Source organism: Lygodium microphyllum, chromosome 24 (assembly GCF_053477565.2).
Source record: "Lygodium microphyllum isolate KBCC chromosome 24, Lygodium_microphyllum_v1.1.10, whole genome shotgun sequence".
Taxonomy (NCBI): domain Eukaryota; kingdom Viridiplantae; phylum Streptophyta; class Polypodiopsida; order Schizaeales; family Lygodiaceae; genus Lygodium; species Lygodium microphyllum.
The window spans coordinates 62,147,588-62,291,766 of record NC_141158.1 but is presented as its reverse complement, the minus strand read 5'-3'; the positions used below and the strand labels follow the sequence as shown (position 1 = coordinate 62,291,766).

The 144,179-nt window shown below is 42.0% G+C and overlaps 1 pseudogene; it reads right to left on the bottom strand.

The window, feature by feature from the left end:
• Positions 1 to 23,909: 23,909 nt before the first annotated feature.
• On the bottom strand, positions 23,910 to 101,856 carry LOC148015161 (uncharacterized; annotated as a pseudogene).
• Between the last annotated feature and the right edge of the window lie 42,323 nt (positions 101,857 to 144,179).

Here is a 144,179-nt window from a genome sequence, read left to right as displayed (position 1 = left end):
GCCTGCCGATATAGTTCTTCCTCATCCGAGAATAGTAGGTCAATGGTTGCCAAAACGTGCATCCAATCCCTCTCATCCTCAGGGCAAGGAATATATTTAGTGAGTGATCCATAGGGTTTGGTCGTTTGAGTACCGCCTTTCAGCATAGCTGAGATGGCATCTAGGTCAACAGGGGTCGTCTTCCAAGTGTCCATCTCTACCCTTATTGCACTAGTTCTGTTCCTTAGGAAAATCAAACCACTGCCCCAGTCCTCAATGACGCGCGCATTCCTCATCCAAGGTCGGCCTAATAGTATGTCGTAATCCACTCCCTTCATGACAATGAAGTTTACGAAAAACTGCACACCGGCAATCTTTACTGGCCAATTCTTTAAGACCCCGAATGGTCTTACCTTCATTCCATTTGCTAACGTGACGTGAAACCTGGCAGTCTCTACAGGAGGGTTTTCCCATGCCTCTAAGACTGCATGGCTTAGTACACTAACACCTGCGCCTGTGTCTACAATTCCTTTTCGTGTCATATCTCCTAAGTCTAGGATGGGTAAAACTGCATGCATTTTAGTGCCTTCCCAAAAAGCATTGATGTGCAAAGACTTAGAAGTTGAGTGTAGAGTTAGACTTGGGATCTGTGTAACCGCATCATGATCTTGCGGATCAGCACCTGCAAGTCCTGTGTGTCCCTCCATCAAGTCTTCTAACTCCTGCCATAAGGAATGATTCTGCCTAAGCAGGTCTTCCAAGCTTAGAGTTACTAGAGTAGACAACAAGGTTGGGAGGAGGCTACTGGGCTCTTGTCTTCCCCTGAGGCTAGCATTTCTAGGCCATGCGTTCTGTCTACCCTGGCAAGTTTTCCCTTGGCCTTGCTACTGAGTTGTTCCCAGTGGTGCAGGTATGCTCGCAGCTTGTGGTTTTGAAGGTGAGACTGGTGTGCTCACGCTGGAGAAATCATCAATAGGATCTTCTAATATGGGTTCAGCATCCTTGAGGTGCTTTTGGGCGTCCTTGACCCACTCCTTGACCTTAGCTATAGCCTCGAGCTACCGTTTGGGATGGGGATATTCCCCTACCTTGGCACTCCCTAGCTCGGCTGTCTTAGGAGCTGAGGTCTCCGCCTATGCTTATGTGACCCTCTTTCCCGTTACTAATGTAGTCACTTCCTCAGTTTTAAGAGTTATCTTTGCATCGGTTCTCTTTTTCCGTCTCCTTTGGCTTTTCTTTCCTATTGAGGTTGCGTCAAGGTTACTTGGCCCTGGCAAAGAGATGCCTGCCTGTTTGTTTGAGCTCGCATCATAACATGTAGTGGGATGGGTGTATCCTCACTGTCAAAGGTTTCCACTCCAAAAAGCCGCAAGGGCACCAATGGCATGTTGACAGAGCTGGTTGATGGCTTCCGCCTACGACAGTCAGGGAATAGATGTGTGATTCCACACTCTGTGCATCAGAGATCTGCTTTGTCCTTGTTAGCTTGTTCTCGTTCTGGGTAGCGTGATGAAATGTGACCTAGGTAGCCGCAAGTCCAGCATGTGATTGGATCTTGGCTTGGCCCTCCAAAGCCTCTGCCTCTGCCTCTTCCTCTTCCTAAAGCCATCACCGGCACCGGCCAATAGTCCATCAGGACTGGGTTGCCCTCCTCGTCATAGGATATGTACGGGTTGACATATGTTTCTTCCTCATTATGCTCCTCCACAAAGTGAACAGGAGCATCGCTAGATGGGTGGGTTACAAAAGGCCTTGGTGGTCTGGGTATACCAGTTGGGTTCATCTCCAGCCTAGGTACGGAAGGTCTTGAGTCAGTCGATGCTAGGAGAGCTAACTGGGCTCCCCTCCCAAAGAAATTAGGTGACCTATTACCTAAGTATGGAGGGTTGTACTGCTGCGCGTATGGGAATCTCCTCGGCATTCTGCAATGCACTGCATCTGCGCGAATCTACCACAATTTGAGCACGGCCGAGATCTAGGATCTTGGCACTCAACTTGGAGGTGATTGCCGCCGCAGTATATACATTGTACATGCAATCTCATAGGCTTCCTTACCAGCTCTTGCAACCGTGCAATCTCCATTCTCATTTCTGCCATCCCTTGGTCGTGGTCTACACTCTTTCCCTTATCCTACACACTAGCAGTTGCTTTTCCCCCCGAAGTAGTTGATCTTTCAGGTTCCCTCTGGCTTGCACTCTCTCGGTTGGTAGTCCTCATGCTGCGTTCCCTGAGTTGATTATCTACGCATATTGCCTCCTCGAAAACTCTAGTTAGCACGTCTCGTTGCAAGGTGGAGTTACTGGCCAAAGCCTTGTAGAGCTCCTCACTCCGAATCCCATTCATGAACACTGTAGACACTGCTCTCTCGATAGGTCACTCATTGGCAAGGATTCTCTTATAGAGGCTACGCACCTGAGTGATGTAATCCCTAATGTCTTCCTTCTCCCTTTGACTGATATTCATCAACCTAACGATGAGGTTATCCGAATACCCTACCTCCAAAAACCTCTTGATGAAGAGGCCCTTAAGGTGAACAAAGTTTGTATGTTCTGCATCATCTAGACTAGAATACCAAGTCCTCCCCTTATCACCTAAATACAGGCCGAAAGCTTGAGCTCAGTGCGCAGGGTTAGTAAGACCGTTTGCCTCACATACTTGCTCAAACTGCTTCATGAAGCTATACGGGTCACTTCTAGGTTCGTATCTAGCTAGTTGTTTTGCTACGATGGGGATTCTAGCTTGCCCTTTAGCCCCTTGCGTGACTCCCAATCCCGATAGTAGCACAGTGGCTAGGGCAGTAGCGCTCTGTTCAATGGACGTATTGTCGAAGAGTCGCTTTGCTACCAATTTGCTCAATGTCATGTCAGCCTCTGTTGCCCGTTCCCTCTCTACATTCGGTCCAGATTTGGATGCTCCAGCTCGGTCTAGAACTCGTCTAGCCTCGTACATATCTACGTCTTGCTGTAGCCTTCTAGCCCTTTGCTCATGGTTGTAGGAAATTATGCCTTCTAGTGCTCTCTTGATTTCTCTTCTCTCTTCTTCTAGGTTTGCTACCACTTCCTCTACAGGTCTGCCCTGGATCACGGTCCTAGTGAGTAGATCGTAGTTGTGGACCAGTTCCTGGACTGAGGTTGGAAATTCTCCTAAGTCTAATTGGTCCTCTCCTCGTTCGCCTCTTGATCCCGACATTATTTCTGCTTCCAGCTCCACGAGGTTGTCAATAAATCCAAGCAGCTCCGGCAATGTCCAATCCTCTATATTGTTGCTTTCCGTGTCTTTGTGTCTTCTCCAGGTCCTACTAGTAGGGCACTCAGGCACCTATCTAAGTCTTGGGGTCTTCTCCTACTAGTGGGTTCCTTAATGTTATTAGATATCCTTAGGTGTTCCTTGTTATTTGAAAGCAGCTGCAATCCTTATTCACACGCTATGGTGCGAAAATAGGCTTTTCTCTTTTCTTGCAGTGCAAACTTAGTGGAAGACAAGAGTGAAGTGTTGATGCAGAAAGCGTTTAATGCGAACTCCACTCTGTTTCTCTCCACATTCTTAGCCTGATTTGAGTTCTAAGCTCGGTTCCTGGCTATTCTATGGTCTTTCTAAAGGTCTGTGCTGCGTTTTCTATTCTGCTCTAAGTTCGATTGGTCTCTGAGGTTTTAATGGTCAAACTGGGTCTTGGGGGTGTTCAGGGTTGTGTCCTGGGGTCAGGTCTGTGGCAGGGTCAACTAAAGATCCTTATTTTTTCCTCTGGTAGGATGGTCCGATTCCCAGAATCGAACTGTCCAATTCTGGGAATCGGTCAGGGCTGGTCCGACTCTAGTAGTCGGACGGTCCAATTCTTGCAGTCGGACGGAGTGGTCTGAGTCCAGCACAATCGGACAAGGTTGGTCCGATTCTTGCAGTCAGACAGAGTGGTCCGAGTGCCATGTGGCACGTCCGATTGGACTGTCCGATTCGGTAGTGGGGTCTGATTCTAAAATTGTTTGGTCCGATTCGAATGTTGGATGGTCTAACTAGCACGCAATCCGACTCCCTCAGTCGGACGGTCCGATTCTTGGAATCGGATGGTTCGACTCCAGGACTCGGGTGGTCTGATTCTGGGAATCAGACCATTGAGACCTGGTTCGACTGCGTCTGGTAGCAGGCGCGATTTCGACGCGTTTCGATCCCACTTGACGCCTGCTACACATAATCACAAGAGACTTTTCAGATATGATTAGGGCACTACTAAGAAGCACCAGACTCACCTAGAGTAGCACAAATCGATGGCACCCAGAATCGTTGAATCTGGTCCCCCGTTTTCCTGTTTCCAACAGCAGCTAAAACCTCTGTTTTCTCTTTTCTTAACCTAATCTAACCTTAATCTAGTGCAGCCAAAATGCAAAACAAAGATGCAGAATGGTAGTCCTACACTAATGCTTCCAACAAACCAAAACACTTGTTTCACGGATTAAAACATCTTAAATCTCCTAGCTATCTCGAGCACCGGTTCGGGTTGCAAACCCTACTTCTATGCTCGATTTGATACCTGCGGCACTCACGGCTCGATTCCGTCGGTCCCAACAATGAAACCAAAATGAAGGGGAGCTACAAGCTCTACCCCGAGACCTACGGACCACTTATTGCTCAAGTGTTTCGAACCGAGTGGACATGGCTACCTCTCACATAGCCGATGTGCAATGCCTACCTTATGGGTGTAGTGAGCTTACCTTGATGCTCGATCGAGTACCCTCCTCTTTCTTGCACACCAGTAGCGCCACGATCAAGAAGATGGAGAGCTTCTTCTCCAAGATCCCTCACTCTCACACAATCACTCCCTCACTCCCTCACACTCTCTCAATCCCTCTCTCAAGCACAAGCAAGAAGGCAAGAAACAAGAGAAGAAGAAGAAGAAGCTTTGGCCACACCCAAGAATGATATTCTCATTCACTTTTCAACTTTATATACAAAACCCTAAATCCCTTTCGGGGGGTCATCCCCTTTTCCTCTTTTTTACATGGTCGGCCGTAGCCTAGGCCCTTTTTCCCATTGTCCTTCTATCTTCCTAGATTCCTTTTCACCGCCCGTCTACATTTACAAATTGCACCGGCGCTCTTTTACAAGATTTCAGGGTGCGCCTTTTTATTTTAAAATGCGCCTTTCCCCTTTTGCATTTGCCTTGGACTTTTAAGGTTGCCCTTGCGCTTTTGGCCTTTTCTCCTATTCTTTCTTCAGTCAAGCTACATTTTTTCCGCCTTTGCCCTGCGTTTTTTTTATTTCCTTTGCTTTCTTCGTGTTGGGGTTAACACAAATCCACTTAGTATATCCACATCATCATCACTAAGTTCTAGATGTCGATGGCTAGTCTATAAGAGCCCCATCCTAAACCTCATTGAAGTTAGAGAATAGCCAATCTCAAATAATATGTCTCGTGCTCCCCAAAAATTGAGTCTAGAATTATCAAAGCTAATATATTTTCCCTTAGAAAAATTTACTTTGACCATGCAATCTTGAATGAGCTCAAGGGTATAGTTAGAAAAGTTTCAATTAACATGTTTGATGACTAGCATTCCACCTTGCATAGTTGACTTTCCATGATTCACAAGTGCAAAGAGTTCATGAACCTGGGCACATTTAGGTTTTTCTCTAGTCCTTGTGCATAGAAAACCATTATCTATTGAGGCATAACCTTTGACACATACCTCACACCTGGGACTATGAATAAGGATTGCATAATGGATCACTGTAGCCATACATCTTAGGTCACTTATGTTATATATCAACTTCCACAAATTAATTAAGGCTATAGGTTTTACCTTTATTTAGAATTATTTCCTAAGATATTATGTTTCAAATAGTGGAAGTCTAAAGGACCATGAGATTTTGCAATGTGTCCATGAGGAGTAAGTTAAAAATGGCCAACATGGGAAAAAAGGGAATATTTACTTGTAGTGGATATCTTCCTATTGGCCTAATCCCATTTTTTGCTAGCTTGGGTAAAAAGAGGTATTTTCTTAACAATGGGTCTCTTGCTACTGACTTGACTATTGGAAGAGAGAGGGAGAGAGACAATGTAATGGAGCAGCAACCTGACCTTCAGGTCATTCATCATCTTCCATTATTTCATAGACTACTAACATAACATAAGTGTATACAATAGTACTAAGGTACGTAGGACCATTCACACTGGGTCTAAGACCACCGACTTATTTAATGTCCCACACTTGCTGATACAGCTGGACACAACTAATGTCGGTCATACATACTGACAGGAGAGTAATGGGAGCTTGATATTCTAACACTCCCCCTCAAGCTCAAATCATCTGATGAACTCCAAGTAGCTGTCTGAAACTACTAAACTTATCTTTACCCAAAGACTTGGTAAAAATATCTACAACCTGTTAATCAGTCTTCACATGCATAAGATCTACTCTCCCTGCAAGAACCATCTCTCTGATAAAATGGTAGTGTACCTCTATATGTTTTGTCCTGGCATGGTATACTGGATTCGTTGCTAGGAGTACACTACTGATAATAAGGTCACTGGAGCATCCACCTGAATATCCAAATCAGCCATAGGCTTGAGCAGCCATGAAATCTCGCATGCTACCAATTCAACACCCCTGTACTCTGCCTCAATACTAGACAATGCAACCGTTGGTTTCTTCTTGCTGCTCCAACTGATCATGCCACTTCCAAAGCCAAAAGCATAACCACTTTTAGATTTGTGATCATATGAGCATCCTGCCCAATCCGCATCTCTATATCCAACCAGTTTCAAGGCTTTATCTCTCATATAGAACAACCCATAATCTACAGTGGACTTAACATATCTCATAATCTGCCTAACAGCATCCAAATGTGGCTTCTTGGGCTTCTGCATAAGCTGACTTATGAGCCTAACTGCATAACTCAAGTCTGGCCTAGTGATGGTCAAGTAGATCAGACTTCCAACCATCTGCCTATACATAGTCACATCCTAAATTTCAGCTCGAGTGTTAGTGTCCAGCTTGACATTCTGATCAAGAGGTGTATCCAATGGTTTACAATCAGCCATGCCATATTTCTTCAGCATTTCCATGGCATAATGTTTCTGCATCAGCCATAAACCATTTTCAGCCTTGATCATCTCAATACCCAAAAAGTACTTCAATTCACCTAGATCTTTCATGTCAAATTCAGATTTCACCATCTACATAGCATGCTCTATCCCCAAATCATCATCACCTGTGATTATCAGGTCATCAACATAGATGACCAGCACTACCAAGTCTTTGTCTATCTTTTTCGTAAACAGACAACGATCAACCCTACCAATAGAAAATCCCAAGCTCTGTAAGTAATTACTGATCCTTACATGCCAGGCTCTCGGAGCCTGTTTCACCCATACAATGATTTTTTCAGCTTACATACATAATGCTGAAAATCAGGGTGAACATACCCTTCAGGCTGAACCATATAAACATCCTTTGTTAAGCCACCATTAAGAAAGGAATTCTTCACATCCATCTGCTGCAATTTCCAGCCTTTAACAGTAGCCAAATCAATCACAGTGCATATGGTTGCCATCTTGGCAACATGGTTGAATGTTTTCTCATAATCAAGTCCATACTGTTGGGCATACCCCTTAGCAACCAACCTGGCTTTGTACCTTTCCACACTGCATCCGACTTGCATTTGATTTTGTAGACCCATTTGCAGCCAATGGTCTTTTTCCCTTTAGGAAGTGGTACAAGATCCCATGTCTTATTTTCAGCCAAGGCATTCATTTCTTCATCCATAGCTGCACACCAGTTCTCATCTTTCACTGCTTCATCATATGTACCTGGTTCTTTGATCTCCATCACTTTTGTCATGTAAGCATAATGCTTTGCAGAGTAGCCACTGTACATCAACCTGTCAATAGGATATTTGACTCTTTGCGATCATCTAGGCTCTGGTGCACTGCTCGATTCCCCTCTCTCATGAGGTGGAATGTACCTGCTCTACCTCGTGCCAGGCGTATAGACAGTCGGAATACCAAGTTCACTGTTTAAAGTGTCAGCAAACTCATATCCAGAAGTCATTCTACTAGGTGTCATCATACCAGATGCATCCTCAGTAGATTTCTCTTTTCCTTTGCTATCCAAGACATCATATCTCCCCCTCACTGACATATTGGTGTCAGTGGGCGGTGAGCTCCTCAATCTCGCTGTCCATGGGGATACTATTTGACCACTAGGACTTGTCATAGCAGTGCTCTGCTGCGAATCAACTGGAGATACATGAGTAGAAGGCATATCCAATGGCACTGCAACCAGTGATACATATCAAGAACCCATCTCATCAAAGATAACATCCCTGCTTACCAAAGTCTCCCTGGTAGAGGGATCATAGCATTTGTATGCCTTCTTCTCCTGTGAATATCCAATGAAAACACATTTATGCGCTTTTGGATCCAGCTTCTTCCTTTTCTCATCTGGAATGTGCACATAGGCAAGACAACCAAAGACTTTCATGTGAGTTACATCCGGCTTATAGCCATACAGCTTCTCAAACGGTGTCATCTCATGAATACCTGCAGTGGGAATCAGATTCAAGATAAACATGGCTATCGTAATAGCCTCAACCCAATAATAGAGCAGCATCTTCTTCACATTCATCATGGCACGAGTAGCTTCCATCAAGACCCTATTCTTTCTTTCAGCTACCCCATTCTGCTGAGGAGTGTAGTTGTAGGTAAGCTGCCTGCGTATGCCATTTTCAGCCAGAAAATTATCAAACTCATTTGACACATACTCCCCACCGCTATCTGATCTCAAGCAAGAGATATAGCAGTCAAATTCCTTTTCAACCTGCTTTTTAAACTGTTGAAAAACAACAAATACCTCATCCTTTATCTTCAGAATATAGACCTTAGTATAACGACTGAAGTCATCAATGAATGTCACATAGTATCTAGAGCCTCCCATAGATGCATTATGGGTTGGCCCCCAAACATCAGAGTGCACTAACTGCAATGGACGTGTACTCTGCCTTACATGCCTGACAAATGGCAACCTGGATTGCTTACCAAACTGGCAAGCATCGTATACATGACCAATATCTGAGTATTGGAACTAGGGTAAACCTGTAACAAGATGTTTTTTCTGCATAATTTGTAGCCTTTGCAAATTTACAAGCCCCACTCTCTTGTGCCAAATTTCCAAATCTCTGATAGTGCCAAAACCATAGGCAAACATAACTGAATTCAGCTTTGGCAAAGTAGCATCAAGAGTAAACATTCTGCCATTCCTGTGACCGTGAGCTATCAACTTGCATCCATTTCCAAACTCTTCAATAAAGCAGCCATGCTTATTGAATCTAACATGCAAGTTCTTCTCCGTCATCTAGCCCATAGACAATAGATTTTTAGTAATTGACGGGACATGCAGTACATCATGTAAGTGCTTCTTCTTGCCATCATGAATTATCAAAGGAACTTTGCCTTTATGCTTAATGCTATGCTGTGTGTCATCCCCTGTGCATACATAGCCATGCCTTTCAGGCACCATATCTATAAACCAGTCACCATGAGGGGTAAATGAGGTTTGATGCCCCTGAATCAATATACCAAACTGCATCATCAGTGGATTTTTCAGCAGCCCTATCTTTTATATATTGCATGGCAAATAATCTATCTCTTGAGGTATCATCTGCCTGACTAGACGTAGTAAAGTGTCCATGCTGTTTACCTTTCTGATTGCCCTGCTTCTTTAAGCAGTCCTTGGCAATATGCCCATACTTCCCGCAGTAATGACAATCCTTATCCTTATTCGGATTGTCAGATGGACGTTGCTGTTGCCAGGAGCCTCTGCCTCTAGGGCTAGATCTCCCCCTGCCTCTAAAGTTTCCACCACCTCTTCTACTGGTTGTTACTGCCAAAGGATGCATTCTGCTGGCCTCCTCTGCCAGATCCATAGCCTCTACCACGGCTGCCACGGCCGCGTTGATTGGAATAGAAAACTACATCCTTGTTTTAAGAATTGCTTGACCCTGTAGCCGAGCCAAGTTTAACCTCCTCATGGATAAGCAACGCAACCGGCTCATTGAAATCAGGCATTTCAGCCCTCACAGACACAGAAGTGTCAAAAGACTTATACGTAGGCCCCAAGCCATTCAAAGTCACAGCAACCATGTCTTCATCTTCAACCTGTGAACCAACAGATGCTAGCTGATCTACAATGGTCTTAACCTCTGTGACATAATCCTGTATAGATCTGAACTTTCTCTCCATGTTGTTGAACTTCTGTTTCCATTGTATCTTTCTGGCACTTGTGGTTGTGCCATAGTACTTGACCAAAATGTCCCATGCATTCTTAGGAGAGCTATAGTTCATTATCTGCATTACCATGGCATCTGATATACATAGAGATAGCCAGTGCAACACCCTACGAGCTCTTTCTGTCCAAGCTCGGTGTAGTTGTCTCTGATCAGCCATAGGTCGCTCTGGGAGCTTAGGTTCAGCTTTTGCTCCAGTCACCAACTCCTAGTAGCCTTTCCCTATTAAGAAGTTCTCCATGCGGAACTTCCATATGGAATAATTGTTATTGTCAAGCTTTTCCCCCACTATCTGGGTTATGTTGTTAGTCCTTTCTGCATTAGCCATATTGTACCAGACAATATCTAGTCACTGCCTGGGCCAACAAGTCACTCTGACCAACTTCAGTCCTTGACTGTTTATGACAGTTTTGTGCAACTATTCTCTACAAAAAACTAGGGTATTTCAGCCCTTTACAACCTCAAAAACATCCACAAACATGTGGTATAACCCGTAGGTACATCAGTCAGTACATACACTTTGCAGGTACTGTAACTCTGTGTCATGCAAGCTTACTGCAGTGAAGAGAATACACAGTCTGAAACCTACAATTTTGCAGTAACCAGCAATGATTTTATTGTCAAAAGACCACTTTAAATCATGTCATGCATGCTCCAAACTTTCCCAGACATTTGCGAGTATATGTAGGAAACTAGACATAGTCATACGGGCACAAAACAATGCATATCCAGCAAGTACAAGTGACATAAATCTACTCACAGATTGTATACAGCCAATAAACTGTCAAACCATGATGTACTTCAGCCCAAGAGATCCTCAAGCCACTTCATACATATGCCATTGTGTGTACAGGTTAATACATGACCAAACAAGCATTCGCAGACACTCTATATGTAAGAGGCAATGTCATATAATGCATTCACTGGTTATGACCAGCCAATACCCTATGAATACATTTGTTTCTAGATTCAGATTTGAGTTTTTAAGAGCCTTCAATGCTCATCTCAATGCTCATAGCATTCAACAATCATATCCCGTACCATACAATTCCCTGTAGGTAACAAAAGCCATGTATTTCTTCAAGGCAATGATTATATGATGATGACAGTTTTATGACAGTTTTCAGCCTATCATAAAATTTCAGATCTGAATATTTTATCAGTAAAATGCAACCCAAATGCATCAAACTCAGTACATATGCTTCGTGAATGAACCCTCACTTCAGTAGAGCTCAAAATGCTCATCAAATGGCTTCAAATATTCAGGAGGACTCTAGTGTATGCTGCCCTGTTCAATGACAGTTTCTAGCCATTAAAAAATTCTAGATTTGAATATTTTTGCCACCAAGAGTTCAGCTCATAAGCATACCAACCAATACATATGTCTGCATAAGCATATCTATGCTCAAATCTCATGTTAGAGATACATATATGCTGTGTATTCCCTGTTTGTAATAGACCTGGACTGTATTTCAGATCTGAATCTCATTGTTCCAGCTCATACATCAGCTCCATACCAAGCAATGGCTTATCAAGGCATCAAAGGTTCTTCCAAGAAGCATTTTCAAGCTGGAGATCAACTAGGGAGTGATTGATATCTTCATTAGCAGCAGCAGAAAAGGACCATTCAAGATCAGGCGCAAACACGCCAGTAGCCCTGGGGGTTTCAATAGTAGGTATACTCCACAAGGATAGTTGATGCTTGCTCTTGAGTGCTCAATGAAGCCTCTACAATGCTTCAAACAAGCCAGGACAACCCTCTTGTATAATGACAACCCAAAATGACAAAATGCATACCTTCACAGATACAATGACAGCTTGCACACTATCAGCCTGCTTCTCTTCAACCACTGCCCTGAGTCTTCAGATTGCAGGTCTTTCTCACAGCTTCATGCCTTCAAGAGCCCATCCATGATGGCTCTGATACCATATTGGAAGAGAGAGGGAGAGAGACAATGTAATGGAGCAGCAACCTGACCTTCAGGTCGTTCATCATCTTCCATTATTTCATAGACTACTAACATAACATAAGTGTATACAATAGTACTAAGGTCTGTAGGACCATTCACACTGGTTCTAAGACCACTGACTTATTTAATGTCCCACACTTGTGTTGATAAAGCTGGACACAGCTAATGTTGGTCATACATACTGACAGGAGAGTAATGGGAGCTTGATATTCTAACATTGACCAACATATGCACGGATTGACAACCCATCCAGCCACCTCAAAGACAAAAGTCCAACCATTGGATCTCATGTGTCTAATAAGAAGAGTTTGAGTGTGTGCCATGCAAGGATCACCCGAGCACTTCGATGTACTCAGGCTTAGCATAGATGATACATGTGTCTAGTAGGAAGAGTTCGAGTGTGTACCATGCAAGCATCACCCGAGCACTTCGATGTACTCAAGCTTAGCATAGATGATACGTGTTTGGGGTTTATAATCAAGGGTATAGGGATATAGGATTTAGGATTTAGCACTTAAGGTTCAAAGTCTTAAGGTTTAGGGTTTTTAGGTTTTTAAAGGGTTTTAGAGTCCCTATATATTTAGAGTGTAAGGCTCAATATCTTTTGTTTAGGGGAGTGGGGTTCGGGTTTTAGGGCTTAGGCCATAGGATAACTCTTAAGCATGTTTCACTTGTATTAATAGGCTATTGTTACACAATTTTAGGGTAACAATAGCCTATTAGTGTGTCCCACTCATGGGTACATTTATGAGAGCCACTCATCGGTAGGATTAAGTAAGTATCCATGCACTCGAGCCTCTAGCTAGTCATAGGCCAATCATAGAGCCACACATAGTTTTAACCCCAGTATAAAACCTTAGTCAAACACTTTGGATTTTCACTCAACCCCACAATATTGCTACATACCCAAGCCCTCATTAACTTACTTTCTTGCTTGTTTGCACATGTGCCCCACTCATGGGTACATTTATCACAACCACTTGTAGGTAGGATTACATAAGTATGCATGTGCTCAAGCCTCTAGCTAGTCATAGGCTCAATCATAAAGCCACAGATAGTTTTAACCATACTACTATAAAACTTTAGTCAAACACTCTAGATTTTTAGTCAACCCCACAATATTGCAACATACCCAAGCCCTCATTAACCTCCTTGTTTGTTTTCATGTGCATATGTTTTGTATTTTAATCATACGCATTAAGTTTTACTAATTATGTCCAAGCCTATAGTATGTAAATCTACAAATGAGTCAAGAATGTACATTTCATCATGAGAAACACTTAGTCAACATCTGTTACACTTTAATTTACTTGGTTGAAACTCACATTGTTTTATGTACATGAGTTGTGTAATGGGACATTATACCCATAAAGGCTACCTATCTTTCTCCATACCTTGATGTCGTATCTTAGTAGCAAACTAGAAGCCCCTTCTATCAAAGATCTCAACAATTATCCTTGATTGTCCTACTTGACCAAATACTAGCTACTCCAAGAGAAAAAACTTAATCTTCCCATGATACCAAGACCCCCAAGTCCAATCATAACTCACTCTCCATGTACTTTATAGAAGGACCACTAGATGAGGATTACACAAACCTAAGCTTAAGTCACATACAACAAAGAGGTCAATGTAGTCTCATGGACTACCACCCAATTCTAATGATGACATTAGAACATGGTAGAGGGAGAGGCATGATCCAAATCCACAAGGAGTCAGCCTAGGCATGTGTTGACAAAGCATCCATAGAAATAGGGATCTCTCAAGGAAAAAATAGCCAATCAAAGATTTATCAAGTGTGGCATCATAAATATGTACAAAGATTTCCCAAGTAAGTGAAAAGTGAGGAGAAGTAAGACAATTGTTTATTTAGTACCACTAAGTTTCTTTGGAGTTAAGATGATCAATAGCAAAGACACCATCTTGATCCCCATGAATGTTATTATCAAGGCTTAGAGTAAGAAAAGAGTCAGCATACTTGGATCTTCTACTGCTAATGAATCCATGATAAAACCAAAGTGCTCAAAGAAAAGAAAGAAGTGTGTGGATATCAAAGTTACCTTGAAAAGTGAAAAAATCATAATGCTCCATGAATATGCAATCACCTCTATGATAAAAAGTGTAACTATTACACCTATAGCAAAAATACAAACTTGACCAAAATGGGTATTCCAACCTATAGCATCAATTATGAGTGATTGACAAAGTCAAGAATTGGGTTAAGGAAGCATGAGCTATGCTTCAAGAGCAAGAGATAGCGGGAGGTATGAGTGCACTTTGCTTTTCCATTATTACTACACCACTATCAATACCCATTGGTCCTATTAGGCATCATATGAAAAAAGTGGACAAAGCATTTTAAAGTCATGAATTAATGGATGTGTCTATTTGGATCCATCAAGCATGCTTGTTGGTAGCACATTCAAACTATACTCAATATGTTTTGGGGGGAGTTCACCTTCCCAATGGATAAAGGGAGAAAATACATGGAGAGAGAGAGAGAGGAAGGGAAGGAGAGAGAGATTGTGAAGAAAATGAGAGAAAATTTTATATTTCTTTGGCTAAATGATACATACGACCATTATATGACTTTTAAGATCTTCATCTTAGGAATCCTCATATTCACCAAGAGAAACCACAAGACATTCCCTCACATCAATATTATGGCTAAGACACAAGGACTAAGAACTTTTAGTTCAAAGGAGAAGATGAATTGTGGGTCTCAATAGATTGGAAAATATGGTGAAGAAGTGGCCAATATTTCACTGATAGATGTACTTGGATACGTAGCACTTGTTTTTGAGTGATTGACCCACGTTGAGTGTGAGGTTCCCTAAGCTTTAGGTTTAGATAATCATTTCCTTTGGGGGACTATTGTGGTAAGGATTGAATTATCTCTTGGAAGGTTTCATTAAAAGAGAGGACGATGTTGCATATGTAATTTATGTTGAAATGATGCATCTTGGGGCAATCCCTGGGGTGTAGGAGAGGTGTAGTGGGGCCACAACAATAAATTGGGGGGTGCTCCCTTTGTTTGTGCTACAAGATGCTAGACACTGTTATGTTTGGGTACTCCAATTATTTATGCTACTAGGTGCTAGACACCATTATGCTTGGGTGCTCCCTTTGTTTGTGTTGCTACAAGGTGCTAGACACCATTATGTTTGGGTACTCCAATTGCTTGGAGTCGGGAAGGGTGATATGTAGGACTATGCTTCAGAAATAGTATCTACAAACACATTCTTTAGATAAATCAGTTCTTCATAGTGTCTATACGCTCCTGGCTGCGAGGCTATGGGGTTGTTTAGGTGAGTTTAGGAGGCCCGACTAGAGGCCTAGAGCTAGTGCCCATGTTTGGTCTTGACACCAAGGGTTATCATCTAAAGATTCTCAACACCATCATAAAGAAGTGAAATAGTACTACAAGAAGTGATGAGCAATCTCAAGGCCATGGGAAAGGGTGCTTCGTGCTTGACATACTTTTGAGGAGTATACCATGATTGATTAATCAATATGATAGTAATCTAGGAGAGAATGTCAAATAGACCAAGACTAGAGTTTATTTAAATTGTTATCAATCATTACATCATCATTACTTGTTTACTTAAATTATTATCAACAATTTTATTAATTCAATGATAATCTAACGAAATGGAATGATAATAATCTAAATAATGATAGTTTAAATAATGATAATAATAATTGAATAATATTATTAAATTAATATAATTAATAATAATTTTGAAAATACAATGAAACGATATTCATCTAACACTCACTTTGAATAATCATTTTGAAATTCTAATGAAACGATATTAATCTAATGAAATGAAATCATTTTGAATAATTGTTTTGAAAATGTAAAAAATGATATTAATTTAACAAAATGAAAACATTTTGAATAACTGTTGAATTAATAATCATTTCATTTAAAGATTAATCAAGTAATGAATTTCATTTATCATTAAATTTTAATTATATAATTAATCAAGAAACAAATTTTGTTAATCAAATTATCATTTTGAAAACTGTTAGAGTAATAAAATTCATTTGATCATTTTTTATTTAATTAAATCTCCATACGATATTAATTACTTGATTAGACATAATTATTTAATGATATCTAATTGAGTAATTAAATGATAATTTGTGGGATACGATGAAGATCTATGGAGATTTAATGTCAATATCATTTCATTATTCAAAAATGAAAAATGACTTCCAGGGCATTGGATGCCAAAATATTTTCTCAAAATAAAAACCTTTTTGTCTTGTCCTTTTGCTTCCTCTTCTTCTTCTCTACTCTACCCCACGACAGAGAGACAGCTCCTGTTAGTCTTCTTTGTACTCAAGAAAATTTGCTTTGAGCTCCTCTCAATCTTCACCAATCTTCTCCAAACATCCTCTATCTTCTCTCTATATGTATTTCTCTCTATCTCTTTTCACACACACACACACACACACACACACACACACACACACACACACACACACACACACACACACACACACACACACACACACACACACACACACACACACACACACACACACACACACACACACACACACACACACACACACACACACACACACACACACACACACACACACACACACACACACACACACACACACACACACACACACACACACACACACACACACACACACACACACACACACACACATCTCCCCCTCTCCCTTGGATTCTCTCCCTCTTTCTCCCCCCTCTCTCTCTCCCTATCTCTCTGTCTCTCTCCCTTATAAGGGGGAGGAAGGGAGAGGGGGAGATATATATATATATATATATATATATATATATATATCTCCCCCTCTCCCTTGGATTCTCTCCCTCTCCCTTCCTCCCCCTCTCTCTCTCCCCCCCCTCTCTCTCTCTATCTCTCTGTCTCTCTCTCTTATAAGCTCTATATGTCCCATGAACTCTTTCTCTCTTCTCCTCTAACAAAAACACACTTAGTCTGCTTTGTATACCCTCTCTATCCATCACACACACACACACACACACACACACACACACACACACACACACACACACACACACACACACACACACACACACACACACACACACACACACACACACACACACACACACACACACACACACACACACACACACACACACACACACACACACACACACACACACACACACACACACACACACACACACACACACACACACACACACACACACACACACACACACACACACACACACACACACACACACACACACACACACACACACACCTCTCTGTCTCTCTCTCTTATAAGCTCTATATGTCCCATGAACTCTTTCTCTCTTCTCCTCTAACAAAAACACACTTAGTCTGCTTTGTATACCCTCTCTATCCATCACACACACACACACACACACACACACACACACACACACACACACACACACACACACACACACACACACACACACACACACACACACACACACACACACACACACACACACACACACACACACACACACACACACACACACACACACACACACACACACACACACACACACACACACACACACACACACACACACACACACACACACACACACACACACACACACACACACATGTGCATGCACATGCACACACACACGCACACGCACACACACACGCACGCACACACACACACATTCTCTCTCTCTCTCTCTCATGGAATCACATTATATTTTCATTTTGGTTAATGCATCGACCTCTCTCTCTCTCTCTCTATTAAGAGTTGAGCATGATGATTAAGCTCTAATTAGCATCTTGCGTGATTTTATGCAGGTTTTCAAATAACTAAGCCTTCAATATCTAGTTAGTAAGCAACACTTTTGAACTATTATTGAAACATGAAATCCAACATACACAAGGTGATCAACTAGTCATTACAGTTATTATTTTAGGCACATTAATCAATCTAATGGATCTCTTTAAAAAAAAAGTAAAGTAAAAAATCAATAGTTAAAATTTAGATATTCAATTTATAGTGTGCACTTGGTTTTTTTTTTTGCATGGTTTCCTAGCCCTTGTGTTGAAATTCAAATCCTAGTTGAAACTCGTAGAAGAGGGAGGTGACAACTCTAATGCTCAAAAATGCAAAAAATAGTTTGTTAGAGATACACCTCTTTATATTTAGGATGTAAATTCACATTTCAAAATTTTAGGGTATTCAATAGTATAACCAGGAGAGTTAGTGTTGATTAAAGTTTAAATGCAATCACTCTGAGATTAAATACTTTAAACCATAAAATTAGAATCTTAAAAACATAATATTGGGTTTGCTCATGTGTAGTCAAAAGCTTGACCAAGTGCTCATGCTTCTTCAATTTGTCTTTTACATTAAGCTTGGTCCTATATATAGAAGCACATGGATAAGCTCTACCTTCTTAAAAAGAGCCCATAGATAGAAGTGGTGCTATAGGCTTGAGCACATAGCCAAGCTCTACCTCAAGGAGGAAAAAGAGTCAAACCCTATCTTTGTCTTTGAGACATCTTAGGAGATAGAGCTTGAGCACACAATAAAGCCCATATAACCATCTCTTTTTAACATGACTTTGAGGTGTCTTTTAGGATAGGGCTTGAGCACATGCTCAAGTTGGATAAACCTCTCTTCCTTTTGGGGAGGGGGAGAGTTTGGTAAGACAGAGTTTTTCTAATCCTTGTTGCACAAATAATATCGATTATGAATTATCTCTTTCCTTTCGGGGGAGGTGCTTCATAAGATAGGTTCCTAGTTTCTCCTTTCTAGTTTGGATGTATTTGAGGGAGAGCTTGAGCCTATGATTAAGCCCATGTCAACCTTCTTTGTTTGATATGATTATGATATGTAAGCAAGATACAAGGGAGGGGAACTTTGCAAGATAGTGGGAGAGAGCTTGAGCACGTACTCAAGAATATATAGACCCTCTCCATTTTTATTTGATCTTGAGATCTCCTTGGGATAGAGCATGGGCACATCCTCAAGCTTGTATCAACCCTTGAATGAGGAGTTTTATAATGTTGTTTCCCTCTATCTCTAAGTGTAGCATGGTATTTTCCAAACCTTGTCTATTTGATGTGACTCTTTGATATGTCTTTGGGTCCTAGCTTCTACACATTATCAATCTTGGTAAAATTCCTCTCCTTATGGGGAAGGAGCTTCTCAAGGGTGTTTTCACCCCTCTCCTTGAGGGGATGGAGAAAGTTTCTCCTCTCTCATTGAGAAGGGCATTAGATAGTGCACTTCTTCAAGCTTGTATCTAAACCCCATATATTTGATATGACTTTCTATATGCCTTTGAAAAAGAACTTGATCAAGCTTGTATCAACTCTATATTTATGGGGGAGGGCGGTAGTTACTCCTCTTTGATTGACTGAGATCTTTTGTGTATGAATTTCTGACATTTCTTTGAGAGAGAGCTTCGATACTTTATTTTTGGGAGGAGCTTCGCAAGATAGGTTCATAGTTTCTCTTGTCTCTTTCATATGTATTTGAGAGAGATCTTGAGCGTGTGATCGAGCCTATGGAAACCCTCTTTGTTTGATGCGAGTGTGATGTGTTTTTACGGTAGAGAGGAGGGCAATCTGTAAACATGGTGCTATTGTAGGACTCCAGATTGACAAGGAAGGGGAAGAAATCGAAGGGTATCAATGTGTAAATAGGATGCATTCTAAGGTGATAGGCGAGTCCACCACATCATCCGAACTATTTTTCCTTTTGTCTACCCTTCGTTCTGGTCAATGGATTTATTGATATTAATTTCTGTGTGTGTTTCTAGCCTGATTTTTGCCTTTTTCCCATGTGAAGACCCTTAATTGCCACCAAACCTTCCATTTCATTTTTCTGCCCTCTTCCTCTCATCCTTCGACCTATTTTTCCTTTTTGTCATTTGTCCATTCAATGCTTAGTTTAATTGTTATTAATTTTTTTTGTAATTTATGTTTTTATGTTCGCGTGTTTTCGCATGAACGCCCGCATTTTCTCACTCTTTCATGCGTCATTGCATTCGAGATGTCGTCCTTCCCCCGTGTGTCCATCCCATTCACTATGTCAACCCTGCCACATAATTTTTTTAACCCCCTGCCCGCACACATGCGCGGGACCTGGGGGGAATCTTTATGTTTTTTTAACACACCCAATACTTCAAAAAAAAAAACACAAAAGCCACAAAAAAAACAAAAAAAAAAACAAAAGCAACCCAAAAAGAAAAACAACAACCAAAAGACAACAAATGAAAACGAAAAAAAACCAAAAAACAAAAGAAACACCCCACCAACCACCCTTCCCGCCGATACCTTATGTCCCCTGTCTCCTCCATCTTCCTCTTCCCTCACTCCTCCTCTTCCATCTCCTCTTCCCCTCCATCCTTCCTCCCCTTTTCTTCCCCCTCAGCCACAAGCCGGCTCCCCGCGCCACCACCCTCGTCCACAAGCACCACCCGCATTGCCGCCCCCCTCGACCTTGTCGCTCCCTACGTCGTTTGTGCCATGGCTACTTCCTACACCGTTTGTACCGTGGCAGTCCCCCCCGACGTGGCCGCCACCACCTCTACCCGCGATTTTGGCCACAGTCTTTGCCCTCCCATTATTGCCCGCCTGCACCAAGCCTCCTTGCGTGCTGGTTCCATCTCTACCCGTTGGATCAAAATCTCCTTTGTGTGTATTGCCTTCCAAAGTTCTATTTCCATGCGGGGTTTTGGACGTCGTTGCACATGTTTGGGCTTGTGGTCATTCTCGTGTGAGGACGTGCATGTGGTTTTTTCTGTGGGGTGGCGCGCTCACTCTTGTTCACACATCATTGACACGCAACCCATTTTCGAGGTACATTTTTTGAAATTTTTAATCTTTCAAAATTGAAAACACTAAAAAACACATTAAAACTTACAAAAACCCATTAAAACCATACAAATTCCAAAAAATATGAATTTTAACTAAAACAAGTTTACACTTTCTAAAAAGTTTTTAACTTTTTTCAGTTGTAAATACCAATAGAAAATTATAAACAAAAATAAAAACCTTCAATTTCATGATAATTTACCCAAAAATACTTGAAAAATTATTCAAAAATCAAGATAAATTTCCCAAAAATCATGCTAACTTTCATTTATATTTTTGGATCATTCACATTGAAATCATCAACATTAATTGGGAACCAATTAATTGAATAATAAACCCTTATTAACCATGTAAATTATTGAAAAAATCTTTTCAAACTTCGAAAAATTGCTTAAAAAATTCTCAAAATTTAAAAAAATCTATTGGATCCTTGTGTTTAGCTTTTAACCTAAATTGTTGGATGAGAAAAAGAGAAAATATTAATCACACATCCATGTCAAATCCGATTAAAAAGAAACACAAAAACCAAAAGCCAAAACCCTCAATTGATCAACATAGTACACTTGCTTTCCTTTGCAAAAAGCTTGTGTCTTCTCAAGGTAAGGACTTCTCTAACATACTTTAGATTTTCCTCTCTATTCTTGCTATAGATGAGAATATCATCAAAGAAGACCAAAACTGATTTATATAAGAATGGCTGCAAAATCTTGTTCATAAGAACCTGGAAAGTCACAGGTGCATTTGAAAGTCCAAGTGACATAACTAGGAAGTGGTAGAGACTTCTTTCTATCCTAAAAGCTATCTTGTACTCATCCCCTACTTTCATCCTGATTTGGTGATACCCTAGCCTTAAGTCAATCTTAATGAAATCCTTGACTTCATCCAACAAATCATCAATGCGGGGGATTGAGTACCTATTCTTTATGGTGCTCTTGTTTAAGTCTATATAGTCAATACACATCCTAAATGACCCATCTTTCTTCTTGACAAGTAGTATGGGAGAAGCAAAAGGTGACTGACTAGGCTGAATAAACCCCATTTCCAGCAAGTCTTTAACATGTTTCTTGTTGAAACTCAAGCTCATTTGTCTTCTGTCAGTTGCTTACCTTAGTGAATAAGGTTAAGTCACACTAACTTAACCATGATTAGATTTAGGTCAGTTTATCTTTGAGTGTGTGTAGTACATACAGTTGACTGGTGAGTGACTGGGTGTGGATAATGGAGAATGAACTGAAGGGAGCTGTTTGCTACCCTTGGGCCTGAGTCTTTGTCTCTATCTCTTTTTTCCTTCTGAACTCTAATATGGTATCAGAGCCTCCATCCTCTGTGAGACGTGCTTAAATGAAGAAGAGGAGTCTGTGGATGAATGACAGTCCTGTAAGGTTCACCAAAAACAGGACTCGGCAAGCTTCTGAATTGCCAAAGGTACAAGCATAAACTTCAGAGGAACGGGAGCTGCTAATCCAAGGAGGATGCATGCGATTAATGGCTGCCGCAAAGTATGCGATTAATACCAGGGAGGAAGCATGTGATTAATACCAGCGATTCTACCTTAGAATCGACGCCATTGGGACTGTATCCTGGAGGTAGTACAAAATGCAAAGTTAGAGTTGGAGCGTGGTCTTGGGACTCGAGATCAGGAGAAGCTTTTCGAGTAGGGGCTGGAGTGGCAGAGCGCTACAGGGCAGCTGGTGCGTTATCGAGTATTGGGAAGCAGTCCGGGGGCAGGATCTCGAGATGGTCTCTCAGTTCTGGTGCTGACTTCATGTGATGCAATCCGGGCATAAGCATTGCCTTTGGAATAATTAGTAACACCATAATTGTACGTCAACTCCAATACAGTTGTTTTATCCTCAGATGCCTCTCCATCTTTTCCTTGGGGTATTGGTTGTCCTGCACGTCCAGGATCTTGTACAGGAGCACGGTCTCAGCGGTTATGGACGCGTTGCTCTCCAGTTCCGCCCACCAGTAGTCTTCCGGGTACTACAGGGACAGTAGAAAGTCTTGACTGTAGGGCGTTTGCATGGCTGCTCACGAACTTTCCTGCTGGTGAATATAATTGCTGATGAAAAAAAAAGGACAATGAGCTGCTGCGCCTACTGTGTACTTCTGTTCTGGGTTGTCACGAGTCCGAAGCAGTTGCATACAAAAGGCTTTTGCATAGAAATTAATGGATCTATCCAAATCTCCAACTCTAAGCATGACTTGGCAGAGAGGCTCTGGAGTGGGTCCTCGCTCATTCTCAGCATCTAACGGCAGCAGTAGCGTGGTAAAAAATTTACAGTCACCCAATTGCCCCATCTGTCAGGAAAGGGTTTTGAAGCTCTTTAACTTGGAGCTTATAACTGGTTTGCTCTGCACCAGGGCTGAAGCTTAGATCAAGGCTTCAGAAGTATTTAACAATACATATACCACAATAGCCTCTCGAGATCAAAGAAATCACAAAGATTGCTATTGAAGATATGGTATTTATCTGAATAGAAGACATGTGTGTTGCCAAAATAGAGGTTGATGCTATTATTTCCCCTTTGATGTTACCATTGACTGGGATCCACATTTTTCAGCTCTTCTGAAATAACAAAAACAGCAAGAGGAGCAAGACTTGACAACTTAAAACAGAGGTAACTTGAGGTAGCACTCTGAATTGCAGAAGCAGCACATTGTTGCTACACAAACATATGACAAGTTCACGGGTTATTCAAAAGCACTTGTAAACAGGTGCTAGGGCACAATAGAGAAATGCAGAGCAAGAAAGAATTGCAGTTTTTTTTTCTCATGGTTCTCAGTGCACACTTGAAATATACATGTCATGTATGCTTGGCTGAACAGTGCTCAGTCTGGCACTTCAAATACGGATACTTGCAAATCTGCCACAGTGGGTAATATCTGCAGGTGCAGTGGCTACAGACCCATTGTTGATGCATGTAAGAGCCTGGTTGGAGACAAATTCTGCAGCAACAGTGAATGTATCAAGTGAAACTTTAATATCTGTACTTGATGTTCTCTTATGCAAAGTTGTTGATGCATTGTAACTGCAGTTGAATGGAAACAGAAGCACATGCATTTTTACATTAAAAACTGGTTGCACTACAAGTTATTGAAGTATATTGCCTGTGGCATTTTGGAAAATTGACTGGTTTTACAAAGCTTAAGGCTTTAAAATGGCAAACACAGGAGAGAAGGATACTATCGCTCAGATAGTTGGTGAGAAGCTGGACTATAACAATTTCGTTCTATGGAAATTCAGGATGTCTAATTTTTTAATTGGAAGAGGCTATTGGGACCTAGTCACAGGTCTTGAAGATAAGCCCAAGCTACCGGAAGATAGACCTCCAACACAGGATCAGTTGAAGGCACACAGGACTTGGTTGGAAAAGGCCAGCAAGGTCTTGCATTGGTTGTCACTATGTGTGTCAGACACAAAGGCTATGCAAATTGCAAATTGTACTTCCCCAAAAGCTGCTTGGGACTTATTGATGAAGAATTATGGGCATGTTACTCATGCAAGAAAGACACAACTGAAGCAAAAGTTCAGCCACATATCCAGGAATGGAAGGTCTATTGAGGACTATGTCAGTGAGATCAGATCCATTGCAGAACAACTAGGATCAATTGGAGTTGAAGTTGAGGATGATGATTTGGTAGCAACTACCCTCCATGGACTTGGACAGGAATACAAGCAGTTTGATACTTCCATTTCAGTGCGTCAGGAGCAGCCTGACTTTGATGAACTTATAGCACTTCTTTTGCATGAAGAAGTGAAACTTGGACTTAATACAAGTTCCAGTGGGTCTAAAAACAGTAGGGACAATGTCTTCTACTCAAATCAAAGGGGTAGAGGTGGAAGAGGAAGATCAATTTTTCGAGGAAGAGGTGCTGGAAATGCATATGCAGCCCGTGGTGGACAGCAAGCTACTGGATGGCAAAATAGGCAGCCTCAAGCAAATAGAGGTGCCTCAAATACTCGTGGAAGAGGAGGTTATTCACCTAGAGGAAGAGGCACTTGGCAGCAGCCTCAAATGAGTTATGGACAGCAATCAAATGCAAATAAGGATTGCCATTATTGTGGCAAATATGGGCATGTAGCTAAGGATTGCTACAAAAAGCAAAATGATCAGAGAGCAAGAGGAAAGCAACATGGTAATTATGCTTCTTCTAGTGGTATGCAGGAGGATGACAGGCTGTTTGCAATGCAACATGTGAAGAAAGGGTTGCCTGTACACGACAAAGCAGATGATGTATGGTATATAGACTCAGGGGCGTCTAACCACATGACTCCTCATGGAGAGTGGTTTGACACATTGGTAGAAGGTGCTCATGGATATGTTTGCACAGGGGATGATACGCAACATGACATTATGCATACAGGTACTGTTCCCTTGATGATGCATGGTGACAGGAAAAAGAGTCTTTATGATGTATTGCATGTACCCTCCATAACCAAAAATTTGCTTTCTGTGGGACAAATGGCTGAACAAAATCTACAAGTTAGATTCAATAGAGATGGATGCTACATTGAAGAGTATGGTCAAGGATGCAAACTCATTGCTAAAGGCAAAAGAAATGGTAGGATGTTTACATTGGATACGAAAATTCCAGCATTGAATGCTGCTATGTACTCACATAAAAATGCTGCAATAAGGGACATTGAGATATGGCATAAAAGGATTGGACATGTAAATGTTCAAAAGTTGAAAAATATGCAGCATAAACAAGTTGTACTTGGACTTCCTAAGTTCAAGCATGAGGAATTGGGACATGTATGTCAGTCTTGTCAATTTGGAAAGCAATCAAGGCTTCCATTTATGAAGCATGTAAGCACTACTACTAGACCATTACAGCTTGTACATTCTGATGTATGGGGACCCTCACAGAATGTATCTCTTGGGGGATCACAATACTATGTGTCATTCATAGATGACTATAGTAGGTACACATGGTTGTATGTGCTAAAGCACAAGAGTGATGTCATGGATGTTTTTCAGGATTTTAAGAGACATGTGGAGAAAGAATTGGCTTGTTATATCTCATGCTTGAGATCTGATAGTGGTGGCGAATATGTTTCTAAAGACTTTGATCACTTCTTGGTAGCTCATGGAATTAAAAGGCAACTGACATGCAGGTACACACCACAACAAAATGGTGTAGCCGAAAGGAAAAACAGGGTGATCATGGAATCGGCTAGAGCCATGTTGAATGAGAAAAGCCTACCAAATGCATATTGGGCAGAGGCTGTAATGACTGCAGTGTATGTCATGAATCGTACACCAACAGCAGGTATACATGAGGTGACTCCTTATGAGAGGCTTTATGGGATAAAGCCAGACATCAGCCATCTTAAGGTTTTTGGATGCTTGGCATATGTACATGTTCCAGATGAAAAGAGGAAAAAGCTCGATCCAAAGGCAGAAAAGGCCATCTTTATTGGGTATGCACAAGATAGGAAAGCGTACAAATGCTACAATCCTTCCACTCATGAGACATTGGTCTCAAGAGATGTGGTATTTGATGAGATGAAATCATGGCATGAGAAGAAGATCACTGTGATGAATGATGAGGATGGCTATCACGAGCCTTATATACATGCAGGTACTAATGAAAGTGCAGAAATTTCTGGGCCTTCTAAAGATGCTACTATATCAGTTAGTCCTTGGACAGGCAGATTGAGGACTTCAGCATCTTTGTCCACTGACACGGGTATGTCAGTGAGGGGGAGAGATGTGGACAAAGGCAAAGGAAAACTTGATGATGTTACAGGGCCACTCACTTGTGGTTATGATTCACCTGGTACTGACAGCTTGGATAGTGAGTTTGGTATTCCATCGGTTGTGACTCCTGGTGTGAGACATAGATATATACCACCTCATGAGAGAGGAGAGTCTCATACTGCACCTCAGTTGAGGAGATCAGAAAGAGTCAAGAAGCCTATGGATAGGCTTACATACAGTGGTTACACAGTAAGACACTATGCATATATGGCAAAAGTCACTAGCTTCAAGGAACCCACAAAGTTTTCTGAAGCTATTTTGGATGATCATTGGTGTAAGGCAATGGATGAGGAATATTCAACATTGGCTGAAAATGACACTTGGGATTTGGTTGAATTGCCTGAAGGAAAAATGGCTATTGGTTGCAAATGGGTATACAAAGTGAAATGCAAATCAGATGGCACATTGGAAAGGTACAAGGCAAGACTTGTGGCAAAAGGGTATGCACAACAATATGGTCTTGATTATGAGGAAACATTCAGTCCTGTTGCTAAAATGGCAACCGTGAGGACAGTGATTGCGTTGGCAGCATCTAAATGATGGAGTATGTATCAGATGGATGTGAAGAATGCTTTTCTCAATGGTGATTTGGTTGAGGAAGTATACATGGATCAACCCGAGGGCTATACACATCCAGATTTTCCTACATATGTGTGTAGATTGAAGAAAGCATTATATGGGCTGAAGCAAGCACCTAGAGCTTGGAATGCTAAGATAAGTGCATGCTTACAAAAACTTGGTTTTACTATGGGCAAGGCTGATCATAGCCTATTCACAAAGAAGACAAGAGCTGGTTATGTAGTATTAGTCATCTATGTGGATGACTTAATCATTACAGGTGATGATGTCACAGGAATTGGAGAGATCAAGGAAATGTTACATGCTGAATTTCAGGTCAAAGATTTGGGAGATCTGAAGTATTTCCTTGGGATTGAGGTTATCTCTACATCTCATGGTACTTGGTTGTTGCAGAAGCAGTATGCACAGGATATGTTAACCAAGTATGGTATGTTGGATTGCAAAGCATTGAGCACTCCATTGGAACAAAATGTTAAGCTACTTGCAAATGTTGGACATGAGATTGAGAATGTCACTATGTATAGACAAATAGTGGGTAGCCTGATTTACCTTACCATTACTAGACCGGATCTTAGCTATTCAGTTGGACTGATTAGTCAGTTCATGCAGAAGCCTATGAAGCCACACTTGGTTGCAGTGAGGAGGATCTTGAGATATGTAAAGGCTACATCAGATTATGGTCTATTCTATGAGCATGGTAAGCCTTTGGAGCTTACAGGATATACAGATGCTGACTGGGCAGGAAGTACCTATGACAGGAGATCTACTAGTGGGTATCCATTTTCCCTTGGTAGTAGTATGATCAGCTGGAACAGTAAGAAGCAACCTACAGTTGCACTCTCTAGTACTGAGGCAGAGTATAGAGGTGCTACACTAGCTGCATGTGAGGCAGCATGGCTCATGAAGCTTCTTGATGATTTAGGCATGCAGGAAGTCAGGCCTGTCACACTCTATTGTGACAACATGAGTAGTGTGCTCCTAGCCAGTAATCCTATCTATCATGCTAGGACTAAGCACATTGAGGTACACTATCACTTCATCAGGGAAAAAGTGATTGCAGGTGACATTGATTTGGTCCATGTGAGGATAGAAGACCAAGTTGCAGATATCTTTACCAAGTCATTGGGTAAAGATAAGTTTGTGTATTTCAGAGAGTTACTTGGAGTCAAGTATCCTACTTGAGCTTGAGGGGGAGTGTTGAGACTCAAGCTCATTTGTCTTCTGTCAGTTGCTTACCTTAGTGAATAAGGTTAAGTCACACTAACTTAACCATGATTAGATTTAGGTCAGTTTATCTTTGAGTGTGTGTAGTACATACAGTTGACTGGTGAGTGACTGGGTGTGGATAATGGAGAATGAACTGAAGGGAGCTGTTTGCTACCCTTGGGCCTGAGTCTTTGTCTCTATCTCTTTTTTCCTTCTGAACTCTAATATTTCTCTACTTCTTCTCTCTCATACTTGGATAACCTATAAGGAGGTTTATTGATGGATTTAGTGTTAGGCATTAAATCAATAGGATGATCCACTTCTTGTTGAGGAGGAAATGATGTAGGTGGTTGGAATATGTTCTAAAACTCTTTCCAAAAGTTTACATAGACATGGATCTTGCTCCTTAGGTGAAGTAGATTGTTGATTTTCATCTAGAAGAAGTGTGAAAATGTAAGACATAGCATTAATTTCCTTCTTTGTCTTCTTCTTTATGATTATTTTCACTTTCTTTCTCTCTATGCCATTAAGTTTTACTTGCTGCTCATTCCAAGTAAACTCCATGAACATTTGATTTAGATCCAAAGAAAATTTTCCAAACTGTTTAAGCCAATCACAGCCAATGATGATGTCAATAGGACCCATATCTAGGACAATCAAGTCCATCATAATAGTGCAAGACTGTGATAATTCAATAGGAGTCTGCCGACATATCTCTTTACTCAACTCTTGAGAGCACCATTACCCACTTGTACCTTCAATGGGGAATCTATTTCTTGAGGCAGTAGTTTCGGCTCGTACAATGATTTGGCATCGACAAAACTATGTGTGATGCCTGTATCAATGAGAATATGAGCAACCTTTGAATGTATAGTACCCTTGAGACGAATTTTCACATTTACAACCCATCGATGTATCGTGAGATATATAACATAACATGGGTTGATAGGAAACCATAGAAGGATCATCAATCTTTGATCCACCAGGATCAAATGGACCATCTGGATCATAAGGAAAACTATTAAGTGGCTCTAATTCCTCTTGTGTGTCCTGATCATCATGTTCATGCATCTCATCACAAGTAGAAACTGCCTCTACTTGCAAAAGATTTCCTTCTTGTGTCTCCTCTTGATCAGAGTCTTCAATATTCAACATATTAGACTTTGCCATATATCCTTTGCAATTCTGCTTGTGCCCATGAGACCATTTCTCCCCACATTTATAGCGTAGACCCTTGGATTTGTCATTGGGAAGTGCCCTATTACTGTTGTTATTGGGATATTGCTCAGTTGCACCTTCAGCCCTCTTGAATTCTCCTTTTGGATTAGCATTATATCGGTAAGCTGGAACCTTGATGAAATTATTTTGAAACTTGTTTTTAGCTCTAAATTCCTCTCTTTGTTGGCTAAAATATTGTCCAAATCTCATAGGCTGATTTGATTGATAACTCATTCCTGTTTTGGGCTAAAATGAAATAAAATCTCTTCTATATTTTTGGATGTACCTTTCAGCATATTGAATGGTTGCATGGACATTTGTAGGCTTGGATGTCTCAAGTTCAGCTGAAAGGTTTGGATCAAGACTAAAAATATATTTTTTCAGTTTGACTGAATCGGAAAAGCCTTCCATATACATGGAAAAATTTAAGAATTGGTTGGAATACTCCCTCACGATAGAACCCCTTTGCCTAAGATCATACCATTTCCTTTCAAGTCTTTGCTTCTCCATCTCAGTGACACAAACACTTGAGTCATGGGTGGCTGATTTGAAGTCCTCCAAAGACTAAAAATTCTCCCCAATCTTGCTCATGTATCTCCACCATGCATGTGCATATCCCTCTAGGTTTAGGTCTGCATAACAAATCTTTGCTTGATCATTGAGTGGGTAGAGATTGAAATACATTTCCAATTTGTTGATCCATTCCTCAAGTTTGGTCGGTGAAGGGTGATCTCCTTTGAAATTGGATATGGTGATCTTGTCCTTGTATTCCTTGTCATAATGATAGTGCTTCCCATTATGATTGGTATATCCAAAAGACTGCTGCCTATTAAAATGATCACTCATTGCTTGCTATCCATGATTAGGAGTAAATGAATGCTGCCCATTTTGATTATTTCCAAAAGATTGATGACTAAACAATGAGTTCCCATGCAATTGTTGGTTATGAGTGGATATCTCATGTGGAAACCTATCATCATGATCTTCAGTATGTTGGAAACTGTCTCCATTCCTTGCTTTATCACATGCATACTACCCTTGATCATCTCTTACATTATGAACTTGTGTATATTGAGAACTAAACTCTTTATAGAAGGGATGACATCCATGTATAAACTCATTTCTGTCATCATGCAGGGAATAGAGTTGGCATGAGGTTAAACTATTTCATTCACCTTAGAAGTTCCTCCATGTTCAAAAGTGGATGGTATATGCTGGTGGGCTGCTGTGAACCTCACATTGCCATGAGTAATAGGTACATATTCAGCATGGGAAGGTGGATTGCTTTGCAATTTGTTACCCAAGTTGCTGAATATTGTAACCGGCTGTTCAAATTTGGAATCCAACCTATGGTTTTTTTGCTCCATATGTGTAATCATCTTGCCAAACTTATCACCCCCATTGAATGGGTAAGTTGGATTAGACCTTCATTCATATTACAACTTGCTTTGAAGCTGCTAGAAATCATTGGAGTCATGAGAAACATTTACTTTAGTTCTAGGATCATTGTCATGAGGAACCCTTGGCTATTGAATCTCTTCATTAGTTTTACTATTGCCCATACATTCCTATCCCTAATTTGTGTCCCTTATGGTAGGATTTGCTTCAGCATTTTAATATTCTAAGCCCTCATTAATGTTCTCCGATACCTTCCCCTTCTTCTTATTCCTTGCCATCATGGAAACTGTAGTAACTCAAGACTCCCTGTCAAAGAATGGTCAATAACTAGAGCTATACTCCTCCAATCTAAGTGCTTAATAGCTCCAAACAAAGCTAATAACACGTAGATATACTAGATTGAGGCTACAAGTTTGGAAAAGGTATATGGTTTCTTTAGATAAAAATAGTGTACCCTATCAACCTGTCTAGGTGCTGTCCACAATGACCACCTGTAACTAAATGACCATAACTTTTGAATCGCTGGTCCAAATGAGGTGCTCTATAGCTAGGATCAAAGATGACTTTGTCCTCTACACATGGATTATAAGAATCAATTTTTCAAAATAAAAATTTCCACTCTTGTAATTGATTGTTTATGACTGTCCAGGATGAGAGAGTAACATGTAACCACCTGTAACCTGTTTCAACCCATTTGGCAATAGATCATTAAGAATTCCATTTGGGCACTGAAGTACAACCTGTAGGCTCAGTCACCAACCTATGATCACCTTTAAAGTACCTGTAGACATGTATCTCTGTTCGAAACTGTCACCTACACCCCTGTTTTGCTCTATTTGGTACCAAAAGTTTTCAACTCTTTGTCCATTCTTTCCCAAGTGGTATTCCTTGGTCCACTACTTGTGATGAGGGATAAAACGGTGAATAGACACCTAAATGGGCTCTGAAACTCCGGAAGGTGTGCAAAGTTATGAAATGAATGTTGCCTCTTCAATGGAAATTACACAAAGACTAATAAGAAATGCTGTGAACCATAGCTTGCCACTTCTTAATTCAAGATGTCTTACAACCAAGAATTACAAGAGAGATTGAAGTCATGGTAGCTTGAGAATCAATTGATGCAAGGAACTCACCAATTACAATGGTGGGGACACCAATTAAAATGGTGGGGAAGGAACTCACCAATTACAATGGGGGGGGGGGGAAGGAATTACCTTCAAGCTCCAAGAAGTGGAGATGTGAAAATGATTAAAATATGATTTACATTGGCACCCTCTTGCCTTTTATACTCCAGTTTGAAATAAGCTAATTACCTAACTAAGGTAGCATGAAAAATTGCTTTATTACAATCCATCCATGCCTAAAAGTTTTGTCCTCAAAACTTTGAAGATTGAAAGGACAAGTGGATGGTAAATGTGAAGAAATGAGAGACCGATGCTGGATATCTCTGTTGAAGTTGTTCATTGAAGAAGATAATCATCCATTGAAAAAAATATCCTAAATAAGCTCAAAGCTAAAAGGGGATGCAATGGCAGTGGAAAAGGAGAAGAGGAAGATGCAGGAGAGAAGAGTACACACAATGTAGGTGTTGTCCAAAATGATATATGACAGCCTTATTGCACTATCTCATATATATGAATAAAGAATATGGGTGGTCAGTGTACACGGGTAGGCCCAAGGGCCTTTTACCCCAACAACCTCCCACTAAAAGGCCAATGGGCCAGGGAGTGAAAAAACAAAGAAAAAGGAAAAGAGGCAAGGTGAGGAATCATGACATCTCACCCAACGCCCAATCAGAAAGCGAGCTATGCAATAAGCAGGAACCTCTGTGAAAGAAGAGTCAAGCATCCACGAGTCCACCATGACATCCAAGAGATAAGTGATCCCTCAGCTCCATACAGTGGAGCAATCCAAGAATGCTTCTCATGAAGCAAGCACAACTCATGAGTGCAAGGTTGTAATGCAGAAGCATCAAAGTAGCGCATAGCATCAACGTGGCGCATAAGAGAAAGCTAAGAGCACATAGACTCTCCAAAGTCAATCATAGAAGAAGGGCCAGCATCCCAGACATATGTAAGATGGGGTCTCAAGATAGTATGCAGCCTCAGTGAAGCGGAAAACTGACATATGGCTATAGCATCAACCGTAAAACACATTGAATGTGCATCAAGAGGCTTGAGAGATGTTTTGTCTCATAAAAGATAGCATGATGGATGTGTATAAATTTTTGGACATCCAAATCTCATAACCTGTAAGATTGAAAGTCACCATCTCCATAACTAAGGAGAATACATCTATGTGACATAGGCATATCTGGCATTCATACAAATGCCTGGTAGCCAAACATCCTCAAGTAATCATAGGAGCGTCTCATGCCACTCCATGCCTCGTATGGTGTAATACCATCCAAAGTTAGACACGGCATCCTATTAAGCAAGCAGACTGCCATCATAAGGGCCTTAGCCCAAAATCCATAAGATAACCTAGCTATGGTAAGCATAGAAGCAACCTTTGCGTGTAGAGTCAGGCACACGCCATGAGCAATTAGGTAATACCGTGGGCATAGGAAATCAATGCCAAACTGTTGATGATAGGATTGAAATCTAGGAGAGATAGCATGACTCTCATAATCCATTTGCAAGCACCTAGACTTGCAACCAGTAGAATCCATAAACTTGTCAAGCATAACTATGGCATCTTGAATCCGTACTAAGGGAAAAGCCCAAACACGGTGGGTAGCTTGATCCACGAAGGTGGAAAAATGCAAAGCTCCACCAAGTGACTGAGTAGGCATAGGTCCATAAATTGCACAATGGACAAGATCTAGAGAGCCACGCCTCTCACGATCTCCATGAGCCAAAGGAGCTCTGCAAGGACCATAAGTACAATCAGGGAAAGCATCAAGATCTGCATGTGACAAAGGAGGCAGCAATGAGTCTGAACGAGACAAGATCTCCATTCCTCTGTGGTGCATATGGCCTAGGCAATAATGCCATAACAATGCATGTGGTATCTGGATAATTGCAACCATAGAATCTTCCACATGAGAGACATGCACTGGGTAATGAGAACCAACTCTAGAACCAATGGCCAAAACCAATCAACCACGACATATCTTCCATGACCTATCCTCAAGAGAAACAGAGTAACCTGCATCGTGCAACTAACTGACAGAAATCAAGCTCTTACTGAGCATGGAAACATGTAAAACATCCCTGAGCATAAGAGAAGTCCCATTAGGCAAAGCTAAAGCTAGGTGTATGTCCCCTATACCAAAAATAGCATAAGTCTACTCAAGGCCCAAATCAATACATCCGTCAACCTCCCTATAAGAAAAGAACCATGCTCTATGAGGGATAACATGAGAAGATGCTATAGAGTCCAAAAGCCAATCAAAGGCATAGGCCTAATCACTAAGCAAGTAAGTTGTAGGGAAACAAGATGACAAGAGTACTGTGGGAGCTTTCACTCAACCGCCAAGACCCACGGACCGCTTATTGTTTCAAGCGTTCCAAGCCAAGCACTAATGGCTACCTCTCACATAGCCGACACGCCATCCATATCTACGGGTGTAGTGAGCTTACCTTGATGCTGTTTGAGTTACCTCCTCTCCCGCGCACTTCGGTAGCTCCACGATCCAAGTGCAAGCTTCAAGCAAGCTCCATCCTCAAGCTCCACGCTCCAAGCTCCATTTCCGCGAGCAAGAGAAGAGAAGAGAAGAGAAGAGAAGAAGAGAGGAGAAGATGGAGAGCTTCTCCTCCTCGGTCCCTCACCCTCACACACTCACTCCCTCACACTCTCACACTCCCTCTCTCAAGCACAAGCTCAAGCAAGCAAGAAGAAGAAGAAGAAGAAGAAGAGGAGAGCTACTTTTGGCTACACACAAGAATGAGCTCTTCATTCACTTTTCAACTTTTTTTACAAAACCCTACTTCCCTTTTGGGCGGTCATTCCCTTTTTCCCTTTTTTACATGGCCGGTCATAGCCTAGGCCCTGTTTTCCATTGTTCTTTTCTCTTCCTTGCTTTCTTTTCACTACCCTTCTATCTTTACAAATAGCACGGGTGAGAGCCCGGCACTCTTTTACAAGATTTTAGGGTGCACTTTTTATGCGCCTTTCCCTTTTTGTGGTTGCCTTGGTCTTTAACGGTTGTCCTTGTGCTTTTGGGCTTTTCTCCTTCCTTTCCTTCCGTCGGGCTACCTTCTTTTCGCCTTTGCTCTGCATCTTCTCTGCTTTCTTTCGCTCTCGTCGTGTTGGGGTTAACAAGTACATGCTCTATTGCATCATCATGGGTAACCACATGTACCTCACCACTAGAAAGAGTGGTAACACCTACCGCATCACTGACTCTCTGCTCATGTTTGGTATCTATCTCTGTTGCTCTCTAATCCATCTAAAACATTTTCTTTTAACATGCCCACGCTTTCCACAATGGAAGCGTATAACATTTGTAACTGAAGAACTTGTAGAAGACGACAAGGAATCCAAGTCATCATGAATAGGGCTATCCATAGCATTCACGGAGCTCAAGGAGTCAAGGGCTATCTTGTTGAGATTGAGAGAGGCAGAGACAGAGTGAAGAGCAAGCATGCTCTCTCCTTCTTCCGTTCATTCATTCATTCATTATCTCATAACCACACACATCGAGTAAGTGTATACAATAGTACTAAGGTCTGTAGGACCATTCACACTGGGTCTAAGACGATCGACTTATTTAATGTCCCACACTTGCTGATACAGCTAGACAAGGTTAATGTCCGTCATACATACTAACAGGAGAATAGTATGAGCTTGATATTCTAACACTCCCCCTCAAGCTCAAATCATATGATGAAATCCAAGTAGCTGTCTAAAACTACTAAACTTATCTTTACCCAAAGACTTGGTAAAGATATTTGCAACCTGTTCATCAGTCTTCACATGCATAAGATCTACTCTCCCTGCAAGAACCATCTCTCTGATAAAATGGTAGTGTACCTCTATGTATTTTGTCTTGGCATGGTATACTGGATTCGTTGCCAGGAGTACACTACTGAGATTGTCACATAATAAGGTCAGTAGAGCATCCATCTGGATATCCAAATCAGCCATAAGCTTGAGTAGCCATGAAATCTCACATGCTACCAATGCAGCACCCTTGTACTCTCCCTTAGTACTAGACAATGCAACCATTGGTTGCTTCTTGCTGCTCCAGCTGATCATGCCACTTTCAAAGCCAAAAGCATAACCACTCGTAGATCTGTTATCATATGAGCATCCTGCCTAATCCCCATCTGTGTATCCAACCAGTTTCAAGTGTTTATCTCTCATATAGAACAACCCATAATCTACAGTGGACTTAACATATCTCATAATCTGCCTAACAACATCCAAATGTGGCTTCCTGGGCTTTTGCATAAACTGACTTATGAGCCCAACTGCATGACTCAAATCTGGCCTAGTGATGGTCAAATAGATCAGACTTCCAACCATCTGCCTGTACATAGTCATATCCTGAATTTTAGCTCCAGTGCTAATGTCCAACTTGACATTTTGATCAAGGGGTGTATCCAATGGTTTGCATTCAACCATGCCATACTTTTTCAGCATTTCCATGGCATAGTGTTCTGCATCAGCCATAAACCATTTTCAGCCTTAATTACCTCAATACCCAAAAAAGTACTTCAATTCACCTAGATCTTTCATATGAAATTCAGATTTTAGCATATTCATTACATGCTGTATGCCCAAGTCATCATTACCAGCAATTATCAAATCATCAACATATATGACCAACACTACCAAATAGGCTGTGATGAGCCCTACCAACAGTAAATCCCAACCTCTGCAAGTAGTTACTGATCCTAGCATGCCAAGCTCTTGGAGCTTGCTTCAACCCGTACAGTGTCTTTTTCAGCTTGCATACATAATGCTGAAAATCAGGTGAACATACCCTTATGGCTGAACCATATAGACATCCTCTGCTAAGTCACCGTTAAGAAATGCATTCTTAACGTCCATCTGCTGTAATTTCCAGCCTCTAGCAGCAGCCAAAGCAATCACAGTGCGTATGGTTGCCATCTTGGCAACATGGCTGAATGTTTCCTCATAATCAAGTCCATATTGTTGGGCATACCCCTTAGCAACCAACCTGGCTTTGTACCTTTCCACACTGCCATCCGACTTGCATTTGATTTTGTAGACCCATTTGCAGCCAATGGTCTTTTCTCCTTCAGGCAGTGGTACAAGATCTCATGTCTTATTTTCAGCCAAGGCATTCATTTCTACATCCATGGCTGCACATCAATTCTCATCTTCCACTGCCTCAGCATATGTACCTGGTTCTTTGATCTTCATCACTTTTGTCATGTAAGCATAATGGTTTGCAGTGTAGCCACTATATGTCAACCTGTCAACAGGGTATCTGATCCTCTGTGAGTGTCTAAGCTGTGGTATACTGCTCGATTTTCCTCTCTCATGAGGCAGAATGTACCTGCTTTGCCTTGCGCTAGATGTATAGACAGTCGAAATACCAAGTTCACTGTCTAAATTGTTAGCAGACTCATATCCAGAAGTCATTCTATCAGGTGTCATCATCCAAGATATATCCTCAGTAACTTTCTCTTTTCCTTTGCTGTCCACAACATCATATCTCCCCCTCACTGACATAGTGGTGTCAGTGGACGGTGAGCTCCTCAATCTCTCTGTCCATGGGGATACTATTTGACTACTAGGTCCTGTCATAGCAGTGCTCTGCTGCATATCAACTGTAGATACATGAATGGAAGGCATATTCGATGGCACTGTAGTCGGTGATACATACCAAGAACCCATCTCATAAAAAAATAACATCCCTGCTCACCAAGATCTCCTTGGTAGAGGGATCATAGCACTTATATGCCTTTTTCTCCTGCGAATATCCAATGAAAACACACTTATGCGCTTTTGGATCCAGCTTCTTCCTTTTTTCATCTAGAATATGCACATAAGCAAGACCGCCAAAGACTTTCATGTGACTTACATCCGGCTTATAGCCATACAACTTCTCAAACGGTGTCATCTCATGAATACCTGCAGTGGGAGTCCGATTCAAGATATACATGGCTGTCATAACAGCCTCAGCCCAATAATAGAGCGGCATCTTCTTCTCATTCATCATGGCGCGAGCAGCTTCCATCAAGACCCTATTCTTTCTTTCAGCTACCCCATTCTGCTGAGGAGTGTAGCTGCAGGTAAGCTGCCTACGTATGCCATTTTCAGCCAGAAAGTTGTCAAACTCATTTGACACATACTCCCCACTGCTATTTGATCTCAAGCAAGAGATATAGCAGTCAAATTCCTTTTCAACCTGCTTTTTAAACTGCTGAAAAACAACAAACACCTCATCCTTTGTCTTTAGAATGTAAACCCAAGTATAGCGACTGCAATCATCAATGAATGTCACATAATACTTCGAGCCTCCCATGGATGCATTATGAGCTGGCACCCAAACATCAGAGTGCACTAACTTCAATGGACATGTACTTTGCCTTACATGCCTGACAAATGGCAACCTTGATTGCTTACCAAACTGGCAAGCATCACATACATGACCAATATCTGAATATTGGAACTTGGGTAAACCTGTAACAAGCTGCTTTTTCTGCATAATTTGCTGCCTTTGCAAATTTACATACCCCACTCTCTTGTGCCAAATTTTCAAGTCTCTGACAGTGCTAGAACCATGGGCAAACATAGATGAATTCAGCTCTGGCAAGGTAGCATCAAGAGTAAACATTCTGCCATTCCTATGACCGTGAGCTATCAACTTGCATCCATTGTCAAACTCTTCAATAAAGCAACCATGCTTATTGAATCTAACCTACAAGTTTTGCTCTCCGACAGACAGTAAGTTCTTCGTAATCGAAGGAACATGCAATACATCATGAAAATTTTTCTTTCTGCCATCATGAACCATAAGAGGACTTTGCCTTTATGCTCAATACTATGCTGTGTGTCATCACCTGTACAGACATAGCCATGTTTTTCAGCCACCATATCAGTGAACCAATCACCATGAGGAGTCATGTGGTTCGATGCCCTTGAATCAATGTGCCAAACTACATCATCAGTGCATTTTTCAGTAACTCTGTCTTTTACATACTGCATGGCAAACAATCTATCTCCTGAAGTATCATCTGCCTGACTAGACGTAGCAAAATGTCCATGTTGTTTGCCTTTCTGATTACCCTGCTTCTTCCAGCATTCCTTGGCAATATGCCCATACTTTCCGTAGTAATGAAAAGCCTTATCCTTGTTTGAATTGTCAGATGGACGCTGCTGTTGCCAGGAGCCTCTACCTCTAGGGCTAGATCTCCCCCTTCCTCTAAAGTTTCCACCACCTCTTGCATTCGATACCTCCTAGCTACTATTGCCATAGGATGCATTCTGTTGGCCTCCTCTGCCAGATCCATAGCCTCTACCACGGTTTCCACGGCTGCATTGATTGGAATAAAAAACTGTATCCTTGTTTTTAGAACTGCTAGATCCTGTAGCCAAGCCAAGCTTAACCTCTTCATGGATAAGCAATGCAACCAGCTCATTGAAATCAGGCATTTCAGCCCGCACAGACACAGAGGTGTCAAAATACTTATTCTCAGGCCCCAAGCCATTCAAAGTCACAGCAACCATGTCTTCATCTTCAACCTGTGAACCAATAGATGCCAACTGATCTGCAATGGTCTTAACCTCCATGACATAATCCTGTATAGATATGCTCTTCCTCTCCATGTTGTTGAACTTCTGCTTTAATTGTATCTTCCTGGCACTTGTGGTTGTGCCATAATACTTGACCAAAATGTCCCATGCATTCTTAGGAGAGCTCCAGTTCATTATCTGCATTACCATGGCATCTGAGATACATAAAGAGAGCTAATGCAAGACTCTACGAGCTCTTTCTATCCAAGCTCGGTGTAATCGTCTCTGATCAGCCGTAGGTCGATCGGGGAGCTCAGGTTCAGCTTCCGCTCTAGTCACGAACTCCTAATAGCCTTTCCCTATTAAGAATTTCTCCATGCGAATCTTCCATATGGCATAATTGTTATTGTCAAGATTTTCCCCCAGTATCTGGGTTATGTTGTTAGTCCTCTCTACATTAGCCATGTTGTACCAGACACTATTTAGTCACTGCCTGACTTCCTGCAAGCCAACAAGTATGACATCCTCAACTATTTATGATAGTTTTTTGCAATTAATTGCAGTAAAAAAACCAAGGTATTTTAGCCCGATGATAGCTCAAAATAGTCCACAACCAGTGGTCTAACTCATAAGTATAACAGTCAATACATATGCTTTGGAGTTGCTTCAGCTTAAACTCCTACAACCTCATTGCCAGGGTAAATACATATAGTCTGAAAATTGTAAACTGTCAGCAGCTTATTCAAAGCCAAAACTGAGTCATATACATGTCATACATGTCTCAAACCTTCATAGACAGCTTCTGCTGCTAGTACATGTAGCAATCCAAACATAACCATATGGGCACAAAACAGTGCATAGACAGCAAGTATAGGTGTCAAACTTCCTGCTCATAGATTGCAGTCAGCAAATGCTCAGTAAAATCTTGTCTATCCAACTCCAAAACAGCCTCAAATCATGTCATACATTCGCTTTGAAGTGTTAGGTTCAATACATGAGCATTCGGGTAACCATAGACATCTTGTCTTCACAAATCCAAGTCATAGATTGCATTTACAGTTTGTACCCAGCCAAGACAATGTAAATGCATTAATTTCCAACTCCAACTTCAGTTTTCAATAGTAATTAATGCTTGTCTTAGTCCTCCAGACATTCAGTAGGCATATCCCAAGTCATACATTTGACATGAACCAAGCAATGTCATGTAATGCTTCAAGTAGGCCAATGCTTGCTGCCCACACTTTTTGACAGTTTTTCAGCCTGCTTTAGACTTCTAGATCTGTGTATTTTCAATAAGAAATTTAAGCTTCAATGCATAACATCTAGTTTATATGTCTTCTTTACATGTACCCATGCTCCAGTGGTTGTTTTGGACATGTTTGAGAGCTCCAGACTCATGTTAACCATGCATTCATGCTGTATGTACCCTGTATACAGCAAACAGTAAAAAATCCCAGACCTGCAATCAGTGATTTTAGCTCCTAGATGAGCTCACAGCAACCAAGAATGGTTCCATGCCTTCAATCACCCTTCAAAGGGTTCAGATAATCTCTTTACCAATCAGTGGCTGATCATAATCATCATTTGCAAGCATCTGAGTCCACATTCTGGACAGGTGCAGTTCACGCAGATCTGCTGATGTATTCAGTAGCCTATACTGGTGACAATGATGGTAATGAGCACTTTATTTATGCTCAATAGAGCTCCCCATAGGCTCCATACATGCCTCAAGTACATATATCAACCATAGACCTCACAATGAGTAGATGCATACCTCTACAGGAGCAGGAGCAGTTAGCCCTTCTTCTCAAGAACCTTAAAGCTTCAATTTTTCCAGCCTTCTTCACAAATGCTTTCCATAGAGCCCAGTCATGGGTGCTCTGATACCATGTTAAGGTTGAGAGAGGCAGTGTGACAGAGTGAAGAGCAAGCATGCTCTCTCCTTCTTCCATTCATTCATTCATTATCTCATAACCACACACATAAAGTAAGTGTATACAATAGTACTAAGGTCCGTAGGACCATTCACACTGGGTCTAAGACCACCGAATTATTTAATGTTCCACACTTGCTGATATAGCTGGACAAGGTTAATATCAGTCATACATACTAATAGGAGAATAGTATGAGCTTGATATTCTAACATATCCCAACAGAGGGAACCTGCTCATAAAGACAATCATCTACTAGTACATTAGTGGTGGAATCATGCTAGGAAGGCTCATGAAACCTCAACGGATGGGAGGACGTAAAGGCATCAACCAAGGATGCAAAAGCTCCCACATGAAGAAGAGTCGTAGCCCTGCATGACATAACCAACCATAGTACAATAAAGCATAAGACATTTGTCATAAGAGGATATGGTATTCAACCATGAAATCAGTCCATAACCATATGCATAAGCATAGCTTTGCAGTACATAATGCCATGTGGGAAAAGCCAAGTCAAGCCAAGACTGGCAAGAGGCAAAAAATCCTGCAAGAGTCAAGCTCCATGAAAATCCCAAGTATTTGTACAACAACATCCAAATACTTGGCTCTGTAAATTACATGATAGTAGACAAAGTTCATAACTAGGTAAGCATCAAGAGCAAATGCTCTCTGACTAGTATGGGCAAAAGCAACCCAACTAGCATAGAATCTAGGCAACACAAAAGCAACAAAGTCATAACTACTAAACCCAAGAATTGTCAAGAAGTCCACTGATTAAGGAGTAACCTGCAAAGAACCAAGATTTAATGAGCAATGAAAGCTCAATAACCAACTACCAAGACAATGGAGCAAGCACTGCTCAAACATGTATCTGCATTCAAGTAAATCCAAGATCCATAATGGGGGCATTAAGGGCCAAATAGCATCCAAGCTGCATAAAAGATAAGCTAAACAAATGCAAAATGATCCACAAAATTCTCAAATCCAAGTTGATTCAAGCCCAAACATCTACCATGCTGCAACCGAACCCAAACGCATCCACATTAGACATCAATCCCATAATGGGTAGCAAGGGCATAAACCTTGTCAAGTGAAATGCTAGATGCAAAGAAAATGACAATGAACCAAGAATTGAGCTCTACTCTTTGATCAAGAAGCATCCGGGAGCATAAACATCAAAGTGGCATCATCCAAATACATCAGCATATCATCTCGAGTAGTTGGGAGCACCCGGAGACCATAGGCATAACCAAACTGAAGGTAAAATAACCTGTCAACCAAGATAGCATAAATCCCAATCAAGAATAAAGTTTCTACATCCAAATTAAGGCTCAATAGCTCTCAAATAGCATATTTGTGCATAAAACGTGATGATCAAGCATCAATACATCCAACATGACACCCGAATGTCAACAAAGAGCATTATGCATAAGCCGTCCCCGATAAAACCTTGTTGCCCAAACAATATACATCAGTAAATCCCTGCATAAATCAAGCTACAGAAGCTCAAACCAATTTCCAAAGCATCTCAAAACATTGGGCAAACATTCCCAAAGTATGTGGGCATCAAATGCCAAGCCTCGAAACATCACATAAGGTAAGAGCATGACATTTTCATGCTGTAAATCAACCCAAATCTATTGTAGAACATTTTGTGTTTAGAATTTGGTAGATTTGACATCACTATTTTGTTTGAAACGTGCCAAAACCCCAAGTTAGACTCTTACCTTGCCTAAATCACGTTCTAGATGCCCGAGATATGAGAAAGAATGGGATTTTTGAGCCAGATTTTGAAACATGCACAAAAAACGTGAGCTGGTACTGTGGGGCCTGCTGATTATGCTGAGGATAAGGGGGTAAATGGGGGCATACAGGGTGCCCAATGAAGCCAAGGAACACTTGCAAAGAGCCTATGAGGGCCAGGGAGAGGCGGGAGATGAAATATTACCTTTACATATCTCAAAGTTATGGGTCATTTCTATCCAAATGCAAACATTCCCAAAGCTTTGATACCAGTTGAAGGGGATGCAATGGCAGTGGAGAAGGAGAAGAGGAAGATGTGGGAGAGAAGAGCATACCCAATGTAGGTGCTGTTCAGAATGATATATGATAGCCTTATTGCACTATCTCATATATATGAATAAAGAATATGGGTGGTCAGTGTACACGGGCATGCCCAAGGGCCTTTTACCCCAACAAAAAATAGTGGAAATCTAGAATGTTGTTCTGAACATGGTAGTGATAGTAAATGACCCATAACTTTGGATAAAAATGTCAGAATGACGCATATGAGATATATAAATGAAGTATACTTCATAAGGTATCCATCCATATCATTAAAATCTCATTTTGATGTCGATAGATCAATTATTTTCATGACAGAAAATTATAACAACAAGCTGTCCACTGTGCAATGAGCTAATTATCTTCTTGAAGAAGCCATGGAAACTGATTTGAATATAAATCATGTTGCCAAGATGAGTCTTCCATAGGGGCAATCCCTTCCATTTGACAAGATATTCTATAACAATACGGTTCCTTAGAACCTTCTCTCTCCAATAATCCTTTCGAGCTCATAGATGATTAAGCCATCTTCATCTCAAGAGGAGGTAGTCTTCAAGACCTTGTATGTTAGGGCCAATATATTTCTTGAGTTGAGACACATGAAAAACATTGTGAATGCATGTGGTTGAAGGCAAATCAAGTTGGTAAGCAAGATCTCCAACTTTCCTTCTAATTTGATATGGATCATAATAGCGATGATTAAGCTTATTATGTCCACCCTTGAAAGAAGCAAAACGAGACTTAGGTACTTTCAAAAATACACATTCTCCTTCTTCAAAATCCACATGCCTTCTTTTATCATCCACATATAATTTCATTGTCTCTTGTGCCTTCCTGATGTTTTCTTTACACCGCTTCATTAAGGCTTCCATCTTTTCTAACTCTTCTCGAGCAAGAGGATTCACTTCATCACTCATTAAACAATGCTGAAGGTACTTAGACTTTATATCCATACAATGCCTCAAATGGAGACATACCAATACTCATGTGATGAGTATTATTGTAATAGAACTCTGCAAGATGAATCCAATGATCCCACACAAGATGAATACAATGCCTCAAATGGAGACATACCAATACTCATGTGATGAGTATTATTGTAATAGAACTCCACAAGATGAATCCAATGATCCCACACATTCCCTGTATCATGGCAAAAGTGTATGAGGTGGATTTCTAACCATTTATTGACCCTTTCAATTTGGCCATCTATTTTTGGATGGTAGGTAGTACTTGGAGTTAGTTTGGCATCCATGGAAGCAAATAGGCTTTTCCAGAAAATTCCCCATGAACTTGGAATCCTTGTCAGAAACAATCTTCATAGGTAATCCATGAAGTCTGAAAACTTCTTCCATGAACTAATCTGCCACTTGTTTGGCTGAATTTTGGACTTTAGTACGTAAGAAGTGGGCTGATTTTGTAAGATGATCAACCACAACAAAAATGCTATTCCAGCCCCGCTTAGTGGTAGGAAGTCCTGTAATAAAATCCATGTTGATATTAGTCCAATTACCATGTGGGATAGGCAAAGGCTGAAGTAGACCACTAGGCAATAAATTTGAATCTTTATTCTGTTGGCATAGTAAGCATTGCATCACATACTCCTTGACATCTTTCCAAAGTCCCTTCCAATAGAAATATTTATGGATCTTGTCAAAGGTTTTAAACAATTCAATGTCTTGCCAAAGGAGAAGAATGCATCTCCTATAAAATTCGAGGACCTAAATGATGACTGAGTGGTCAAGTTTACTCTCCCTTTAAACCAAAGAAATCCATTTTGCCATTTGAAATTCAAAAATTTAGATCCTATTGAGAGTGGAAAAAGACTGAATTTTTGACTGATTTTTGTTGTTTTTGAGGTTTGAATGACTGATTTTTTATGGATTTAGAGTGATGTATGATTGTTAATGGAAATATTTAGAGTGTTTTGAATGATATTGATTATGTTTTGGAAGTTCATGATGTTTCTCAGTGGAGATATGAGGTTCTATGATGTTCTGATAGGTTCTGTTGAGCTTCTGATTGGTTCTGTATACCTTCTGTATACCTTCTGTTTTGTTCTGATTGTCTTTTGTATGAAGCATGGATTGATGATTGATGAAGATTGAGATCTTTTGAAAGATTATTGAATAGTTTTTGATAGTATGGAATGGTTTGAGTATGAGTTATGAGGTTCTGATGACCTTTTGTAACCCTCTATAGAGCCTCTGTCTCTGTTCTGTCTCTGTACTGTAACTGTACTGTAGCTGTTCTAGTGTTGTACTGTAGCTGTTCTAGTGCTGTACTATAACTGTTTGTAGACCTTCTGTAAGTGTTTTGTAGAATGTATGTGTGAATTTGGGAAAGTTTTCTAACCTTTGGAAAGGATGAATCTAAGTTCAAAAGAGTTAAAACAAGTGGAAGAAGCAGTTGCTGCTGCTGAAGACTGAAGAGAAGACTAAGTGACAGTGACAGTAGTGAGCTATGAAAAGACACTTGTAGCGGCTTTGGTGACTCTTCATATCAGACATACCTCTTGGGAGGTGCATCCACGACCTAAGAAGGATTATTGAGAGTTATTATGAGAGTATTGTAGTGAGGATATGATGTACTATTGATAGAGAGAGAGAGAGAGAGAGAGAGAGAGAGAGAGAGAGAGAGAGAGAGTTAGAGATAGTCAATTCTATCAAAATAGTGTAACTGTATTGGTGCATAGATTGGATGCTGTATGCTTGCATAGTGAGCGCCGGAAGGTCCCCAAGAACAAAAGAACTCTACTTTTTGCACAAAACTCAAGGTAGAAAGCATGCATGACATGAACAAGAGACCAATTGGATGCAATCTCCCCCCATGCCTTGTGTGAGTGCTCCACAAAGCATGTATTTTTATGTATTAATCATCTTCAAGCTCAAATAATAGCCCAAATTATAAAATAGCATGCTTTTGGCTTTTGAGTTTGCTTTAGCATAAAATATAAATAAAGCTAATGGACGGGCACCCAAAGAGTCAGGCATACCCAATACAATGTCCAAATACAAATATCATAATCGTGCGCCCATGCTCATACAAAATAATAAATAAATATCCAACGCCTTAATAAATAGACTTGAAAAAATATAGGCGCCATGCCTAAAGTATGCGCCCATCAAAATATAAGTGATAACTTGAATACACGCTATTCTCCAATGCTTTCCTCCGCCACTGCTGCTATCTCTACATATCAACTGAAGCATTCACAATCGTTAGTAAAATAATATAATTAAACCAACAAAAGTGAATACCTAGCAGTCTTCAGCTACATAAATAAATCAACTGGTTAGAAATCAATCCTAACCTTAATTTATCACGAGTGTGTACTCTAAACTCATAAACGTTTATTAATTTAATATGTATTTTACGAAATCACCCACTATGGAATCACCCATATACACACTAAATTAATGAAATGGCCAAAAAGGATAGGTGTCCCCATCAACTTCTCGCACAAAGAATCAACTTTGTGTATGAGCTCTGGTCAACAAAGTTTACGGAATCCACTGTAAAACCTCAAGGAATCCACCGTGGCAGGGAATCCACCGTGAAATATGCCTCCTGGCGTCATACCCTTGGGGTAGGATAGCAATTGTCCTCAATTGCTATTAGCTCAATGTGGAGCTAACAGAGTGGGGAAAGCATTTAAGTCTCTAGCGTGCATCCATTGGGCTTCTTCAACAGGATGGTTTTTAAACTTTACCAAATATCTAGAATATCTACGGCCAGTTCTAGTGGTCATAAAGTCAGTATCTATGATAGTTTCAGGCTCAAGGATTTCAATCTCTTCATCTAACAAAGGTGTGTTTTCATAAACAGGGTGTACATGTAATTGTCCTCTAAAGGGTCGTAATAAACTAATGTGAAAGGTGTTGTGAATTTTCCAGTGTGGTGATAGTTCTAACTTAAATGCATTGTCATTGATTTTGTGAATGATCTTAAATGGTCCATAGAATCTAGATGCTAATTTCACAACTGGATGTTTATCTACACTTTGTAATCTACGTTTTTCTATTCTTAACCAAACATAGTCATCAACTTTGAAATTCATGGCCTGTCTTTTCTTATTGGCTTATTTTGTATATGATTGTTGGGCTTTGGCAATCATGTCTTTAAGCTCATCAAAAATAGTAGCGTGCATGTTAGCAATATCATCAGCACTCTGAATTCTATTTGATAAAGATGCAACATGTGTAGACAATCTATAACCATAAATCACTTCAAATGGTGCTTTCTTTGTAGTTGTGTGTGGTGTATTGTTATATGCAAACTGTAGTAAATGTAAATGTGTATCCCATGTCTGTGGTTTAGAAATAGTGTAAGCACGTAAAAGATCTAAAATAGTATTGTTAGTGGCTTCTGTTTGCCCATTAGTTTCAGTATGAAATGTAGATGAGAAATCAATCTTTGTTCCTAGGTTAACAAACAAAGTAATCCAAAAGTTATTGTAAAATCTAGAATCACGGTAAAAAATAATAACTTTTGGTAACCCATGATTAGTGAAAACAGTTTTCAAAAACAATTGTGCTGCTTGAGATGCTGTTAAAGTTTTCTTGCATGGAATGAAATATGCTTGTTTACTAAACCTGTCTACAACAGTCCAAATCATATCATGGTTAGCTTTAGTATTAGGTAAACCAGTAATAAAATCCATAGAAATCTGTTCCCATGGTCTTGATAGAATAGATAAAGGCATAAGTAAACCATACTGTTTACCATGATGTCTCTTAACTCTTTGACAAACCAAACATTCAGAAACAAAGTTAGATACATCAGTGTCCATATGTGGCCAATAAAAATCTTCAGTCAATGTACGCAAAGTAGATATAATACCTCTATGACCGTGATATGGAGGACAATGAATCTAATTCAAAACAAAAGATCTAAATGGAACTGTAACAAATAATCTCTTTTCATAAAACATGAATCCATCATTGTAAGACAGTGAATCAATAGGAATCCAGTTATTTCCAACTAATTTATTCCAATCAGCATGAAAAGTAATGTCATGATGATAAGTATCTTTCATAGAAGTTAGAGAATCAAATGATATGATAGAAATATTATGAATGGTCGGTCTTCTACTTAAAGCATCAGCTACTACATTTTCTTTTCCTGGTTGATATTGAATAAGGGGATGAAAACTCTGAATAAAAGCTGCCCATTTGATATGTTGGTCAGATATTTGGGGTTGACTAAGGAGATGTCTAATGCTTTGTTGGTTAGTCTTAATCATAAACTCAGAACCCATTAAATAATGTTTCCATTGTCTTAAAGCTTGTACAACAGCTAACAATTCTTTATCATATGTGGAATATTTAAGTTCGGATAGTTTCAGTTTACAGCTAGAATAGGCTATGGGATGATTATCTTGCATAAGTACAGCTCCTATTCCAAATCTGCTAGCATCAGTAACTACTAAAAAGAATGGTCTATTGAAATCAGGTAGTTGTAATACAGGAGCATGGGTTAATGCATGTTTCAATAAATCAAAAGATTTTTGTTGATTATCATACCAATGATAAACAATACCTTTCTTTAAAAGTTTAGTCAAAGGCAAAGCAAGTAATGAAAAATTTCGCACAAACTTCTTGTAAAAACTAGCAAGACCTAGAAAAGAATGTAACTCATGCACATTTTTGGGTATAGGCCAGTTCAATATTGCTTCTATCTTCTTAGGGTCAATCTTAATACCTTCAGATGACACAATATGACCTAGATATTCAATTTCTGTTTGAAAGAACTCACTCTTTTCCAGATTAGCATACAATTGATTATCTTTCAACAACTTGAAAACCAAAGACAGATATTCATAATGTTCTTTCTCATTTTTACTGAATACCAAGATATCATCAAAGAATACTATAACACAATGCTGATATTTCAAAAATATGCGATTCATCATTCTACTAAATGTAGCAGGTGCATTAGTCAGTCCAAAAGGCATCACTAAAAATTCATAATGACCAAATTGTATTCTAAATACAGTCTTCAATATATCAGATTTATCTAATCTCACCTGATGATAACCAGATTTAAGATCTATTTTACTAAATATGGCAGAACCTTGTAGTCTATCCATAAGATCATCTACCCTAGGAATTGGATATCTATTCTTTACAGTAATCTTATTTAGGGCACGATAATCAATGCACATACGATAAGTATTATTATTCTTCTTTACCAATAAAACACGTGAGCCAAATGGAGAACTACTAGGTCTAATTAATCCTCTGTTTGATAATTCCTCAACTTGATTTTGAATTTCTTTCTGTTCAATCTGGTTATGCCTATATGGTGCTTTACAGGGTGGTTGTGTACCAGGAATTAAATCTATTTTGTGGTCTTTAGGACATGAAGGAGGTAGTCCAGTTGTCAAGATTGTGGGAGAGAAGGAAGGAGTCTCACTTGTAGCTTTCTTGCTTGCACAATGGGGGAATACACACAAAGGTGGAGGCTGAAAATAGTTTTCCTCTTCTTAGTTGTGTAAGCCAAAAGAACTCTAGTACAAAGAAATAGAAGAACCCTATATATGGGTCTCAAACCAAACTCAACTAACTAAGGTGGCATACTAACTGAGCCACGAACTAGAGTAGATAAGGATAGCTATCATGTAGATATTATTCATGGGCGGTGTACCAACCGCGTCTGCAACTGACAAGTCGGTGACATAAATACACAACGGTCACCCTGGCGTATCATGAGTGGAGCTCGATATCTCAACACTCCCCCTCGAGCTCAATCCCAATTCCTGCACACCAAGTAGGTCTCTGAACTTGCGCAGCTTCTCTGCGCCCAATGCCTTCGTGAATATATCAGCTACCTGATCCTCTGTGCTGACATAAACTAGATCAATAAGACCTAGTAAAACCCTCTCTCGCACATAGTGATAATGCACCTCAATGTGCTTTGTTCTAGCATGATGACTGGGTTATTTGCCAAGTGTATACTACTCATGTTGTCACAATAAATGACAACTGGTCCATCTGTAGACTGATGCATATCATAAAGTAGCTTATGCAACCAAGCTACCTCACATGCAGCTATTGCTGCACCCCTGTACTCAGCCTTTGTGCTCGACAAGGCAATTGTAGGCTGTTTCTTGCTGCTCCAAGTGACTGCAGCACTACCAAAAGAGAACACATATCCACTGGTAGATCGTCTATCATAGATTCCCTTAGCCCAATCAGCATCAGTGTATCCATGCAACTGTATCTGAACCCCAATCTCATAAAATAGTCCATACTGCAATGCGGACTTCACATACCTGAGTATGCGTCTAGCCGCATCCAAATGTGGTTTCCTTGGAGCCTGCATAAACTGACTTACCAATCCAACAGCATAGCTCAAATCTGGCCTGGTAATAGTCATATAAATCAAACTTCCTACTATGCGTCTGTACATAGTAGGGTCTTCTAGAAGCTCACCTGCATCTGTGCTCAGCTTCACATTCTGCTCCAAAGGAACTGAAATAGGCTTACAGCCTGTCATCCCATATTTGGACAGCATGTCCAATCCATACTACCTCTACAAGAGCTGTATCCCACTTGGTGATCTAATCACCTCAATGCCCAAGAAATAACGCAGCTCTCCCAAATCCTTCATCTCAAACTTCTGCTTCAATAGCATTTTCACATGAAGGATGTCTTCATCACTATCACCTGTCATAATCAAATCATCAACATAAATGACAAGTAGCATAATACCTTTCTCTGTTTTTCTCATATAAAGTGAGAAATCTGCCTTGCAAATCTGAAAGCCAATAGTGACAAGATACTATCCTATCTTGTCAGACCATGCTCTAGGTGCTTGCTTCAAGCCATACAAGGCTTTCTTCAACCTGCAAACAAACTCAGGATGAACATCATGCACATAACCTCGTGGCTGCTCCATATAGACCTCTTCTTGCAAATCACCATGCAAGAAGGCATTCTTTACATCCATCTGATGTAAAGACCATCCCTTTGATGCAGCCATAGCGATGACTGCTCTTACAGTTGCCATCCTTGCAACTGGACTGAATGTTTCTTCATAGTCAATGCCATATGTTTGTGCATACCCCTTGACTACTAATCTTGCCTTGTATCTGTTCACAGAACCATCTGCATTGTGCTTCACCTTATAAACCCACTTACAGCCAATTGCATTCTTACCTTTAGGCAAAGGTACTAACTCCCATGTAGCATTTGCTTCCAAGGCATCCATTTCTTCATCCATGGCTTTCTCCCATTTTTCTTTTCCCATGGCTTGCTCAAAAGATGTGGGTTCTGGTTCATGTATCACTTTGACCATATATGCATAGTGAATGGCTGTAAATCCATCATATTTCAGCCTATCCACAGGATACCTAGCTCTCGTAGACCTGCGCAAAGTAGGTTTACTCCCAGGTGCTCTCAAAACATCCTTGGTCTTCCTTACTCCAGGTGTAACAATAGAAGGAATACCCAACTCATCATCAATGCTCTGTTCTGAGCCACTGGATTCACCATCCACATAAGAGTGACCTGCATTCACATCAAACATGGGCTGATCAACCTTCTCTTTTCCTTTTCGTGATACCTGCATACCACTATCTGCATTGCTTTGAGAAGATTCTCCTGATCTCAATCTGCCTGTCCATGGCGAAGAATGTGAACCACTGCTAGAGGACGCTCCAGGTCCACTAATATTTTGTGACTGCTGCTGTGAATTCTGTGCAGCATTACCATTTTGTGCATCTACATCATCAATCACATTTACTGGTTTATACCAGCTACTCATCTCATCAAAAACATCTCTGCTCATTGTACACTTACGAGTAGAAGGGTTATAGCATCTATACCCTTTTTGCTGCAGAGAGTAACCAATAAAGATGCACTTCTCATCTTTTGGATCCAACTTGGATCTCAACTCATCTAGCACATGTACATAGGCAATGCAACCAAAAATTTTCAAATGAGAAATATCTGGTTTCCTACTAGTATACCTCTCCTCTGGAGTCATCCCATGTATTGCTGCAGTGGGAGTCCTGTTCATTATATAGACTGCTGTAGCAACTGCTTCAGCCCAATAAAAATCTGGCAAGTCTTTTTCATTGAGCATGGCACGAGATACCTCTCCAATATGCCTGTTTTTCCTTTCTGCAATTCCATTTTGTTGTGGGGTATAACTGCATGAATATTGCTGCTTTATGCCATGCTCCTGCAAGAACTTTGCAAACTCATTTGAGAGGTACTCTTCCCCTCCATCTGACCTTAGGCATTTTATTTGCAGACCTGTTTCTTTTTCAGCCATAGCTTTAAGGGTTTTGAAATGCCCAAAAACTTCACTTTTCTTTTTCATAAAATACACCCAAACTTTTCTGCTATAGTCATCAATAAAAGTGACAAAATAATGACAGCCTCCAAGAGATGTAGCTTTAGTAGTCCACACATCAGAGTGGATTAATTCCAATGGCTTCTCACTCTCTTGAACGTGTCTAGGAAATGGTTTCCTTGGCTGTTTTCGAAACTGACATGCTTCACATACCTTATGCATTTCTGCAACCTTGAATTTTGGCAATCCTGCAACAATATTTTGGGCCTGCATTGATTTAAGTCGCTGTACATTAACATGACCAATGCGTTTATGCATCGGTCCCATGTGCAAACATTGCTGTACTCAATTCAGACATGTCTGCATCCAACGTAAACATTCTGCCCTTCTTCTTTCCTTTTGCTATCAAGCGACCTTTATTTTTCATATCCTCAACAAAGCATCCATGAGGATTGAATCTGACCTGCAAGCCCTGCTCAACCATTTGACCGACAGAAACCAGATTCTTGGTGATATTCGGGACATGAAATACATCGCACAGGTATTTCTTTTTCCCATCCTGCATAGATAAGGGAATTTTTCCAATCTGCACAATAGGATGTGCAGTATCATCACCAGTCTCCACAAATCCTGGTTTTTCCATTTTCCTTGCATCCTCCATCCATTCTGCATGACCTGTCATGTGGTTTGATGCACCTGAGTCAACATACCATACATCATTGCTTTCTTCTGCACTTGTCACAGAATTGTTCATGTGCTGCACCATGAATAAATGCTCATTTCTGTCATCACCCTGTCTGCTAGAAGATGCATAATTCCCTTGTTGCAGTTTTTCATTCATGATGTCATTCTGCTTTTTATAGCAGTCTTTAGCCATATGACCCATTTTACCACAGTAGTAGCATTCAACATTAATGTTTGCATTTTGACCTCTTTGCCATCCACCACGACCTCTTTGGCTCCCCCTGCCTCTAGAGTTACCACGTCCTCCTCCATAGGACTGGTTTTCTTGAGTTTGCTGCATATTCTGATTTCTACCACGGCCTCCAAATCGGCCTCCTCTACCTCTGCCTCTACCTCTTCCAGCATTTGAGTAGAAGACAACTTCTTTTGAAGTTCCTCCTGAAGAAGATGCACCACCATTTCTCTGTTCCTCAGAAATTAGAAGAGCAATCAACTCCTCAAAATCAGGAAATCTTTCACGAACTGAAATGGATGTCCGAAACTGTGCATAATCCTTTCCTAGACCATTCAAGGTCACAGAAACTAAATCATCATCTTCCACTGGTGACCCAATGGAAGCAAGTGCATCTGCAATCTTCTTCACCTTCATGTGGTAGTCGTTGATGCTCATATTTTCTCTTTGCACATTGTGCAACTCTTGCTTGAGCTGCATTTTCCTGGCTTGCGTATTTGTGCTATACATTTTTGACAAAGTATCCCATGCCTCCTTTGGCATACTTGCATCCTGAATATGCACAATCATAGAGTCTGAAATGCTGATAGACAACCAATACATAACTTTCTTGGCTCTCTCATGCCATGCTTTAAATGCCTGCATTTGCTGTTGATTGGGAACATCAGGAAGAACTGGTTCTTCTTCATTTCCTGCAACAAATTCCCAATATCCTTTTCCCATAAGGAAATTCGTCATTCTAAACTTCCATGCTTGGAAGTTGTTCTTATCAAGCTTTTCAGTGACAATCTGTGAAAGAGAATCAGATGCCATTACAGAAGACTGCAAAAAATTCTGTCACTGCAAAAACCACAGCTTCACCCTTACAAGGGAAAATCTGCAAAACTGGCGAAAGTGGTATTTGACCACACAGTCACTTCCTAGTGACGATTTTGCATCAACAGGCAACAGGGATGATTCTGTAACTCCCAATGTCTCTGCGCACAAGCATACAATGTAATTTTTACAGTAACTATTCACCGACCTGTAGAACAGTGGCTGCACATCATAAAACTGGGGCTTTTCTTGAGTGCGTGCAGAAAACTTCCGCATCCAAAACAGGCCCCAAAATGGCCTCAAATAAAAAAAACAAGGTCGCCAAGGGCTAAAGCCCTTGCCCGCAGCATATATTGCCCTCTTGCTTCACCGCGAAGGGCGTCTCAACCTGAGACAATGCACTCCTGCACTTTCCGGCTGTGCTACCTGTAGAGATCTGCTCCCAAAACAGAAAATGAAAGCAACACTGCTCCTCTTACCAGAACACCGCGAGCTTGGCTTGCTTTCTTGAGCTCCTTACCACGAACAAGGCTCTGATACCATGTCAAGATTGTGGGAGAGAAGGAAGGAGTCTCACTTGTAGCTTTCTTGCTTGCACAATGGGGGAATACACACAAAGGTGGAGGCTGAAAACAATTTTCCTCTTCTTAGTTGTGTAAGCCAAAAGAACTCTAGTACAAAGAAATAGAAGAACCCTATATATGGGTCTCAAACCAAACTCAACTAACTGTGGTGGCATACTAACTGAGCCACAAACTAGAGTAGATAAGGATAGCTATCATGTAGCTATTATTCATGGGCGGTGTACCAACCGCGTCTGCAAACTGACAAGTCGGTGACATAAATACACAACGGTCACCCTGGCGTATCACGAGTGGAGCTTGATATCTCAACACCAGTGGTAGATCTTCAGCAAAACAATGTTTAAATTGTGTAAGGAATTCTTTATGCCTAGGGTGCATATGTTTTTCTTTAGCTTGAAGTTCATTCACCCAAATTAGATAAGATTTACTACTTTTGCGTAATGCACGTTTAGCTTGAGTATGAGTAAGCAGTGGAAAATTATTAGATGCGTGCATACCATACAATATGATGTGTTTTCCTTGAAAATTAATTTTAATTGAATGCGTGGAATAATCTATGTCAGGATTATGCTGATGACGCCAAGACATACCTAGGATAATATCACTGGACTATAATGGTACAACTAGAAAATTTCTTCTTTCAGTGTATTCACCAATTTGAATTTCTAAATCATGCACCTCTTGTGTTCCATTATACCTTGTGCCTAAGAATTCTGCTTTAATGCGATAATGCATAGGAACAGTTTGTAATTTCAATTCTTTCACTAACTTTGCAGAAATAAAATCATGTGTACTACCATCATCATGCAAAATAATCTTTTCTTTTCCATGTACTAAACATTTCATTGTCAACAAAGAATGTGGAGTTGGCATACCTAGTAAAGTATCCGAAGGAGTAGTAATGTCATCCTCATCTTCCATAAAGTCAGGCATTTCCTCATGTTCTTCATCTTCCATTGCTCCAAGATAGTTGATATGGACAGGTGGCTTCTTCGATTGGCAATTGACTGCTAGATGTCCAGGTTGATGGCATTTGTAACACACTATAGATTTGGCTTTAGATACATTGTTTGTAATGGCAGGAAGTCTAGGAGTATTAGGATTTGGCTGTGAGGATGGCTTAGGGTTTTGATTGGTATTTGATGGCAAAGTAGGTGGTTTTGTCCAAGACTTATGGAAAGATGATGAAGGAAATCGACTTTGATTGAATCTTCTAAAATTTGAATTGAATTGCTTTGAACCGTAGTTACCATTTGCTTGAAATTGTTGTGGACGCTTGTCTCTTCCTCAAAGCTTGTCTTCAGTGTCATGAGCCAAATAAATTGCATCTTCAAGAGTTGCATGCTTGAACATATTGACTTTAGCGTAGTAATGCCCAAGTAATCCAAACATAAACTTGCGCTTGTGAGTCACTTCAGGTACGTCTTCAAGCATGTGTAGTTGGAGTAAGGCATTCCAAAAGCGTTCGGTGTACTAGGAAATAGGCTCACGATCTCTTTCCTGAAGAAGGTCCCATTGCTTTATGGCTTTTTCATGAAATTGTGGAGGAAGGAAATTTTGCATAAACTTCTTTTTGAAACTCTCCCAGGTAGTGGGACAATCTATGCTCTTACGAACCACGGTCCACCAAAGAGATGCTCTATCCACTAAATGATTAGTGACACACTTGATTTTATCTTTTTCAGCGTATGTCTCTTCATGAAAGTAATCATCAAACTGACTAATGAATGCAAGAACAGTCTTTCCATCTCGAGTTCCATTGAAAGTACGGAATTTGAAATTTTTTTTACTTATCTTTGTTTCTTTGCGAATAGATTGAGCTTCGAAAGTCGCATCGATGGTTCATCGGATAAGATCTTCGGGTTGTGGTCCATCTTTGTCGGTAGTCGATCATTGTAAATTGGCCAATTGAACTTGCAATGCTTGCCGGGCTCTTCGTTCTTCATCCAACTACATCATAATTAAATCCAATATTCCATGGTAGGTTCAAGAAGATCGCCTTCAGCCATTAAATCATCCATATTTTGTTTCGTCATCCTGTAAAAATTCAAAAGACCTCACACTCTCAAAATCCAATTAGCGGGATGAGCGTAGCTCAAAATCGGGTGTACAAGGCTTATAGATTTTTGTTTGGCTTTCACGATCTTTGACTTTTGCGGTTGCGGGATTTGAAATCTTCGTAAAATCTGCGTATGACCTTTTGCATGTGCTGAAACTGGTTCAGCAAGTCCGCGTATGCAAACAGAGTCTTCCAAGGAACAACTTTGCAGTTCAGTGCTTCTGCACAGGAACACTCCTTATGGAGTTTTTAGCATAAGTCAGTTTTGACCTCTGTTGACTTGCAGAACTTGCAGAGTTGCAGAACTTAATGAATTTGTCAAACTTTGAGAATTTTTGTGACTTGAGACTTGAGTGATTAAGCTTGAAGCTTAATCTGACTGCCACGTCAAATTTTGGGGGGGGGGCTTTTTCAGCCACGTAAAATTCGGGATGTTGCCGCCCTGTCACCGAATTTCATGCTTGAAGAAGCTCTCGATCTCAACTTTGCTCTGATACCACTGGTGCACTGATCGGATGCTGTATGGTTGCATAGTGAGCACCGGAAGGTCCCCAAGAACAAAAGAACTCTACTTTTTGCACAAAACTCAAGGTAAAAAGCATGCATGACATGAACAAGAGACCAATTGGGTGCAATCTCCCCCCATGCCTTGTGTGAGCGCTCCACAAAGCATGTATTTTTATGTATTAATCATCTTCAAGCTCAAATAATAGCCCAAATTACAAAATAGCACGCTTTTGGCTTTTGATTTTGCTTTAGCACAAAATAGAAATAAAGCTAATGGGCGGGCGCCCAAAGAGTCAGGCATACCCAATATAATGTCCAAATACAAATATCATAATCGTGCGCCCATGCGCATACAAAATAATAAATAAATATCCAATGCCTTAATAAATAGGCGTGACAAAATACAGGCGCCATGCCTAAAGTATGCGCCCATCAAAATATAAGTGATAACTCGAATACACGCTATCCTCCAATGCTTTCCTCCGCCCCACTGCTGCTATCTCTACACATTAACTGAAGCATTCACAATCTTAGTAAAATAATACAATTAAACCAACAAAAGTGAATACCTAGCAGACTTCAGCTACATAAATAAATCAACTGGTTAGAAATCAATCCTAACCTTAATTTGTCACGAGTGCGCACTCTAAACTCATAAACGTTTATTAATTTAATATGTATTTTGCGAAATCACCCACTATGGAATCACCCATGTACACACTAAATTAATGAAACACCCAAAAAGGATAGGCGTCCCCATCAACTTCTCGCACAAAGAATCCACTTTGTGTATGAGCCCTGGTCAACAAACTTTACGGAATCCACCGTAAAACCTCACGAAATCCACCGTGGCACGGAATCCACTGTGAAATATGCCTCTTGGCATCATGTATATGAGATATTGAGAGAGAGAACTATGAAGACATTGAAGATGAATACTATGTGATTGATTTCCATTCAAAAGATGGGGTATTTCTTTGTATTCTTTGTTATATTGATGGGTTTTATGAAGATGTTGAAGAATATGGTTGATTCTATCAAATTCGTGGGAGATATCTACTATGATGCTGCGTGAAGAATTGTTGTTTTCTTTGTTTTGATGATCAAAAGAATGAAATAAAAGCTTGTTGATGTTAAAGATATATTTTCTTACAAGAGAATTCCCTTTTCCTTGGTGTTTCTCTTGGGGCACCATGTTTTTGGTGCGCAGTCGGGGAAACTTGCTGTCAACAAGCACCAGAAGAGGCTGAAAATGAAGGAAATGGCATTGCCAAGAAGAGGAGAATTCAATGGATATTTGTAAAATTCTTTCTTCCACTAAAGAGTTTGAATTTCTCATAATCAAAGCCACTTTTCACAAGAAGTTTATCCCACAATGGCGGAAACATATCACCATCATGATGCATGCTCTATGTGGTGGACTGTTTCCTCTTCCTATTGAAGTAGGAGAAACTTGCATCTTGGGGGCAAACTGTTTGGGAACAAACTGAAGAGTAGAAAAAGAGAGAATGACCATCTATGGAAGATTTGGCATTCGTTGAGAAGTTTCTAGACATCATCAAGTGGGAGATTGTGAAGAAACTTCAGGAGTCTTGGTCTGTGGAGGTTCATGAAGAAAAGAAGGAAAAAAGTTAGAATCTGTTCGTGGATGGTCAACAGCAAGATACATGGGATGTTTGATACACTGATAATCTTCTGTTTGTCCAATTAGCAACCCACTGGAAGTTGGTGGATAGAGTGTTTTTCACAACATATACTGTTGAAACCCTCAGAAGCTGGCATTATTATAATGATGCAACAACAATCCTAAGAAGAATGAGTCTTGATACTTTCAGAACAGAATATCTTCCCCTCTGTAGTGGTTTGAAAACTGAATTCAGAGATGTTGAAAAGAAGGAAGTAGAAGAGATGTTGGCCAGAGAATCCCTCAAAGACTGAAGCCTCCTCTGATACTATCCTATTGAGTCCAGACCAACTGGTTGAAGCCAACCCCCTGATGAATGACGTAATAAAGAGGCAAGCGTTAAAACGAGTCCAGAGGTACGTGAGAAGAGAGAAGGAAAAAATCAAAGCTGATAATGAGCTCGCAGACAGAAGCCTCCTTTGATGCCCTAAAAGCACTCTTTACAGAAGTCCCCATGGCGACTCAAGGTTCCCTTCCTAGTCACATCCATCTTGGAAATATTGATGACAGGCCAGCAAATGTAGTCCCATTGCCAGTTTTTAAGGGAGAGTACAATGAAGACCCTGATCTTCATGTAGCAGAATTTATGGTAGCATATGTGGCTAACAATGCCAGAGCTCGGGAGCATTGGTTAGCAATATTCCCCGCCACTTTCAAGGGCGTGGCGTTTCGGTGGTATGAGAGACAAGCAGCAGGAACTTTTGGCACATGGGACGACCTGAAGTTGGTCTTCCTCACTAAATTCAGGCGTGAAGGTTTTGAAGAGCGGATGCGAGAGGAGTTCATGAACCTAAGTCAGTCCTCTGGAGAAAGAGTAGAAGCTTATGCCTCGCGAATGGAATCCATCCTGAAGAGATGGACTAACCATCATTTGGACAAAGGAATCCAAAAAGGAGTGTTTCTCAAGGGCCTACAACCAGAAGTTTGCAAGTTCGTGGAATTGAGACGACCAGTCAATCTGCAAGTTGTAGTGGAAGGTGCAAGATTGTATGACAAAGTTAAACCAAGACTGTCAATAACTCCAGGAAGAGGAGTCTTACCTCCTCCCATGCTAGAATGGTATACCCACCAAATACAGTCCTAGGGATAGTTCCCTACCCCTATCCCCAGATGCAAATAGTGCCATAGTATAATGCACCTAATCTAGTGTGGTCACCGTAGACGACAGTGCCTCAAATAATGGTTCAACCACAACAACAGTGCCCTCAAATAGTTCCTCCAATGGCGACTCAACAACAATGGAACCCTACCAACTAGAATCAACAACCCCAAGTCTCAGCAGGAGCTCTGAATCAGAACCAGAATAGAGGACCTTCTGGATTGACCCAACCAGTGTATGCAGTAATTACAGACGCTTCCCAAAATCCCACTACAAGTACTTCAGAAGGTGAAAATCTGAAGGACTACTTATCCAGCTTAGTTGCAAGTATCAAGAAAGAGCTTTTGGATGTGATTACAGAGCAGCTATAGACGCTGAAGGTGAATACTGCCAATATATCCACTCCTGCGGGGCGGGAGCTGGAAGAGATGTGATGCGCTCTAATACATGGTGCGGAAAGTGCCATCAAGCGGGACATTTAGCCACTAAATGTACCTGAAAATCAACCATTCCTGGAGCCTTTTGTCCCTACTGTTTGCGGAAGAACCATACAGAGGATATTTGCTCTCTGAAAAAGATGCATGAACGAAGACAGAAGGATGAAAATGTAAGATTCAACTTGCTAGAATCTAAAATGACAACACACGATATTGGACCAAAGCCTAGGGAATTCAGTCCTAATTTTGGTCCAAGGAGGTTTCCCTCTCAAAGTTACAGAGGACGACAGTCTGACGGTGGTGGTCAAAGATCAGAGGTGGAATGTTATAGGTGTGGAGAAAAGAGACATATCTCCCCGAATTTTCCAAAACCTAGACGATCTGTGGATTACAAGCCCTTATGCAGCCGATGCAAAGGAGAAGGCCACATTGCAAAGGACTGTCCCAGTCCAGCCCCTATAAAGGCCAATGCCATTGATAGCCAACAACAGGTATAAGAGCCTGCCTCCAATTTGGTCGAGTTGGAAGTTGCTGCTGTTACGCGCACCAAGAAGAAGGAACCAGTGGTTTAGAATGAAAATAACTCTCTTGCCAAGACTGTGAAGTTCAAGCTACCTACGAGGGACAGAGCAGTACAGAACAGAATAGTGCAGTACAAAGTACTACAGTGCCACAGAGAGTCACAAAGATAGTCCCAGAGACAGGACCAGAGGCCCAGGAGATAGATGATACAGAAGCCCTTCCAAAAACAGAAGAAGTGCCGATATTGCAATTACTAGAAGAAAAAGGAAAGATGAAAATGGGTGTAGCCCCCTTCCCTAGCAAGCTGGAAAAGCCTATGAAACCTATTAAAGATTATGACTTGGTCAAAGACCTAGATACTTTTAAACCAAACTTAAGATTCCGACAATTGCTGATGCTGTCTCCCAGCTGTCGAAAGAGATTCAAAAGCATCTTGACAAGAAGGCATGGACTAAGGATCGCTGCTTCAATAGCGACTAAGACCAATAAGGCCCCAAAGCTTGTAAAGGAAGTAGATGTGGCTAATGCCTTCCTAGATCCTAGAACCCCAGAGATTAGTGTATGGATAGAAGGATGTTTCATTTCAGATGCATTTGATGGAGGCTCATCAGTAAACATAATGACGGATGTGACAATGAAGGACTTAGGGTTGCAAGGAATTCAACCTATACAGTGGCTTATCAGATTGGTAGACCAAAGCAGAGTCAAACCATTAGGCATCCTCCCATACATAAAAACATCCCTTGCAGGAAGAGATTATTGGATGACATACCTAGTGGTCAAACCAAATTCTTGTGGGACCTCATACCCTCTGTTGTTGGGAAGACCTTGGCTTTTTGAAGCAAGAGTCCTAACCCTAGGCAGAGGACCCAACAAAGCGGTATTCAAGCTGTATGGATCGCAAAAAGGAAATGGATCCACATCCATTGAAGTCATAACTGACTCCTCCAACGAGGTAATAGATGGTACATCAGGAGACGAAGAGGATGTTAAGCAAATCTTTCCTAAGAAAACAGAGGCACAGTCCCTAACAGTGGGCACTGTAAGCCAACTGCCATGGGATGTAAAATCCTTGTCCATGGGTGAATACCTCCTGCCTCAACTAGAATCAACTTCTGAAATCACCTTTGACAGTGAAATACAATCATGGATGTACTATTCTCCGTGTTACATGATAGTTGTAGAGACAGAGCAGAGACAGTACAAAGATAGTATAGTTACAGAGTAGAGATAGTACAAAGGTAGAGCAGATACAGAGTGGCTACAGAACAAAGACAGAGCAGATACAGAGACAGTAACAGATACAGAGACAGATACAAAGCCAGATCCAGAAGCAGAGTCAGAAGCTGTAACAGAAGTAGAAGCAGATGCAGAGGCAGAAGATCTGTTCTTCTCCTACAGAGCCTCTATAGAAGCAGAGATAGAGCCTCTAGAGGAAGAGGATGAAAATGATGAGGAAGAAAATGAAGCAAGTTATGAAAGTGCAGATGAAGAATTCCCTCTGATAGAGGATGATCTTGTTGATGTCCCTACAGAGACCTCAGAAGCCGAATATCTCAGGGTGTTGGATGGAATGACTATGGTTCCGTTTGGGTTGATCAATGGACCACAAAGTATGCAAAATCTGTATAAGCAATGGATTAAAAGCATAAAAATTAAGTTCACAAGTGGCTCCTGTCACCCTGACCGTTCAGACTAGAGAAAAGATGATGATGATGCCCCTTGTCAAGAGAAGTCAAAGCCCCCAGAGCCACGGCCTCTAGAAGGTCCGTGTTATGTGACATTCCTGGATGCATCTTCTGAAGATGAATCCTAAGTCCAGAAGAAATCACTACTCACACTGAAGCAAACAAAGCTTTGATCCCCTTCCAACAACTTAAACAGACAAATGAGTCATCTATTCAGAAGGAGGACACTGGTTCCAGTGGAACATCAGACGAGGATGCTACTCTCTTGAAAGAGTCAGACCTCTATCCAGAAGCAATCTGTGGGACATTTATCCGCGAAGTGGAAGGTGAAAGATAAGTAAGTTCTTGGATGCTGACGGTACTGAACGTCACCTGAAAGTGGGTCTCAATCTTCCTGAAGAAGAACTAATGGTCCTGCGAGACCTACTCAAAGAGAACTTAGATGTGTTTGCTTTGTCATATAAAGACCTAAAGGGGATTGATCCCATAGTATGCCAGCATCATATTGACCTAGAGCCTGATGCCAAACTTGTAAGGCAAAGGCAAAGACGTATGAATCCTAATTACTCTGCTCTGGTGAAGGCCGAATTATTGAAACTTCTTGAAGCAGAGTTCATTTATCCTGTGGCTAACAGTGAATGGGTTTCGCCCATTGTGGTAGTACCCAAGAAGAATGAGAAACTTCGAATATGTGTTGACTTTCGAAAGCTCAATTTGAAGACGAAGAAGGATCATTTCCCTATCCCTTTTATAGACCAACTATTGGGCACAATGGCAGGCCATGAGCTTTATTCCCTCTTGGATGGATTCAGTGGACATAACCAAGTCCAAATCGCAGAAGAGGACCAATCCAAAACAACCTTCACCACAGAATGGGGGACCTATGCCTACAGAGTGATGCCATTTGGGCTCTGTAATGTTTCTGCCACCTTCCAATGAGTAATGATGGCTGCCTTCTAGAATCATTTGCATGATTTCATTGAGATGTATCTTGATGACCTTTGTGTCTATAGCTTAATCGAGAACATTGGGGACACCTAGAGCAATGTTTTGACAGATGCCAAGAGTATGGGATCTCTCTCAACCCCGATAAGTGTGTCTTTGGTATCTCCTCAGGAGTTCTATTGGGCCATATTGTCTCTGCACAAGGGATTGCAACAGACCTGGCAAAGATTGAAAAGATTGCCGCCTTAACAGCACAAAAAAACCTCAAGAAATTAAGAGGATTTGTTGGCTGTGTGGGCTACTACAAAAGATTTATTGCGCATTTTGCAACCAAGGCAGCCCCTCTGCACAAGCTTCTAAGGAAAGAAGCCGAGTTTCTTTGGACGGATGACTGTGAAGAAGCCTTTAATTCACTAAAACAGTGCCTGATCCAAGCACCTATTTTACAACCTCCTGATTGGACGAAGGAGTTCCATATGCACACAAATGCATCAGTTGAAGGGCTAGGTGCCGTCCTATGTCAAGAGGCCCCCTCTAAATTAGATCAACCGATATATTATGCAAGTCGAAAGGTCACTGATAGGGAATGGAACTATACAGACAGAGCTTGAGTGCTTGGCAATGGTGTTTGCACTGGAGAAGTTTCGACACTATCTATTGTCAACGCATTTCAAGTTCTATGTGGATCATGAAGCCCTGTCCTTCCTGATGAACAAAGCAGATGTTAAAGGACGAATGATGAGATGGTTGCTCCTATTCCAAGAGTTTGACTTTGAAGTGGTCACTAAGCCTGGCCGTTTCCATGTCCTAGCCGATCATCTATCACGGATCCCTCAAACAGAAGAAGAGGACTAGGATGATCCAGATCTTCTCGATGCTTCTTTGTTTCTAGTTGAAACAGTTACTCCGTGGTATGTAGACATAGCCAATTTCCTGGAAACTCAACAATATCGTCCTGGCATCTCAAGCTGTGAGAAGAAGAAGCTTCAGTTAGAATCAGCCCCCTACACTTTGCTAGGCGGTTCATTGTATAAGAAAGGCAAAGATGAAGTGCTGCAAAGATGTGTTGCAGGGGATGAAATCGGCATAGTATTGAAAGCATGCCATGACAAACCCTATGGTGGACACTTTGCAGGAGAAGCGACAACCAGGAAGGATCTGTTAGCAGGATACTGGTGGTCGACCCTCCACAAGGATGCATATGATTACTGTAAGAGATGTGATGCTTGTCAGCGAATGGGGAAACCCAACAAAACAAATGCCATGCCATTGCAACCCATTCTTCCCCTAAAGCCGTTTGAGAAGTGGGGGATTGATTTTGTGGGTCCCATTGATCCACCCACCAGACGAAGGCAGAACAGATACATCTTAGTATGTACGAATTATATCATAAAGTGGTGTGAAGCTAAAGCCCTAAAGCAGGACAATGGTAATAGTGTAGCCCTGTTCATGTACGAGAATATTATCACTCGTTTTGGCAGTCCCCTCGAGTTGGTAAGTGACAAAGGTACTCATTTCCTTAATAAAATCATGGAGGAGCTGACTGAGCTGTATAACATCCGCCATCGCAAGTCCACTCCCTATTACCCCTGAGCTAACGGCCAAGTTAAAGTCACCAATCGCATCCTTTGCTCGATTATGACAAGAACGATTGCCGCACATCGTCGCGACTGGGACAATTGACTTACAGAGGCCCTCTGGGCGTACAGAACCTCTCATAAGGCAGCTACAGGATAGACCCCTTTCTAGCTAGTGTATGGTATAGAAGCCGTCTTCCCTATTGAACTGGAAATGCCCTCTTTGCGAGTGGCAATTAAAGAACGCTTGGGAGATAATGAGTCATTACAATGCTGTCTCCTGCACTTGGAATGCTTGGATGAGATACGATGGATGGCCCTACAATGCATGGAAACCACTCAAGCGCGACACAAGGCCTATCATGATAGTTTCATCAAGCACAAGGAGGTCAAAGAAGGTGATCTTGTCCTAGCCTATGATTCGAGATTTGGTAAGTTTCCTGGCAAGCTTCAACAACGGTGGATGTGCCCGTACAAGGTACTTGTTGTCAATCCTAACGGCTCTGTTCAGGTACAGACCGTTGATGCCTCTGATGATCCTTTCCTCATCAATGGCTATCGCCTGAAGATGTACTTTCCTCCCTGGGGATCTTGACAATCACAGTCGACCTACCCCTTTCCTTTTGGGCGTTGCACTATCCTTCTTGTCGTACTTTTGATAGCCATTATGATTCTCCTCATGAGGCGGTCTCATTCTACTACCCCCTCGCAGGAACATCTCAACCCAACATTGTTCTCTTCTCGTCTGATCCAACAACGGTGGCGAGGTTGGTCCTGATATATGGTATTTCTACCATTCTCTTTCTTAAGAAAAAAAAAACAAAAGAAGAAAAAAAAAGAGAAAAAAAGAAAAAAGGAAAAAAAAACAGCAAAACTATTATGGGAGAAAAGGAAGGAATTTCCTGTCATAACAGGCCTCGTTCCAAGAAAAGGTAGAAACACCCTTGAGCGGGAACCTGACCGTGGAAAAGGTGGTAACACCCCGCAGTTTAGGAGAGCTGACTCACCAGCACAATCTTTCTGGCAAGTAATTGAAGCCACCTCCCTTGGTGCGCTGTCTCTGTAATATCAGTCTGTCTGCCCTTCTTAACAGACGACTTTTCTTACAAATCATTGAAGTACGAGACTTGTTTGTTGCCTCCCTGGGTACGCCTTGTCTTCAAGACCCTCGTGACAACAATAGTAGACACGATCTTCATCACCAACCCCTTGAGTAATGTGAGCTTTCATCCTAATAGGATGGGGACGTGAGTATGGGTTGCCCTCTGTATCTATCAGCGAGAGTGAGACAGAGGGTGGGGTGAGTGACCACTCTTTCCTTTTAAATCAAATGAGAGGTGAGATGTGTGAACAGAGTGTTGCACGCACGGGATGGGCCTCTCAATGCACAAAGCACGATTTGTTCCTGTGCACTGCACCATAAGGCTCCCTAGCCTTCCTTCTTGCACTTTATGCCGGCACAGGGCGGGATGCACAGTTGCACCATCAAAAGCACACAAGGCATACAACCTCTGCACAAGTGACAGTGAGGATTACATCAATGGGTTTCAGGAAAGGGTTGCCCTCTGTATCTATCAACAGAGCGTGAGACAGAGGGTGGGCTGAGTGTGACTGGTGTTTCTTCAATCAATTACCGAGAGGTGAGGATTGAGGGACGTTACAACCTTTGGAGTTAGGTGCGTTTCTATTTTCCTATGCACCCATGGGAAGGGTCTCTGCCATCAGCACAGGACACATCACTCTGTCCTATACACTGCACTGTAAGGCTCCCTTGCCTTTCTCCTTGCACCTATGCCAGACGGGTTGGACACACTGATGCACCATCAATTGTGCACCCTGGCATACTCCCTCTACATCATTCCTTTGTCGATTCCTAAACTGGGTGTGAGCTATAGGTTTCATCTTGATTTCCTCGAGTGACATTAGTCATGGGATGAGTGCCTGCTCTTTCAATCCATTTGAGTGATCGTGAGTTGAGTGCAATATCCCTCGCTATCGACGAATTTCATGTGATTCTTTCAACCAACTACCTCCCTTGGTGCTGCCGTGTGGTCCTTGCCACAAAGGACATGAGAGAGTGCTGTGAAGATACCTTGTTACCTCCTGCAGCAGCCAACGATGCCTCCAGACACAACCTCGATAGTCGACATTCCTTCTCGGCAATATGGGCCAAGTTTTTCTAACCCTACACCTTCTATTTCTCAGTACTGGTCATGTTTTAAGTGTGGGGATGTTTGTGGTTGGTCTGATGTGGGGTACTAGGTTCGTGAAGTTTGGTTTACCCTTTCTATTAAGGTCTTAAGTGTGGGGACGCGCTCTTGCGCGTCTATGTTGTATACCCCCATGCATACACCCTATTCTAATCATGCATCTATGCGATGATTTCATTTCACCCTGATGGGGTCCCTTCCCTACCCTTTTGTTCTATTTCACCCTATCCTAGGGGTTGTTCCTTGACCGCTTGCCCTTATTCTTGGTTTGATGCTTCTTTCATATGAATGGACCTTACGTTCATTGGAATCCCAATCCAACCTTACACCCCTGTTTGTCCCTTCGAACTGCCTAGTTTTCCTTTCTACCAACCCCTATTCTGACAGACGGTTTTCAAGTTATTAATTTTTGAAGTAATTCTTGTAAATTGGATAATGTTCCATGTGAACGCGTCATTATTGCTTCAAAACCCTAATCTGATGTGATGTCCCTATCCTATCCATTCTCCTTGACATTTTTTCTTTTTATTCCGTGTCATTTCGATGCACGCTTGATCCATTATTAAATTTTTTGGGTTTTGGGGCATTTTTTGTGCATATTTTTCACATTTTTCCATGCGAACCTGCCCTATTTTCACCGGAATTCCAATTTGATATGATAGCCGTGTCCTGCCATCCTTTCCCCCACTTTTTCCTTTTTCCTCCCCCCTCTTCCAACTGTCGGATTTTTAGTTATTAATTTTTCTGAGTGTTTTCGGATGCATTTTTTGTGTTTTTTCCATGTGAACCCATCCTAGTTTTCCCCAAACTGAGTTTTAATGCACCAGTACTGTGAATTATTATTTTTGGATTTTTTTTCTTTTTACCGCCTGCTATTTCGATGCACGGTTTTTCTCGTATTAATTTCCGAGTCCATTTTTGGGCCCATTTTTGGGGTTTTTCCCATGTGAACGCATCCTATCTCGATCGGAACCGTGTTTTGTCATGATAGGCTTGTCGAACACATTGTTCTGTACACTTTTCCTTCTTTTTGCACTTTGTTTCGATGCGCAGATTTTCCAATATTAATGCCCGTATGTGTTTTGGGGTTTGTTTTTTTGCGTTTTTCCCATGTGAACACCCTGATTTTGTCCGAGAACCCATGTGGTATGTTTCCAACATTTTCCCCGCATCTCTTGCCCATTTTTTCATTTTAGAGATTTTTGATCCGACAAACGGTTTGGATTTTATTAATTTTTTTTCATTTTTCTTGTTAACCGCGTTTCTCGTCTCACGCGTGAACGCATCTGTTTTTGGTTTTATGCACCTCGGGATGCCCTCGTGGCGTCCGTGGCTAGCGCATTCCCATCCCTGCCCATTTGACTCCGTCATTGCAATTTTTTTTACCCCCGCCCGCGCATGCGTACGGGCCGGTTCTTCCATTTGAGTTATTTCTTTTATTTTTCTTTTTTCATTATTTAAAAAAAAAAGATAACAACACAAATACATCAAAAGAGGAAAAAAATAAAAAAATAATTTAAAAAATAGAGAGAGAAAAATAATAATAATACCTCAATTAAAAAAAACAAAAAAAAACCAAACACAACCAAAATAATTAAAAAAACACACAATTAAAAAAAAACCCAAAAGACCAGAAAGAAAACCAAGCATAAAGAAATAACTAAGAAAAAAACAGAAGAAGAAACAAAAAGAAAGAAAAAAAAGAGAAAAACAAAAGGGAAACAAAGAAGAAGAAGAAGAAGAAAAGAACGAAGCACTAAATCAAGAAAATGCATTATTTTTATTTTAAAAAAAACTGACCTGTCCGTTGCGTGTCGCGCCCCTTCCTCCCTGCTCCTTCTTCCTCCATAGCCACCAGCTCCCCTTCCTCTCTCCTCCTTCCTCCTTCCTTTCTTCTCCTCCCCTTTCTTTTTTTTTAAATTTCTCCTCCTCCTCCTCCCTCTTCTCTTCTCCCCCCCTGCAGCGTCGTGTGCTGCCCCAACCCCCTCTGTCGCCCTCTAGCGATGTCGGATGCCTGTCGACGACTGCGCTGCCCGTCGGACGCCGCTGCTGTTGCTGCCCCTGCCCTTGAACGCTCGTTGCCACGCTATCCTTGTTGTCGGCCGCCTCTCCTCCAGCCCCAGCTGCCACCGCGACCTTCGGCCTTCACCGCGCCGCCACCGTCCCCCTCCCCCTCCCCCTTCTTCTTCTCCCCGTCCCCGTCCCCCTCCTCCTCCTCCTCCTCCCCCTCCTTCTCCTCCTCCCCCTCCCTCTCCTCCTTCTCCCCCACCACCTAACTGCCAGGTTAGTTAAACTAACCTAACTTTAGTTAAATTAACCTAACTTTAGTTAACTTAACCCCACTACAGTTAACCTATCTAACCTTAGTTAGTCACTAACCTAACTAGGGTTAGTCCCAACTAACCTAACTGTAGTTAGGTCCTCACTAACCTAACTAGGGTTAGTCCCAACTAACCAAACTGTAGTTAGGTCCTCATTAACCTAACTAGGGTTAGTCCCTACTAACCTAATTGTAGTTAGTATCATTAACCGAACTCAGGTTAGTTCCATCCCCCACTAACCTAACCTAGGGTTAGTTGACCCCAGTTAATTGACCCCAGTTAGTTACCCCCACTAACTTAACCCCTAGTTAGTTTCCACCTTTACTAACTGAACCCTGGTTAGTTAGGACTTGACTAACTACCTTAACTTGACTAACCAACCTAGACGAACTTAATTGACCTAACTAGCCTAGACTAACTCAAACTAACCTAATCAACCCTGACTATCCTAACTAGACTAGACTAGACTTACCCTGACTTAACTGACTTACTTAGACTAACTTGACTTAGTTGACTTGACTTGACCTTACTTGACCTTACTTGCCCAACTAACCTGATTTACATAATTTAATTGATTTAGTTAATTTCAACAATTCATTTAAACTAAAAAAAAGTACAATTTTTTTTCTAAAGATCCCCCTATTTATGCAATTTTTTGGAACATTTGTAAGGTGAAAATTTAAACAAAAAAATTAAAATTAAAATTTTTAAAAATTAACAATTTAAAAATTCATTCAAAATTCCCTAAAAAATGGATAAAATTCATTTAAAATTAGTAAAAATACAAAAATAAATTCAAAAAACTCTCAAAAAATTTCACACATCCCTTTGCCCTTTTTCTACTAATTTTTCACTTAACAAAATATTTCCATAAAAGACAAAAATATTTTTTGAAGCACCAAAATCATCACAAAAATTCATTTTAAATCCTACAAACCATCTGAAAATCCAGGTTGAATTAACATAAATTATGGGCATTTCCTATATGGCTGTAATTTTATTTTTTTCCTTCATCACATATCTATGTGCTATATATCCTGATTTAATTATTATTATTATTAAAAAACAAAACAAAACAAAAACAAATAAACCAAACCAAATAATAAATACAAACCAAACACAATATAAAAGTTAAAAAAAAAACTAAAAATCAACAAACACACTAAGAAGTTTTATTTATTTTGTTCAGTCAGTGGTCTTTGATTTTGTTTGACTAGATTTATTGCTTTTGGGGGACTCCTCCGTACGCCTTCAGGCCATTGCATATACACCCCTACCAGGTATTTGTTTTTTGAGATTTATTTATTTTCATTACCCCCTTAACCACAATTAATTATTCAAATAAACTTTATTCACCCACCTTTTCTACACACATTCGTGCTAAATACACAATTTAATAATAAAAATTATCCAGCCATTCACTTTGCACGTGCTATATGCGCTTAAGAGGCACCTTAATTTGTAATAAAACTGAATTAGTCGTCACGAAAAAGCACGCGCTAGCAAAAAAGCACTCCACATCACTATTAAATTTTTATTAAAGAATTTGCATTTAGAGACCCAGTCTGGGAATCGTAGTCCGGGTTGCGATAAAACATTTTAAATTTTAAGAAGGAACCGCCGTTTTCTTATTAAGGTTCAGAACCTAATAAAATGTCACCCATTATTACTAATTTCTTAAAATGAACCCTTCATTAAAATAATTTCCCCTCACTGCACTTTTTTTCCCTTTTTGATAAACACACTTCGTGGGATGGGCACGTAAAAGTATTTTAGTTGACACTGATGGTCCAAGTTATGGTCAAGTCTTGATGTACATCTTTCTGGTAGTTTGATTTGTCTATGTGTTACGATTACGGGTGCGGTGTGTAGTTCTTTCTTTCTTGCCTGATACGGGGATTTGGATGCTTGATTGTTGCATCACATGAAGTTTTCAGTCGCATATGTATCGAGGTCATGCCGAATTTTTTTTAGGATGTGTATTGTCTGGGTGGTACATGGGTTAGTTACGTCTATGTCTGTACGAGTGTCCTTCTTTTTGGCTTGATTTATTTTTGATAGCCCTTTGGTTGTTTTGCAGGCATTCTTTGTGACTGTCTGTATTGTGGTGTGTGTGTTTTCCATCTGAATGGCACCTCATGCTCCACCCCCTATCCAATATGTCCCATTGGTTAGTAGGGATTATTCTTCCCTACTAGCTTTTGAGCCTATAGCGAAAGCACGCCTTGCAACTTTCGTGGCTACTTCCTTCCCCTTGATTCAAGAAGATCCATCCATATGTGATGAGTTCCTTGCCTCATATAGCAAGAAGTCGGGACTGGTCCATGGTACTTCTATGACACTGACACCCCGAGGGTTAGGGAAGGCTTTGTCTCTTCCCTACAAAGGAGAGCCCTTTGTTACAGCTAGACAACTATTCTCTAACGATGAGATTTTCAAGCTGTTACAGAAGCAGACCAAGGAAATTCTTGATGTCAAGAAAGTGATCAACACTTCAGGAGTTTCCTTTTCCATGATCAATGATCCTTTGTGGAAGTTGATTTGCCAATTCCTCCAAGACAGGTTTATGCTTGCAAAAACACCATCCCATTACTTGTCCAAAGAGCTCTTTACAGCTTCCAGGATGGTGTTAAAAGAAGTAGCTATTGATTGGAGTACTTACCTACTCACAAAGATGGATCAACATTTCGTCAAAGTAACAAGGGGAAATGTCACAAATATCACATATGGATCCTACCTGTATGCTTTCTGGACATACTCAGGTTTAAAGAAGGGTGTGCTACCACCTTCTCCATCTGATCCAGTACCTCCCCCTCCACTTTCAGAAGAGTCAGACCCTATTGATATAGAGGATCTGGATTCTCCTCCTCCCCTGGTCATTCAGCGAAAGCGCTTGAAGCGGGTGGAAGATAAAGCTCCTTCAGTTCTTCCTTCAGTCACAGTTCCTGCTACATCTGGTAGTGACCTTCCTCCTTATCTCACATGTAACAACCTATTCTGGGCACATAGAGAGGGTTCCTTGCACATATCAGTACCTTCACTGAACAGTTTAGTGTCGGGAGATGCCATTCCATTCCTCTGTAGAGACATTCAGAGTTCAATTGAACTTTCCGTGACAGCCTGTGCTCAACAATTGTATGCTTCCTTTTATGAAGAACTCATACAATCTAAAGACCAGTTGCATAAGGTAACATCCGAGTTAGCCTCTGTTAAAGACACACTCGCAGATCTATTTAAGCAGATGGAGCAACAAACCCAAATGATTGAGACCCAAAGAGAAGAGATATCTTCTTTGAAGATTCAGTTAACAGAAGCTCAATCCGAGGTCACTAAAATCTCCGAGGAGAAAGAGAGGATGTCCAAAAAAGCGCAAGAGTTTTAGACTCTTTTAGATGCAAAACTCTCAGCCTTACAGACTGCTCAGGACATAGTGGACTTACAAGCCTCCCAAATCAAGCAGTTGCAAGACCAACTAGCACAGTCACGGTCTGTTCCTCAAGCCCTAATGTTCCACTGATCCCTTCTCTCTCTAAGCAGGACTTGGCAGTTCTCCAGAGACATTCTACCTTGTGTCCATTATTCCAAGATAAAGTGGAAGGATTGCAGTCTAGGGTGGATCTGCTATGGTCTACCTTTGAGCATTTCTAGGAATATATTCCTCCGGACCATTCTTTCTTTGTCCACTATCAATTGCAGAAGTTGGCCTTTTACATGAAGCTTTCAACGATGGATCTTCCTCTTTCAAAGGATGGTTGGAGTGGGGCTTGGTCTCCTGAGTTGTTGACAGAAGTGGTCCGTATGGTGTTTGAAGATTCTGTGATGATGGATATCATGTTGCTGTCATATATGTATCTACGGGGAGATCCGTTGATTCCATATGAAGTAGATATGGCATGGTATGTGGGAGACGTGGTTTTACAAGCTGTTTTGTATGTCAACTATTTGGAGTTGCGAATAGATGACATGTTCCAGAGTTACTTCTCAAAAGTGGCTACTTGCCCTGATAATTCCTGGCACTCCATGATTGATTCTGTGGTCTTGAATCAACGGCAAAACACAGCTTCTACCTATGTACAGAGCACTAACCAATTGAGGGTATCCCTTAGTTCACCTTTCCAAAAACCATCCATTTGATTCAACCTTTTTTGATGCCTATCAAAGAAGATCTATCTTAGGTCCCTTTGTTCCTAGCCTACTGTATTATCAACAAATGGCTCATTGTTATGATACCTATCTTTCCCTCTATCAAACCAATTCAACAGCAATCTTACCCCTTCTTTTCCAACCTCAATATTTTCCTCAAATTTCAATATTTACATATTATTCTTTTATTGAAGATAGAGTTTTTTCCCCTTCTCCACCATGCCCTTCTTCATCTATCCATGTACCTTCTACCTTTCCTATTTATCAATTAACACCTTTCCTAACTGATTCCCTAAAATTTTCAGCCACTCCTTCTTTAACTTATTCCTCCTTTTATGATTTTGCCTACCCATCTCTTCATCCTCTTTTACTTATTCCACTTCCATCTCTTGCCACTTCTATCTCTCAGCCCCCTTAGTTGGTTAGTGAATGTGAAGGGTTTGATCAGCAGATTCCCAGAAGAAGAGGATGGAGCTCGACTGATTCTCTTACAGAACCTCAAATTAACTCAATAATTTGAGGGGATTGGACAACTGCCAGTCAAGCATACCAAAACTACCTTCATTTTGCTCACCAATATTCACAATCTCTAGATCCTTCAGTGAGATTGACAACTCATTTTGCTTGGTATCTAGCATACATGCATAGGCATTCCCATAATGATCAAAAGGCCATTCCAAAAATTTCTATGAATTTCAATGTAAACATTGACTCTCACCAGTTGGATGTCCTGTATTTTCATGCCCTATGTCTCCCTAGCAGATACCTTGTTTTGCTAGAAAGGATGTGCTGCCTGCAGTTCTTTCAAAATCCTCCAAAGACATTTGTAGATGAATCATTCTCCAGGGATCATTTTCGAAACCACCAAGCCTTCAAAAGGGATCATCTTCATTGATGCCTTTGCAATGTATCTTGGATGATTCTTAATGATATATATCTCTTTTTGAAGGTGTCAGAGAGAGAACCAGGGAGAGAGAAAGAGGAGAGAGAAAGATTGTAGAGGAGAGAGAAAGACTGCAGGAAGAGAGAGAATAAGAGTGACGAGGAGAGAGAAAGACTAGAATTGGAGAGAGAAAGACACAAAAGATGAGGAAGCCATGGAAGCTTAGAGCAAGAAGGGAGAGAAAGATTGTAAATGTATTGATTTGTCAAAAGATGTGAAAAATTACAACTTCTCTTCTTATATACCAGTGTCTATGTGACATGGCATATTATTAGCATTCTAACTATTCCCAGCTTTTTACAATCCATCCCTTCCCAAAAGTTTTTGTCTTAAAAAACAAACCTAGAAAGAACTAAAGAAGAGATGGATAGAACAGAGTACTACTCTGTTTTACAGCTTACAAATGGGAGATTAGTGAAGAATTATCATTACAAGGGCTGAATTTGAAGAATGGAAAGAGGACCTTGCTATATACATGATTTGAAGAACTTCAGAAGCAATTGGAGCCATAAAATCTTCAACAAATAGTTCTAGAAGAAAGTAGACAGCTTGCTGAAATAACAGCCCCTGGTGGACCAAATCTGCCATAACTTTTGATAGAAGTGTCCAAATGAGATGTACCACATATCAAAACGAAGCTCTTGAAGAGTACTTTAAGCTCATGTAGATAGCTCAATTCTGAAAATGAAGTACAACAAAAATTGTTCTAAAACAGCGTGTTGTCCTGAACCAGCCTGCACCAATACTAGCTCCATAAGCAATAGGCTTCAGCCACCAATGTATCCCTCAAGTATGGATACTCATCCAATATTGAATCAGGTCTCCAAGAAGCCTCTTCAGAGGGTAAAACTCTCCATTTAATCAAATATTCCACAATAGAACGTGATCAAAGCTTCTTTTCACGCTGACCTATAACAGCCTCTGGGATGTACTGAACAATACCATCTTCATCAATAGGTGGCAACTCATCAACTAAATCCACTGGATCACCATAATAGGGCTTGAGCTAACTAACATGGAAGATGTTATGAATCTTTGTAGAAGAGGGAAGCTCTAGTCTGTATGCCAAATCTCCAATCCGCTTAAGGATCCTGTAAGGGCCATAGAATCTGTGGGCAAGCTTATTACTGGATCCATCTTTCAATGTAGAGTACTTGGATTTGGGCACCTTCAACAAAACCAGCTCTCCTTCCTGGAACTCTAAAGGCCTCCTCTTCTCATCAGCATACATCTTCATCTGATCTTGAGCCTTCCTTAGATTCACCTTGCATTACTGAAGAAGGGTCTGCATTCTTTCCAACTCTTCCTTCCCATGAGGGTTGATCTTTTCATTAAAAATGACTGTGGGTAAGGGCACCTTGTAACCATACAAAGCCTCAAAGGGTGAAACTCCTATGCTCGCATGAGTGGAATTATTATAAGTAAACTCAGCCAGGTGTAACCAAGAATGCCATGAGGTTTGGACATCATAGCAAAAATGGCGAAGATAAGTCTCCAACCATTTATTAACTCTCTCTGTTTGTCCATCAGTTTGGGGATGATAAGTCGTAGATGGAGCCAACTTAGTACCCATAGATGTAAATACCGCTTGCCAAAAGTTACTCATAAACTTTGAGTCCCTATCATGGACGAGATCACCTGCGGTAATCCATGTAATTTGAAAATATGCTCCATAAACTGGTTGGCCACCTGAGAAGCAGTAAACTGAATTTTTGTTGGGATAAAATGAGCTGCTTTGGTGAGTCTGTCAACCACCACATAAATACTATTCCACCCCTTCTTGGTAGTAGGTAAGCCAGTGATAAAGTCCATAGTAATATGAGTCCATTTACCCGTAGGAATAGGCAATGGCTGCAACAAACCTCCTGGCTTATGGGTGCTATCCTTATTTTGCTGACAATGCATACACTTCATAACGAAGTCCTTGACATCTTTTCACAGTCCTTTCCAATAAAAGCTCTTGCTAATCCTATCATAAGTCTTGAAAACTCCCAAGTGTCCAGCTAAAGGCGAAGAATGCAACTCCTCCATAATTTTTCGCTTGAAAGAAGAAGTAGAGGAAATAACAATCTTGCCCTTCCACCAAATAAGACCATTTTTAAGCTGGCAATGTGAGTTTTCTTCCATAAGACCTTGCTGTAATTTCTGAAAGATTTGGCTGAATTCCTCATCTAAGAGGTATGCCTCTTGTAGCTCTTCAATCCAATCACTATGTAATTCTGTCATGGCTGATACTTTGCAGGCCCACGTACGAGAGAGAGAATCAGCCACTATGTTATCTTTGCCCCTTGTATGAGTGATGTCAAAGTCATAATTTTGTAATGTTGCTACCCATCGTCGTTGCTTTGGAGTAAGATTTGACTGAGTAAGGAAATACTTGAGTACCCGATGATCACTATGTACTCTGAATCGGCTGCCATATAAGTAATGGTGCCATTTCTTGATTGCATGCAGAATAGCCAACATTTCCTGGTCATAAACATTCATGGCCATCTCCTTATCAGTAAGCTTACGGCTTTCAAATGCAATTACTCCATGCTCCTGAAGCAAAACAGCCCCAATGCCACGGCCACTAGCATCACACTGTATAGTAAACTCTTTAGAGAAATCTGGGCATACAAGAATAGGAGCAGAAGTAAGTAATTCCTTTAACTGGTTGAAGCTGCTATTTGCAAGAGCATCCCAAAAGAAAGCCTCTTTCTTCAACCTGTCAGTTAAAGGGGCTGCAATTGCCGCATAATGCTTTATAAATCTGTGATAGAATGAAGATAGACCAAGAAATCCTCTAAGAGAGGTAGTAGTAGTAGGCGTTGGCCAATCTTTTATGCATTGCACCTTCTTGGGATCAGCCTGTATTTCTTTTTCACTGACTATATGTCCCAAGTATTCCACTTCAGTCTGCATGAAAGAACACTTCTTCTCCTTAGCAAAAAGCCTGTGATGTCTCAACACATCAAAAACCCTCCTCATATGCGACAAATGATCCTGAAAAGTCTTGCTGTAGATCAAAATGTTGTCAAAGAACACCAAGACAAACTGAAAGAGGAAAGGTTGTAGAATCTTATTCATCAGGCTTTGAAAGGTAGCTGGAGCGTTTGTAAGGCCAAATGGCATCACCAAGAAATGGTAGAGCCCACGATCAGTCCTAAAAGCAGTCTTGACCTCATCACCCTCTCTCATGCGAATCTGATGATACCCTGATCTCAAATCAATCTTCGTGAAGAATCGAGCCCCCTTAAGCTCATTAAGCAAATAATCTATCCTAGGTATAGGATACATGTTCTTCACTGTTATCTTATTGAGATCCCTGTAGTCAATGCACATTCTGAAAGATCCATCTTTCTTTTTGACTAACAGGACTGGGGACGCATAAGGTGAAGAACTTGGTTCATTGAATCCCATTTCAAGAAGCTCTTTGATTTGCTTGGCTACTTCCTCTCGTTCACATTTTGATAGTCTATAAGGTGGCTTATTGATTGTCTTTGAGTTGGGTTCCAAATCAATGGGGTGATCCACCGCTCTCTTAGGAGGCAATGAAGTAGGTACTTCAAATAAATCTCTATACTCCTCAAGAAGAGCTGTCAAGGCTGGATGGTTTGCTGAATTATTGGGTTGATCCTGTGTTTCTTTGTTCAAATGCAATACAAATATCTGTGAGCGCTTTTTGTACTCTTTCTTGAGTTGTTGAATGGTGATAAGCTGAAAATCAGATCTACTAGGGATCCCCTGTAAACGGATGAGTTGTCCATTGGAGAAAAACTCCATATATAACTGTGAGAAATCCATAGTAATCCTGCCTAAGGTCATCAACCAATCACAACCAAGTACAATATCTATGGGCCCCATTTCCAAAGTGATCAGGTTTACTTTGACTTCAAAATTTTCAGCCATCTGCAAAGAAACCTGTGGGCAAATCTGCGTACTGGTTTCCTCTTCACCATTAGCCACTTGTACTCGAATGGGCTGCTGTAAGTCGGTGGGAACACAATTCAACTTGTACATAATAGATTTATTGACAAAACTGTGAGTACTACCACTATCTATCAAGATGAACACCGGCTTTCCACATATGCTTCCCTTCATACGAAGTGTATTAGGGCTCTTAGATCCCGTCCAAGCATCCATAGAGATAGAACAATTAGTGGCAGCAGGCAACTCATTACAAAATCCACCAGGATCAAATGGGATATCACCGCCTGGATCAAAAGGAAAAGAGTCAGATGGATCATAAAAGTACTCCTGTCCACCATCATCCTCGAAATCTTCATTTTCAGCATTGATTGTGACTGCATTAACTTCATCTATGTCATTTTCAAAGTCCTCAAGAACTAGCATGCTCTGAAACTTTGGCTTGGCATTTTTGTATACACACTTTGAAGCATGGTCAGGAGTATACTTTTCTCCACACTTGAAGCATAAGCCTTTGTCCTTTCTTTCCTTGTAAAGATCCATGGGAATATTTCTGGAATTTGTATTGGCTGAAGTAGACTTAGGCTTATTGTCACCTTGCTTAGATTCAACCTTTGGACTGTTTGCTATCCTGAAATTGCTTTGAAGCCTAGAAGCATTAAATGGAGGATAACTTGGTATCCGTAAGCTCCCACTAGGCATATGATTGCTGCCATAATTGTTACCAACTTGCCCTTGCTTTAAAACAGTCCTTGGCTGTCCATAACTTGACTGAAATGAAGACTCTTTCCTATACTTCCTTTCATAGTGCTCTGCAAGCTCAATAGCCTTGAAAAGTGAAGTAGGATTCTGCGCCATAACATCAGCTGACAAGGATGGTTCTAAACCATACATGAACTTGTGTAACTTGGCCTCATCACTGATGTTTTCCACATACATGGTCAAGTTGAGGAATTGGTTTGTATATTCTCTTACACTTAGGCTCCTTTGTTCCAAGCCATACCATCTTTGTTCTAACTTCTCTTTTTTAAGAGGTGAAACAAAGACTTCAGCCATAAGTGCCTTGAAAGCTTCCCAATTCTCAATAAGTACATTCTCTTTCTTGATATACCTCCACCAAGTGTGGGCAAATCCTTCTAAGTGCAGGGAGGCAAAGTGTATCTTCATATCATCAGTTTTAGGAAATATGTCGAAATAAGACTCCATCTTAGAGGTCCATTCCTCTAATTCTGATGGTGAAGATGACTGGCCATTGAATTTGGATAAAACAATTTTGTCCTTGAATTCTCTATCATGAAAGGGTTGCTGTCCCAAAACTGGTTGATGGGGATTTCTAAGTACAAAACCCCCAAATTGAGACTGAAATCTTCCAACAGGTGGCTGAGAATTACCATGTAATCTTCTTGTTGGTAAGGCACCCCTAGAATTCTGAGTATGCAGTCCAAAAGTTTGAGTATTGGCTCCATTCAAACTGCCCAAATAGTCATCATACCTTTGTGAAGCTTCTCCTACTTCATATTGACTATTTGATATGCCTCTTCTTCCTATGATCCCATCTCCATAACCATTTTGGTTGGATGGCTGAAGTGGGACTGAAGGGTCACTGTTTGAACAAGCCTTCTCGTTGGCTTCTTTTGATCCCGTTTGCGACGGCATTAATTGAGAAAATTTTGCCATAAGTTGAGCATTGGATTCTACTAATTTATCAATGGAAGCCTTGGTTTGGGTAGTTGATTCCATCAACTTATCAACGGTAGACTTCGTTTGACCATGAGATAAAATCATTTGCTCCATTATAGACTTCGTTTGACCAAATGATAAAATCATATGCTCCATTGCTGACAAAATAGCCTCATGACGTTCCTTATGTCTTAGTTCATGGGCACACAAAGTATCATTGAGTATACTAATTTCTCCTTGTTGAGGCTCTTCAGGGTTCTCTTGAAGTGTGCTTTCCATCATGGAATCCCTGATTTGTTGTGCATAATCCTCCTGGACCTTATTTTTGCCTTTATGTCTTGCCATACTAGTGCAGTCCTGCAGTACCCCCTGTTAGTAAAACGACTATAACTTTGGCTAGAAAACTCCAATTGCAAAACTTTTTTGTGCGAATCGAAGATAACAATGCCCTCTTCAAGATGAACTATAGCACGCTATAACAGGTTTAGGACATAAAATTTTGTAACTGAATTTCAGAGTCTGAACTGTCCAGTCCTGCACCCTGTTTAGACCTGTAAGTGCCCTGTTTTGACGCTGTAATGCAAGAGAGTAACCTCAAATGGTTACCAAACCCTGAAAAGGGGTATATAGGACCTGTGGGTACCTTGTAGTACCTGCACCTGTGCTTCAGTAACAAAGGGTGTACCTGTATCCACCTATAAATACCCTGTGGGTAACCTGTAAATTCCTTGTTTTACCCTGTTTTAATCCAGTAGGTACTTGAGTCGTTGGAAAGTCTTCAATCTTCAATTCTCCACTCGCTGTACCTGTGTGAGGGATAAAACGGCAGGACAGGCTCCCTACACGGGCTCCGAATCACCGGGAGGTGGGCAAAGTTCCCCCCGGGTCGGTTGGTTGTACCCCTTCGGGATCTTTGATAGTGAGGGAGGGTCACCTCTCTTTTGTCCCACTATCTCCCCTGGCATCCACCTTTTTCCTCGGTGGGAATATCAACATGGCAGAGGCTAGTGTGCTAAGCAATCAGCATGATATGCAATTCCAAAAATATTCATTCAGCCTTTCATGAGATGCAATTGATTGAGATAAGAGAACTTGAGATGGGAGAAGGGTTTACCCATGCAATTCAGTGACTCACTGATTGCTAGTACTTACCCTTTTACAATATTTCAGCTTGGGTGAGAAAAATTTCAACAAAACAGACCAAGGTTATGCATCAAGCTGATCAAATGTTACCTATGATGAGTAATGGTTTTGAGTCAAAAGGAATTCAATGAAATAGGCTGAGATTGAAGAAAATTAATACTATTCTCTGATCTATTGATCAATCCAGTGAATTAATTGATCAATAACCTCTCATCAACAAGTGGAAAGGCCATTAGCAATAGGATTATTGAGAGATTTCAGAGATTAGCAAAAGAAAATACCTCCATTAAGCTTGAAAATGATGATGGATGTCAGCTTCAACCCCGTTGATGCAAGAGTTCTTCATAATCCACCATAAATCCAACATAAAGCTTGAAATCTCCATGAAATCAGTCCATACATGCTTCAATATGATGAATTCCTTGAGGAATCAATACTCCAGCCTTGCTTGAACACTTGAACTTCAAAGATTCAAGCTCCTTGATGAAAAGCCCCAAAATAATCCTTCCATTTGAGCTTCATTGACATGCACGGGCTAAAATCTCTTCAATGTCTTCAATCTTGAAGTCTATCCAGCTTGTATTCAGCTTTAGAGAAGCCTTGAAGGTCGGGGAAGTCCAAAATTTTGAGAAATTTGAGCTTCCATGTCTGTGGCTATGGCTGCCCTGCTGTGTATTAGGGTTTGAGCAAGAGAATGACTAATCAGGATGCTTCAGAGGCTGAAGATTGTTGCCAATCAAGTGCTTGATGAGTCCTTTAAGAGCTGAGATCAATGACTGAGGATATGGAGCAGGCTGAGCAGGGATTTCAGCGCATTTTTCGGCGCATTTTTCGGGCTGCTTCCTGGCCAATACTCCTCAGCAATGATCAAGCCTTCAAATTCGCATAAAATTTAGTGACGTCCAACCATTTAAGCCCTTATCCGCCATATCTGACCTTGGATATCTCCAGATGTAGTCATTTGCTAACTGTAGTTGTCCTGCAGCACTCCATTAGTCACTGTCTTGTACCATTTTTGTCTGAAATTGGTTTTGAAATAGGAAAATAGGAGTGAAAATGGAAGAAAATAATGGATCAAAGACTGAAGCTCTGATACCACTTGTCAGAGAGAGAACCAGGGAGAGAGAAAGAGGAGAGAGAAAGAGTGCAGAGGAGAGAGAAAGACTGCAGGAAGAGAGAGAATAAGAGTGATGAGGAGAGAGAAAGACTAGAATTGGAGAGAGAAAGACAGGAAATATGAGGAAGCCATGGAAGCTTAGAGCAAGAAGGGAGAGAAAGATTGTAAATGTATTGATTTGTCAAAAGATGTGAAAAATTACTTCTCTCCTTATATACCAGTGTCTATGTGACAAGGCATATTATTAGCATTCTAACTATTCCCAGCTTCTTACAGAAGGTGTCATTCAGATGGTTGTGTTAGTGTTTGTGTGTGTGTTGTAATAATTGTATGTGATGAGTTCGTGCTGATTGAGAATAATTTGTTCGAGAGCTCTTTTCAAGCTATTGATGGTGGATGAAAAGCCTATGGTGGAAAGCTGAAGAGAACCTCTCATATCCTTTACAAATTTGTTATAAATTTTTAAATGATTAATCAAAAGAGTTCATGAATAACGGAAGTTTTCCTTTAGTAATATTTTCTATTAGATACAGGTAATAAGTTGGGGTCGTGGGTTAGCAAGATTATTGAAGATTCAATGGAAGATAAAATAGAGCTCTTTAATGAACTTATATTCTTATTTTCCTTAGGTTGCGAGGATGCTTCCATTCTAAGTGTGGGGATATGCTGAGAGTGGAAAAAGACTAAATTTTGACTGATTTTGTTGTTTTTGAGGTCTGAATGATTGATTTTTGATGGATTTAGAGTGATGTATGATTGTTAATGGAAGTATTTGAGAGTGTTTTGGATGATATTGATCATGTTTTGGAAGTTCATGATGATTCTCAGTGGACATATGAGGTTCAATGATGTTCTGATAGGTTCTGTTGAGCTTCTGATTGGTTCTGTATACCTTCTGTATAGCTTCTCTTTTGTTATGATTGTCTTCTGTATGAAACATGGATTGATGATTGATGAATATTGAGATCTTTTGAAAGATTATTAAATAGTTTTTGATAGTATGGAATAGTTTGAGTATGAGTTATGAGGTTCTGATGAGCTTCTGTAACCCTCTGTAGAGCCTCTGTCTCTGCTCTGTCTCTGTACTGTAATTGTATTGTAGCTGTTCTGGTGCTGTACTGTAACTGTTCTGTAGACCTTTTGTAAGTGTTCTATAGAATGTATGTGTGACTTTGGGAAAGTTTTCTAACCTTTGGAAGGATGAATCTAAGTTCAAAAGAGCTAAAACAAGTGGAAGAAGCAGCTGCTGAAGACTGAAGAGAAGACTAAGTGACAGTGACAGTAGTGAGTTGTAAAAAGACACTGTAGTGGCTCTGGTGACTCTTCATATCAGACATACCTCTTGGGAGGTGCATCCACGACCTAAGAAGGATTATTGAGAGTTATTATGAGAGTATTTTAGTGAGGATATGATGTACTATTGATAGATATATATATATATATATATATATATATATATATATATATATATATATATATATATATATATATATATAGAGTCAATTCTATCAAAATAGTGTAACTGTATATGAGAGATTGAGAGAGAAAACTATGAATACATTGAAGATGAATACTATGTGATTGATTTCCATTCAAAATATGGGGTATTTCTTTGTGTTCTTTGTTATATTGATGGGTTTTATGAAGATGTTGAAGAATATGGTTGATTCTATCAAATCCATGGGAGATATCTACTATGATGTTGCGTGGAGAATTGCTGTTTTCTTTGTTTTGATGATCAAAAGAATGAAATAAAAGCTTGTTAATGTTACAAGATAGATTTTCTTGAAAGAGAATTCCATTTTCCTTGGTGTTCCTCTTGGGGCACCAGATCCATTGTCTTGCTATAATTTCTTTATAATATTGGCAAAGTGCTCGTCTAAAAGATATTCCTCTTGAATGTCCTAGATCCGATATTTATGTATGGTAGAGATGGTAGAAACGGAACATGCCCACATTCTAGATAAGGCATCTACTACCCTTGCATGCCGTATAAGAAATCTCAAAATCATATCCCTGAAGTGTAGATAACCATCGTCTTTGTTTGAAAGAGAGATTTGGTTGAGAGAGGAAATACTTTAGCACACGATGGTCGCTCTTTACCTTAAAATGGCTGCCATAAATGTAGTGGTGCCACTTCTTGATTGCATGAAGAATAGCTAACATTTCTTGCTTATAGAGATGGAGTTCTATTTCTTTATCATCCAACTTCTTGCTTTCATAAGAAATAACACCATGGTCTTGGCATAAAACAGCCCCAATACCTCTACCACTAGCATCAACAAATATAGTGAACTCCTTGGAAAAGTCAAGGCGCACAAAGATAGGTGATGAGATGAGAAGACTTTTCAGCCCATTGAAACTAAGTTAGCATCCCAAAAGAAAGTTTCCTTTTTCAATCTGTCTGTGAGAGGAGCTACTACATGGGCATAATTCTTGATGAATCTCATATGGAAAGAATATAATCCAAGAAATCCTCACAATGAAGTAGAATTTTGTGGTATGGGCCAATCCTTGATGCACTGGACCTTCTTTGGATCAACCATAAATCCTTTCTCACCAACTATATGACCAATGAAATGAAGGTTGCCTCTTCAATGGAAATTACATAAAGACTAACAAGAAATTTGAGAACCATAGCTTGCCACTTCTTAACTCAAGATGTCTTACAACCAAGAATTACAATAGATGTTGAAGTCATGGTAGCTTGAGAATCAATTGATGACAGATGTTGCAAGGAACTCACTCCTTACAATGGTGGGGAAGGAATTACCTTGAAGCTCCAAGAAGTGGAGATGTGAAAATGATTAAAAGATGATTTACATTGGCACGCTCTTGCCTTTTATACTCCAATTTAAAATAGGCTAATTACCTGACTAAGGTAGCATGAAAAATTACTTTATTACATTTTCCTGTTTCATTTGGATTGTTTACAAGTGGGGTTTTTCACGACAAACCTTGTGGGTGTCCACACACTACCAGTTTTTTCTCTTTTCCTCCTTCACATGCATCGTTACACACAAGTAATTGTTATTAAAAAGTAATAGACCGTTTCACCCAAAAAATTAATAGAATGTACATATTAAATTTTTAATTAAAAAGAAATTAATTTTAATTTATAAAAGGAACACACCCCGTTGCATGAGCACATTGCACCATAACCCACTTAATTTGGTAACTTAAAATCCATTCACATGTGCACGCACACACATGTTACACACACAATTGATTTGTAATTTATAAAAGGAACCTCCCAAAGTCACACATGTATATGTTGGTGACATAGATCATATAACTTATTAAAAATGAATTGCATTTGTAGAGACCCCCAGTCTAGTCACGTCAATATAAGTTGGAGTTAGGCTATGCAAATGACTCACCATGTATTAAATGAAGAATTTAATAATGAATCGTTCTTAGTTGATCATCTAATAAATGAGTCGTGTAGCTTTCACTCACCCACTTCCGTGCATCATAGGTATACGTCTTACGTTTTATGGGGATTGGGATTTTTATTGGTTAGAAAATAAATATATTGTCTATCTATATTTAATGATGGTCGGAGTCTATGATGGTTTAGTCTTGATTTTGTATTGTGTCTGGGATATGTACTGCGTGGACTTTTATTTTCTTTTGAGTGTTTGAATACGGGGTTTTCATGGAGTCTAAATGTATGCATTGCATGAAGCTTTCGATTGCACATGTGTGTAGGTCATGTCAAAATTTTTGTAGGATGTGAAATGCTTGGGGAGGTTTGGTCTAGTTTAGTCAATGTGCTATTTTTGTTTCCCCTATTCTCTATCTTAGTGGTGTTATGTGTGTTGAGATATCGAGCTCCACTCGTGATACGCCAGGGTGACCGTTGTGTATTTATGTCACCAGCTTGTCAGTTGCAGACGCGGTTGGTACACCACCCATGAATAATAGCTACATGATAGCTATCCTTATCTACTCTAGTTCGTGGCTCAGTTAGTATGCCACCTTAGTTAGTTGAGTTTGGTTTGAGACCCATATATAGGGTTCTTCTATTTCTTTGTAATTGAGTTCTTTTGGCTTACACAACTAAGAAGAGGAAAACTGTTTTCAGCCTCCACCCTTGTGTGTATTCCCCCATTGTGAAAGCAAGAAAGCTACAAGTGAGACTCCTTCCTTCTCTCCCACAATCTTGACATGGTATCAGAGCCTTGTTCGTGGTAAGGAGCTCAAGAAAGCAAGCCAAGCTCACGGTGTTCTGGTAAGAGGAGCAGTGTTGCTTTCATTTTCTGTTTTGGGAGCAGATCTCTATAGGTAGCACAGCCGGAAAGTGCAGGAGTGCATTGTCTCAGGTTGAGACGCCTTTCGCGGTGAAGCAAGAGGGCAATATATGCTGCGGGATAGGGCTTTAGCCCTTGACGACCTTCTTTTTTTGATTTGAGGCCATTTCGGGGCATGTTTTGGAGGCGGAAATTTTCTGCACGCACTCAGGAAAAGGCCCAGTTTTATGTTGTGCAGCCACTGTTCTACAAGTCGGTGAAAAGTTAATGTAGAAATTGCATCGTATGCTTGTGCGTAGAGACATTGGGAGTTACAAAATCATCCCTGTTGCCTGTTGATGCAAAATCGTCACTAGGAAGTGACTGTGTGGTCAAATACCACTTTCGCCAGTTTTGCAGATTTTTCCTTGTGAGGGTGAAGCTGTGTTTTTTGCAGTGACAGAATTTTTTGTAGTCTTCTGTAATGGCATCTGATTCTCTTTCACAGATTGTCACTAAAAAGCTTGACAAGAACAACTTCCAAGAAAGGAAGTTTAGAATGAGGAATTTCCTTATGGGAAAAGGATATTGGGAATTTGTTGCAGGAAATGAAGAAGAACTAGTTCTTCCTGATGTTCCCAATCAACAACAAATAAAGGCATTTAAAGCATGGCATGAGAGAGCCAGGAAAGTTATGTACTGGCTGTCTATCAGCATTTCAGACTCTATGATTGTGCATATTCAAGATGCAAGTACGCCAAAGGAGGCATGGGATACTTTGTCAAAAATGTATAGCACAAATACGCAAGCCAGGAAAATGCAGCAAAAGCAAGAGTTGCATAATGTGCAAAGAGAAAGTATGAGCATCAATGACTACCACATGAAGGTGAAGAAGATTGCAGATGCACTTGCTTCCATTGGGTCGCCAGTGGAAGATGATGATTTAGTTTCTGTGACCTTGAATGGTCTAGGAAAGGATTATGCACAGTTCCGAACATCCATTTCCATTCGTGAAAGATTTCTTGATTTTGAGGAGTTGATTGCTCTTCTAATTTCTGAGGAGCAGAGAAATGGTGGTGCATATTCTTCAAGAGGAACTTCAAAAGAAGCTATCTTCTACTCAAATGCTGGAAGAGGTAGAGGCAGAGGTAGAGGAGGCCGATATGGGGGCCGTGGTAGAAATCAGAATATGCAACAAACTCAAGAAAACCAGTCCTATGGAGGAGGACGTGGTAACTCTAGAGGTAGGGGGAGCCAAAGAGGTCGTGGTGGATGGCAAAGAGGCCAAAATGCAAACAGTAATGTTGAATGCTACTACTGTGGTAAAATGGGTCATATGGCTAAAGACTGCTATAAAAAGCAGAATGACATCATGAATGGAAAACTGCAACAAGGGAATTATGCATCTTCTAGTAGACAGGGTGATGACAGAAATGAGCATTTGTTTATGGTGCAGCACATGAACAATTCTGTGACAAGTGCAGAAGAAAGCAATGATGTATGGTATGTTGACTCAGGTACATCAAACCACATGACAGGTCATGCAGAATGGATGGAGGATGCAAGGAAAATGGAAAAACCAGGATTTGTGGAGACTGGTGATGATACTGCACATCCTATTGTGCAGATTGGAAAAATTCCTTTGTCTATGTAGGATGGGAAAAAGAAATACCTGTCTGATGTATTTCATGTCCCGAATATCACCAAGAATCTGGTTTCTGTTGGTCAAATGGTTGAGCAGGGCTTGTAGGTCAGATTTAATCCTCATGGATGCTTTGTTGAAGATATAAAAAATAAAGGTCGCTTGATAGTAAAAGAAAAGAAGAAGGGCAGAATGTTTACGTTGGATGCAGACATGCCTGAATTGAGTGCAGCAATGTTTGCACATGGGACCGGTGTAGTTGCAGATATTGATATCTGGCATAAACGCATTGGTCATGTCAATGTACAGCGACTTAAATCAATGCAGGCCCAAAATATTGTTGCAGGATTGCCCAAATTCAAGGTTGCAGAAATGCATAAGGTATGTGAAGCCTGTCAGTTTGGAAAGCAGGCAAGGAAACCATTTCCTAGACATGTTCAAGAGAGTAAGAAGCCGTTGGAATTAATCCACTCTGATGTGTGGACTACTAAAGTTGCATCCCTTGGAGGCTGTCATTATTTTGTCACTTTTATTGATGACTATAGCAAAAAAGTTTGGGTGTATTTTATGAAAAAGAAAAGTGAAGTGTTTGGGCATTTCAAAACTCTTAAAGCTATGGTTGAAAAAGAAACAGGCCTACAAATAAAATGCCTAAGGTCAGATGGAGGGGGAGAGTACCTCTCAAATGAGTTTGCAAGGTTCCTGCAGGAGCATGGCATAAAGCAGCAATATTCATGCAGTCATACCCCACAACAAAATGGAATTGCAGAAAGGAAAAATAGGCATATTGGAGAGGTATCTCGTGCCATGCTCAATGAAAAAGACTTGCCAGATTTTTATTGGGCTGAAGCAGTTGCTACAGCAGTCTACATAATGAACATGACTCCCACTACAGCAATACATGGGATGACTCCAGAGGAGAGGTATACTGGTAGGAAACCAGATATTTCTCATTTGAAAATTTTTGGTTGCATTGCCTATGTACATGTGCCAGATGAGTTGAGATCCAAGTTGGATCCAAAAGCTGAGAAGTGCATCTTTATTGGTTACTCTCTGTAGCAAAAAGGGTATAGATGCTATAACCCTTCTAGTCGTAAGTTTACAGTGAGCAGAGATGTTGTTTTTGATGAGATGAGTAGCTGGTATAAACTAGTAAATGTGATTGATGATGTAGATGCACAAAATGGTAATGCTGCACAGAATTCACAGCAGCAGTCACAAAATATTAGTGGACCTGGAGCGTCCTCTAGCAGTGGTTCACATTCTTCGCCATGGACAGGCAGATTGAGATCAGGAGAATCTTCTCAAAGCAATGCAGATAGTGGTATGCAGGTATCATGAAAAGGAAAAGAGAAGGTTGATCAGCCCATGCTTCATGTGAATGCAGGTCACTCTTATGTGGATGGTGAATTGAGTGGCTCAGAATAGAGCATTGATGATGAGTTGGGTATTCGTTCTATTGTTACACCTGGAGTAAGGAAGACCAGGGATGTTTTGAGAGCACCTCGGAGTGAACCTACTTTGCGCAGGTCTACGAGAGCTAGGTATCCTGTGGATAGGCTGAAATACAATGGATTTACAGCCATTCACTATGCATATATGGTCAAAGTGATACATGAACCAGAACCCACTTCTTTTGAGCAAGCCATTGGAAAAGAAAAATGGGAGAAAGCCATGGATGAAGAAATGGATGCCTTGGAAGCAAATGCTACATGGGAATTGGTACCTTTGCCTAAAGGTAAAAATGCAATTGGTTGTAAGTGGGTTTATAAGGTGAAGCACAATGCAGATGGTTCTGTGAACATATACAAGGCAAGATTAGTAGTCAAGGGGTATGCACAAACATATGGCATTGACTATGAAGAAACATTCAGTCCGGTTGCAAGGATGACAACTGTAAGAGCAGTCATTGCTATGGCTGCATCAAAGGGATGGTCTTCACATCAGATGGATGTAAAGAATGCCTTCTTGCATGGTGATTTGCAAGAAGAGGTCTATATGGAGCAGCACCAGGTTATGTGCATGCTGTTTATCCTGAGTTTGTTTGCAGGTTGAAGAAAGCCTTGTATGGCTTAAAGCAAGCACCTAGAGCATGGTATGACAAGATAGGACAGTATCTTGTCACTATTGGCTTTCAGATTTCCAAGGCAGATTTCTCACTTTATGTGAGAAAAACAGAGAAAGGTATTATGCTACTGGTCATTTATGTTGATGATTTGATTATGACAGGTGACAGTGATGAAGATATCCTTCATGTGAAAATGCTATTGAAGCAGAAGTTTGAGATGAAGGATTTGGGAGAGTTGCGTTATTTCTTGGGCATTGAGGTGATTAGATCACCAAGTGGGATACAGCTCTTGCAGAGGCAGTATGGATTGGACATGCTGTCCAAATATGGAATGAGAGGCTGTAAGCCTATTTCAGTTCCTTTGGAGCAGAATGTGAAGCTGAGCACAGATGCAGGTGGGCTTCTAGAAGACCCTACTATGTACAGACGCATAGTAGGAAGTTTGATTTATATGACTATTACCAGGCCAGATTTGAGCTATGCTGTTGGATTGGTAAGTCATTTTATGCAGGCTCCAAGGAAACCTCATTTGGATGCGGCTAGATGCATACTCAGGTATGTGAAGTCCACATTGCAGTATGGATTATTTTATGAGACTGGGGTTCAGATACAGTTGCATGGATACAGTGATGCTGATTGGGCTGGTAGTATTTCTGATAGAAGATCTACCAGTGGATATGTGTTCTCTTTTGGGAGTGCTGCAGTCACTTGGAGCAGCAAGAAACAGCCTACAGTTGCCTTGTCGAGCACAGAGGCTGAGTATAGGGGTGCAGCAATGGCTGCATGTGAGGTAGCTTGGTTGCATAAGCTATTTTATGATATGCATTAGTCTACAGATGGGCCAGTTGTCATTTATTGTGACAACATGAGTAGTATACACTTGGCAAATAACCCAGTCTATCATGCTAGAACTAAGCACATTGAGGTGCATTATCACTATGTGTGAGAGAGGGTTTTACTAGGTCTTATTGATCTAGTTTATGTCAGCACAGAGGATCAGGTAGCTGACATATTCACGAAGGCATTGGGAACAGAGAAGTTGCGCAAGTTCAGAGACCTGCTTGGTGTGCAGGAATTGGGATTGAGCTCAAGGGGGAGTGTTGAGATATCGAGCTCCACTCGTGATACGCCAGGGTGACCGTTGTGTATTTATATCACCGACTTGTCAGTTGCAGACACGGTTGGTACACCACCCATGAATAATAGCTACATGATAGCTATCCTTATCTACTCTAGTTCGTGGCTCAGTTAGTATGCCACCTTAGTTAGTTGAGTTTGGTTTGAGACCCGTATAGTTCTTCTATTTCTTTGTAATTGAGTTATTTTGGCTTACACAACTAAGAAGAGGAAAACTATTTTCAGCCTCCACCCTTGTGTGTATTCCCCCATTGTGCAAGCAAGAAAGCTACAAGTGAGACTCCTTCCTTCTCTCCCACAATCTTGACAATGTGTGGGTTTTGCAGGAATCATTTCTCATTTTTCTGGATTTGTGTGTGTGTGTGTGTGTGTGTGTGGATACTCTGGTGTGGTCTAAATGGCATCTTCTTCCACTTCCCCACTTGTTATCCAGCATGTACCATTATTACCGGTTCATGACTATTCTCTTGTCTTGGATGTTGAATGTATTTAAATGGTTGGCCTTCATCTTTTTGTGGCCTTGAAGTTCCCTGCAGTGGATGCAAAGATTTTTCATTCTTTCGTGGAGACTTACAAGAAGCAATTAGGCTTGGTTTATGGCCTCATCCATTTTTTCTATCCCCTGTTATTGTCAAAGAGGCCTTATTCCTGCCTTTTGCAGCTTTCCCTATGCCTAGTTGCAATTAATTATTATCCACTACAAATATCCTTGCCTTGTTGAAGAAGGAAGCCTCTACTCCTTTGGTAAAGTTATCACTAGTTCAAGAGTATTAGTGGCACATATTACCTCTCGTTTATGGAAGCAATTATGCCAATTTCTCCAAGACAGATTTATGTAAGATAAGCTTGCTTCAAAGTGTTTGTCTAGAGAACTCTTCTCTGTCAGGATCCTGGAAGTGGTTAAACTTAATTGGAAAACCTTTATATTGGCCAAAATGGATCAATATTTTTAGTGAGTCACAAAAGGTCAACTCAAACAATAATGTGTCCTATGGAGTTTTTCTATAGAAAATCATTTAGTTGGCACCTCCCCCAAGTGGCATTCTAGTGTTTCCTGATCTTGTTCTCATTCCATAGAAATCTCCTTTACCTATTCCTTCTCCTCCTATGGAAGTTAATTAAGATCTAGCAAATGAACCCCCTACCAAAATCATTTGAAAGAAGTGCTGCACACAGGGGCCTTCTGATCCTCTACCTATTCCAACCCCTGCGGTATAGATTCTCATCCCTAAGGTGTTTGGTAGCTCCCTTCACTTGTTCTTGTCATGCACAAATATTTTTGCTACACAAAGGGAAGGTCAATTGGATCCACAAATTCCTTCTTCATCACAAACAGTCCTCTCTGGATCTATGCTGTCACAACTAGTGTTTGATGTTCAGAATGCTTTGGAGACTTCCATGACTTCATGTCTTCAAACCATTTATATGGGAGTGTATACTTCATTGCAAGACAAGGTGGATTCTTTGACTAGTCAGCTTAGTAAAGCACTTGTAGATTTAGCTTCAAAAAAGACTGCTTTGAGAGATATCCATACCCAAATGACTGCAGGTATGGTTTTGATGGATTCACAGTAAGTCACGATTAAAGAATTAGAAGCTAAGATTGCTACTTTAGAGAAAGAAAATGTGCCCTTAACCAAAGAGAAGGATGTCGCCCTTGAGGAAATGATTGAATCAGCTCGCAAGCTTGGTATTTGTGAGGGCCAGTTGTAGCATTCTCAAGAGACTATATAGTCACACAAGAACTTTTTTGATGAACTTAATCAGAAAGTTGCCATTATTTATCTTCCTCCTCCAACCCCCATCATGTCTTCTTTGTTGTCTAAAGAAGGACTAGACCATTTGCAACAAAAGGCTTTATGTGATGAATTTTCTGCCAAGGTAGAACGCCTTCAGGAGCGCATGAATTGTGTCCATGAGGATTTCATCCATTATGCTGAGTTGGTGTCACCTTCATCACCCTTTTGGATTTAGTATCAGTAGTAGCGCTTTGCATTGTATATCTCCTTGAGTAATGTGAATTTAGAACTTCCAAAGGATGGGTGGCAGAATATGTGGTCAACATATTTTCTTAAAGCAGTATTTGACAAATTTGTTGATGAAACTTTATCTCTCATGAAGCTCAATTATTATATTTTATGTATCTCTGAGGCGATTTGCACATCCCTGATGAGGAGGACATGAACTTTTATGTAGGAGATGTGATTTTGCAGTCATGTATGTCCATTTAGCAGAAATGAATTTGGTTGATGGCCTAAAGAATTATCATTAGCAGACATTGTGGTGTAAAGGCTATGCTTGGCATCCTCCTTTGGAGGATGATGTTATGGAGCCTCGTCGTCGCGACGGAGTGTATTTTACAAGTCTAATATTCAACCCTTGAGTTTCCAATTGTTAAATCATATTGCTAACAACCCTTTATTCAATGAGGATTTCTTTTCAGCTTTTGATTTACGTTGTTCCATTTATCCTTATGATCCTCATGATATCTTATTTCTTAATCTCCTATCGACTACCATTGTATATTGCTATTCTCCAATCTACTCTAGATAGTATCCCTGTTTTATCTTTTACCCTTGCAATTCCCCCTCATATTCCAATTTTTACTGCTTGCCCTTTGTTTGCTAATCCTATATCCTCGCCTACTCCTATTGAATCTACTTTTGTTGTTCAACCTATTCCTTTTGTTTTTCCAACAGAATCCCTTCAAAATTTTCTACTGTCTTTTCCTTCTTTCCCACCCTCAGTATCTCTTCAAATATCTTCGTTCTATGATTTATCCTACCCCCCTCTTCATTATTCTCCTATTATTCCTCTACCGTCTCCTTCAAATTATATTGATCTTCCTCCCCAATCAGTTATGTATACTCCTAGGTATAATAGTGATATCCTCCGTCAACAGTAGTGGACATTGAATGATTCTTTGATAGGACTAGTGTTTAATTGGCCTATCATTCTTGGTTCTTGGGACACTTCAGCGCAATGTTCCACTTCTTATCTTCAATTTGCTAAAGCACATGCTTCTTCTGAGGATATTTCGGTATGCTTGGTATCTCATTTTTGCTATCATCTTGCTTTTATGCATCAACAATCTCACCTAAATACTGGAAAGAGTATTCCAAACTTGATGATTAATCCAAATGAGGATGTGACTATTGCTCAGATGGATGTTCTGTATTGTTTTGCACAAGCTTTTCCTACTAGGTTCATTATCCTCTTGGAAAGGATGTGTTGCTTACAATTACTTCAGAATGTGCCTCTACATTTTGTGGATGAGACCAAGAGTCTGAGACGTCTCAAGATGAGTATGAATTTTAAGAAAAAATATCATCATCCTACATAGCGTGTTGACACTCTCTTGGATGTACTAATCCTTTTTAATGGAAAATTTTCTCCTTGCTCTTTAGTTTTTGGAAGCATGTGCCATTTTTACTACATTGTCTTGTGTCCACGAGCATTGTGTATATGTTTTATGGTGTATATATGGTGTTTTATCCCTCTTGCATGAATTTGAAGATGAAGATGAAGCTGATTGAGAAGATGACTAATGTTGTTTTGAGATTTTATCTACGGGGACGGATGCTTATGGCAGAATATAACAAACCTTTTATATCCTTGTAAAATTTTGTTATGCTTTTATATTTCAAAGTTGTGATAATGGATAAAGGTGTTTTCATTTTGTTGCAATTCTTTATTAGATACAGGTTATGAGTTGGGGTCTTGATTGGATGGTGTTATTGAAGGTGCTAAAGAAGATTGAGATGAGCTATACTTTGAACTTATATTATCTTTTTCCTAGGTTGCGAGGATGCTTCTTGGATTAAGTGTGGGGATATGTAGAGGGTTGAAATGATTTGATTTTTTGGTTGATTTTTGTTGTTTTCATGGACTCAGTGGTTGATTTTTGAAGGAATTTGTATGATGTTAGTTGTTTTGTAAGTGTTTGGGAGTTTTTGGGGTTATGTTTATTATGTTTTGAAAGCTCATGATGTTTTATAATGGAGATATGATGTTTTGACATACTTTGTTGATGTCCAGTGTTAGTGTTTGATTGTGCTTGTTTGAGTTTGTTGACCTTCAGTTTTACTCTGTTTTCCTTCTATAGAAGGGGTTGGAATAATGATTGATGGATTTTGAGAGTATTTGGAAGCTTATTGATTGATTCTTGATGTTTTGGAATGAATTAAGTGAGCTAAAGACTTCATGTTGCTTTTTGTTGACCCTCTGTTGATCGTCTGGAGAGCCTTTGTCTTTGTTCTGCTTTGTTATCTATGCCTCTGTAAGTGTGATGTGGAATGAATGTGTAGCTTGGGAAAGTTTTTTCACTATGGAAAGAGATTAATATAATCTCAAATTATCTTGAATGAGTGAAAGAAATAGCTGCTGAAGACTTGAAGTAAGGAGTGAAGTGACAATGACAAGAGTGAGCTCTCAAGGGACACTGTAGTGGTTCTAGTGACCTTTCATACTAGACATACCTCTTAGGAGGGGTATCCACGACCTAAGGAAGGTTATGAATGATTATTCTTGACTATCTCATTGCATAATTGAGAGAGAGAATGTGTTAACCCTCAGACGAACAAGGTGGAAAATCCGGAAAATCTAAAGCAGAAGACAAGGCCAAGGCAAAAGTGAAACGAAAAACAAAGGCGTGCCAAGAAAAATATGGAAACATAAGAAGTGCAGAAAAGTCCTAAATCGAGGAGAAAGGTGCACAAGAAAAAGTGCAAGTCAATACCTTTGTAAAAGAGTGCTAGGCGCACCATGATTTATTTTAAGAGCGCCGGGCTCTCACCCCGTGCAAATTGTAAAGGTAGATGGGCAATAGGAAGGAAGCTAAGAAGATAGGAGGACAATGGGAAAAAGGGTCTAGGGCATGGTCAGCCATGTAAAAAAGGGGATAAGGGGATGATTGTCCAAAAGGGATTTAGGGTTTTGTATATAAAGTTGAAAAGTGAATGAGAAGCTCATTCTTGTGTGTGGCCAAAGGTAGCTCTCTTCTTCTCTCTCTTCTTCTTGCTTGCTTGCTTGAGCTTGTGCTTGAGAGGGAGTGTGAGAATGTGAGGGAGTAAGATTGTGAGGGTCAGGAACTGTGGTGGAGAAGCTCTCCATCTTCTCCTCTCTTCTTCTCTTCTTCTCTTCTCTTCTCTTCTCTCCTCTTCTCTTCTCTTCTCTCCTCTTCTTTTCTCCTCTCCTCTTGTCTCGCTCACGGCAATGGAGCTTGGAGCGTGGAGCTTGAGGATTGAAGCTTGCACTTGGATCATGGAGCTACCGGAGTGCTCGGGAGATGAGGAAACTCAATCGGGCATGGAGGTAAGCTCAGTACACTTGTAAAGAGAGATAATGCATCGGCTATGTGAGAGGTAGCCATTAGTACTCGGCTTAAAACACTTGAATAATAAGCGGTCCATGGGTCTTGGCGGTTTGTCTCTACATTTTGGTTCCATTGTCGAGATCAATGAATTCAAGCCTTGAGTGCTTGCGCACTTCAAATCAAGCATTGAAGTAGGGTTTTCCCCAAACCCGTGCTTGAGGTAGATAGATAGGAAGTGAGGGAGTTTGAAGAGGTATTCAACCTCCTTAGCAAGTAGTTTTTTGGTTTTTTGGATTTGGAAAAGCAGGTTGGAGTAGTGTAAGTCTTTTCTTTGTGATTTTTATTTGTATTTAGGTAGAATAGGGGCAAAATAGTGTGAGCACAAAGTAGGATTTTTGCTGCTCTATAACAGGCTAAAATAGGGAAAAGAAGGGCAAAAAATGAAATCTTTGGTTAAATGATGGTAAGAGGAGCAAGACTAAGGTGGATGCAGACCTAGGGTAGGGCAATAAGAGGCCAGGAGTAGCAAGGAAGACCTCACTTCACATTTGAGAGATTAAGGAGATCTTGAGAGAGAGAGAGAAAGAAAGAAAGAAAAGAAAGAAAGTTATATTAACGTATTCTAAAGACCAAAACTGGCCTATGAGACAAACTGTGATACAACTGATGAGGTCCAGCTATCCAAAATAAAAGTGCTGAATGAAAAGCTAAAAACTGGAAACTAAAAATACGGTGCTGTGAGTGTGATAGGTGTCGTGTATGTGTATGTGCATATGTAGGTCTGGTACTCCAGATAATGGCTACAAAAGGGGAACAAATGTCGGCTGTGATAGGGGAACAATTGTTGGCTGTGATAAAGTGGTGTGATGTGTATATGTAACAGATGCAGGGAGATATACTATCCTGGGATGTAGTAGCAGTCGTCGAAGTCGCTAATAGCAGGTGATCCCTCCTGGATGCAGGATGTGGTACATCGGTGGTGGAGAAAGAGAAAACTGGAGGTCTGAGATCCAATGTGTCGAGTGTCGTCGAATCTTAGTCTGCTGTCGATGTAGATCAAGAATCCTCCGGATCTCCTGTCGGTGTGGTTGTGGGGTCCGAAACCCACGGATCCTCATGCGACGTCGGGTATGCTGGTCCTCAGCCTGCTGTAGTGTGAGCCCAGAGGTCTGGATGGAGGCTGGTACAGTAGCTCTCACTCTGTCTATATGAAAGAACTGTGTAATAGTCGTCTGGGTGGGCCCCTCTCTGACTGGGACCCGCTATGTGCTCTGCTCTCTGATGTGCCATGCCTCTCCCAGAAAACGGCCAAATGATCTCTGATCCATATCAGTCATACATCCCTGAAGTGAGCTGCTCAATGTGTATCTAGATCTCAACTCTGAGTATGCCGGGCATCTGAGAACAAAATGCTCCTCACTCTCCACCTCTGATCTGCAAAGGGGGCATATCCTCTCCTCCCGTGGGATGCCACTGGCTCTGCCACTCTCAATCATAAGCTGATGGCATGATACCCTGAGCTGTCCAATAAGAACTCTCAATCGATGTGGCATATAGATCTGCATATATCTTGGAATCTCTATGAATCCCTGCTCTGATATGCTCAAGAACTGTGTATAATAATGTGCCATCTTCGATGGCAGTGGCTGTGCAGGGCTGACCCATGTCCTCTGTATATAAATATGCCATATCTCCTGTCTGATGACTGTTCCTCTCAGAGAGAGAGAGGGTGTAAGTGGGAACCTGAGTATCATATAGAAGAGGTGGGAGTCTATCAATGTCCAGCCCATGTCTGTCAAACCAAGCTCTAGTCTGTGCATACCATGATGTGGTATCCCCCGCTCGAGCCATCTCCTGAGATGCCATATATGCTCTGTATGCAATGCGATCTCTGTCCATATCCTGAAATCTGTGTAGGAAGCAGACTGTCTGAAATAATGCCTCGACTAGCATGGGCAGTGTGGCAAGCTCTGCTCGCACAATGTCATGTGGGACTGAGGCCTTGCTGCGAATCAATCTAGATATCATGATCACCTGAGGTCTCTCCATCAATGTCCATACATAATCGGCAAGGCCTGGCCCCCATATAGCTGCTCCATAAATCAGTGCTGGAGTGACTAGAGTATCAAAGAGCCACCCCTTGGTGCGGGGCTCTTGGAAATGTGCCTGATGACACTGTCGCTCCATAAGAGCCAATGCTGAGTATCCTCTAGTGAGGCGGTCACGAGCTGCCTGTGTCATCGAGAAAATCCCTGAAGCTGCTGTAAAGGTGACTCCCAAATATACATATGATCCAGTGACCTCAATACTCCCTCCTACTGCCATGAAAATACTCTGTCTGCGTATCTGAGCTGATGTATGGAATATAAGAACCTTGGTTTTACCAAGGTTCACTGTCATGCCTCTCTGTATGCAAAAATCATCCAATGCTAATAAATGCTGCTGTAATCCCTGAGCTGAATCTGAGACCAACACAATGTCATCTGCATATAGTAAGATATGAACTGTGGCTCCACTGAGATCTATACCTCCACCGGCTCGCTATTGAATAAACTCTGCTATCTCATCAATGTATAGCCCAAATAGAGTCGGTGAGAGTGGGCATCCTTGTTTCACACCAATGGTGCTCAGAAGGGGATTTGATATACCTCCCGGACATCTGACTCTGCCAGTAACCTGCTCATATAGTGCATAAATACCCACATCATGTCATTATCCACCCCCAGATCAAGTAGGCGTCTAAAAAGCCTCTCTCTCGAAACCGTGTCAAAGGCTTTGCGGAAATCCACAAAGCAACAATACAATCTCTATTTCTTCACTCATGTCTGGTCGACCAGACAATGGAGAGTGAAGATGTGGTCTATGGTAGAAAATGCCCATCTGAACCCTGCCTGTTCGGGTGCGTGCATGCACTCTCTCTCTGCCAGTGTGCTGAGCTCCTCTTCCATCACCGTGCCATAAAGTTTGGCCAAAACTGGCCCAATCATGATGGTCCTATACGTTTTAGGATCCATAGGATCCCCTGACTTGTGGATAGGTACAATGGTGTGCTCTGTCCACGAGTCAGGGAACCCCTCAGACAATGCACGGTTGAAGAGGTGAGCAATGAGTGGAGCCAATGTGTCTCTGCCATATATAATATGCTCTGCTTGAAGATCAAACTGGTCTCGAGCGCGGCCATGCTGTAACCGTGAGATAGCATGTTTCACCATACTAGTGGTGAAAAATGATGAAATACCCAGTCTCGGTGTACATGGTGTGGGTATCAGCGGCTGTGCGGGTACATGATATAAACTTTGTGCGTATCCATGCCATACTGTAGGGTCATGTATCGGTGTGGGTGAGTGTGGTTCTCTAATCTGCCTCCATGCCTCTGCACAATCTCTGCTCATAAGAAGGTGGTATATATCCCAATATCTCTCCTCCTCCCATTCCCGCTTTTTACGGCGGGTCAAGTGGTGCATGCATCTCTGCACCTGTCTGTGTGTGATCTCTCCTCTGGCCTCCAAATCACGTAGCTATCAACGTAGATCTCTGCACTCATCATCATACCACCTATTCTGTGGCATGGTACCAATCCGAGGGGGGTGCGTGTATGTGTGATGTGGAAAATTGAGTGTAGCAGAATCATGTAGAATGCGTGTGATATCAGTGGTCAGTGTATCAAGGGGTGCGTATGGATCAAGTGACGTGATGTGCTCCTCCAGATGCTGTGAGTAAACATGTGAGAGCTCATGAGTGAAGTGTATGGTAGTATGCATGTGGGGTATGATATCTGCAGGTGGTGATGGTAATGAGGTGAGGAGTGAGAAACTGAGAAAGGTGTGACCGGCACCGAGTGGAAGTCTCCCAAGGCCGAAGGACTCGATAGTATGCATCCCATCGATCGGTCCGAGTAGATAATCTACAGTACTCTCCCCCCCTCCCCCCCCATGTGGGAAGCATGTAAGACCTCCTGAATATGGCCATCATGCCATCCCATTATAAATAACGAGATGATGTCTACTACCAAGCTCAAGTAAATGCCCTCCATACCCTGTGGTGTCTGGCCCAGTATCTGCTGACTCCCGACTGATCCCCAACTCCTCAGGGTCTAATGCTCTCATGATCTCTGGTTGCTCCATATCAAAACTCTCACACTGTCAGCTCTGTGTATGCCCGTTGAAGTCCCCCATGAGGAAGACCTCACCCAAACTAGAATACAAAATAATGTCCTCTGAGAGCTGTGAATAAGGGGAGGGGGAATATCTAGCCTGAATATCACCTTGCATAGTAGCATATCTAGACCCTCGTGGTGAAAAATAGCATACTGCCATATAGATCCATCTCTCATCTGATATCTGCACTCTAATCCATATGTAACTGGCCTCCTCATCTCATCTCACTAACTGGATATGTCTCTATATCCCCTGACGGAATAGAACTGCCACCCCTCCTGAGCCCCTAGATGTACTCTGCCTAGTAGTAGCCCGGTATGTAGATACCCACTCAAATCCTGTAATGCGTGGAAGCCCTCTCTCTGGGCTCTCATGTGTCTCTGTGAGGCATATAACATCATGGTCGGGTAAAATCTCCTCAAGTCTATCCGATCGTGACCATAGGGAGCCGTTGCAGTTCCAAACTGCCACACATATCGGGATCTCCTGTACAGTCCTCTGCCTCATCTCATAGGCCATGCCCCCCTATTTGGTGGGGCGTCCATCTATAAAAATCCGGCCATCTCGATAGAAGGCCTTACGGCCTTCTCTATGTGCTTGGAGTATCTGTGGCATGCATGCTCGTCTGTGTGCAATCTGCATCTGAGTCAGGTCCTCATCCATGAAGATGGGAGCCCCAGTCATCCCTCGGAGCAAAATCCGCTTCCGAAAGAAAGCAGCTCTGTCCTCCGGTGTGCTCATATGTAATATCAGAGCTCTGACCTTGGTAGTATCTCGTCCTGCATGCCATGCCTGAGTAAAGGGCATGCTCGTGTACCCTAGTCGGGTGCATAGCCCGCGTGTATCCTCCTCCGGAGAGGCCCCTTCGGGGAGCCCGGTAATATGCACGTTCAATCTACGCGCGTTCCTGAGCCTCTCCTCCTCTAAGGTCTCCTGAACCCGGACTACCTCCTCTTTATTTTCTTTCTGATCTCCTTCTTAATGTTCTTCTTCACTACCTCAATCCACCCCTCCTTATTCCCTTCTAATTCTTCCTTCATGTTTGCTTTGATTTTTTCCTCCCATCCCTCTCTCGAAGCCTCAACTTCGATTTTAATGCATACCTGGAGGTCCTCTCGGCATTCCTTCGTGATAGCCTCTCGGAGGTCCGCTTTGAAATCCGTGTCCTCTCTTGCCTCCCGTAGATGTGACACTTCTGTTTGTAGCTTGTCCATGTCGATTTTGAGATCCCTCTTCTCTTCCGTGAGTGTCTTCACCATCTCCTCTAGTCGCCGGATCCTCTCATGGAGCCGGCGGGTTTCTTGGTTCAAGGAATTATCTGCATCCTTCTTGAAATCTTTCTTTGCCTCCTTGATAGCTTGGCTGATTAGAAGCTCCACGTTATGGAGCTCGAGCGGCATATCGCCTGCCTCCTGCGCTGCCTGACACCTTCGTCAGACTAGTGCAGGGTCTCTTTTGCCCTGTTTGAGCCTTGCTCTCGTCTATTTGTGAACAGTCGTTTGATATGTTTGAGACCTCTCGTCAGACTAGCGCAAGGTCTTTTCTTCCCTTCTCAAGCCTTGGCCTCCACTATCTGTAAATAGCCTGCTCGAACTGTCTTGTGAACTGTTGTGCATCATTCCAAAGAGAGAGAGAGAGAGAGAGAGAGAGAGAGAGAGAGAGAGAGCTGCTGATCACAGAGGAGATCACAGGCTTTGATTCTAGTGTTTTCAACAGATCCATGTACATAAGGATCTTCTTTATATTCCATTGATGTGATCTAGAAGGTATGACAATGGGTTGTGACGAGTGCTAGGAGAGATCGGCCAAAAATCATCACATTGCAATGTCGGGTTTGCAGTCGGGATCACTATGTCCTGGTCTTGACTCCCAGAGTCGGGCAGTTAAACCGTCCAACTAGGAGCATTAGATCATTCAACTCTAGGAGTCAACAGCCACACCAGATCGGATCAGACCACTTGTCTAGTCGGACACTCTTTGATAGTCGGACCAGGCCCTTTGGTCCGATCGGATATCCAACTGTCCAATTGAACACCCAACCATCCAATCGGACAACCTTCCCCAATTGAACCGCATGTCCAATCGGACATACCATTTTTCCAATTGGACACACACAACAATCGGATCACTCTATAGTTGGCGAACCAACCATAGGACTCGAAACCAACTACCAATCAGACCACTCTTCTGAATCAGACCTAGTCCAAATGGACTCTGTTCCGACTCTGAAAGTCGAACCACCTAGAATCGGACAAGGTCCAATTCTGGGAATTAGACCAACAAACTAGAACAAGAAAATACAGACCTAGAGACCATGTAGAGCCAAAAGCACATTATAGATCTATCATTGGGTTGAAATCTAGAGCAAGTAGTTCAAAACCTGGCTATGAACTTGGCTACGAATGGTCCTTCAAATCGCACATGGTGTTTAGCATAATAGCCTTGTGGGCCGAGGGGGACTGCCCCCCGAACCCTCGCAGAGGGGGATCTACCCCCTTTGCACCCCCCCTAAGTAGGTTGGAGAGAAAATGTGCGCCATGACAAGTCCTCCAAATTGGATCCTAGTTTAGTAATGGCTCTGCACAAGCATAGATTCTCACCAAAATAACAACCAAAAGCCCATACCCAAACAAAGACAAATGGAGACCCTAAAACCTCAATGGGCCAATCTAGCCAACAAGGGCAAAAAGGTCATACCACAAAAACATGTATAGGTTGCGTTCAAATTGCATCTAGTCAAAGCGAAATGCAACAACATCAAGCTACAACTACGAGGATGATAGACATGTCAGTCTTGATTATAGATGCACTTGCACCTTGAACTGTTGAGATATCGAGCTCCACTCGTGATATGCCAGGGTGACCGTTGTGCATTTATATCACTGACTTGTTAGCTATAGATGCGGTTGGTACACCGCTCATGAATAATAGCTAGATGACAGCTATTCTTATCTACTCTAGTTCATGGCTCAGTTAGTATGCCACCTCAGTTAGTTGAGTTTGGTTTGAGACCCCTATATAGGGTTCTTCTATTTCTCTGTACTAGAGTTCTTTTGGCTTACACAACTAAGAAGAGGAAAATTGTTTTCAGCCTCCACGTTTGTGTGTATTCCCCCATTGTGTAAGTGAGAAAGCTACAAGTGAGACTCCTTCCTTCTCTCCCACAATCTTGACATGGTATCAGAGCTTGGTTCATGGTAAGGAGCTCAAGAAAGCAAACCAAGTTCGTGGTGTTCTGGTAAGAGGACCAGTGTTGCTTTCATTTTTCGAGTTTGGGAGCAAGTCTCTACAGGTAGCACAGCCAGAAAGTGCAAGAGTGCATTGTCTCAGATTGAGACGCCCTTCGCGGTGTAGCAAGAGGACAATAAATGTTGTGGGTAAGGGCTTTAGCCGTCGGTTGCCCTGTTTTTTTTATTTGAGGCCATTTCGGGGCCTGTTTTGAAGGTGGAAGTTTTTCGCATGCACTCAGGAAAAGGCCCTGTTTTTTGCTGTGCGACCACCGTTCTACAGGTCGGTGAAAAGTTACCATAGAAATTGCATCGTATGCCTGTGTGTAGAGACATTGGGAGTTACAGAATCGTCCTTGTTGCCTGTTGATGCAAAATTGTAACTAGGAAGTGATTGTGTGGTCAAATACCACTTTCGTCAGTTTTGCAGATTTGCCCTTGTGAGGCTGAAGCTGTGTTTTTTGCAGTGACAGAATTTTTTGCAGTGTTCTGTAATAGCGTTTGATTCTCTTTCACAGATTGTCACTGAAAAGCTTGACAAGAACAGTTTAGAATGATGAATTTCCTTATGGGAAAAGGATATTGGGAATTCGTTGCAGGAAACGAAGAAGAACCAGTTCTTCCTGATGTTCCCAATCAACAACAAATGCAGGCATTTAAAGGATGGCATGAGAGAGCCAGAAAAGTTATGTACTGGCTGTCTATCAGTATTTCAGACTCTATGATTGTGCATATTCAGGATGCAAGTACGCCAAAGGAGGCATGGAATACTTTGTCAAAAATGTATAGCACAAATACGCAAGCCAGGAAAATGCAGCTCAAGCAAGAGTTGCACAATGTGCAAAGAGAAAGTATGAGCATCAATGACTACCACATGAAGGTGACAAAGATTGCAAATGCACTTGTTTCCATTGGGTCGCCAGTGGAAGATGATAATTTAGTTTCTGTGACCTTGAATGGTCTAGGAAAGGATTATGCACAGTTCCGAACATCGATTTCCGTCCGTGAAAGATTTCTTGATTTTGAGGAGTTGATTGCTCTTCTAATTTCTGAGGAGCAGAGAAATGGTGGTGCATCTTCTTCAGGAGGAACTTCAAAAGAAGCTGTCTTCTACTCACATGTTGGAAGAGGTAGAGGCAGAGGTAGAGGAGGCCGATCTGGAGGCCGTGGTAGAAATCAGAATATGCAGCAAACTCAAGAAAACCAATTCTATGGAGGAGGATGTGGTAACTCTAGAGGCAGGGGGAGCCAAAGAGGTCGTGGTTGGAGCCCCGAGAGGAACACCAAGGAAAAGGGAATTCTCTTGCAAGAAAATCTATCTTGTAACATCAACAAGCTTGTTTATCATGTTTCATATGATCACAATGAAGAAAAGAACACCAGGCACAACAAATCTTCATGCAGCATCATGTAAATCTCCCACGGTTTTTAATAGAATCAACAATATTCTTCAACATCTTCACAAAATCCATCAATAGAACAAAGAAAGCAAAGAATACACCATCTTTGAATGGAAAAATATCACATAGTATTCATCTTCAATCTCTTCATAGTCTTCTCTCTCAATCTCTCATATACAATCACTCTGTTTGAGTAGAATTGGCTATCTCTGACTCTCTCTCACACACTCCATCAATAATACATCATATCCTCACTACAATTTCTCAAAAATTACTCTCAATAATCACTCTTAGGTCGTGGATACCCCTCCCAAGAGGTATGTCTGATATGAAGGGTCACCAGAGCCACTACAGTGTCTCTTCACAGCTCACTACTGTCACTTCACTCTAGTCTTCACTTGAATCTTTAGTAGCTGCTTCTTCCACTTCTTTCAGCTCTTTTGCACTTGTATTCACCTCTTTCCAAGGCTAGAAAACTTTCCCCAAAGTCATACATACATTCCACAGAACACTTACAGAAGCATACAGAACAGTCTACAGAACAGTACCAGAACAACTACAGTACAGAACAGAACAGAGACAGAACAGAAGCAGAAGCTCTACAGAAGACCTACAGAAGGTTATAGAAGGTCATCAAAACCACATCACTCATTCTCAACCCATTTCAAACTCTCACAAACCATTCACTAAACTTTCACAATATCTCAATCTTCATCAATCAATACTCCTTCCCTCCTTACAGAAGACAATCAGAACAAAACAGACCAAAACAGAACAAAACAGAAGGTATACAGAACCATTCAGAACCTATCAGAACATCACAGAACCACCAACAAACATCATGATCTTCCAAAACACAATCAATATCATCCAAAACATTCTCAATCCACTTCCTAATCAATCAATCATCCCATAAAATCAACCATTCAGCTCTCAAAAACAACAAAAATCAGCCAAAAAACAAGTCATTTCAACACTCAACATATCCCCACACTTAATAAGGAAGCGTCCTCGCGACCCCGGAAAAAGGGAATACAAGTTCAAGGAAAAGCTCAACTTTGATCTTCAATATCTTTTCACAAAGAATCCATCCACCACGACCCCATCTTATAACCTGTTTCTGATATAAAAATACAAAGAAAGGAAAACTTTTTTGAAATTAACACCTCTTATCAAACTAAAAATCACAACAAATTTGTAAAGGATATAAGAGTTTGCTTCTTCTTCATCAGCATCAACTTCAATTCTGCATCCACGACCCCATCTCGACAAATCTCCAAAACATAGCTCGTACACGAAATCCAATAGAAAACCACCACGTTCGTTTGACATAAAGGAACTCACAACACAAACACTAATACACAACACAACCATCTGAATGACTTCTTCAAAAAGAGAGTTTTGCATTAAAAAACTTCCACCATACATTGGAAAGGTATCAATGAAGATGATTCCTCTTAAAAGATTGATGTTGTCGGAATCGATCCATAGATAAGGATTCATCTACAAAGTTTTTAGGAGGATTTTGGAAAAATTGGAGACAGCACATCCTTTCCAACAGGACCAAGTATCTGCTAGGCAAACAGAGGGCATGAAAATACAGTATCTCCAACTGTTGGGAATCAATGTTTACATTGACATTCATGCACAACTTTGGAATAGGCTTTGAATCAGTATGAGAGTGCCTATGCATATACGCCAGGTACCAAGCAAAGTGAGCAGTTAATCTCACTGAGGGATCTGTAGACTGTGAATATTGTTGGGCAAAATGAACATAGTTTTGATAAGCTTGACTGGAAGCTGTCCATTCCCCTGGAATTACTGGCCAATTAATCTGTGGTCCTGTAAGGCAATCATCCGAACTCCATCCCCTTCTTCTGGAAATCTGAGTATCAAAACCGTCACAGTCACTAACCAACTGAGGTGGTTGAGATATGGAAGTGTTAGGAGAGGGTAATGGAATAAGGGAAAGTGGGTGAAGGGAGGGATAGGAAAAATCATAAAAGGAAGAAAAGGTTAAAGAAGGAGTGGCAGAAATTTGTAAGGAATCACTAAGGAACGGTGTTAACTGATAAATAGGAAATGTAGAGGGTACATTTATAAGGGGTGAAGGACAGGGTGGAGAAGGGGAAAATACCCTATCCTCAATAAAGGAACAGTAAGTGAAAATGGGAATTTGAGGGAAAGATGAAGGTTGAAAAAGAAGTGGTAAAATTACTGTGGAATTTGTTTGACAAAGGGAAATATATATAGCATAGCGGTGAGCCAATTGTTGGTAATAGAGGAGGGTAGGAACAGAAGGTCCTAAGAGAGATCGTCTATGATAGGCATCAAAGAAGGTAGCATCAAATGGATTATGTTTGGAAAGATAGGTTAAGAGATCCATCCTCAGTTGGTTAGTACTCTGGTTAAAGGTAGGAGCTGTGTTTTGTCTTTGATTGAGGACCACCGAATCAATCATGGGATGCCACGAACTATCCTGACAATCAGCCACTTTGGAGGAATAACTCTGAAACATATCAGCTATGCGCAACTCCAAATGATTGACATATAGAACAGCCTGTAAGACCACATCCCCCACATACCATGCCATATCTACCTCATCTGGAATTAACAAATCTCCTCGGAGATACATGTATGACATCAACATGGTGTCTGGCGTGACAGAATCTTCAAAGAGCATTCTAACTACCTCTGTCAACAACTCAGCAGACCAAGCCCCACTCCAGCCATCCTCTGGAAAAGGTAAATCCATCGTGGAAAGCTTCATATAGAAGACCAACTTCTGCAAGTGGTAGTGGACAAAGAAAGAATGGTCTGGTAGGACAAAGTCCTGAAACTGCTCAAAGGTAGACCATAACAAGTCCATTCGGGACTGCAATCTTTCCACTTTGTCTTGGAATAGAGGGCACAAAGTAGCCTGTCTCTGTAGGGCAGCCAAATCCTGCTGTGAAAGAGAAGGAATTAATGAAACAGGAGGGCTTGGAGGAACAGAGCGGGACTTTGCAAGCTGATCTTGCAACTGCTGGATTTGGGAGGCTTGGTTGGCCACTGTGTCATTAGCCATCTGTAAAGCTGAAAGCTTGTCATCTAAGATAGCTTGGAATTCCTTCGCTTCTCTGGACATCCTCTCCTTCTCTGCTGAAAGGCTAGTAACCTGTGACTGAGCCGCGAGTAACTAGGTCTTTAATGAAGAAATCTCATCGCTTTGAGTGGCAACCAGTTGGGTTTGCTGTTCCATTTGCTTAAATAGATCTGCTAGGGTATCCTTAGCAGAAGCTAACTCAGATGTTGCCTTATGCAACTGGTCTTTAGACTGCATGAGCTCTTCATAGAAAGATGCGTACAGCTGTTGAACACAGGCTGTCACTGACAACTCAATGGAACTTTGAATATCCTTGCAGAGGAAAGGAATGGCATCTCCTGAGACGAGACTGTTCAGGGAGGGAACTGAGATCTCCAAGGATCCTTCTCGATGTGCTCGAAACAGATTATTGCAAGTGAGATACCCAGGGAGTTCACTGCCAGAAGTAGCAGGGATAGGCACTGAGGGAAGTACAGCAGGGGCTTTATCCGCTACCCTCTTCAAGCGTTTGCGTTGTATGACCAGGGGAGGCGGAGAATCATCATCCTCAATGTCAATAGGTGCTGACTCTTCTGAAGGTGGAGGAGGAGGTACTGGATCTGATGGAGGAGGTGGAGGTACAGTCTTCTGTAAACCCGAATAGGTCAAGAAGGCAGACAAATATGATCCATAGGTAACATTGGTAACATTACCCCTGGTGACTTTAACAAAATGCTGATCCATTTTAGTAAGGAGGTATGTGCTCCAATCAATGGCAACTCCTTTTAGCACCATCCTGGAAGCTGTGAAAAGCTCTTTGGACAAATAGTAGGATGGCGTTTTGGCAGGCATGAACCTATCCTGAAGGAACTGACACATCGTCTTCCATACGGGATCAGTAATCATAGAAAACGAAACTCCTGAAGAGTTTATCACTTTCTTAACATCAAGGACTTCCCTTGTCTGCTTCTGCAACAGCTTGAGAATCTCTTCATTAGAGAAGAGCTGACGAGTGGTTACAAAAGGTTCTCCTTTGGAGGGTAAAGACAGAGCCTTCCCTAAGCCTCGAGATGTCAATGTCATAGACATGCCTTGGACTACTCCTGTCTTCTTGCTGTAAGAGGCCAGGAACTCATCACATAAGGACGGATCCTCTGGAAGTAATGGAAAAGGAGTGGCCACAAAAGCAGCAAGTCCTGCCTTCGTGAGAGGCTCAAAAGTAAGTAGGGATGAGTAATCCCTACTAACTAATGGGACGTACTGGATAGGGGGAGGAGCATGAGAAGGCGCCATTCAGATGGTTACACACACACCACAAACACAGACAATCAAGGAGAATGCCTGGAAGGGGTGTGTATGTAATGCAGGAATGCGCACGGAAGAGTTCCAGTAAAGGAAAAGTAAAGAACACTGGTGAAACAACAAGGACAACACCTTAGCAGATGTGTTAATTTGGTTTGTGTTGGTTTTTTATTTTTTATTTATTATTATTTTTTTAATTTTTAATCGTTATTATTTATGTTTGAATAAATGGAAAATGAGCAAGGGAGGTGAGGGAAATGTTTTAGAATGTTTTTAGAATTTTTTAGAATTTGTTGCAATTTTTTAAATGAATTTTCTAAATTTATTGGCAATTTAGGGGTAAATTTAGGAAATATGGAATTTTCAGAAATTATAGGGTAGGCAATTTCTAGCAGACAAATTTCCAAAAATTGACAACTGGCAAAAGGAATTTTTAGAAATTTTTCTGAAATTTTTTTATGGAAAAATTAATGTAGTGATTAATTAAGTCACCTAAATCACATTAATCACATAAGTCAATTAAACATAAGTCAATTAAGTCAGGTTAGTGGGATAAGTCAGGTAAGTCTACCTAAGTCTAGTTAAGTTAGTCAAGGTTGATTAGGTTAATCTGGGTTAGTCTAGGGTAGACTAAGTCAATTAGGTTAGTCTGGGGTCAGTCTAGGTTAGTTAAGTTAGTCTAGGTAAGTTCTAACTAACCTAGGTGAGACTAACTAACCTAGGGTTAGTTAGTGGGGGGAAGGCTAACCTGAGGTAGGTTAGTTGACTAACTACAGTTAGGTTAGGGTTAACCTAACCCTAGTGAGGTTAGTTTTGAACCTAACCCTAGTTAAGTGATTTTTTAACCTAAGGTAGGTTAAAGGTTGACTTAGGTTAGTGTTTAATCTAACTTAGGTTAGTATGACTTAAACTAAGGTTAGAGTCTAACCTTAGTATGGTTTAGTCAGAGCAGGAGGAGAAGGAGGAGGAGGAGGTGTTGTTGGTGGAGGAGGGAGAGGTACTTCGGCGGCGAACGGTGGTCCACGCGGCGGCAACGGCGGCGACCGGTGGTCCACACGGCGGCGGCGGGCAAGAGGGAGGGAGGAGGCGCTGCGGGCGGGGGGTAGCAGGCGCCGGGGGAGGAGGAGGAGAGGCTGGGGGGCTGGGGAGGAGAAGTGGCGCTGGGGGTGGAGGCAACACTGGCGGGGTGGGGGGAGGAGTAGAAGGCGGCGGGCGGGGGCGAGGAAGGAGGAGGAGGTTGGGAAGCGAGGGAGGAGAAGTGGCGCTGGGGGTGGAGGCAACACTGGCGGGGTGGGGGGAGGAGTAGAAGGCGGCGGGCGGGGGCGAGGAAGGAGGAGGAGGTTGGGAAGCGAGGGAGGAGAAGTGGCGCTGGGGGTGGAGGCAACACTGGTGGGGTGGGGGGAGGAGTAGAAGGCGGCGGGCGGGGGCGAGGAAGGAGGAGGAGGTTGGGAAGCGAGGGAGGAGAAGTGGCGCTGGGGGTGGAGGCGAAGGAGGAGGGAGGAGGAGCCGCTGGAGGAAGAGGCCGCGGGCGGAGGGGGTAGAGGAGGAGGAGAAGGAGTGGAGAGAAGAGAAGAAGGAGAGGGAGAAGAAGGAAGTGCTGGAGGAGGGCGCTGTGGAGGCAGAAGAGGGCGGGATGGAGGAAGAAGGGAGGTAGAGGGAGGAGGCTGAAGGAAGCAGCAGGGGGGAGAGATGGAGGGGAGAGTCGGGGAGAGAGAAAGATGGGTAGGAGAGAGAAAGAGAGGAGATAAAGAAGAAGAAAGAGAAAAAAGAGAGAGAGAGGGGGATGGTGGTTGAGATTCGGGGGGGGAGAGGGTGTCCGTTGGGGGGATGGGTGGGGTAAAATAAATTTAAAAAAATAAGGTAATTAATTAATTTTAAAAAAAAGAAAAGAGGGAAAGGTGAGACGCCCCTGTCCCGCTCGCATGCGCGGGGCGGGGGTAAAAAAATTTGCGGTGACGGGAGGGAAAGGGCACTCGGATACAGGGACGGAGCACGCGGACATGACCGGGGCGCGTTAAAACGCGTAAAATCGAAAACGGGCGCGTTCACGCGCGGGACAGAGCGCGTAAAAACTCATAAAAATAAAGAAAAATTAATAACTCCCAATCCGGACGTCAAAACGAAATATCGTAAAAACGAAAAGTGGGCAGGACGACAGGGGGGAAACAAGAAAAATACGGGACGGGGGTTCCGAGAGAGGTAAAGGGCGGTCACGTGCAAAAAACACAAAAAACGAACCAAAAACGCAATTAAAAATCAATATCGAAAGATCCGTGCATCGGAATGAGGTGTGGAAAAAAGGAAAACTGTGCAGAAAGATGTGCCCGACAATCCTATCATGTCAAAACATAATTCCGACTGAGATAAGACGCGTGCACATGGGAAAATCCCAAAAAACAAACCCGAAAATGGGATCGGAAATTAATATCTGACAAACCATTCACCGGAATGACATGCAGTAAGAAGGAAAAATGTCCGCAGGAAGGAGTGGCACAGGGTTATCACATTAAAACGCAGTTCCGGCGGAAATAGGAGGGGTTCACATGTGAAAAACTCCAAAAATACTCCCGAAAAGTCATTTAAAAATTAATAAGTAAAAATCCAGAAGTCAAAAAAGGGTGGAGGAAAAAGGAAAAAGGTGGGGGAAGGCACAGGGGACACGGCTGTCAAATCAAATTGGAATTCCGATGCAAACAGGGCAGGTTCACATGGAAAAATGTCAAAAATACGCACGAAAAAGTCGTGAAAACCCGGAAAATTAATAACGGACAAACCATGTATCGAAATGATGCGGAATAAAAAGGAAAAATGTTAGGGGAAAAGCGTTGGTCAGGGCTATGACGTCAGATCACGGTTTCGAAGCAAGAAAAGCGCGTTCACATGGAAAACCGGCTAAATTGCGTAAAATGCTTCAAAAATTAATAACTCAAAAACCGTGCACCGGAACAAAGGTAAGTCAAAAGGAAAAATGGTCAATTCAAAGGGAGGAACAGGGCTATAAGGTTGGATTGGGACTTTGGTGAACGTAGGGTGCATTCACATGGCAGGACCTCAAAATCAAGGAATGAAGGAAAACTACAAGGAAATAGCCCCAAGGGTGGGTGGAACATAACCGGGTGGGTGGGAGGGAACCCCATTAGGGTAAAAGCAAGGCAAGGCATTCATGCATGAGCAAGATAAGGCATATGCAAAGGGGTATGCAATGTAGACGCGCAGGGATGCGTCCCCACACTTAAGACCTTAACGGATAGGGTTAACCGAACAACAAGGACCTAGGACCACGCCACAGACCATCCACTAACTTCCCCACACTTAAAACATGACCGGCACGAAAAAAACCAAAGTGTAGGGTTAGAAGAACTTGGCCCATTTCGTCAAGAATCAAGGTTGAGGGTCGATGGCACGTCCAGTGTTGTTGTCGGCGCTGGAGGGACCAAGGCCTCTTCTCGGCATACGTCCGCGTCATGGCAGGGACCACGCGGCAGCACCCAGGGAGGTAGCTGATGGAAGGAATCGCAGGAAATTCGTCGATGATGAGGGATATTGCACTCAACTCACAATCACTCAATTGGAATGAAAGAACAGTCACTCGCCCCATGACTGATATCACTTGAGGAAGAATGATTGAAACCCATATCTCATACCCGGTTTAGGAATCAACAAGGGGGAATGGTGCAGAAGGGGTATGCCAGGGTGCACAGTTGATGGTGCATCAGTGCATCCAACCCGTCTGGCAAAGGTGCAAGGGGGAAGGCAAGGGAGCCTTACAGTGCAGTGTACAGAACAGGGTGATGTGTTTTGTGATGACGGCAAAAACCCATCCCGTGGGTGCATAGGGAAACGGGAACATACCTAACTCCAAGTGTCGTAACGTCCCTCAATCTCACCTCTCGGTAATTGATTGAAGAAACTCCAGTCACACTCAACCCACCCTCTGTCTCACGCTCTATTGATAAATACAGGAGGGCAGCCTTTTCCTGAAACCCATTGATATAATCCTCACAGTCACTTGTGTAAAGGTTGTATGCCTTGTGCGCGTTTGATGGTGCAACAGTGCATCCCGCCCTGTGCCGGCATACGGTGCGAGAAGGAAGGCCAGGGAGCCTTATGGTGCAGTGCACAGAAACAAATCGTGCTTTGTGCATTGAGAGGCCCATCCCGTGCGTGCAACACTTCATTCACACTTCTCACCTCTCATTCGATTTGAAGGGAAAAGACTGGTCTCTCACCCCACCCTCTGTCTCACTCGTTGTTGATAATTAGAGAGGGCAACCCATACTCACTTCCCCATCCGGTTAGGATGAAAGCTCACATCACTCAAGGGGTTGTCGATGAAGATCGCGTCATCAGTTGTTGAAGAGGCGTACCCAGGGAGGTAGCCATTAAATCGAACGTTGTGTTGAATAGGACATGTCATCTGCTAGAGGACAGTTAGACACTTTGCAGAGAGACCCAGGACGCAGCGTACCAAGGGAGGCAGCTTCGGAATTGAATCCTAGGGATATCAATTAGTGAATCCACTTTCTGGACTGCTGGGTGTTACCACCTTTTCCACAGCCAGCTTCTCGCCCAAGGGTGTTTATCACCTTTTCTTGGAACGAGGCCTGCTATGACAGGGAATTGCTTCCTTTTCTCTCATAACAGATTTTTTTTTTTTCTTCTTTTTTTTTTCCCTATTCCCGAGGGTGTTTCCACCTTTGCTCGAAGAATAGGTCGGCATGACAGGGACCTAAGTCCTTTTCTCCCATAACCGATATGTTTTTTTTTCTTTTTTTCTTTTTCTTTCTTTCTGCAAAATGAGCAAGGGAATGGTAGAAAAACCATGTGTCAAGACCAACCTCGCCACTGTCGCTGATGGAAAATAGAGGATAAGAGATCAAGGCTAGAAGGGGGGTTTGAGGGGACAGAGGGTTGCGTCCACTTCATCAGGAGTGATTGAAGAACGGCTATCAGAAGTAGCATCATAAGAAGTACAGTGCCGTGCCAACGAGGGAAAGGATCGTGTCCGTAATTGTCAAGATCCCCAAGGAGGGAAGTACTTCTTCAGGCGATATCCATTGATCAGAAAGGGATCATCAGAGGCATCAACGGTCTGTACTTGAACAGAGCCATTAGGGTTGACTGCAAGTACCTTATAGGGGCCCATCCACCGCTGCTGGAGCTTGCCAGGAAACTTGCCAAATCGTGAATCATAGGCTAGGACCAAATCACCTTCTTTGAACTCCTTGTGCTTGATGAAGCTATCATGGTAAGCCTTGCGTCGAGCTTGCGTGGCTTCCATGCACTGTAGAGCCATCCGACGAATTTCGTCCAAACATTCCAAGTGCAAGAGACGGCGTTGCTGTGAATCGTCATCCCCCAAACGCTCTTTGATCGCCACTCTCAAAGAGGGTAGTTCCAGTTCAACAGGAAAAACTGCTTCTGTACCATACACCAGCTGGAAAGGTGTCTGTCCCGTTGCTGCTTTATGAGAGGTTCTATACGCCCAGAGGGCCTCTGTAAGTCGATCGTCCCAATCACGACGATGTGCGGCAATTGTTCTTGTCAGAATCGAGCAGAGGATGCGATTGGTGACTTCAACTTGGCCGTTGGCTCTGGGGTAATAAGGAGTGGACTTGCGATGGCGGATCTTATACAACTCTGTCAACTCTTCCATGACTTTGTTAAGGAAATGAGTGCCTCTGTCACTTACCAGCTCTAAGGGACTACCAAAACGGGTGATGATATTCTCGTACATGAACAGGGCCACGCTGTTACCATCGTCCCGCTTTAGGGCTTTAGCTTCACACCACTTTGTAACATAATCCGTACATACGAGAATGTATCGGTTCTGTTTCCTTCTAGTAGGAGGATCGATTGGACCTACGAAGTCAATGCCCCACTTCTCAAACGGCTTCAACGGAAGGATAGGTTGCAATGGCATGGCACTTGTCTTGGTGGGTTTCCCCATTCTTTGACAAGCATCACATCTTTTACAGTAATCATAGGAATCTTTGTGAATTGCAGGCCACCAACATCCCGCTAGCAGAGCCTTCCTGGCTGTAGCTTCTCCTGCAAAGTGACCTCCACATGGCTCGTCGTGGCAAGACTTCAGAACAATCCCAATCTCATCCCCTGCAACACATCTTCGGAGCACTTCATCTTTGCCCTTCTTGTACAGTGCACCGCCGAGCAGGGTGTAGGGGACTAATTCTAGCATAAGCTTCTTCCTTTCCCGACTAGAAATACCAGGAGGGTACTGTTGGGTTGCCAGCAGATTGGCAATGTCTGCATACCAGGGAGTTACAGTTTCTACCAAGAATAGGGAAGCATCAGGGAGGTCTGGATCATCCTGCTCCTCGTCTGCAGTTTGTGGGATACGCGACAGATGATCAGCCAGAACATGGGAACGACCCGGCTTAGTAATCACCTCAAAGTCGAACTCCTGGAATAGAAGGAGCCATCTCATCATTCGTCCTTTCACATCTGCTTTGTTCATCAAGAAGGACAGGGCCTCATGATCCACATAAAATTTAAAGTGGGTGGATAGGAGGTAATGGCAAAACTTCTCCAGGGCAAACACCATTGCCAAGCACTCCAGCTCTGTCACTGTATAGTTTCGTTCCCTATCAGTGACTTTTCGGCTTGCATAATAGATCGGTTGATCCAACTTTGAGGAGCCCTTCTGGCAGAGGATTGCGCCTAAGCCTTCAATTGATGCATCAGTGTGTACGTGGAACTCTTTCGTCCAATCAGGAGGTTGCAGAATGGGTGCCTCAATCAGACACTGCTTCAGAGTGTGGAAGGCTTTGTCATATTCTTCCGTCCAAGTAAACTCTGCATCTTTCCTCAGAAGCTTGTGCAAGGAAGTTGCCTTTGTTGCAAAATGGGCTATGAACCTTCTATAGTAACCCACATGACCTAAGAATCCCCTCAACTGTTTGAGGTTGGTGGGTGCTGTCAGAGCTGCGATCTTTTCAATCTTTGCAGGGTCTGTTGATATCCCTTGTGCAGAGACAATGTGGCCCAACAGAACTCCAGAAGAAACCCCAAAGATGCATTTGTCGGGGTTGAGGGAAATCCCGTACTCCCGGCATCGATCAAAGCATTGCTCCAGGTGGTCCCAGTGTTCACTGATCAAACTATAGACACAGAAGTCATCCAAATATACTTCAATAAAGTCGTGCAGATGATTCTGAAATGCAGCCATCATGACTCGTTGGAAAGTAGCAGGGGCATTGCAGAGCCCAAATGGCATCACTCGGTAAGCGTAGGTCCCCCATTCTGTGGTGAAGGTTGTTTTGGACTGGTCTTCTTCTGCGATCTGCACTTGGTTGTATCCGCTGAATCCATCCAGAAGGGAATAAAGCTCATGTCCTGCCACTGTGTCCAACAGTTGGTCTGTGAAAGGGATTGGAAAGTGATCCTTCTTTGTCTTGGAATTAAGCTTCCGAAAATCCACACATATTCGCAATTTTCCATTCTTCTTGGGTACAACCACGATGGGTGAAACCCATTCACTATTTGCCACTGGATAGATGAACTCGGCTTCCAGAAGCTTCAGCAGCTCTGCTTTCACCAATGTGGAATAATTCGGGTTCATTCGCCTTTGTCGTTGCCGTACTGGCTTGGCATCAGGCTCCAAGTCAATATGATGTTGACATATTGTGGGATCAATCCCCTTTAGGTCTTTGTAAGACCACGCAAACACGTCCAAATTTTCTTTCAACAAGTTGTACAAGGTTGACAACTCCTCTTCTGGGAGACTGCTACCCACCTTCAAGTGGCATTCAGTGCCTTCTGCATCCACAAAGGTTAACTGCCTTTCACCTTCCACTTCACGGATGAAGGTTCCACGGACTGCTTCTGGATACAGATCCGACTCCTTCAAGGGAGTGGTATCCTCCTCTGATGTCCCACTAGAACCAACTTCTTCTGTTGGTGGAGACTTAGGTTGCTCTTTAAGATATTGGAATGGGATTAGCGCAAGCATATCCAATGTTGCGGGAGCAGGAAGAGATGTGATGCGGTCAAATACTTGGTGTGGTAAGTGTCAACAAGCAGGCCATTTAGCCACTGAATGTACACGAAAACCAACAATCCCTGGAGCCTTTTGTTCCTACTGTTTGCGGAAGAATCATACAGAGGACATTTGCTCTCTGAAGGAGATGCATGATAGGAGAAGAAAGGAAGAAGGCGCAAGATTCAACTTGTTGGAATCCAAAATGACAACACAAGATATTGGACCCAAGCCTAGAGAGTTTGGTCCTAATTTCGGACCCAGAAGATTTCCCTCTCAAAGTTACAGAGGAAGACAGTCTGGCGGTGGTCAGAGATCAGAAGTGGAGTGTTACAGATGCGGAGAAAAGGGACACATCTCACCAAATTGTCCAAATCCTCGAAGGTCAGTGGATTACAAGCCCTTATGCAGTCGATGCAAAGGAGAAGGCCACACTGCAAAAGACTGTCCAAGCCCAGCCCCAGTGAAAAACAGTGCTACTGATAGTCCGTCCAAGGCCCAAGAGCCTACCTCCAATTTAGTGGAATTGGAAGTTGCTGCCATCACGTGTGCAAAGCAGAAGGAACCACCTATCCAGAAAGAAAATAACCCTCCTGCCAGAACAGTGAAGTTCAATCTTCCACCAGAAGAACAGAACAGAACAGAGCCTAACAGTGCCGTACAGAGCACTACAGTGCCACAGAGAGTTACAGAAACAGTTACAGAGACAGGACCAGAGGTCCAGGAGACAGAAGAGGAGGAAGTGCCACAATTGGTAGAAGAAGTTCCTGTAATTCCTCTGATGGAAGAAAGAGGGAAAATGAAAATGGGTGTTGCCCCATTCCCTAACCGATTAGAGAAGCCAGTGGATCCTATTAAGGAATACGATCTAGTTAGAGATCTAGATACCTTTAAACCAAACCTCACATTCCGACAATTATTGATGTTGTCTCCCAGTTGCCGGAAAAGATTCAAAAGTATACTGACAAAAAGACGTGGTTTAAGGATTGCTCCCTCAACAGTGACAAAGTCCAACAAGGCTCCAGAGCCTGTACAAGAAGTGGATGTGGCTAATGCTTTCCTAGATCCGGGTACTCCAGAGACTGGCGTATGGATAGAAGGTTGCTTTATTGCAAATGCACTGATTGATGGAGGCTCATCAGTGAACATTATGACGGATGTGACAATGAAGGATCTAGGCCTACAAGGTGTGCAACCAACCCAATGGCTCATCAGACTGGCGGATCAGAGTAGAATCAAGCCTTTGGGCATTCTTCCATATGTGAAGACTACAGTGGCTGGAAAAGATTATTGGCTGACCTATTTGGTGGTGAAGCCAAACTCTTATGGTACATCCTATCCTCTGTTACTGGGCAGACCATGGCTTTTTGAAGCCAGAGCAAGGACGGATTGGTTTAAAGGAACCTTGACCTTGGGTAGAGGACCCAACAAAGTGGTGCTGAAACTGTATGGTTCTCAAAAAGGACATGGATCCACCTCCTTGGAATTATCTTCTGATTCCCCTAACGAGGCTACAGATGGAACATCAGCAGACGAAGATGCTGTCAAACAGATCCTTCCCAAGAAAATAATGGCACATTCCTTAACAGTGGATACTGTAAGCCGACTTCCAAAAGATGCAAAGCCATTATCAATGGGTGAATACTTCCTGCCTGAATCAGGAATGCCTTCTGAAATCACTTCTGACAGTGAGATAGAAGCATGGATGTACTGCTCTCCCTGTTACATGGCCACAGCAGAAGCAGAAGCAGAAGCCGAGACAGAGGTAGGAGAGGAAACAGAGAATCTGTTCTTCTGTTACAGAGCTCCTACAGAGACAGAAGCAGAAGCAGAAGCAGAAGCAGAAACAGAAACAGACGCAGAGACAGAGACAGAGACAGAAGAGGATGGATATGATATGGACGAAGAAGATTATGAAAGTGAGCCAGAAGAATCTATCCCACTTGAAGAGGATACATTTGAGGAAGAAGTTCCAGAAGCATCAGAAGCCGATGAGCTCATGCTATGGGACAGAATGGCGATGGTACCATTTGGTCTAGTAAATGGATCATCTTATATGCAAAACCTTTATAAGAAATGGATTAAGAAGAACAAGCTGTCTTTTAGCAGTGGCTCATGCCGTCCTACCCCATCCTTGCCAAAGAAAGATGATGATGATGCACCGTTCCAACAAGCACCAGTCCCACCAACCCAACAAGCATCAGAGGGTCCCTGTTATGTGACGTTCCTGGATGTGTCATTATCAGAAGATGAGTCTTCAAGCCAAGAGGTAATTAATTTTGAAACCAAACCCGAAACAACGCTAATCCCATTCCAATATCTTAAAGAGCAACCTAAGTCTCCACCAAAAGAAGAAGTTGGTTCTAGTGGGACATCAGAGGAGGATACCACTCCCTTGAAGGAGTCGGATCTGTATCCAGAAGCAGTCCGTGGAACCTTCATCCGTGAAGTGGAAGGTGAAAGGCAGTTAACCTTTGTGGATGCAGAAGGCATTGAACGCCACTTGAAGGTGGGTAGCAGTCTCCCAGAAGAGGAGTTGTCAACCTTGTACAACTTGTTGAAAGAAAATTTGGACGTGTTTGCGTGGTCTTACAAAGACCTAAAGGGGATTGATCCCACAATATGTCAACATCATATTGACTTGGAGCCTGATGCCAAGCCAGTACGGCAACGACAGAGGCGAATGAACCCGAATTATTCCACATTGGTGAAAGCAGAGCTGCTGAAGCTTCTGGAAGCCGAGTTCATCTATCCAGTGGCAAATAGTGAATGGGTTTCACCCATCGTGGTTGTACCCAAGAAGAATGACAAATTGCGAATATGTGTGGATTTCTGAAAGCTTAATTCCAAGACGAAGAAGGATCATTTTCCTATCCCTTTCACAGACCAACTGTTGGACACAGTGGCAGGACATGAACTTTATTCTCTTCTGGATGGATTCAGCGGATACAACCAAGTCCAAATCGCAGAAGAAGACCAATCCAAAACAACCTTCACCACAGAATGGGGGACCTACGCTTACCGAGTGATGCCATTTGGGCTCTGCAATGCCCCTGCTACTTTCCAACGAGTCATGATGGCTGCATTTCAGAATCATGTGCACGACTTTATTGAAGTATATTTGGATGACTTCTATGTCTATAGTTTGATCAGTGAACACTGGGACCACCTGGAGCAATGCTTTGATCGATGCCGGGAGTACGGGATTTCCCTCAACCCCGACAAATGCATCTTTGGGGTTTCTTCTGGAGTTCTGTTGGGCCACATTGTCTCTGCACAAGGGATATCAACAAACCCTGCAAAGATTGAAAAGATCGCAGCTCTGACAGCACCCACCAACCTCAAACAGTTGAGGGGATTCCTAGGCCATGTGGGTTACTATAGAAGGTTCATAGCCCATTTTGCAACAAAGGCAACTTCCTTGCACAAGCTTCTGAGGAAAGATGCAGAGTTTACTTGGACGGAAGAATGTGACAAAGCCTTCCACACTCTGAAGCAGTGTCTGATTGAGGCACCCATTTTGCAACCTCCTGATTGGACAAAAGAGTTCCACGTACACACTGATGCATCAATTGAAGGCTTAGGCGCAGTCCTCTGCCAGAAGGGCTCCTCAAAGTTGGATCAACCGATCTATTATGCAAGCCGAAAAGTCACTGATAGGGAACGAAACTATACAGTGATAGAGCTGGAGTGCTTGGCAATGGTGTTTGCCCTGGAGAAGTTTCGCCATTATCTCCTATCCACCCACTTTAAATTTTATGTGGATCATGAGGCCCTGTCCTTCTTGATGAACAAAGCAGATGTGAAAGGACGAATGATGAGATGGCTCCTTCTATTCCAGGAGTTCGACTTTGAGGTGATTACTAAGCCCGGTCGTTCCCATGTTCTGGCTGATCATCTGTCGTGTATCCCACAAACTGCAGACGAGGAGCAGGATGATCCAGACCTCCCTGATGCTTCCCTATTCTTGGTAGAAACTGTAACTCCCTGGTATGCAGACATTGCCAATCTGCTAGCAACCCAACAGTACCCTCCTGGTATTTCTAGTCGGGAAAGGAAGAAGCTCATGCTTGAATCAGCCCCCTACACCCTGCTCGGCGGTGCACTGTACAAGAAGGGAAAAGATGAAGTGCTCCGAAGATGTGTTGCAGGGGATGAGATTGGGATTGTTCTGAAGGCTTGCCACGACGAGCCATGTGGAGGTCACTTTGCAGGAGAAGCTACAGCCAGGAAGGCTCTGCTAGCAGGATATTGGTGGCCTACCATTCACAAAGATTCCTATGATTACTGTAAAAGATGTGATGCTTGTCAAAGAATGGGGAAACCCACGAAGACAAGTGCCATGCCACTGCAACCTATCCTTCCTTTGAAGCCGTTTGAGAAGTGGGGCATTGACTTCGTAGGTCCAATCGATCCTCCTACCAGAAGGAAACAGAACCGATACATCCTCGTATGTACGGATTATATTACAAAGTGGTGTGAAGCTAAAGACCTAAAGCGGGACGATGGTAACAGCGTGGCCCTGTTCATGTACGAGAATATCATCACCCGTTTTGGCAGTCCCTTAGAGCTGGTAAGTGACAGAGGCACTCATTTCCTCAACAAAGTCATGGAAGAGTTGACAGAGTTGTATAAGATCCGCCATCGCAAGTCCACTCCTTATTACCCCAGAGCCAACGGCCAAGTTGAAGTCACCAATCGTATCCTCTGCTCGATTCTGACAAGAACAATTGCTGCACATCGTCGTGATTGGGACGATCAACTTACAGAGGCCCTCTGGGCGTACAGAACCTCCCATAAAGCAGCAACGGGACAGACACCTTTCCAGCTGGTGTATGGTACAGAAGCTGTTTTTCCTGTTGAGCTAGAATTGCCCTCTTTGAGAGTGGCGATCAAAGAGCGTTTGGGGGATGATGATTCACTGCAACGCCGTCTCCTGCACTTGGAATGTTTGGACGAAATTCGTAGGATGGCTCTACAGTGCATGGAAGCCACGCAAGCTCGACGCAAGGCTTACCATGACAGTTTCATCAAGCACAAGGAGTTCAAAGGAGGTGATTTGGTCCTAGCCTATGATTCACGCTTTGGCAAGTTTCGTGGCAAGCTCCAGCAGCGGTGGATGGGCCCCTATAAGGTACTTGCAGTCAACCCTAATGGCTCTGTCCAAGTATAGACCGTTGATGCCTCTGATGATCCCTTTCTGATCAATGGATATCGCCTGAAGAAGTACTTCCCTCCTTGGGGATCTTGACAATTACGGCCACTTGATCTTTTCCCTCGTTGGCGCGGCACTGTACTTGTTATGATGCTACTTTTGATAGCCGTTCTTCACTCACTCCTGATGAAGTGGACGCAACCCTCTGTCCCCTCAAACCCCCCTTCCAGCCTTGATCTCTTATCCTCTATTTTCCACCAGCATCAGTGGCGAGGTGGGTTCTGACAAATGGTAGTTCTACCATTCTCTTGCTCAATTCGAGAAAAAGAGAAAAAGAGAAAACAAAACATATCGGTCATGGGAGAAAAGGACTTAGGTCCCTGACATGCCGACCTATTCTTCGAGAAAAGGTGGAAACACCCTCGGGAATAGGGGAAAATCAGAAAAAGAAAAAAAAAACCAAAGAAGAAAAAGAAGAAAAAAAAAAACAAATAAACAAATCTGTTATGAGAGAAAAGGAAGCAATTCCCTGTCATAGCGGGCCTCGTTCCAAGAAAAGGTGGTAAGCACCCTTGGGCGAAAAGCTGGCTGTGGAAAAGGTGGTAACACCCAGCAGTCCAGAAAGCGGATTCATTAATTGATATCCCTAGGATCCAATTCCGACGCTGCCTCCCTTGGTACGCTGTGTCCTGGGTCCCTCTACAAAGTGACCAATTGTCCTTTTACAGACGACATGTTCCTGTCCAACACAATGTTCGATTTGATGGCTACCTCCCTGGGTACGCCTCTTCAACAACTGATGACGCGATCTTCATCGACAACCCCTTGAGTGATGTGAGCTTTCATCCTAACCGGATGGGGAAGTGAGTATGGGTTGCCCTATCTAATTATCAACAACGAGTGAGACAGAGGGTGGGGCGAGAGACCAGTTTTTTCCCTTCAAATCGAATGAGAGGTGAGAAGTGTGAATGAAGTGTTGCACGCACGGGATGGGCCTCTCAATGCACAAAGCACAATTTGTCCCTGTACACTGCACCATAAGGCTCCCTGGCCTTCCTTCTCGCATCGTATGCCGGCACAGGGCGGGATGCACTGTTGCACCATCAAATGCGCACAAGGCATACACCCTTTGCACAAGTGACTGTGAGGATTACATCAATGGGTTTCAGGAAAAGGCTGCCCTCCTGTATCTATCTACAGAGCGTGAGACAGAGGGTGGGTTGAGTTTGACTGGAGTTTCTTCAATCAATTACCGAGAGGTGAGATTGAGGGACGTTACGACACTTGGAGTCAGGTATGTTCCCGTTTCCCTATGCAACCACGGGATGGGTCTTTACCGTCAACACAAAACACATCACCCTGTTCTGTACACTGCACTGTAAGGCTCCCTTGCCTTCCCCCTTGCACCTTTGCCAGATGGGTTGGATGCACTGATGCACCATCAACTGTGCACCCTGGCATACCCCTTCTGCACCATTCCCCCTTGTTGATTCCTAAACCGGGTATGAGATATGGGTTTCAATCATTCTTCCTCAAGTGATATCAGTCATGGGGCGAGTGACTGTTCTTTCATTCCAATTGAGTGATTGTGAGTTGAGTGCAATATCCCTCATCATCGACGAATTTCCTGCGATTCCTTCCATCAGCTACCTCCTTGGGTGCTGCCGCGTGGTCCCTGCCATGACGCGGACGTATGCCGAGAAGAGGCCTTGGTCCCTCCAGCGCCGACAACCACACTGGACGTGCCATTGACACTCAACCTTGATTCTTGACGAAATGGGCCAAGTTCTTCTAACCCTACACTTTGGTTTTTTTCGTGCCGGTCATGTTTTAAGTGTGGGGAAGTTAGTGGATGGTCTATGGCGTGGTCCTAGGTCCCTGTTGTTCGGTTAACCCTATCCGTTAAGGTCTTAAGTGTGGGGACGCGTCCCTGCGCGTCTACATTGCATACCCCTTTGCATGTGCCTTATCTTGCTCATGCATGAATGCCTTGCCTTGCCTTGCTTTTACCCTAATGGGGTTCCCTCCCAGCCACCCGGTTATGTTCTGTCAAGAATCGCATGGTGGAGGGGGTTGCTCAAGATGCTGCACCGAACACACACAGAATGCACAAGGAGAAGCTCACTCAAGAGACAAGAAGAGAGATGGAGGCCAAAAACGTTTTCTTGCTGATTTCTTCTTCTTCTTCCACACACTTTACAATGTACACAAAGTATAGATAAGATACAACATAAAAGGAAAGTGGCCTACTAAGTCAAACAATGCATAACCGACTACACTAGTCGAATGGCGCTATAACTATGCCAGCTGTAAATAGGTGTAACAACCTGAATATAATAAGTAATGAGTCAGTGGCCATGTAAGATGCATAATGACCACCGACGTGCTAAGTGTAGACGTGTGGACTCATCTAACCAGGCGGTCCATCATCCATGTCCACATGTGTTGAGCTTGCCATCTCAACACTCCCCCTCAAGCTCAACTGCATCTCTGCAACTCCAAGTAAGCTTCCAAACTTTTGAAGCTTCTCTGTACCCAATGCCTTCGTGAAGATATCAGCTATCTGATCCTGTGTGCTGACATACACCAAGTCAATCTCACCTGCTAGTACCTTCTCTCTCACAAAGTGGTAGTGTACCTCAATATGTTTTGTCCTGGCATGGAACACAGGGTTTCTAGCCAACTGTATACTGCTCATGTTGTCACAATAAATGACAACTGGACCTTCCACCTGCACATCCAAATCAGCCAATAACTTTTGCAGCCATACTACCTCACATGCTGCAACAGCAGCACCTCTATACTCAGCCTCTGTACTCGACAAAGCAACTGTAGATTGCTTTTTGCTGCTCCAAGCAACTGCTGCACTACCAAGAGAGAACATGTATCCGCTGGTAGATCTTCTATCCGATATACTACCAGCCCAATCTGCATCTGTGTATCCAAACACATGTACATCTGTACCTGCCTCATAGAAAAGTCCATAATGTAATGTGGACTTGACATATCTCAATATGCGTCTCACTGCATCCAAGTGTGGTTTTCTAGGTACTTGCATAAATTGACTCACAAGACCAACAGCGTAGCTCAAGTCTGGCCTTGTAATAGTCATGTAAATCAAACTCCCCACTATCCTCCTGAACATAGTAGGGTCTTCTATCTCATCTCCAACATCAGCACTCAGCTTTACATTCTGCTCCAACGGGACTGAAAGTGGTTTGCATGCTGTCATACCATACTTGGACAACATATCCAAGCCATACTGTCTTTGGGACAGCCATATACCATCATCACATCTGATCACCTCAATGCCAAGGAAGTATCTTAGCTCACCTAAATCCTTCATCTCAAACTTCTTCTTCAAAAAGTCCTTGACTTCAGCAATCCCACTATCACTGTCACCTGTAATAATCAAGTCATCCACATAGATGACTATGATGACCAAACCTGCATCTCCCTTTCTCACATAAAGTGAGTGATCAGCATCAGAAACATAAAAGCCAATATTGACAAGATACTCTCTGATCTTGTCAGACCATGCTCTAGGTGCTTGCTTGAGCCCATAGAGTGCCTTCTTCAACCTGCACACATACGTGGGATGCTCTAAATCTTCATAACCTGCTGGCTGATCCATATACACTTCTTCCTGCAAATCACCATGCAAGAAGGCATTCTTTACATCCATTTGCTGCAACCTCCAACCTTTGGCTGCTGCCAAAGCAATCACACATCTGACAGTTGCCATCCTAGCAACTGGACTGAAGGTTTCATCATAATCTATGCCATATGTCTGGGCATAGCCTTTTGCAACCAGCCTAGCTTTGTACCTGCTAATAGAACCATCTGCATTGTGCTTAATCTTATAAACCCACTTACATCCAATAGCTTTCTTTCCCTTTGGCAATGATACTAGATCCCAAGTCTTATTGGCCTCTAATGCAGCCATCTCCTCATCCATTGCTGCATCCCAATGAGCATGACCAACAGCCTCCTCAAAACATGTAGGCTCAACATCCTCAACTAGTTTCACCATATAAGCATAATGGTGAGCTGCATAACCTTCAAAACCAAATCTTTTAACAGGGTATCTCACCCTGCTAGACCTGCGTACCACTAGATCACTCAATGGAGTCTTTGCATCAGCCCGTGCTCTCTGCACACCTGGAGTTCTCACTGAAGGAATGCCAAGCTCATCATCTAAGATCTCTGAGCCACTGGAGTCTCCATCAAGAACTGCATCAATGCCTTCTGACACTTTATTCTTTCCTTTGTCTTTACCTATAGTGCTACTAGATGCACCTGAAGATGTAGAGGTACTCCTTAGTCTCCCAGACCAAGGACTACTAGATGATGTCTCTGGTCCACTAAGAGTTCGTGATTCTTGCTTTTCAGCCTGCACATGAGTGTCATGATCATCATCATCATCCAATGCATCACCACTAGATGCATACCAACTGCTCATTTCATCAAAGATGACATCCCTGCTCACTCTGAACTTACATGTGACAGGGTTGTAACAGCGATACCCTTTTTGCTCTAAAGAGTATCCAATAAAGATACACTTTTCAGCCTTTGGATCCAGTTTCTTCCGCAACTCATCTGGCACATGAACATACGCAATGCAGCCAAATACTTTCAAGTGTGAAACATCAGGCTTCTTACCTGTAAAACATTCTTCGGGGGTCATACCATGAACTGCAGCTGTGGGAGTTTTGTTCATAATATAAACAGCAGTATGAACAGCCTCAGACCAAAAATGCTTAGGCATATTCTTTTCAGCCATCAAGGCGCGTGCAACTTCTGCAATATGCCTGTTTTTCCTTTCTGCAACCCCATTTTGCTGTGGGGTATACCTGCATGTGAACTGTCTCTTTATCCCATGAGACCTCAGAAAATCACTATACTCATTTGAGAGGTACTCTCCCCCTCCATCTGACCTCAGGCACTTTACTTTCAAGCCTGTTTCTCTTTCAACTGCAGCCTTGAAAGTTCTAAAGTGCTCAAAAGCTTCACTCTTTTCCTTCATAAAATATACCCACAGCTTTCTAGAACAATCATCAATGAATGTGACAAAGTATGAACTGCCTCCAAGAGATACATTTTGTGTAGGCCCCCAAATGTCTGTATGCACAACATCAAGGATATTTCTGCTTACATCTCTGTCATGTGAAAAGGGTTGTCTTGCCTGCTTACCAAACTGACATGCTTCACATACCTTCTGAAATTCTGCAACTTTAAATGTAGGCAAACCTGTAACCAACCCTTTGGACTGCATTAATTTCAGCCTTTGTACATTTGCATGTCCAATGCGTTTGTGCCAAATTTCAATGTCTGCAACAACACCTTTTCCTTTGGCATACATAGCCGCATTCATAGTAGGAATTCCAGCATCTAGAGTGAACATACGTCCAACTCTACTTCCCTTTGCTACCAACCTGCACTTGTCATTGAAGTCTTCTACAAAGCAGCCCTTTGCATTAAATCTGACTTGCAGCCCTTGCTCTACCATTTGACCGACTGACACCAAGTTCTTTGTAATAGATGGTACATGTAATACATCTGAAAGACTCTTTGTCTTACCATCATGCAAGGACAAGGGAACTTTTCCAATGTGTGAAATTGGGTGGCATGAGTCATCACCCGTCTGCACATAACCTGCATTCTGCAAATCCTGCATCTCTCCAAACCATTCTGCATGGCTGGTCATATGATTGGATGCACCTGAATCAACATACCAAACATCTTCATGTGTTCCCTTTCCTGTAACAGCATTCAGCATATGCTGCATAACGAACAAACGTTCATTTTTATCTTCATTCTGTCGTGAAGACGATGCATAGTTTCCTTGCTGCAACTTACCACTGCGGATATCATCTCTCTTAGCATAACATTGGGCTGCAATATGACCTGTTTTTCCACAGTAGTGGCACACAATACCAAAGTTGTTAGAACCTCTGTTCTGCCATCCACCTCTTCCTCTAAAGCTTCCCCTGCCTCTAAAGTTACTGCGACCTCCTGAAACCTGCATATCGCCAAATTGTTGATTCAATCTGTTTTGCTGGTTGTCACTACCACGTCCTGTACCACGGCCTCTTGAAGAGAACCTGCCACGTCCCCTTCCTGAACTGGAGTAGAAAGCTTGGACCTGTTCACCACTTCTTTCAGGTGTCTCACTCTGCATGTTGATCTCTTCAGTGATCATAAGGGAGACCAACTCATCGAAATCTGGAAATGGCTTTCTGACATATACAGAAGTTACAAAAGACTTCCAAGCCTTTTCATTGTTAAGTCCACCCAAGGTAGACGACACCAAATCATCATCATCGGGCATTGCATCAATCGCTGCCAATGCATCTGCAATGCTTCTTACCTTCAGTGCATACTCATTGATAGACATCTTCCCTTTCTTCAATGTATTCAACTCTTGCTTGAGTTGAATCTTTCGTGCCTTTGTATTTACAGAAAACATACTTTCAAGTATGGTCCAAGCTGCATATGCATTCTCTGCATTTCTAATGTGTCCCAGCATGTTATTGTCAATTACTGCAGACAACCAATACATGACCTTCTTGTCTTTTGCATTCCATTCCTTTCGTGCCTTTGTCTCTTCTACAGTTGGAGGATCACTCACCTCCGGCTCCTTTTCTTCACCTGAAACGAACTCGTAGAGGCCTTTTCCAATAAGGAAGTTCGTGACACGGAACTTCCATGAAGGGTAGTTGTTCTTGTCGAGCTTCTCAATGATAGGGCTTCCACTGTTCTCTGCCATTATCACAAAATTAATACCAACAGCAAGTAAATCTTCTGCAACCCTTGACCTGTAGTGCACAGCAATACACCAGACAGCCTTTTTTACTGTCTGCTCAACAATACATGCAATCTGCAACCAGTTTGCAGATAAACCTTGTGTTTACTCACTGATAAACACCTTTGAACTTACAGATCTGAAATCTGTAACCTGCGCACCCACGTTCGGTCAATACAGTCGAAGTCACAGTGTACCCCGAAACTGTTGTCTGCAACCTTGCGGCTCTAAAACGGGCCCTGAAACGGCCTCAAATGCCCAAAATAACTGCGGGTAAGCCCTAAAGGGCTTATCTGCAGAATACACAGCGCTCTTTACGCACACCAAATCTCACTGCAATCTGAGATTTTTGCTCTGCCCTGCTTCCAGTGCCTCCACAGGCACTATCGAAGAGAAAGAGTTGAAGGATGGGAGAGCTTCTTACCCGTGGCTTGCTTGCTCGAACCTTGCTTCTTCTCCTTTGCTTCAACCTTCGAAATCAGCCTCTCTCAATGGCGCGGCTCTGATACCATGTCAAGAATCGCGTGGTGGAGGGGGTTGCTCAAGATGCTGCACCGAACACACACAGAATGCACAAGGAGAAGCTCACTCAAGAGACAAGAAGAGAGATGGAGGCCAAAAACGTTTTCTTGCTGATTTCTTCTTCTTCTTCCACACACTTTACAATGTACACAAAGTATAGATAAGATACAACATAAAAGGAAAGTGGCCTACTAAGTCAAACAATGCATAACCGACTACACTAGTCGAATGGCGCTATAACTATGCCAGCTGTAAATAGGTGTAACAACCTGAATATAATAAGTAATGAGTTAGTGGCCATGTAAGATGCATAATGACCACCGACGTGCTAAGTGTAGACGTGTGGACTCATCTAACCAGGCGGTCCATCATCCATGTCCACATGTGTTGAGCTTGCCATCTCAACATGTTCCACCCACCCTTGGGGCTGTTTCCTTGCAGTTTTCCTTCATTCCTTGATTTTGAGGTCCTGCCATGTGAATGCGTCCTACGTTCACCAAAGTCCCAATCCAACCTTATAGCCCTGTTCCTCCCTTTGAATTGTCCATTTTTCCTTTTGACCTACCTTTGTTCCGGTGCACGGTTTTTGAGTTATTAATTTTTGAAGCATTTTTTGCAATTTAGCCGGTTTTCCATGTGAACGCGCTTTTCTTGCTTCGGAACCATGATCTGATGTCATAGCCCTGACAATCGCTTTTTCCCTAACATTTTTTCTTTTTATTCCGCATCATTCCGATACACGGTTTGTCCGTTATTAATTTTCCGGTTTTTTAAGACTTTTTCGTGCGTATTTTTGACATTTTTCCATGTGAACCTGCTCTTTTTGCATCGGAATTCCAATTTGCTTTGACAGCCGTGTCCCCTGTGCCTTCCCCTACCTTTTTCCTTTTTCCTCCACCCTTTTTCGACTTCCGGATTTTTACTTATTAATTTTTAAATGACTTTTCGGGAGTATTTTTGGAGTTTTTTGTATGTGAACCCCTCCTATTTCCGCCGGAACTACGTTTTAATGTAATAACCCTGTGCCACCCCTTCCTGCGGACATTTTTCCTTCTTACTGCACGTCATTCCGGTGAACGGTTTGTCCGATATTAATTTCCGATCCCATTTTCGGGTTTGTTTTTTGGGTTTTTTCCATGTGAACGCGTCTTCTCTCAGTCGGGATTATGTTTTGATGTGATAGGATTGTCGGGCACATCTTTCTGCACAGTTTTCCTTTTTTCCACACCTCATTCCGATGCACGGATCTTTCGATATTGATTTTTAATTGCGTTTTTGGTTCGTTTTTTGTGTTTTTTGCACGTGACCGCCCTTTATCCCTCCCGGAACCCCCGTCCCATATTTTTCTTGTTTCCCCCCTGTCGTCCTGCCCACTTTTTGTTTTTACGATATTTCGTTTTGACGTCCGGATTGGGAGTTATTAATTTTTCTTTATTTTTCTGTTTTTTCTCGCGCTCGTTTTGCGCGTGAACGCGCCCTTTTTCGATTTTACGAATCTCCATGCGCCTCGGTCGTGTCCACGAAACCCGTACCGTCTTCCCGGTGCCATTTCAATCCCGTCACGGCAAATTTTTTTACCCCGCCCCGCGCACGAGCGCGGGACGGGGGTACGCGCCTTTATCCCCATCCCATGGCCCCCCCCATGGGCACCCGCCCACTACCTACCCCTACCCCTTCCCCCACCCGCCCACTACCTACCCCTACCCCTTCCCCTACCCGCCCACTACCCCTACCCCTTCCCCTACCCGCCCACTATCCTGCCCGCCCGACCCTTCCCCCCTAACCACCTCTTCCCCTCCTCCCTTCTCCCCCGACCTGCGACCTCCCTTATCCCTTTCTCCCTCCCCTCCATCGTTCCCTTCTCCCTTCCCTCCCTCGTCACCTCCTCCCTCTGCCCGCCACCCTCCTCCCTCTCCACCATCTGCCGCTCCTTCTCCCTCTCCCTCTCCCCGTCGCTTCTGCCTCCCTTCTCCTTCTCCCCCGCCCTCTGGTCGCTCGTGCCTCCCCTCGTCGCCCTCGCCGCCTCCCTCCTCCCTTTCCCTGCCGTCCTTCTCCCTGCGCCTCCTGCGGCCCCTTCTCTCTCCCTTCTCCCTTCTCCTCCCGCCGTCACCCCTTCTCCCTTCTCCTCCCGCTGACGCTCCTTCTCCCTCCTGTCGACAGCCGCGCTCGCCGCCGCCCTGCGTACCCCGCCGCCGCCCTGCGTACCCCGCCATCCCCTCCTGTGGACCGCGCTCGCCGCCGCCCGTGCCTCCTGCCACGCCCCGGCCCTGTCGCCTGCAGCCTCCCGCCTTCCCTCTTTTTCAAATCCCCTTAACCCCCCTTCCCACCCACCTCTAATTCACCCCCCATTACCCCCCATTAACCCTCCTTAGCCCCCCTTCCCACCCACTAAACCCCCCCCAAGGTACACTCCCCTTCTCCACCATCAATACCCATCTTCACCCAAGCCCCCGGTCCTACGCACAAAAACTCTCTACCCCCCTGTACGCCCTTGTCCTACCCTGCTGCACCACTGCACCGCAGCACCACGACATCTTCGAGACGCAGCTACACGCGCGGGTGTGTCTGTGCGTGTGGGTGACTGTTCGTGATTGCTTGTACGCGGCTGTCGGTTTTTGATCATTGGTTGCTGACCACGCAGCTGCCACGCGGCCTTTTGCTGGGTATTTTTCCCACATTTTTCATTACCACACCCGTAACTCCTTTTTTTTTTCCATTTCAATAACACCTAAAAAACACACAAAAACATTGAAAAACATAAATAATTAATTAAAAACCCACTTTATATTCTGAAAAATTACAGAAAATCTAGCAAACTTTCCTTTTATTTTTGCAATCCATGGCCCTCTTTTTCTCCACCTTTAAATTTCCGCCCAAAATATTTTTGCCTCTTTTAAAATTCTCACCCTCTTCCTCACCCTCTTCCTCTTCCTCACTCTCCATTAGATATTGCAAAGGAGCACAAGAGAGGGAAGCAAGAACAAGAAAGATGAGAGTTGTGCCAAAATGAGAGAGGGAGAAATGAACCATGAGAGGAGAAGATAAAGGAAGAGAGAGGGTGTAACCACCTCAACCTCCCACCTCCCCAAATCCCACGGCTGCAACCACCCTTTTCCTTTTCTTGCATTATAAAATTCAAATTTGCATACATGGACTAAGGTCTAAGGACTTTTCAATTTTTGGAATGAGACAAAAGGGTTTGACCTTTCCTTTTCCTAGCAATATTTTATAGTGTGTCTCTTTTGGACTACACATTTTACATTGCTTCATATTTGAAATTTTACAAAGGGGTACAAAAGCAAAGTGTCAATTTGCAAAGGATGTTTCCATGTTTAGCACATTTTGGTGCCTTTATTTGCACAAATTTCCTGGTTATCATTCCTCCCACGCTTAAGTGTGAAGCGTCCTCGCGAACAAATTTGAAGAAGAACCACAATCAGCTCTTGGAAAAATCTTCATCTTCATCTTCAATCTTCATTTCTTTTCTTCAATCTTCTTTGAATTGTCATTGGATAGGGGAAAAAAACACACAATAGAAAAACGCAACTAGGACGTTGTGCCTCGGTCATGAGCATACCACATAAAATCATACATCACACAAAAGATAGGGCTTTTCATACAATTTGCACACAAAAACAACTTCATACTAAGGATAGAAAGAAAAACAACCACACCATGAAGCTCGACAAATAAACCCAAAGAAGATATAACCTTGATGCACACCCTCACAAAAGATAAGTCAATTTAAAGCACTCCACCCGATTGTTTTGAAAGAGGAAAGGAGAGATAGGTTCAAAAAGAAAAGACAAACTAAATTGGATTCTAGTGTGTCCGTGCATATATAATAATTTCATCTTTTGTAAAAAAGATAACAAGTACATTGTTACAAAATCACTAAAATACACACCTATATGAGGGGGCCACATCCACATCCACATACACCATCATAAATAAATGGTATACACAAAAGTGTTACATGCATGCATTTGTGAAGGGTAGGAACACTCAAATTAAAGGCCAAAGGTCTTATAATATCAAATGTATCAAAGTTTCAAAGAAATAATAAAAATACGAAGGGGTGTGCTTTTTGGGGAAGAGGTGGGGTGGAGTGCACGAGTAGTTATGTGCCTCTTTCCCTTCCCTCTCTTGTCCAATTGCACATTTTCTTTTTGGTGGTGCAAAAAGTTGTTCTCTCTTCTCTCTCCTCTGTCTTTTGTGCAGAAATTCTTCTTTTCCCTTTTGTTCTTGCATAATGGTTGAAGCTATGGATGAAGATGATGAAGATAACGAATCAGTTCATTATTAAGTGGAAGATTTATGGTTTCTTTTCAGTTTTGAGATTAATGGCTCAGCCATGTGCATAGATTTTGCATGATTCTACCTTGGTTTCATGTTCATTTCCTGCCGTGGGAGGGTTGCTGTCAGTGGTGGATGGCAAAGAGGCCAAAATGAAAATAGCAATGTTGAATGCTACTACTGTGGTAAAATGGGTCATATGGCTAAAGACTGCTATAAAAAGCAGAATGACATCATGAATGGAAAATTGCAACAAGGGAATTATGCATCTTCTAGTAGACATGGTGATGACAGAAATGAGCATTTGTTTATGGTGCAGCACATGACCAATTCTGTGACAAGTGCAGAAGAAAGCAACGATGCGTGGTATGTTGACTCAGGTGCATCAAACCACATGACAGGTCATGCAGAATGGATGCAAGATGCAAGAAAAATGGAAAAACCAGGATTTGTGGAGACTGGTGATGATACTGCACATCCTATTGTGCAGATTGGAAAAATTCCTTTGTCTATGTAGGATGGGAAAAAGAAATACCTGTCGGATGTATTTCATGTCTTGAATATCACCAAGAACCTGGTTTCTGTTGGTTAAATGGTTGAGCAGGGCTTGCAGGTTAGATTTAATCCTCATGGATGCTTTGTTGAGGATATGAAAAATAATGGTTGCTTGATAGCAAAAGGAAAGAAAAAGGGCAGAATGTTTACGCTGGATGCAGACATGCCTGAATTGAGTACATCAATGTTTGCACATGGGACCGGTGTAGTTGCAGATATTGATATCTGGCATAAACGCATTGGTCATGTTAATGTACAGCGACTTAAATCAATGCAAGCCCAAAATATTATTGCAGGATTGCCTAAATTCAAGGTTGCAGAAGTGCATAAGGTATGTGAAGCCTGTCAATTTGGAAAACAGGCAAGGAAACTATTTCCTAGACATGTTCAAGAGAGTAAGAAGCCATTGGAATTAATCCACTCTGATGTGTGGACTACTAAAGCTGCATCTATTGGAGGCTTTCATTATTTTGTCACTTTTATTGACGACTATAGCAAAACAGTTTGGATATATTTTATGAAAAAGAAAAGTGAAGTTTTTGGGCATTTCAAAACTCTTAAAGCTATGGTTGAAAAAGAAACAGGCTTGCAAATAAAATGCCTAAGGTCAGATGGAGGGGGAGAGTACCTCTCAAATGAGTTTGCAAATTTCTTGCAGGAGCATGGCATAAAGCAGCAATATTCATGTAGTCATACCCCATAGCAAAATGGAATTGCAAAAAGAAAAAACAGGCATATTGGAGAGGTATCTCATGCCATGCTCAATGAAAAAGACCTGCCAGATTTTTACTGGGCTGAAGCAGTTGCAACAACAGTCTATATAATGAACAGGACTCCCACTGTAGCAATACATGGCATGACTCTATAGGAGAGGTATACTGGTAGGAAACCAGATATTTCTCATTTGAAATTTTTTGGTTGCATTGCCTATGTTCATGTGCCAGATGAGTTGAGATCCAAGTTGGATCCAAAAGCTGAGAAGTGCATCTTTATTGGTTACTCTCTGCAGAAAGTGTATAGATGTTATAACCCTTCTACTCGTAAGTTTATAGTGAGCAGAGATGTTGTTTTTGATGAGATAAGTAGCTGGTATAAACCAGTAAATGTGATTGATAATGTAGATGCACAAAATGGTAATGTTGCACAGAATTCACAACAACAGTCACAAGATATTAGTGGACCTGGAGTGTCCTCTAGCGTTGGTTCACATTCTTCGCCATGGACAGGCAGATTGAGATAAGGAGAATCTCTTCAAAGCAATGCAGATAGTGGTATGCATGTATCACGAAAAGGAAAAGAGAAGGTAGATCAGCCCATGTTTGATGTGAATGCATGTCACTCTTATGTGGATGGTGAATACAGTGGTTCAGAACAGAGCATTGATGATGAGTTGGGTATTCCTTCTGTTGTTACACTTGGAGTAAGGAAGGCCAGGGATGTTTTGAGAGCAGCTGCAAGTGAGCCTACTTTGCATAGGTCTACCAGAGCTAGATATCCTGTGGATAGGCTGAAATATGATGGATTTATAGCCATTCACTATGCCTATATAGTCAAAGTGATACATGAACCAGAACCCACTTCTTTTGAGTAAGCCATGGGAAAAGAAAAATGGGAGAAAGCCATGGATGAAGAAATGGATGCCTTGGAAGCAAATGCTACATGGGAATTGGTACCTTTGCCTAAAGATAAGAATGCAATTGGTTGTAAGTGGGTTTATAAGGTGAAGCACAATGCAGATGGTTTTGTGAACAGATACAAGGCAAGATTAGTAGTTAAGGGGTATGCACAAACATATGGCATTGATTATGAAGAAACATTCAGTCCGGTTGCAAGGATGGCAATTGTAAGAGCAGTCATTGCTATGGCTACATCAAAGGGATGGTCTTTACATCAGATGGATGTAAAGAATGCCTTCTTGCATGGTGATTTGCAAGAAGAGGTCTATATAGAGCAGCCACTAGGTTATGTGCATGCTGTTCATCCTGAGTTTGTTTGCAGGTTGAAGAAAGCCTTGTATGGATTGAAGCAAGCACCTAGAGCATGGTCTGACAAGATAGGACAATATCTTGTTACTATTGGCTTTCAAATTTCCAAGGCAGATTTCTCACTTTATGTAAGAAAAACAGAGAAAGATATTATGCTGCTCGTCATTTATGTTGATGATTTGATTATAACAGGTGATACTGATAAAGATATCCTTCATGTGAAAATGCTATTGAAGCAGAAGTTTGAGATGAAGGATTTGGGAGAGCTGCATTATTTCTTGGGCATTGAGGTGATTAGATCACCAAGTGGGATATGGCTCTTGCAGAGGCAGTATGGATTGGATATGCTGTTCAAATATGGGATGACAAGCTGTAAGCCTATTTCAGTTCCTTTGGAGCAGAATGTGAAGCTGAGCGCAGATGTAGGTGAGCTTTTGGAAGACCCTACTATGTACAGACGCATAGTAGGAAGTTTATATGACTATTACCAAGCCAGATTTGAGCTATGCTTTTGGATTGGTAAGTCAGTTTATGCAGGTTCCAAGGAAACCACATTTGGATGCGGCTAGACGCATACTCAGGTATGTGAAGTCCACATTGCAGTATGGACTATTTTATGAGATTGGGGTTTAGATACAGTTGCATGGATACACTAATGCTGATTGGGCTGGTAGCATTTCTGATAGAGGATCTTCCAGTGAATATGTGTTCTCTTTTGGGAGTGCTGCAGTCACTTGGAGCAGCAAGAAACAGCCTAAAGTTGCCTTGTCGAGCACAGAGGCTGAGTATAGGGGTGCAGCAATGGCTGCATGTGAGGTAGCTTGGTTGCATAAGCTACTTTATGATATGCATCAGCCTACAGATGGGTCAATTGTCATTTATTGTGACAACATGAGTAGTATACACTTGGCAAATAACCCAGTCTATCATGCTAGAACAAAGCACATTGAGGTGCATTATCACTATGTGTGGGAGAGGGTTTTTACTAGGTCTTATTGATCTAGTTTATGTCAGCACAGAGGATCAGGTAGCTGACATATTCACGAAGGCATTGGGAACAGAGAAGTTGCGCAAGTTCAGAGACCTGCTTGGTGTGCAGGAATTGGGATTGAGCTCGAGGAGGAGTGTTGAGATATCGAGCTCCACTCCTGATATGCCAGGGTGACCGTTGTCCATTTATGTCACCGACTTGTTAGCTGCAGATGCGGTTGGCACTGCCCATGAATAATAGCTAGATGACAGCTATCCTTATCTACTCTAGTTCATGGCTCAGTTAGTATGCCACCTTAGTTAGTTGAGTTTGGTTTGAGACCCATATATAGGGTTCTTCTATTTCTCTATACTAGAGTTCTTTTGGCTTACACAATTAAGAAGAGAAAAACTGTTTTCAGCCTCCACCATTGTGTGTATTCCCCCATTGTGTAAGTGAGAAAGCTACAAGTGAGACTCCTTCCTTCTCTCCCACAATCTTGACATGAAAAACACTACACAAATGACCGAAGACATCAATAGAGAATCCACATCTGGTTGTGTAGTTGGGGACTTAGATGCATGTATCAAAAGGTTGAACTCATAAGCCAAGACCCAAAAGATGAAGACATAGTACCGCCTGCTTAGCTTACGGTCAAACTCACTGCACAAAAAGAGCATAGTGTCATCAAACTCACTGCATAAAAAGAGCATAGTGTCGATGCTCTCATCGATGAAGGAGTGGATTTTAATATCCTGACCTATGAAGCATGGACCATACTAGGCCAACCAGCTCACACCGGCTAATGTAACTCTTAATCCTTATGGGGGACATCCACAAGCTCTTATAGGGAAGTGCAAAATCCTTGTAACTATTGAAATGGAAATCTTGCCTATCCTATTCCTTGTTCCTCCAAATAGTGTAAATTGTGGAAAGGAAACCCTTCTAGGAAGGCCGTTCAAAAGGCGACGAAGTGTGAGGTTGATTATGTAGCACAAAGGATACACTTGACACTATCGAGTGTGAGGATAATCACAACCTTTAGTAAGGGTGACCTCATCAAACCTTTGATGCGGAAGATAAGGAACATTCCGACATACCAGGCAAGCCTAGTAAAAAGAGAGCAAAGAGTTGATACAAGTGCCTGTTGAATAGAGAGAACCAGTGAGAAAGGCCATGCTTGATATAAGAAGGTCAGGAGATAATTCCAAGGACATGATTTGGACTTACAAATATGGTAGAAGACCACAAAAGAAGCCCAAGCCTTATAGACAAAGGTCGATGGAGAGCCAACACAACACCGCAATGGATATCCAAACATGCTCAAGGGTATTATGCAAGTAACAGATGGATTTGGCTGCCAAAACCCCCTACTAAACTACCTCTATCAGTTGAAGCCTAGATCATATCAAAAGCAAAGAAGCACAGGAGGAAATCTAAACAAAAATCCAAGTCTTCACTCAACAAGGTTGAAGTGACTGAGTCCCCCCATGATTGAAATCAAGAAACCAAACATGACTGTTCGAAAGGAAGATCCTCAGCCTAGCATGCTTAACAAGTGGAAATTTGATGTAACCATCAAGTATGCACAAAGATCACTAGTGCCAAGGATCCTTTGACTCCCCAAGAGGATAATGAGCACCACAAGCACAATATTACTCGCATGATAAGACCGATTGCTCAACAAAACAAATGGCAGACTTGTCTAATAGCCACAAGCGAATCTTCTAGCTAGTGCCAAGTCCACCTAGGAGTCCCAAATCTTCTACACCCTCTTTTCCTAAATGGACACATGAAACACAACACCAGTCGTGAAGTGCAGCTACTCAAACATCCCAATCTCTATATCCATTTGAGCTTCCAAATGTCCAAGGTGTCAGACATGACATCACCCCTAATTCTCAACTTGGGGATATGCTTGTGCAATACACCATGGCTAGCTCATTGATCTGCACAAGTGAATGCTCAAAGGGAAACAAAAGACATGACCACTTCTGATCTGCCTAAGGACTTGATACCGTAATCTACCAATAGTAGCCAGTCCACTGAACTAGCTGCTACTACTTCCAATCAGGAATCGCATCAGTCACAACCTTTGGCCATGACAACGCCCCTTGCAGAACGTGTCCCTAGCAATTCACATGTGGAAGAGGTGTCACAACCAACATCCTTGACACATCTAGCACTTTCAAAGCCCCTAAATCCTAGGCTTGAGGAGAAATCTCTCAAATATTTGGCCAAGGAGATGGCACATTTGACCAATGAACCAAAGATGAACTGCATAATGAAGCTTGATCAAAAGCTGATAGCCATCACATGTGCGTATGCCCATGTGGACATTGAAAGGCCAACACTAGAGCACACAAAGCTCATAGCTGAACCCCTGACTTGGGACGAAGCAACAACATGTTTACTCTTGCTATGTAGCTGTCACTGAAGAAGTCATACAGAGCATCCCAAAGGCCATAGCTAGAGAATTTCACTTGGTACCCTCACTCTATACTGCTCAATGTGAGACAAAAAGGAAAAGCTCGAAGCCATCAAATGAAAAGGGAAATGACAAGGCAACTTTGTGCAAAAATGGTACTCCAACTAGAGTTTGGCAACCAAAATTGGCCACCGACTAATGACACTCTTGCTGAGTAAAAGAAAGCCCTTTGAACATCAATACATGATCCCACATACATATCCCTGACCTCATTAAGAGTGTTGGTAATAGTCCATGAGGTCCAGCTTTTTGCCACTCTCCAAAAATGACGAAACTATACTAGTCACATCTGAGGAGAACCATGACACAATAGCAGCAAAGCCTTAGGAGAAACATGAAAACCCTGAGAATATGAGCAATCCTAGCATTGACAAATCTTGCTCATCTAGGACTAAGCCCCGCAATAGCTATGCCAAGTCTAGGGAAACTCTCAAAACCTTGCATGAGATAGCAACCAAGCAAACCTTCATAGAACATAGAAGTGTCATAGAGTGCTTGACCGAGTTGGAGGCTAAACTCAAATTATTCACACATGCTTACATCCTTGCAAACATGGGCACATTCCCTAGGGAGCTGCTTAAGGAATACTTGCCATATCTACTATCCTGGGAAGAGCAAGAATATCTTAACAAGCACTATGACAAGCTCCTACATGAACGCATGCAACTCATCACTAACAAGGAGGCCAACGAACTACGCTTAACTGTGGCATTCAACGAAGCACTTTGCCAACCAAATCTCTTAGAGATAGAGCAACTAAAGCAACAATTAGAGGGTCAAAGAAAATTTGAAAAATGTTGGTTTGAAAGCCGTGCTACAATGGCCAAACTTGGAGCCCAGCCTCAGAATTGTGATTGGCCAAATGGCACAATTGCGGTCTTAAAGAGACCCGGACCTATGTGGTGTCAACTTCGTTTCAAGTATTGACTGTCGTTCGGGGTATGGACTTAGCCAGAACTAGCCAAGAAAAATCTTTGGTTGATAAAATCCTCACTGAGGAGGAGCTACATGTTGTGAGTAGACTCGTACAAGGTACCATCCTACTCGATGTTGCAAAATATCTACTATTATTGAGTAGGTTTCCCCATGAGTACTAGATGCATGTGCCACAGTCTAGTACAATCCTGAGTTCTAGAATTGATTTTTATCCTCATCACGAAGTGACATGGATTCATAAATGTGTACATAAGTAAACAATGAGTTTTGTAACTGTGTATAAATAATACCCAAAAAGAAAAAGCAAAGCCAACACACACATAAGCAATGATAATCAAGCGCAGGTGATATGCATCGAAGTCAATACTATGGGATTCAAATAAGTGATGTCTTTTTTAGCTACACTTGTTCATTATGATTGAAGCATATGACTTGCATGTACTCTCACAAGTTGTCAAGTGGATACAGGATGACACAGGTCTCTATACGAAAGTGTTCAATGTCCAAGACATACCACATGACCACCAACCCCACAAAGAGTCATTACAGAAAAAGCAGCAGAAATGCCAATAACAAAGATCCATGATGGAAGCCCCTCTACTAGAAGAGAAAATCACCCCTGCAGAAAAAGCACACATCGCATTTGAGCATGGCCCAAAGCACAGTCATTGGCTACTCTCTCTTTCTTGGCCAAACTCATCCTCTATCTCACTGCAGTTGCTACCTCAATTGTACCAATGTCTCACATGTTACAAAGAAGTTTGCAAAATCTCAAGTGTATCTCTCCATCTCAACAACTATTCCTCTAGCATCGAGGCTAGTAACACAATCATCCTTGTAATATTCATTTTTCACAGTCTTTGGATCTCCACATTTCTTTGTCCAAATGAAAGGTTGATAGCCTCAATGTATTGCATAGGTTGTACACATTTTATTAAAAAAAAGAAAGAATAGAAAAAAGAGAAAAAAAACACTCATGATCATAGCATAGCACCTCGGGGTCCTCAAATTGGGTACATCTAGTGACCTTGGTTAGCTAGCTTCGTCTCTAGTTGCCTAGCCCTTTTCTCATCCCCCACAATTGTTTAGGGCACATCAAGGGCAAGACATACCTACGGAGCTTGTCTCACCTATGGTTAGATCTGTCACCCTAAACCATTTACATAATTCTTTTTTGCACTCCATCTCAGTGCCATTGCAATCAACAGTGGTCAACAAGGCATGGAAGACCATGGACAGTACACTGTACTCTTCAACCACTACAAGTAGCCACCAGCCACAAAAAGCTAAGGCGTCAATGAGCTCAAGTATGCTATGTCATGTTGTCAAAATCACAAATGATGTCTCAAGAAGCCTTTAAGTGTACTTCTCCTCAACATCGACAATTTTTTCCACCCCATTGAACCCTTGCTTCATTCACGCACTGCTACGAGGAACCT